Genomic DNA, 118,595 nt, shown 5'->3' with positions numbered 1-118,595 from the left:
GAATAAGACATCCGACTAGCAAGTCATGTTGCCAGCTTGTATGTTAAAAGTCGAAATACTTAGAAAGCTGAAAGAAACCGGCGGGCCGGATTCAAACACTTGGCAGGCCGCATGTGGCCCGCGGGCCGTGGTTTGCCCACCTCTGATCTAGTATATGATTGCTTACAAAAATTAGCCCCATTGCACATATTGTTTCAGTGACATGGGCCAGCACCCATGATTTTGAAGGCCCTGGGTAGGATTACATTGACATGGCCAGGGAACGGTAGAAGATGGATGGATGCATCCTTATTGTGATAAAAAATGAGTTATTTATTTATTTACAAATTGAAATATTGATACGTCAAATTAAGAATACGATTTTATATAGGTGGGTAATATTGAAGAAAATGTTATATCTTCCCAATATGATATAAGAACATGTTTTTAATTGCTTTAATCAGGAAGGTGTTGTTAAGCAATTCGTAGTGAGTGGATTTTTGATGGCTGCACGGTGGTAAGCGTTAACACACAGGCCACACAGCTAGGAGACCCAAGTTCATTTGCATGTTCTCTCCGTGCATGCGTGGGTTTTCTCCGGGTACTCCGGTTTCCTCCCACATTCCAAAATCATGTTAGGTTCATTGGTTACTCCAAATTGTCCATAGGTATGAATGTGAGTGTCATTCACAAGTTTGTTATATATGTATTGAACTAGGGAACGTGTATTTGTTCACTTTTAATAATGATGCCTACAAGTCTCAAGGTATGCAGCTTGATGACTGACAGAATGAGATTACGTCGGCAGAAATTGTTCCCTTTAAGCCTTGCACAGTGGAGCAAAGTGCTCCAGAGAGATCGTTAACTCCACCAGAAAATTCGTAATAAGCCTGCGCCTCTTTTGTGGTCCACTGACTCACTGTGGACTCTTGAGGGACATACGGATATTGAGAAACTAAACTGGCCGACTCAATAGCTCATTCAAGATAACAGAAGTTATGCTTGAAATAAGAGCACAATATAAATCTTATTCTAAATCAGTGTGTACTGTTGTTGCTCTGAAATGCCAAGCCTTCCTTTGGGGAAATAATTTTTTAAAAGTTGAGGAAGCAACATGACAGCAAACAGTAGGGACAGCATTAGACATATTTTCTTCACCTTAAAGGAAAACTGCGCTTATTTTGGAATTTTTGCCATCATCCACAATCCTTCTATGAGACGTCTTTCAAAGCATGTCATGGAATTAACCCATTTTGACTATAAAGCCCTTTAAAAAACACTTCAAAAAGCGGTAACACTTGTTGGCATTCCATTTATATAACATGACACACCAAAATAGATTGTCATTGTGAGATCTAACACCAAAGAACTACTTTTCTGGCATAGTGACAACCTTGCTCACAGCATCACCCACAGCAATTCAGGCCGAAAAGTTGGTCAATTTTGACCCCGCAATCCCACTGAATCCATCGTGACTCCATCGGGGCCACCAGAAGCATTCCATAACATTGAAATGTTTGTTGTAGGCTCACACAAGCTTGGTGAGACGCTGTCCCGTCTGCATCGGCCGTACGGCAAGATGGGAAAAATCTGTTCAAGTTCCAACTATTTTTCGGGTGCCGCTGACATCACAGACACAAGAGCATGAAACATGAAAAAATATGGGCGGCACGGCAGTCAAGTGGTTAGCACGCAGACCTCACAGCTAGGAAGCCCGAGTTCAATCCCATCATCGGCCATCTCTATGTGGAGTTTGCATGTTCTTCCCGTGCATGCGTGGGTTTTCTCCGGGTACTCCGGTTTCCTCCCACATTCCAAAAACATGCTAGGTTAATTGGCGAATCCAAATTGTCCATAGGTATGAATGTGAGTGTGAATGGTTGTTTGTCTATATGTGCCCTGTGCGTGAACTCTGAACTCCGGTCTGTCACTTTTTAGACGTCACATGCACATCATATGTCCTTTGTGTGCAAGAAGTCGTGGCGTCTTTAATGTCCTTTCTCGGCTGCCGTAACGTGCGCAGTGTTGTTCAAGCACATGTTATGAATCAATAAAGAAGATGGCTACCACCCAAAACTCACACGAGTCGTGCAGTCTGTAATATACATTATCAGATCAGATGCTCTCAGCAGTGCCTACCGGTTTCTGTCTAAGTGGCAAGATGGATATGTTGTGGCTGTGATGGATGCACTCCAGATCGCCCCTCCCTTCCCACTCCTCCCCTTAATAACCATTTGATCACAAATGAGCCAACATGTAGTGCGGACTTTGTGGAAACAGAGTAAGTGACTCATTAGACAACTAATAATGAACAACCACTGAAAACAACGATTAATACATTAACGTTACATTAACGCTCAGTTTGGACTCTTAGGAAAAACAATCAGACTGCACTTCCGGAATAACAAACAAAAACAGACTGTGTACATATATTTATACTGTTATTCTGTATATTTTGTATTTTCATATTTTGTATTTTTCATTCTTTTTTAATAGATGTGTATGCACCTACTATACCAAAACAAATTCCTAGTATGTGTTTGATCATACATGGCAATAAACCACTTCTGATTCTGATTCTGATTCTAATACAAAGTTGGTTGTTAATATCTGGCTGTAAGATATATTTTTTTACCGTTCATTTTTGAGGAGGATGAGATACCCCAAATATACCAGGTTCTCCTATTTAGAGCAGGACTGCTGGTGGAAATAAAGCAAGATTCCTGGATTAGCCTGCTGCTGTGTTTAATGTAACTGTCAGGAACAGATGACGTGTCCCACGAGGTGGCTTATGTGGGGAAGGACATGCATTGTAGTGTGCCTCTGATGTGCTTCATTTGATTGGTTAAGATTACACTCGGCTGTGTTAAACCCCCCCTCACACCTTCTCTCCTCCCTCTTTGCTACTTGCGCCGGAGGGACGGATGGAGGCTTGGGTGCGCAGCCATACGCCGTTGGCCCAGCGGAAGCGCAGCCTGTTCTACGAAATGAAAGGTTTAGTACTAACGCTACACAATAACACTACAACAATGGCTTAGTGTTTCACTATAGCTGGATCTACTTAGCACCCAGCAACAATATTCTCTGCCTGGGGGAAGAAAAAGTCAAAAGTAATCAGCGGCGGCAGCTCTCAAAAAGTCTGCATTATTAGTGGTAGCAAACGCTCCCTTTTTGCTGCTGTTGTTGATAGAGGTAGCATTCGTTGCTATGAGCTCTGTGAAATTAATTCACCCAGGAAAGAAGTTATATTATTGTTTATAAGTATTATATGTTATCATGAATGTGTCTGTTACTACATGGTCACAGCATAGAATAGGTGAATTCCCAGCATTATTACTTGCCTCATGCCAGCAGTTTTTCAATATTTAGAAGGCAATGAAAAAAAAAGATGTGTGTCCTTGTCTCACATACGGGTTGTAGATTATGGTAATATAAATTAAAGTAATATAAATTCATGCACAAAGCACCCATATTTGCACATGCCATTAATATCAGCAGGGATGGGCGCCCACATACAATCTGGGGATTTTGCGGCGTCATCACAAAAGGATTCCGGCTCTCCTCTGGACAGACATCCGTCTCAGCTCATCGGGTCAGGAGCAGCAGATTGTCGGGCTGAGTGCCTGTATAGTTTCAATTCAGTCCTGGGCGGAATACCAGCAGTCATGCCACATATCCTTCCAACAAGATTGGACTCAATCACAGAGAGAAATGAACAAATGCCTTGACTGTGTTGTGGATTTTTGCTTGGCAAAAGACTAGTTAAAAACATTAATAAAAAAATGTCTTGCAACAGTTTGGCTTTTTTTTTAAGAGAGTTTGGTATGGTGTATATTTTAGGACATATGTCATGCATCATCCGTCACTTCCTGCTTTATTCTGTAGTTGTGTTTTATGTTTGACTTCTTATTCACTGTTTCAGAAGCCGTGGGTTCTGAAGGTGGGCGTAGCAGCGAAGCACGTCGTTTTCAGTTTCGGAATTCATCCTGTTAATTAGCCTTACTGCCACACTTTTCATACGCCAAATTATTTCTTTGTACTAGAATGTTTTTCCATGGCTCTACCTTGGACTTCTGATTATGCCATTTGATACTGACCAGGTTTGTTTTGTACTTGAGTTTTCCCTTGGACATTTAACTGCTTTTCGTGCCCAGTTTATTTTGTTATTTTGTTACTTTCTGCTGCTTTCTTAGCCTCCTATCCACCTTACATTATTCCCTTTGGTTTTGTTAGCTTCTTCATACATTTTGTACCAACTTTTGTTTCCTACATAGTTTGTTGTTTAATCTTCTTATTCTACTTTTCTATACTCTCTGTATCTGCACTTTGGGGTCTAACAACAAGTTTAAATGTAACATCATCCGTAGATGTCAGAGTCATGTCAGATGAAAAAGCATTAGGTCTCAGGAATACATCTGCCAAATTTATGGAATTGCAGTGTCATCATCGAGAGGCTGATAATGTTTTTTTTTCCAAGCCATTTTTTAAAAATCCGTTATGTCAGGGGAAGTTTCACCCGACGCTGCTTCATCTGAGGCCGATTGTGAATGGTATAATTCCATAAACATGATGGATATTTTCACAACTCCGTTTCACCTTCAGTCCATTAGTGCAATAAAAATGACAAACATTTTGCTGATGATGGAATTTTAGCCGATGTCTGACACCTGACACTGCAATTCCATAAACTTGACAGCTGTGTTCCTCGGCCTTGGTGCTTTTTCATCTGAAGATGTCTACCATAGCCTGGACGAGTCAAATTTTGTAACTTCCAAGCATAATAACCCCCAAATTTGGCAAAATGCAATGTCCCACTTAAGGATATTGAACTACACTTGTGTAAGAAATAATTCTGGTCCCTTTTGTGAGGCCTCCCCATTCATTTTACATTGGTTTATTGAATTTTTGAATATGTCCTTGTTGACGAATGTTTGTTTACTGCTGTCAATATGTGTTTACCACACTGGCTTAAGAGTCAATTATACAACTGTAGATGGAGCAACAAAACCCACGACTGTTTCCTACAGCAATCATATGATTCTCTATGTTCCTTATTACTTTTTGCTGCACAAATATCAACAACACCTTTTACCTGATCGACAGCAGACTGATGTTTAGTGCTGAGCTTCAAATAATAATTTTGCAGTCTTCACCGACAAGCTCATCGATTCCGTTTGCAGACCTGCCAACCTCAATTTTATGAGTACACACACACATACACACACACACACCCTCGCCACTTTGATATTTTATATTTTTTGTTTTGTAAAGAGTAAACGCGTGTGTGTGCATATTCTTATAGATCCTGATATACAAGTTGGTGCTGTAATAGCTTTTGTTTGTATCTTTGTATTTTATTTTCTTTGTCTTTTTAAAGTAGTTTTATTTAATCCTGATATGTTACCAGAAAGAAAAAAAAAACACAAATGAGAAGAACAAATGAGATCACAAAGAGGTGTGAGAGAAAGCTAATTGTGTCCCACAGGATTAGATTGTACAGGAGATCCTCCAGACTGTACTTGTGTCATGCGTAATTGCTATTTTTGCTTGACAATGCAGGATGTCACACATGTGCACATTGCACTCTAGTTGAATAATAATCCAAGCATACTGTATATTCGCACCTTGAAAGCCATTGTTCACAGATCACCACGTTGTTATACAGGTGGTCCTCGGTGAGTGAGGTCAATTGCTTTAGTTTTGCAGTAGACTGAAGACAACTTCAAATCTGAGACATACGTTTTATGGGCTGATTAATTTTTGAGTATTATCTCTGTACTTTCTGACAAATTCCAGCCAGGAATTCCTACCCTTTTTTGCTCATGAGAGGTTTGCATCTTATGGTGAAGCGACGATTTTTGTACAATGGTTGTGATTGAGTTTTCATTTTCTCTCACATTCACAACCGTTTGTTTTTCCCATAGAGACAGCTCTCTGGTTTCCATGTTGTTTTCACCTCTAAATGCAGTCTCTGCCCAATCTGAAGCTGAGCGCAGACATTCTGTGCAATTTATTGTTATTTATTGAGTAAATAAGGAATTATGTAGGACACACCTGGCAACACCAGTTCTAGTAATATTTGTGCTAACCAATGCAACCAATGTTGAATTGTTGCTCTCTGGTCTGCTCATCATCTCATCAAATAAGATAGTCATGTCCTTGTCCTTCATGCCTACTTTCCTCTTCTTCTGTGAAGAGCTCCACTACTTAGTACAGAGACACGTTTTCATCTAATGATGCAGAGGGAGTAAAGAAAATTTGAACAAGCATGGCTTCATTATAAGAGGCAGGTGCCATAATAAGTAGCTTAAACAAAATCCAATGACACTCTACGACTATGAGGAAAATATCAATTAGGAAACGTGCACTTCTGTTTGAATGGCAGCATTTTACCTAGAAAGCGTTGTCATTGATAAGTCAAAATGATTGCAAATGGTCACTGATTACTAGTGAGAAAACTGTTTAGAAATGGACAATGAATCCGAGTAGGCTTCGCCAAACCTTATCAACTTAAGATGAGTGATCGCTAATACTTAAAGCAGTCTTCCTGATACAATACCAAGTAAAACATATCAATTGGTCGTTGAAGTGAGCAATGCAGTATCAGTATCAGTTATCAAAACCAACATTGTCATTTTTGATTAAGGCTGTGAATTTCCAGGCTGTGAGTGAGCGATGTACTACTTACTAAGTCCCAAGGATTCTGGAAGATCTAGAAAGTTTTTTGTGCTGGTTATTGTGGGTTTGTTGAATGAGTCCTAATATGGTCAAAATGCTGAAAAAAATGGAGAAACGCCCTTTTAGCCAACTTCAACATGTTGTGCGGTCCAGTGTTGCTCTAGAATTGGAATCACCAATAACAGCCTGAATTTTACTCCATATTGGATCGGAAAGGAAAACAGTGACATCATACATCACTAGTGTGTAGTGTACGTTTGAGCCATTGACTTTCTCAGGGTATTCAATCGATTGCAACTGGGCTGTTCAGGTTGTCTTACAAGACATTTTGCCCCACCCAAGCAGGCTTCACCAGTTCCTGATCAAAGACTAGCTGGGACACACGAGGCAGACTAGATAGGACAGCTGTAGTCTGGGAGTTTGGTGCAACAGCCTATTTATCCTCTAAAGGAGGCGACAGATTCAGGAATGGTTGGCCCTTTAGTGTTGTCAAATTACCATCCTTTGGGTGTACCACCTTTGTTATCATCCCATTCAGATGTGATGATGGTCATAGACCCACCTGAAACCAAGGTGGCTGTGCATTTATTCATGAATAAATGAATATTTTATTTTACTCAATTGTTCCTCTTTAGTTTCTCATTAGTTCTTCAGTAAGTACTGTGTTTTCGTGTACGTGCCTTATTGTAAAGTCAGACTAAGCACACATGATGTGATATACCGAAATGTGTATATACATATACATATACATATACATATACATATACATATACATATACATATACATATACATATACATATACATATACATATACATATACATATACATATATTGTGACAAACAGGCCAATTCTCACCTCAGACACACATACTCACACAACAGGAAGTTTAATAATAAAAGCCGTCAATATCTAGCCTGATCTGAGACAGTTATTGCCCCTTATCACTTTATTAACAGTGCTATCTATCTATATCTATCCCCCTGCTAAATTCCTGAAATATACTTCTAGTTCCCCCTTACAGTTTCTGGCTTGATTTAATTAAAATGTATTTTGTCCTCATGTGGCTAAAAGAGACCTAAAGTTTGACCCTGGTCTAGATCTAAACTGATTCTGTTGGTCTACAAGCGAGGAAAAGAAGGTCTTGTGATTCCAGTGAGCAGACATCTTGCAATATGCAAGAACTTATTTGAAATAGCTAGATATATTTATGACCATCTTGATGGCTACTTATGATTAAGATCAAGTAGAGAAGATAGATCAGATTCCAGCACCAAGTACATAGGGTAAATGGTAGCAAACACCACCCACAAGCAGACAGCCATGCCTAAAAAATAAACAAATCAAATAAGTTTATATATCACAGAGTTAAAAACAGGAAAATGTTGGACCAAACATAAAAGATTAAAGTCAAATGTGCGTTCTTAAACACATAGTGCTAATGAGCGAAGAAGCGTGGATCTCTCTCTGGAGGACCTGACTAACACTAACATGGCCCAGAGGGATACCTCCACAGTAGATGAAACAACTAAGTGTAGATAGCGTTACCTGGATGGAAAGGCCAGGTATTGAGACAACACAGATCAAGCTGCAGCTTGCCCAGACAACAGATTTGTCATTGCCACCTCATTGTAACATAAAAATACACAGCTAAAAATGACAAAAATGAACACACATTTGTATGCCATAGCTTTGGACATGGTGTTATATTGCATAGCCTCCACTTTGCTGCAGCAGTCTTTTGTTACTGCCCTGAGGCGTCTCCGTCAGTCACATTGTCAACAGTCATGCTGAGAAATAGATAAAGACAGTCCATTCTCTGCCATTTTTCTTATCAAGGAACAAAATGAAACTTGGATATAACTGAGAGTAGTCAGTTTATTTCTTGTATGGCAGTGTAGATTTACGATCCATAGAAAATGACTCAACACACAGCCATTATTGTCTAAAAAGCTGACAATACAAGTGAGTCCACCTCACAGTCAACATGTCCAAACTGTGTCCAAAGTGTCAGTATTTATTGTGAGCACCATTGCTATCTTAATCCTCTTGGGGCATGGAATTCACCAGAGGATGACACTGGAATCTTCTTCCACTCCTCCATGATGACATCACTGGTGAAGATGGTGGATGTTGGACATTTTGAGCTCTTCTATGTTCAGCTTCAGTATGCCCCAAAGATGTGACCAAGGAGGTCATGCTCTGCTTCAAATCCCGAGTGCTTCAGCACTCATGCAGCCTCAGACCATGGTGTCACCATCATGCTTGGCGGGACACAATTATTTTTGAAATACTTTGCATTTGAGTTGTTACTTTGACATATTAGATACATACCTGGTTACATCACAGTTTGAATATGAATTTGAAAATGTTTTACTAAATGTCCGCTGTTGTTAGTAACAAATATTGAAATACAAGTTATATGTATAGTGTGTATTGTGTACTGACACGGAGCATTGATGAGACATTATATTACATTACCATCACACTGCATGTAGTCAGCCATGGCATGTTTGACATGATAGAGTCAAAAGTTCTCCTCCTATTCCGTACGGATGTGGTAAGTGTTTGGCTTCTTATTTTGTATTTCTTTCTCAGTCCATTTAAAAGTCTTTCTTAAGGCTGGTGCTGTCTTTTGTGTCCCTGCAGTGATCCCACAGCTTGCACACTCTTTTTCTACGTGATCGTATGGCTGAGCTACAAGGCTGTGAAAAGTCTGTAAATTCTTTGGTTCTCTGATTACATTAGTAATTTGATTACTTTTGTAATTTGATTGTTTTATTTAAAATGTTCCTCATTTTTCAAATGTTTCAAATACTTTTGTTTTTGTCACTTTCCTCATATTTCCAATTTTCTAATTTTTTCAAATTTTTCTAAGTTTTTCTAGATTTCTTGTTTTTCTTATTTTTCTCATTTTCCTAATTTTTCTGGTTGACTTGTTTGTTCCTACATTTTCACCAAAAGAAATCAAGCTAGCTAAAACGGTATGTGAGTTGTTTGCCAAAAAAATTATTATTCAGCCTCCCACGCTGAAAGACAAAAAATCCAACAAAAAAACTAATTAGCCACAGAGAAAGTTGAGAACTTTGTCTAAAAAGTTAGCCATTAATGATGTTTCTGCGTGATCGTATGGTAGGGGTGTTATTTCATGTCTACACTGCTCGAATAACGGTAAAAAAAAAAAAAATTTGCAAACTCATAAACAGGTTTTCTATGATCTAACCACAAAAATATTCATTCATTTTCTATACCGCTTATCCTCACTAGGGTCGCGGGTATGCTTTGTGGAAATTCACTTACTGCAGTCAGGTCAGGAACCAATTAACCGCGATAAACGAGAGATGACTGTCATCATATTTGAACGTTTGAAAAAGAATGGTTGGCTAATGCAAGACTAATGGTCCTAGAAGAAAGCAGAAAAAGTGAGCCCACGCAGCAGCTCATTAAAGTTCTGCTGCAAAGGCCTTAAGTTGTGAAATATTTATGGCTCTGATATTTGACAAAGGAGGAATTGTGAAAAGAGCTTTTGCACTTGTACCTGGTGCTTGACAGTGAGAACAGAATACAATGGCAATACAGCTGACTCACTTGGACCTGTGTAATTTGAGTTGAATAGAACTGGTCCTTTAAAGTGAAAGTCTAAGGCTGAGATTGTTTTGCTGCAGTTGCAGTTAATGCAGTAAAAGATGATTTTAAGAACAACTTTCACCGCCTGGAAGCAAGAATTAGAAGTCTTGAGTACTTGCTGCAATTGACAAAAGAGCATGATTCAGTGCCATTTGTGGTCACCTGTGTTCTGTGTGTGTGTGTGTGTGTGTGTGTGTGTGTTGAAAACTCCCATCACCCAACAATATAATTACACTCGCTTTCTTTGGATTTAACACTGCAACACACACCCAATAGTTGACTCACTGATCTTCCGTGCTCTTTTTTTTTCCCTCATGCACCTGCTCAGATTCCCACCTCCCACACACATACACACATGCACATTTTACCACACGCACAGTGGTAGACACTGCACACCAAACAAGATTGCTCCCATGAAAGCTGTGTGAATGTGTATTGGGTGGTACACTGAATACAAGTGAGAGAAAACTGAAAGCAAAAAAAAAGGAAGATTCTTTGCACTACTTCCTCTAGTTTACTTTTCCAGTCCTCCTCCTCCTCCGTGCTATCACCATTTTTTTGTTTGCTCTCTTGTCTTATCCTCTTTACTTCTGAACATCCTATTTCCAGCTCCGCTCCTTGCCTTTTTCCACTTCACCGTCTCTCCCTCACCCTCCATACATCCTGTTACCACCAGGGAAGAGATTTCATCGAAGAACTCCAAATTTAGTCCCTCTTTTTCTTCCTCCATCCCTCTGTACGCAGGGCGAGGGCCTTACCACAGCCAGACGACACCTTGAAAATACTTTAGAACTGCATGCTAGCCTCCATCTTTGGTCCAAGCCTGCCAAACGATTAGATTTTCTGCCAGAACAGTTTGTCCTAGTTTCCCAGTGAGCAGCTCTTAAAGAGTTGGCTTGAAATGTCATTCCAGTATGTGTAAATGTGTCGATGGATGCACACAGAGTTGTCATTTTATATCTTTTGTTCCCGAGGACACCACTCACGGGAAGTCAAGGTATCATTTTGTCAATAGATTCTAACTATCTCAAGTATATTAAGTGTATAGCTATATATAGCTTATACATGTGAGTGCTACTTGTCAATTATAGCTTTGTAGATCTCTTTTGTGAGGCGTGTAATTATGACTCCATCTTGTTTTCACCCCTCTCCACTATTCAGTGGGGAACATAAATATTTGATCTCCTGATGTTTTTCTAAGTTTCCTGAGTGGCAGTTGAGTAAATGATAATTGGTTCAATGTGAAGCACCCAAAAAGTATAAATCCAATCCATCCATCCATCCGCTTATAAGCAGTACAAGCATGCTGGAGTCTATCCCAGCTGTCTTCGGGCGAGAGGCGGGGTACACACTCGACTGGTCGCCAGCCAATCACAGGGCACATATAGACAAACAACCATTCACACTCACATTCATACCTAATTAACCTAACATGCAAGGTTTTTGGAATGTGGGAGGAAACCGGAGTAACCAGAGAAAACCCACGCACGCACAGGGAGAACATGCAAACTCCACACAGAGATGCCCCAGCGTGGAATCAAACCTGTGTCTCTTGTGTGGCCTATGCACTAACCACTTGTTCACCGTACAACCGCCTTGGCAGTATGTATTAGGTAATTACCATGTGGAATGATCCAGCCATGACCCATCATCAGTGGTCTGGTTGAGCTGAGGAGGTTCATATTTAACTCCTCATATTTGGATCTCAAGTCGCCAAAAATCTCCAGGCATGAGAAGAAATAAAGATAAGTGGTGTTCTTTGTTGATAGTCTGTCTTTTCTAAATTTGGACATTGAAATCATTAGGATCATCTGCAACATTGACACACCCTGATCTAATCCTCAAACTTTAGTATTCTTCTACATCTCCCACCCCAAACATCGATCAAAACTGGGCCTGTTACAGAACCGGGCGAAGATCAGGTTTTTGACATGTTGTGTAGCGGTAAACAGAAATAATGGATGCCTCGTGTCATGCTGTGTAACAGATTTGCTTCCCATCTCCACACTATCTGTCACATTCTTAGCGAGAATGCAGTCTACTGGAGTTTTGTTTTGGGGGTTTTGGGAGGTGGTTTGAGCTGACACAGTAATTGTTAGGGACTGTAGCAAAACATCGGGAGTGAAATTGGGAAGGTAACTGAACCAGTATGATGAGAACATTGCATGAATAAATGGGAAAAAATAAATGTGGCCATGACTCAAATTCACACTGTAGAAGCCAGCAGCAACTATAATGATGCTAGGTTTTGACCCTGCCACAGAGGTATTCATTCAACAATATTGACATTTCAACTGAGACCATATAGAGATGAAAAAAATACATAATACTTGCTTGGGTTCTTGGTATGCTATCCCCCTAAAGCGGTGCCCCACTGTGCCATGTAACTATATTGTCTGAAAAACACAGAGGTATGTTTGTTGGACTTTTTTTTTAATTTTTTAAATTAAATTAAATTTTAAATTAGTTTGTCGACCTCCATGGGCCTGCGTGCAGGCCCCCCAGAATTGACCTCTGGTCTCCTAGCTGTGAGGCCTGTGTGCTAACCGCTCAGGCTGCCGTGCAGCTTCAAGTGTAAAATAATTCAGAAAAAAATGTGTGATGCCTCAATTGGCTCGCATTGGTGAGTTAAAATAAATACATAGTTACTGTAAACTAATCACAGTGTCATAAAAAATAATCACCTTTGCTTTACTACATGTTACCATGGATGCAAACTTGAATGATGAAATAAAAATAAACTCTGACCTTTGAGAAGTAACAATATCAATGGTCCTGAAACACACTTGAACCTTCAAACGCGCAAATGCTCGCCTTAAGAGACACACACTGACAAATTACATATGCAATAGTGGAGATAAAGAAGAACTGCTTTGTGTTCATTCATTCATTCACCACCACCACCACAATACTGCAGCAGCATAAAGAAATGGCTTCCCAACATCCCCATGCCTGACCTTCAGCATTATTAAGAAGCCTGCTTTATTCCTGACACTCTCGCAGCTCTTCCTCCAAAGAAAGCCATTCATCCATTTTCCAATAACTTATCCCCCCCAGGCAATTATGTCTGTTCTTCTGCCACCTCTCCGCTTTTCAATAAAGTGTTCATAAATGGGGGGGATCAAAGATCTGAATCAAGGAAGTGAGTCTGAAAAGATGGCTACGAGAGTGAGGAAATGAAACCTAGCATGTGAGTGAGTGAGAAATAGCACCGTTAAGACAAGTGTGAAGATAGCAAGAATTTTTTTGGGGGGGTTAAAGAAAAGCAATTGGGGAATAGGGCTTGGTGAGAATTTGATGCAAATACATTGAGCTCAGCTGGTCGGACAGGAAAAATATAAAAAATATTGTGCAACATGATTTAAAAAAAAATAATCATTTGGTCACATAATTCCCAATAATGTTCATAAAATTATCTCATCTTTAACTAACACAAGAGTGAAATACGACAAAGATAAAGAACACATATGATTTCAACGATCAAATTATTTTGTCAAATGTCAAGTGACAGCCATTCTCTCAATGCAATTTTCTTCAACACGAAATCACAATAGCTGAGCGTCATTAAATTAAAGGAAAGAGCACATTGTGTAAGGGCATGGATATACACACACACAGTTTGTTTCTGAGTTATAGCACATACGTTTGCTGTTTCCATGACGATTGTGTGAATGGAAAAACCAACACACTAGTTACAGAGCCCAAGTCATCTAAAATTAAACCTGCTTGCATCTGTATAGGAAGCACAGGCATTTCACTTGTGTGAATACAGAGTTTGGCTTCCTCCCACATTCCAAAAACATCCATGTTAGGTTAGTTAATTGGTGACTCAAACTTGTAACCACGAGTGTAAACAGTTGTTTGTCAATATATAGTGACCAGTCCAGACTGTTACCCAAATTCACCTGATGATGAACAGAGGTATCAATGTCAACGGAAAATCAATCAATGACTGTGTTTTGTACAGCGCAAAACAATGCTTAAATTGTGTGCAATTCAATAAGTGGACAATTCAATTTCAAACAAAGAAGAAAATATGCAGCTTGGTCAGTAAAGGTGAGTATTATATTTTTTAGGTCCAAAATTTCTTGGTTCTGAAATACCTGACTAAACAAACTGCACCAAGAGGTAATTATTACAATGAACCAAGGGATGCTAATGTTAGCATTGAGGACGTACTCACTCTAGGTCACACTCGGTCTAGTACTGTGCTGGACTTATGTCTCATTACTTGTATACATTACTTTATTTATTTCCAGTCTTATTTTGAGTCAAGGAGAAATCAAATCTAACCAAAGATCTTGGAATTGTTCTTGCACATTCCTTGTGTGCTGTATTGCTGTTGGTTTCGCTATGAAAATTATGACAATTTATTTAATAATGTTCAATATAGAAGTAGTCATTGTTTTAGATTTTAGTACTTACTTTCATTTTATTATCATTATTGAAGTATTTAATTTACTAGTCTGCACCTTGCATGTAACATGTAAAAAAAACATTGTTTAAGGACAAAATGTATAACTTGGGACTGGGACCATTTAAAAAGTACTGATTTGGCACTGGTATTGGATGATATGTATTTCTTGTGTTGGCTCTCAACGAAGGCAGTCGCATCTTTTCCGTCTGCTCTTCCTTATCTTTCCTCCTTTGCGTCTCATATCTCATTTATTCCTGTCTCATACTTCTAAGACCACTCTTTCCGCATTGCTCTCCAAATCTAAATCATGGAATTGATCAACTGGTCTCTCCACGCAACTGGCAAAATCTCAATACAATGCAATACAATACAATACAATACAATTCCAACACTCGGGACAGTAGGAAATGTTTTAAGCCAAAGATCTAAGAAGGAGAATCTGTAGATTTACACAAGTTGACAAAGTCTGTTGCAGAAGATTTTAAAGAACTGCAGGTTGCAAGATCAGCAGTTCAAATTTAAGTGCAATTGATGTAGATTTTTCACTACTTTAGTGCCATACTGAAAATTTGTTTCCAGGGACAACCCAGGAATCAACAAATTTCTGGAACATCAATGGCACTGTCCACAGTGAAGTCTTTTAGTCCATTAAGATTATGCTTGCCAAGAAAGAAGCCCTTGCACCTATGACCCTCAACTGTTTGTACTATGTAGTGACAGTACTGTAGTGTAAATCGGTAAAATCTTATTGTAGGTACTGCCTGTGTGATATAAGGTTTGAAAACAATCCAGCATGAGGGTTTTTTTTGGTTATCCTGCCTTAATACCACCTCCACATGAGTCATAACAGGACTGCACTTTCAATGCTTAAACAACAGCAGAAGGATGGCTTTGAAATTGTGCAAACAGCTAAGGCTTACTGACAAATGAACAGCGCACTCAGAATGTGAACACTGCTAAGACAATGTATCAGGGAGCTATCGTGGTATTGTCTCCCTGTCTCTCTCTCTCTCTGTTTATTTCACTGTGCTGCCTGTGCTGTCTCTTCTATATGATTAAGTGGAGTTGCCAGCACTCACCAGTGTCCGTCATAGCAAGACCTGTGGAGGGGATGCAGGGGTTGTGGGCATTGTCATTTTGACCAGCTCTCTGGTCACTTGTTCCTAACAAGTTTGTGTTCTGGCTCCAGCCATCCCTCCATCATCTTCTGCTTATCCAATGTCGGGTCATGAGGGCAGCTGCCTAAGCAGGGAAGCCCACACTTCCCTCCCACGGCGACTTCGTCCAGCTCCTGCTGGCAGATTTCCAGGTGTTCCCAGGCCAGTTGAGAGACCTAGTCTCTCCAATGTGTACCCTGATTGTTCCCAATAGCCTCCTGGAAACACTCGCATCAAGCATGCCCAAACCAAATAACAAGAATGGTAGAGCTACTTATTACTGAGTCCTACTGATTTGTTTTGTTCTGGTTTGGAGAGTTTTTTTTGTCATTTTTGGAGCAAAGATCCAAATGTGCATAATGTATAATCTACCAATTTTTCAACTGATCTTAAAGGGGACCTATTATGCTAATTTTTTGACCCTTTGTATTGATTTGTGGATTCCTACAGCAGTTACACACAATAACCTGCACAGAAAACGATCTAGATCTTCCAGAATCTGCACCTACTCCAGCTGTATTTCCTTGGATCTTGGATCAAAAAGGCAAAGGACTTATCGATTGTCTTAGAAATAAATAAATAATAACAGAACCCCAGCAACACCATCCAAGTTGTAGACGACAGCACCAAAAAAGCAGTTTGCTCCTTCTCAATTAATAATTTTTTCATTAATTAACTCATCATGATTAATTCCCCAGCTGCCTGTCTCACTCTTTAATTTCATGTCTTGCTTAGATATTAGCATGCCGTGTATTTAGGAGGAGCATTCCATTGTCTCTTGATCTAGCTGGCCGATCATCCAATCCATCAATCTACCACCTTTCTGTCCATCCGTTTGTCAGTCTATATCTGCAGTGTCCAGTGATCTTTTCATTTTGTTCTGTCTGTCCATCCATTTATTTGTCTGTTAAACCGTCTTTTGATCAGTCAGTCTGCGCATGCATCTCTCATTTGTTCCGACTGTCTTTCTGTTCCTCCATCTACGTCAGCATCTTTCTACTCATCCCCTTCAATATGTCTGCCAGTATACGTATCTCTACAAGTCTCTCAATCAATTTATTAAAATGGACGTCTCTATCCAGCTATCTTTCTGTCCATTTCCCTATCTGCCTGTCCTTCCATCTGTCCATCCATCCAGCTCTTGATCTGTCTGTTCCTCTGTCTATGCAACTCTCTCTCCATCTGCCTATCTCAATCTATAATCAATCTACTATATGTATATTTCTCTTTCATCAGCATCTATCTGTATGTCTGTCCATCTGTGTCCTGAGCTATCTATTGTCCATTTATCCATTTGTCTGTCCATCCGTCCATCTCTTTATCCATCTGTCCGTCCATCCACGCATCTGTCTGTATGTCCATCAGTCTCTTCATGTGTCTATTTATCTCTTGCGCAATCGCTCATCTAGTCATTCAATGGATCTATCTACCCATCAGTCTGACTGTCCAGCCATGTGTCATCTGTTTTATCACCTGTCTCTGTCTATTGATCTATCTTTTCATCCATTGATCATGCATCTATCCATCCATCTGTTTGTCTTTCCATTTCAACGTCTATCTTTTGATCTGTCCAGCCATTCAGCTATCCGTGCATCAATCTGTTGATATGTCTATTTATTCATCTGTCTGTCGTCAAAGGTTAACGCTAATTGCTGTATGTAAGAATAGAGCTCATCAGTGTAACTTGGTACTAAATGCAAAGTATCGAGCGGGGCGCCATTAGACCACAGCTTCATGATGATGTAACTAAAGGACATAATTCTTCCCCAGATGGAATATGATACACATACATCAATACTCAAATACACTTTTCCTAAGTGCAGCAATTCATAGTTTCTATCTGGCACTAGGCTTTTTCCGGTGAGTTTCGGCATCTCGGGTACTTACAAACACAAACACAGTAACGTCGCTTTCATGTCTCTCTCTAGTCTCTTCCTGCGCTGCTCAAGTGCCTTGTGATTGCTACCACTGAGCTGGATTGAGAGTTCAAAGCCCTGCATATGTGCATTAGCACAAGTGCTCATCTGTTTGGGATGCAGGTTCTCACACTTACACACACGCACACACGCATATAGAAGAGACGCAGCAAGTGAATGAGTCGTTAATGCAACATCTTCTGAAGGATCTGCGGCTGCATGTGCTCAACCCAGCGAAAGCTTCTGGAAGAAGGATGAAGCGTGGGCGGGACGAAACCATAGATGTTTTTGCTTGGACTTTCAAATATCTACTTGACCTTTTAATCTTTACTCACGAGTAACATTCTTTTTAAGTTTGTAACAATATTCAATACAGCCTATTCATGTTTGCAAACAGCCCCTTAAAATGGTTATAAATTACATTCATCAATGCAAGCAAGTTGATAGATACACCATAGAAGAGTTCTTTTTTTCTATGTCCTTAAGGGATGGTCTTTAACTTCCCCCACATTGCCCAAACACAAACAGCGGTTGCCTCATTAGTGGAACAGATGAATGGGGAAATGTGAAATATTGTGCCAGATTGATCCTCATTATTCAATTGCTTTTCCATTTTGGTCTGGGAATCACTTATGAGAAGAGAAGAGGATTATGGGAGAGGCTGAGAAAGTAAAGTGTGCCAGCAGATATCAGGGGAATCCTAGAATAAATTAAGCACACAAACACAAACTGACCCTCCAAGTTCCCATGTCATCTGCTACCACAAAGTCCAGCTGGTCAGACCTAAAATGGTCCATCTCAAGCAAAGAAAGTGTTCCAGTGACTTGTCCATGAACAACAGAAGCACTCTGCCAAAAAAAAAACGACAATTATAATCTTCATATGAACAAGTATGAAGACAACAAGAACAACACTGTTTCTTAATATCAAAAATTCAAAAATAGAACAGAAACCAAATTTTCTGTTTCCTGTATACTCGTGAGAACTACCTCAATATACTGAACTCAAGTTTCACCAACACATGTCTATGTGGAGTTGCATGCTTAAGTGGGTTGTGACTGGGAACACTGGCTTCCTCTCAAAGGCCGAAAAAACATGTACGTTAGGTTAACTGGACGTGTACATGTCCATAGGTGTGAATGCGAGTGTGAATGGTTTTTGTGCCGTGTGACTGACTGGTGACTTACTTCAAAGTGTTCACCCCCCATCCCCCCAAAAATATATTTCTGTCAGAAGTAGCTATTAAAAATCATATTTAGAGGTGCCTTGGCATAATAGTGTCCCAACTAACGGGTGTTTTTTTTAGATGTGAGCCCTCTCTCCGTTCATTTTTGCATCCAACTGCAAGCTAAAATTTGAGTTCCAGCTGCTATTCCAGCTGTCAATGTGATGAATGTCCCTGAAGTCGAGTGCTGTGCTAGAATTAGCATCGAAGTAGCAAAGGAAATATTTTCAAAACCTCAGTAAAACAGACGTACATTCAGTGGTGGTTCTAGCATTGGATCGTATGGGCAATTGCCCTTGCGGCAGAGGGGGAAAGAAAAAAAATCGATTTACTCATGCTCAGCGTTCACCAAATCCTCATCGAATCAGAACATAGCAGACAGGCGCCCTCTACAGGTGTGATACCCGCGCCTCCAAACATGATCATATGTCCATCATGTGATGTGGAAGAAACCAAGCAAGTTTTGCAAGGGGCGTGTGCCACAGCATCGATCCACCCAGGGCGTCATTCAAGCCAGAACCACGACTGCGTACATTGTAGTAATCTGATTTATGTTGTTAATATGTTAAATGTGTTATATTGCATTTCTGTGTATTATAGAAGGTTTGTATAATTGTTAAGTGGTAGTGTTGGTATTAACAGTTGGATTAGGTCATTTACTGTAAATCCCCACTAAAGGCTCAGCTACGAAATGCACTGCCCACCACTGATTTTATAGTAGTTTATGGTAAGATGATCTTTGTGGTCCTGAGGACCTTAGTTAGACCTTAGTCAATGACGTTGCTGCCGATCATTGCCAATAATGTAAAATTATATTGAATAGCAGATATTTTTTTAACATGAGGTTATGTAAATGTGCACGTTTTTACAAGGTTAAATCGCCCTACAAATATTTTTTATGAATATGTATATTTCAGGTCAAAGTACTTTTATTGACTCATTTAAATCCAGCCATCCACTTTCTATGCCGCTTATCCTCGGAGGACTCATTTAAAGTGGGGGAAAAATAACAAAATATTACATTTTTCCCACGATTTTGGTAATGTCACATTTTTGTCTTTAATGTCAAATGTCTGAATAGTTCTGAATATCTGATAATATTTGATAACAGAACAGTTTTGAATTGTACTGTTGTTGAAGTCATTTTTATTTATAATTGGCTTTTTACTATTCAATCATTATTTAGGCAAGGCAATTAATTATTTGTGATAAGTGATGACTTCAAATTTAACAGTACAGAGTAGGAAAGCGCAACAGATTCATAGTGGAACATGATAGATTCATATTATTGTTCTGTGTATTTCTTTTAATTCTTGAATGTGTATTTTGATTTAGCCATAGATTTCAAATCTGTGATCTTTCGATGATGTAACAACATCCCTTTGGAAGGCCTTTATTTGTTTTACTTGGTCAATTTGCATGCTTTACTTCAGAGTACAGCAATTTGGCCGTTGCACATTGGTGGTGGGACTTTTGTTGCTTTAATAATGACAATATTTATGCTGTTTTCCTGTGATTTCAAACACCATCATTAGAGGTTCTAGCCACGGGTAAGACAACCCGTTGTGTCACACACTTTCATTTAAACCAAAATTGCTCTCTGGCTTTATTTGCACACAACTGCCACCCTTCCATTGGCTGCTTCACCACCCCCTGTTGAGTATGACTCCATAGGCTGGAAAATATGCTACTTTTCAATACTGTGTTCCTCAAAACACAAAAACATTCATTTTTGTCCTTGTGCATTTTAGAAAAGTGGTGTTTATCGATATGACACGTGGATGATTTTTATTTATTTTTTTAGAAAAGCACATCTCGGCAGCGTAATCAATATATTATTATAGGCTACCGGTAAGGTTTGGACAGCATAATCATCAGTGTTTGAAACTCAAATAATAATTTGTCCAAAAGAGAAGCAGCCACAAAAAGCGGTGAGGGAAACAGAGCGAGAGAGGAGAAAAGAATACATCAAACATAGCTTGTTTGCTGTTGTGCATTGTCTTATGTTTTGCACTGTCCCAGCTGGCAGGAAAAATAGATGTGTTGCTGTAAACCTCCAATGGTAAAAAATAAATAAATAAACAAACATTAGCATCATAAAGCAACGCTTGACACATTCTGTTTTCTGTTTCATTTGGCAATGATGGTCAACAATTCTCAAGCGAAAATTGAGGATTTGGATCTGCTTTTTTGTTTTAGTGAATGAAAAGAGACCAACTGGTGACAGACTGTAGGCGGACAATCTCAGTCTGCATCCAGCACCACTCTTGTTTTTCACACTTATTATTTGCATAGGGAAGGAATATATTTGAATGACAATGTCTGTCTGATTGAATTCAACACTAAAATGAAACTTACCATTTTTTAAGCAGTATAAAGATTGTTTACACATGTATAATAATTAATATTGGTAATAATAATACTTCATATTGGTAATAATACATAAACAAGTGAATTAATTTCTTCCAGGCTGACTATGTGCTGTATTATAAAACTAATATCAAGTCCTGACCCAAAAGCAGTGGTGGGCGGTGCTTTTGGTATCTGGGCCCTAAATTTGAACTCAAACACCCAGAATTTTCCTCGGCAGACACCATGAGGGCCAATAATGTTAAAGAGCAACTGCACTTTTTTGGAATTTTGCCCATCATTCACAATCACTATGTTTCACAATCACTGTGAAACATAAAGCGCAAGAAAACAAGTTAATATTAGCAAGCTAGGAACGAATGTCATAGAAAATATATATTTTGATGCTGAAGCCCTCACAAAAAACCTTCAAAAAACGCCAACAGTGTCCATTTACATAACTGATGTGTATACTAACCAAGTACAGTGATATTAGAATTGTAGCAGTTAACATGAAAACTAACATGACTAACATGACACGTCGCTAATCGCGAGTCTCAGTGTCATTCACAGATGGAAGAGTGGATGCCTTGCTCTCCATTTCGCTACAAAGACTCAACAAGATTGTGCTGGAAGACACAGCCATCCCAAGGAGAACGGACATCTTAAGTGTTGTTGCTGCTGTTGTGTGTGTGTGTGTGTGTGTGTGTGTGTGTGTGAATGCATGTACGAGTGGCACCATCACAAGCGTCTGAGCATGTGCAAAACCCATCACACTCTTGTACAAGTTGGCCACACCCACATTACAAAGTAGACTGAACTATTTCATTAGTTGGGAGGATCAAAACCAAGCATTTCTAGTGGTCTCAACTTTTTGGCAAAATTTAGTTAATTTAGTTTTTTACAGTGTGGAAAGTAAAATGTAGCTCTCTTTTCTATTAGATGCTCAGCTGATTACACAGGATTTTATGCTAACACAACATAAGATAATAATGTAATGTAATGTAATGATGTCCTGGCTGGTCCACCATGAATTGTCGTGACAACAACAGTGACACTATTCTCCTTATTCTTATTTTCCTTCTCCAAGCCAGTATATCATCAAAACGATTTTCAAGCCGTTGTTTTTCTAAAGTCAGATTTTCACATATTGTGACTTTAAGAGAGTCACACTTGCGAAACAAAATTTAACTTTCATGAACCTCACTCTGTACGCTTTTTATTAACGATGCACTGAGAGAATCAGGAATAGGATGCAGAGGGAATATAGTGTCCAAGCAAACACACTGTGCACACACACGCACACGTACACTCAAACATCACCAAGTGTGACGTGTTTGAAGTGTTTAATGCTGCAGATTATCATGACACACACACACACACTAACATAATGTGTTGAGCCCACAATATGCGCCAGCTCCTCAGGAGTGGGCCCATCTGTGACATTTGGAAAGGGCAAGAGAAGTAACACACACACACACACACATTCACCCAGCTTTGACCTCGGTGCCATCAACTGTCAGCATGCACCCCTCAACACAGGAGCTCAATACCCAGATTAACATCAGGAGGATTAAATGACACCCACAGGGTTTGGACAGGACACAGTCGTTTTTGTCATTTTTACCAAGCCGGAAGTATAGATAGATTAGATTAGATTGATTAGATAGATTAGATAGTTTGGATGGATGGATGGATCGCTGCTTGCACCATTCCTTTACTACCCATACTCTCTTACATATATTGTAGAAGCTTCCCCAGCCACCTCCCGGCAAGCAGGCCTGCTCTGAAATCCTTTATTGGCACTTCCTCCTTCTAAATGGTCTGATTTAGCCAAAGATCGCCACCTTTGGATCATGATAGCACATTAGACCTTTTTATGCCTCCTCCATAAATCATGCTTCTTACAGTGACCTTTTTTTTTTTTACTTTATCGAGCGTGTGAAATTGAGATCATGCCGCAGCCAGGCTGTGCTTTTATTCTGGAAGGTTAGCAGAGGATCTCCACCTCTGAGACCCAGGCCAGTGGAGCAGGTTGGGCTCTTTTTTTTTTTGCCTCTGTCGGGCTGTCTGAGTGGATGTTGCTCCTTTGTGACCTCTGATTCAGTCACCCGGCTGCAGCTGTGCACACGATGCTGTGCTACTGCCACCTGCTGGACAATCAACTTCAAGGAACCTGAATACAGACTTACACTTGTGTTAGGCTCCTAGTTGAAATAAAAGTCATTAATTCATTTTCTCCTGCTTATCCTGTTTGGAGCTTATTCCAGTTGGCAGTCAATCACAAGGCACATATTGACAAACACTCATTCACACTCACATTCACACCTATGAATCATTTTTGTTCCCTTCTTAACCCAACATGCTGCTTTTGGGATGTAGGAGAAAGCCAGGGTAGCTGGACAGAAGCCATGCATAGGAAAAACATACAAACTCCACAGAGAGACACCCAATGGTGATTCAAATCCTCAATTGTTCCCTAAAGAAAACTACAACAAAAATACAAATATTATTAATGAATATACCTTTCTTACATTGTTAATTAAAACGGTCCATAATTATCTTTATAAAGGCAGATGAGATTCATTTGCAGTACATTTTGTTCTACTATATCTACTTTCCTGTTTTCATCAATACATCAGCACACATAATTCACATTCTGTATGTATGAATTCAATTGGAAAAGGAGTTTAGACTAATTTCCTTATTTCTAATTAAGCAAAACCGGATAGTCTAGTCAATAGTGGGTTGTAAGCCATTCCCTGTTGTAAAATTACAATACCCTCATTTCTTAAGCCAGGTCCATAATGAGCACTTTGTGGAAAAACTTAAACCTCTCCGGCCTATAGTGCACACTCGGAATCACACACAATGAATATTTTTTGGCACAAATTACAACACAAACTGTGAGCCAGCGAGAAGTCATCAGTTCCCTACAGCCTGGTTTCAAGGGAGCTTGTTACAAGTCACGCCTTGTGAAAGGTATAGTTACTAAAAAGATATTGGCACCAGCAACATAGTTTTATATACAGTACACACCTGGGATAGGCTCCAGCACCCACGCGACCCTTGTGAGGATAAGCGGTAGAAAATGAATGAATGAATGAATGAATGAGCCCTAGTGACAAGTGTAGAATACTTCATATATTTCACAGCATCTTTGAATGCATCTTCTGAATATGTGTATTTTCTTTTTTGTATTTCAGTTCATTTTGCTGTTTCTACGCTGAAATGCTTAATTTAGGTAAACCATACACAAAATTAGCTTCAATATGCTTTTTTAAAAAACTGATAATAGGTTATAGCTAGTCAAACACAAACCAGCACAATTTATTAATGAATATATTATTACAGTAACTGTGATAGATTGAAGTCACAAAATTTGCAGTGCAAAGGGGGAAGGGACAATAATAATTTTTTTCTTCATATTATTTAAACTGCATTTAAAATGGGCTTAATAACTGTGAGAGGTATAATATAGGGGTGTCCAAACTTCTTCCCCTGAAATCAAAGGATCCTGAAATCAAAGGATGTGAGGGCACGTTGATATTTGTATTTTGATTTTTTTAAATTTGTCGTATAAAGGTTAAACAAAGCACATAGTATAATTAAAGACAAGCTTTGTGTGAATATTTTTTTAACAGTGTAGTCTATAGTCAATCTTTTTCTCTTTACAAAGTGCCTTTAGCTCAGGTTTCAATATTTTTGCTGGGGTTTATGTTTAATTATATTTTTAACATGTCCAGTAACAAACAAGCTGCAGGGCGCAAATTCTGTGCTTCTTAAATAGTGGTGCTGGGCCCCCTGGGGGGGACACGGTGAGAAGCAGAGAGGACTTTCACTATTAGTGTAGACCTGCCAACATGTATGAATTTGTCGTACTCAGTATGCAATTTAACTCTTAAATACACTTGAATGCTTCATTGCAATCCATTTAATTGCATTTCGCTGGTTTCAGTTTTGAGTTCAGTCTATATATAGATATATAAATACACATGATGAGTTTCTTAATAGTATTTCAAATCGAGGGGCGTCTTCTGTAACGGGCCAGACTGTCGTCTGGCCTCTGACCTGTTTGCCTTGGGAGACCCTACCAGGGGCATATAGCCCCAGACAGACACTGATTGAGCCTCAGAGAAGCATCTCCATGCATATATGGCTCTTTTACACTGATCTTACCAACATACAGTTTGCGTCCAATTATTGACGGAATACATTAATTAAATAGACATCATTTTCAGTGTGTAAATGTGAATAGAAAACAACCTATCCTCTTGGGTGTTTACATGCTGCTGTGTCCTGTTTGGCTTTCATTGAAGCCCAGTTTTACTGACAGATTACTCACACACATACAAACCATTACATATCCGCTTCTAATTGAAAGTTGTCGCTTTAAAACCTCCTCTATGTGGAATCACATGAGTTGCCTGCAGTTTCCAGACCCTTGACTCCTCTCGAGCTGGTAATATCCCAACCCCCCCAACGCTAACTCATACGCACAGGAACACAGTTGTGTTTGTGCACACCTGCTAACAAATGGCAAATTGTAGCTGTGAAACACAAAATGAACATTCAACCTCAACGGTTGAATAAAGAGGGCTCACTGATGCAGAAAATAAATGGAATTCACTCCCTGCTTTTGGTTACATCATCGCTCTAATTGGCTGCGCTTGTATCTTGACTTGCACAAGTTGTTGTGGCCCAAAAGTGACTGCAATAAAATAATGAGGATGAGCGATCCAAGGCAGAATAATTAATGTTTGCCACTTCATAATTCTTAGTATTCTCTGATGTCTAAATGGTCTGTCTCCCTCACTCTTACACTCAGGCTCTGCAGTGGCTTAACAATGTTTCATTCATTATGAATTAGACCCTGAATTAGGCTGCATACACTTAATCATTCTTGTGGGCTCGCTTCTTGGCCTGACCTGCCGAATAACATTAATTTAGTATTCTGGGAATGCTAATTAGTTTTATGATCTAGATGAACATGTGAAAGTTGGCAGAACAGATGGGTGCATGCTTATCTCTTATCTATCTGCATCCTGAATTGTTTCTGCAGTACTACTCAAAGAGGTAGTACTGGGTACAAAATAGTCCCTTATGTCAGCACCACACTGTGGTAGTATAAAGACAGAGTTAACTTCGGCCATTATTCTTCCTGAAGCTGTTAGTTGACCTTCATGGACTACTCGACAGGTCATACCTTCAAAGGAGTTCTTGATCAAGTTGACCAGTTTGGTTGGCACTCTGTAGTGGCGAAGCAACTTCCAGAGGGTTTTGCAGTCCACGCTGTCAAAAGCCTCCTCGTAGTTGACGATGATGCGCAAGGTAGCAATCTGTAGCGATCTGGTCAATAGACAATTTGTTCAGAAGCCAGCCTGCTGCTCTCGCAGGAGGGGGTCGATTGCACCTTTGATCCTCTCAAGTAGGATCATGTTGAAGACTTTCACTGGTACTGACATGCGGGTTATTCCTCTGTACTTGGCGCAGTTGCTGAGGTCTCCTTTTTTGGGTCGCTTGATGAGGTTGCAATCTGCTGGAACATATTTTTCTTCCCATACAACAGGATACAACATCTCTATGGTGGTCTCCGTTCCTTCTGTTGGTGTCACTTGGGGCATATTACTACTACTTCCTGAGAGGTTGACGCAAGTGTCCACTTCACGTTCTGCCACTGGTTCTGGTTGGTGACCTCTTTTAGGACTTGGTACTTGTTGGTGAGAGGCAGTCTGAATTCTTCTCTGGTTGTGGTATCATAGTATGATGCTGACGATGTACTTCAGCCTCTTCGTTGTTGCCCCCATGCAGTTCTTCCTGGCTACCAGTCGGTGGTGGTCAGATACGACGTCTGCTTCTCACTCTTACATAGTTCTGGTTCTCAGTCACGAGGTCCAATGATACCTTGGAGCCAGGGAAAGTGAGACCAGATTCTTTGCACGGAAGTCTGCAAATCTTTTGTCGTTCTCGTCATCACTTCCTTTTGTCCTGTCCGATCTTGGCTTTGAGGTAGTGGTTGAGGTCTCCAGGTACTTGGCCATGATGTTTTGCAACCTGTCGTAAAATTGGTCCTTGACCTCTTCATGACTGTCGTTGGTTGGGGTGTAGCACTAGACAATGTTCATCTTGATCTTCTTCTTCTTTGTTCTGAATGATGCTGCTATTATTCTTGATCCATGTGCCTATCAGAGCTTGCTGTGCAGGTCCTGATAATGTGAATGTGAGTGTGATGCCTTCTGTGTCATCGTGGCAAGAATACATCAACATTCCTCCAGTGAGCAGGCTTCTTTTTCATTGTAGCTCTTCATTTCTCTGGCTACGTGCGCTGATGTTTCTCCCATCTCACATCCTGACATTCCATGTTCTGACATTGATGGTCCTAGTCAATACAAGGTGGGGTCGGCCTTGTAGCTTCCATAGACTTGTGGCTTTCACTACAGCACATCATATGTACTCTTGATCAGGGCCCTTTCTCTCTCAGGGTAGTAGTCTCACGGCCTGTTGTTAGCGTTTCTGTAGCATGCCAGGTTTTCATGGGCTGGGTTTGCTCCAGCTTTCTCATCAGGACTTGGGAGCAGCCACACGTTATTAACTATTAACTGAGCATCAAGGCAGATGGCTTTGGAAGGATGAGGTTACAACTGTTGACAGGGGTCTGGGACCCGGAAAAATTATTCCCTTATTTGAAAGGACCCCTATCAGTCACAAGCACTTACAAAATCATTGTTCTACCACTTAATTAACCTGCAGAAGTGCAGTTTTTGCAGCTTCTTCTCCTATACAAGCCATGGCTAGCAATGGAGGTGAAGAGGACTCTAAGGCAAAAAGCCAGCAACAGGGCCTCTATCTGCCAGTGCCCTACAAAATGTTTTGTTAAAATAAAGTATTTTGGTAAATTGGAAGTAGCAACAATGACCAACAACACATGCTTTTATACGTTTATATATTATATAGCATTATTTTCCCACAGTGGTGAAAGAAATGTTTTATTTCAAACCCTCTGCCAAATTATCTATGACTGGATATATACTGTATGCAGCAACTGAGGAGTAATTTTTTAAAAGCCCTCTTCCCCTTACTCCCCTACTGCTCTCAGTGGCTCATATTCCACTTTCTGCTACTTGAGCATGCTCAGCTCTCTATTTGCTTTTAGTGACCTGGATAGTCGGTGGCCTCACGTCACCTGTTCTCTCACCTCATTACACAGCAGCGGAGTCAGGCAGTCAGTAAACTAGTAGCCCCTGCAGCTTGGAACACTCAGTCTCACTGCAGTATCATGAAGTTATGGCTGGTTGGGTCTCCCTGTCAGGACATGTTCGCGAGCCATGATGCGAGATGTCATCATTTTTATTGATTGATATACAGACACAATAATATTGAGTGCATATAGGCACTTCATAAAATCCTGGACTTCATGCTTCAGACTCAAACGATCTGTTGAATTCCGTTGTAATTGGTCACACACCCAAGCACTCTTGAGGACCGCATACATAGGTTGTGCAGGCAATCTTCAACGCCCGGATCATATTAACGTCAATAGGATTGACTGGTGTTAGAAAAAAATGAGAGTGCAGAGCCATCCAAAACTTATTTCAGTGCATATAATTATCACTCACTTCATAACTCTTAATTCGAATGTGCAATTTTCTGCATTTAAGTTTGCTGCACTGTAATATATAATAAGTTGACTTTGCTTCAAATAAATATGCAAACTCACTGCCTCCCAAAAAGTGATTACTTTATAGAATTTATAGAATTATAGAATTTACTGAATTATTGTGAATGTGCAGTACTTAAATTAAGGTAAATAATTGGATTATAGTAACTTGCTCATTTACAGGCAACCATCTTGCGAGATCAATACAAAGTGAACAAATGTAACAGTTACTGATTGTAAAAGTACCAGATGGAGGGGTAGGACTTAATAAGCTTTGCTTCTTCCTACTCCTTTTGGACATTTGGAACTGGGAACTGATTATGTGATGCTCTCAATTGTAATCTGATGCATGTTCAAATGAAATAAAACCATTACCATTACCATAACGTGCAATTCAACACACCTGTCAAAATTAAAGTTAATGTCATTTTAAGCAATTAAATTCTAGAAATTCTTAAAAATGTTTATCACTGTCCGTTATTGTGTATGTGTTTTACGGCATGTGCGGATGAAAAACGCATATTTGTCATACAATCTCAACTATGCCTTTGGGTTTTGTAATGAATGCACATCACTTTATTGCCCTATTGAAATGCATAAACGTTTGATAGTTACACAAAAAAAAATCTTACTGTCATCATGCCAGCCATGTCTTTGTATTTTGTTCCCTGTTTCAATGATCGCTTTGCAAAGACTTCAATAACATATGTTGATGAACACTCACTGACAACTTTAATATAAGCGCAGTAAGGTGTCAATACGTTCTAAAAACGATGACGTCATCTCCTGTTCAAATGAAAAATATAGTATGAATGTGTCATACTGTGTAAATTGTGGCGTTTTATTAAAAAAATGTTGAAACCAAAGCAAGCGGAACAAAAGCAAAAAAGAAAGACATGCATTTTCAGAAACGCATTTAGTTGCAATGCATATTTATATCCGCGAGTTGGCGCTAATGCAAGTAAACATTATTAACGAGTCACACTTTAGCAACACCAGAAGAAGTGGATCAACCGACGGAAGCACAACCAGAACAAACAGTTGATGTACATTTGCAAAGTTTTTAGTAAATACTTACTACAATATCCAAGCAGGAAGAACCACGTAGCAGCAAGTTTTTATTTCGGGGTTTAAAGAGACGACTATCCCAGTCGTCCCCCCCGGACTAAGCCTCGAAGAGGAGCAGTAGTGTTTGGTAAGTCGTTTGCTAACGATAGGTTTAGCATGATGCAGTAATGACTGATAAGCTAATCATCATTTATTTACTGGCATTGACATCCATGCTTATGTTCTCTAATGATATATGAAACCAACAGCATCTGGAAAATTCAGATTAGGCGCATTACGAGCACATAAACCCACCGAAGCAGCTAGTCTTAAATGAGCTAATCTTACTAAACTTCTGCTAGCACACGTATTGCTTATACCAACTTCATCAAATATGTTGCGGACAGCATTGTGTTCTACTCAAAAGACTCATGGTGTTTTGTTTGTTTTTTGTTCTCTAAATACTACTCCTCGGAGCTCGAGTGTCAGCACGTTTGTTTAACTTTTAAATGATACATTTCATTGTATGGATTATGATGCGTTGGTATTCAGTGTGGTATGGATTATATTTGTCAATATGCAGTTGGCACAACACTACCTCTTTCAGTTTAGATTAAAATAATTATAAGGCTGGAGTCACTGGAGATAGCAGGTTTAAGACCTATTAAGGAGCCGTAATATGGAAATTGGCAGTGAGGTGCCCAGAAGCCTTGTTAAAATTCTGAAACTGTGCATCTTTTTTTTCAAAATTATGAAATTAAGATTGCCCTAGAGATGCACCCTCATAACAACAAAAGTAGTATGTTCATATGGGAATCAAGACACTGCAGATAGTCAGTCAAATTAGTCAGTAGACTCACTTTGTATATTATGCCAGCACTGTGGGCTAGTGGTTAGCATGTTGGCCATGTACACAGTCAGGACATTGGGATGATCTGGGTTTCAATCTCCGTTGGGCGTCTCTGTTTGGAGTTTGCTTGTTCTCCCCACGCATGGGTTTAATCCGGGTACTGCGGCTTCCTTTCACATTCCCAAAAACATGCATATTAGGTTAACTGGCAATTCCAAATTTTCCATCTGTATGAATGTAAGTGTGAATGGTTGTTTGTCTATATGTGCCTTGTGCTGTGTTTGTCCACGGCTGTCAGTGTTTCCAGCTCCAAGAAGCGCTATTGTCCACTTAATCCCCTTTTTTATATATACACTGTAACACTGTATTTGTCCAACCTACTAAAACAACATGTTTGTAACATTAAGGAGTGGTTCGGTCAGAAAAGTTGTTAACGTTATAGCATTTTAACAGCAACATTACTAACTTAGCCTGTTTGCTGAAGAACGCCAAAATGATCAAACATATTTACTAACTAATAGTTGTCAGTTTTGTGAAGTGGTAGATGTACCGTGTACACGCAGCAGACTCATCTATCTGTGGGTGGGTCAGAGTATCATGTCAATGATGGACATTTTCTTTTTATGATGTCATGAACACTGAAATTCAAAGCGACCGTTCCTCAAATGTCAAAAGTACTTGATTACACCAACAAGGAGATAAATTAAAGATCCATGAGGTTAAGTAAATTGTATATGGTTACAATACTGTCAGAATGTTCTTTTAATGTGACATCACTGACACATCCTGGTGCGTAGAAATCAATCAAACAGCAGTGGTGCTTTATTTTAACCCAAAACCTAGGTTTTGTATTAACAAATGAATGAAAATAGACTGAAAATCATGTGGGTATTTCATTCCTTAGTGATAAGTATACATGGCATAAAGTTTATGTGAGAAAGCACATTCAAAACCAATATTTTCAATTATACTTTATTTAGTAAAGTGACACTGAAATATGGGTTGAGAGTGAGAAGCCCAGTGGGGGGGGATCTCAGGGTACCTACACGATACGATGCAATTCGTGATACATAGCTCATGATAATGATCTTAATACAGTGATTGTGACATCAAAAGAAATTAAGAATTTCATACTTTGTATTTTGCTGCATTCAGCTGGAATATGCTCCAGTTTACCTGTGAGCATATTTTAACCAGAAAATAAGCAACAGTATCGCAAAAACGATGATGTTTTAGTGCAACATAAGCGTAAACGGGATTTTAGTTGGTTAGTTTAGTGTCTTACAGTGATAGTATTTTAAACTCATTCAGCAAACATGTCTCTCAAGTAGATAAACTAGTAGATACATAACAAAAATAATATTTACTGTAGTATGGCAGTAGTGCCCTATATTTTGTAGTGGCGGTGCTCCGCAATCAATTACATGTAGCAGGAAGTTTGTAAATTACAATGAATGCATTGTACTTTGTCCTGTCCAGATATTTCAACCACCAGTCAGAATGGATCCAGCACTACTGAGGGAGAGGGAGCTCTTCAAGAAGAGAGCTTTGTCCACACCAGCTGTAGAGAAAAGACTTGCTGCGTCAGACTCTGGATCACACAAGAAAAAGAAGCCCAAATTAGACAAGGAGGGCTCATCTGGGTCCAAACAAAGCGCTGGTGAGTGAAGAAATCATAGGAATATAAATCGATACATCTATGTAGTAGATGAATTGTTACACCCATAACTCACATCCTTGCTTACATACTACAAATATTTTTTTCTATAAGATCATAACTCTGGCAAAGCCACACATTAAACACATATGACAAGTTATTCAACATTTTTGTCGTAAGGCATAGGAAAGAATACTTTGCTCAATGTGAAACCAAATAACTACAGAACCACACATCACCTCATGTAGAAATGCATGTTAAACTATTTCAGTTATGTCAATGCTTCTCAGATAGTGGGGCACATTATTGGTGTCGGGGTCGTGAGAGGAATGGGGAGTAATGTATGTACCGTGGTAATACTTTTCCCTTGCCATGCTTCTATAACACCTCTGAATCAGGTTCTGGCTCCTTGTAAATGCTGGTCATCAGTTTGCTGCAGTTGCTTGGCCCCTCCTCTTGGGGTTCTTGATGCATTTTTCCTTTGGCGCAGCAGCCGCAGTCCAGGACCTCATAGAGAACGGCCATGGCCGCTAGAGACAACACGGTGAGGATGAAGAGCAATAGGATAACAAAGCAGGCCACATTCCAGCCGTCGTGGAAGGGGTAGATCTCCTGCACCTGCTGGGAGACTTGGGAGAGTGGGTTGGCCTCTCTGTGCCGGGACAGATTATTTGTGTCTGACATTGCTGTGACGTTGGCCATGATTTCTGGTTGGAAATAACATAAACAGAGAAATTGTTAAAGTGGAGACAAAGCGAAGCCGTTGGTCCATGCTGAATTTATACACAATTTATACACATACGCCTGTTGATTGTTGCTGAGCGTATCAACATAAAAGACTGGTGTCAATTTAGTTGCGATAAACGCAAGTGGGTGCATAGCTGTGGCAATGGTAACTTTGCTGCCCAGGTGAACTTTACTCCATTCATGTCATCCATCCTTTTGCTTGTATAATACAAAATAACAGGTATCTTTATTACCACATCAAAAAAATTTCTCAACCTGTAATCTTTTTTTAAAAATTATTTTTACCCCAGCCTATTCAACAAACTAGTTTTTCTGTTCATTTAGGATGTCAAAATCCTGTGCATTTGTAAGATAAATGCAATGAAACTAATTCTTCTTCGGACCATAAGGGTTGAGACTGACTCTCTTGGTCGCATCCACATAGTACACTTCATTTAGCCTTGAAAGGTGCTTTTTGCCATGGTTTGGTATTTCAATCGAGGTGCCAGCATTCAAACATATAGTATCTCACTATATGTCACTATATCTCGCTTCCTGCTCAGAGTGTGCGAGGCACACTCCATGTAATACACGCACTGAAAAGATGATGTGTGCACAAATGAAAGGAAACACAGCTGGAATAGGTGCAGATTCTGCAAAATCTAGAATGTTTTCTGTGCGGGTTATTGTGTGTAGCTGCGCTATAGGGACCACAACTCAATACAAAGGGTCGAAAAATGAACATAATAATAATAGGTCCCCTTTAAAGAAAATGCTCATTTTCACTCTACACTTATTATTGGCCCGTCACACACAGCAACCGCCTCTCCCTAGACGGCGGCAGCAGCCACAGAGGAGCTTAGCGTGCCTCATTCACATACACAGTGCAATTGGAAGTTGAAAACGGCTTGGCCATTGTTACAATGCCTCCACTTTATTAGGTTTTCTTCAACTAGCCACTATTTTGGTTTGTATTTAAAGTTATTTGGTACACTTGTTCCGGGGATACCCAACAACTAAGTTGGGGTGGCATGAGCACTTTTTTTCCCTTGAAATGTGTTTTTGTCTTATTCCATGAAGTCATCATAAAACAGGCACCAGACTCTTACCGTGTACGTCAGGTCTGCGCAGCATTTTACAGGCGAATTCACATTTACAATACAAATTCACATTTGAGTTGTCAGTGCACCGTCGCGTATCCCCAACTTCTATCCCTCCTTTGCTCATTTTTGGAATACAGCTCTATTTTACTCTCTTGTCTTCTAGAACAAGATTGACATATTATTGGGTACTTGTGCTAGCGAAACAAAAGGACATGTGATTATGTGTAATCAACTTACTGTCAATATCTAAAGTTGTTCATATTGACAACCATGCCTTTTCTTATGTTACGTCCTTGTGAAACTGACTAACTTTTTGTCATCCACTGTCTTCGTTGCAATGAGCACTGGTTACATAACGCAGCTCTTTATTTTGTTAAAAAGCACAAGTTTATTTTGACACCCATAGTTGTTTTCCGGTGTTTCTCCAACTAGTATGCTACTGAATATCTGTGTAAACACATCATAAATAGACAAATCACAATGTGCCAGAGACACACATGAGATGCGCATGTGTGTCAGAATGTGTGAATTGGCAGACTGATTAAAATAGAAGCGATTTGAAAGTGTATGCCATGCTGCTGCGTATGCGCTATGTGACACATCTAGTGTGAATTTGGGGTTTGAGGTAGTTCATTGTTGATTTGTTACGTGTTTTATTTTTTGGTTCATTACCGTGATTAAGAGGCTGGCTTTTTGTTTGATGACCGGCATCCTTCGTTTTCACTCACTGTGTGGGGTTGTTTGCTGAAGTGCTTCTGCTATGTGAGTTATGATGCCATCTGCTTTGTGACTACACACTATTCACTTCATACTGATCACTTTTAAGGTGAATTTGAGCGAGTAGATGGCACAAAATCTTACCAAAAAAGATATGTCGTTATTTGTGGTGGCTCGCCAGGTCCAGGGGAGGCCAGGGAAGCCCTGCATCTTTTTCTGTTTGTCTGTACTGTTGTTACAATTTCCTCTTCCTTAATAAATCCAGTATCATCTTCTCTTCAGCTCATTGCCATGACAACCGATAAAATACTACTGCACCCATCTACTGCTTCTAACCATAAGGCCTTAAATTAACTCCAAACCCAGTACTCCCAAAGGTGCAGTCAATCTCCCAGTCATACACCAGATACAACCTAATGCTCTCCCATTAGCACAGCTGTCACTCCCTCATTGATTTGTCAATGAGAGCTCCAGTTTCCACCTCCACAAACACACAAGTGCACATTCATGCTATTCTATAGGAAGCCATGTTTATTTTATTGCATTCATGTTCCGTCTTGCCCTAAATGACATAACGGTTCTAACGGTTCATAATGGTTGTTAGCAAAGCTTCTAAGCATCGTTATGACATCCTGCATCCATCTATGCTAGATAGTGCGGAATATTGTTGCTAGAATGAATATTAATGCGACATCAGTCACACAGTGAGACGGAGAACTGCGTGGAGACCAAATGCATGACTCAAAAAAAAGAGAGAAATTGAAACCCACCTGCTTTTCCGGCTCAGTCTTGAGAGGATGCTAGTCAACAAATGCTCTCTCCTCCTTCTGCTGACCCACCTATCTCCTCTCGTCTACTGCTGTCCTCCCCCTGCATTCACTCCTCCTCAGTGCTCCCATGCACCACCAGCCCGCCACTCCTTGCAGTGCCTCTTGTCATTGGCTCTTTTCCCTTGGCCCTGCCTCAAATCCATTTGTTACTCGACCTGTCACTATTCCAGTAGCTACCGCCCACCAAGCAGCTCAGCAGTCGTAGTGGCTCCCTCCCACTGCTTGAATCATTCAGGAATCAGAGTGTCTCTTGGCTTTGCTTGGACCGCCTCTGCAGTTTCCAGAGACTGAGCAGCCTCATATGACTCTCAGCAATTAATGGGACCAACCGAGAAGACTACACTTGATTTTGTATTGAATTTTTAGGATACTTTGTTTAAATTACTTTGAAAGACCATAAATATATCTTGTTTATAAAGGATGGGCATTTGTGAAAATTCCTTATGACGTATTATTGTTGGTTTTGAATACAGTTATCCCTCTTGTATCGTGATCAATTGGTTCTAATCTCGACAACAATAAAATAATTTCCCCGACATAGGATTTCTTATTAATAAATATATTTTTGTAGTTCGAGCATAGACAATTTGTTCACAACCTTAAAAATATAATTTTTAATCATCATCAGAGCCCTATGGATATGAAATAACACCCCTAAAGTCACCTTTACATTTGTATTACCAATATAGCAGATGTAATACGATTACAGGAAGGTTCTGAACTTTTGTTTCCATGCCAGTGTTGTATTGAGCATATTATTGTTGCCCATTGTTCTGCCATGACATGGATGTAACTCGACTTCCATGTTCCATGACTTTCATGTTAACTTTCTTCAAGTAGAAAACCATATGAGACTGAATCACAGCGCCTCTGCTGGTTGCTCCCAAGTAGTGCAAAGCATTTTTGCCTCAGCTGCGTTATAAATAACCAAATCAATCATAAATTATGCCCATTCCCTCATTTTATACATGCAGCTTGCTAGAATCGTAACAAATCACATGAAAATAATTTGTAGATTGTTGACCTAAAGATAATTACATACATTTCTTCATATTTACTCATCTTCGATTCCTGTCATTTCCTTCCTCTTGTGGTATAATAGTCTCAACTGATTTTTCTTCTCTATTCTTTCCACAGAGTCCAGTAATGGCAGTTTTAACATTAAGACAAGCTCCGGCTACAAGTTTGGTTGCTTGGCGAAGATAGTAACTTATATGAAGGTAAGAAAACTGTCATGAGCTCCAATACGCAGTTCTGTCAGGTACTTTTCCTTTTTAAGAAGATAAACATGCCTTTATCTGCACTGTCAGGGGGGTATTCATTTAATTCAATTTACTACATTTCAACAACTATTAAAGTCATGTGTCAAAAGTGTCCTCTGCATAATATTTGTGCCCAAGTCTTTTGTTGGGGATGGAAACAGCTTGGTGATTGGCTGTTGCCATAACCGGACACAAATAGATGGATTGCATTGGAATATGTACATTGTTATGTGTCAGTTGTTCAGCACAGGGATTTAACATGTTTAAGCTTAAGTTTAAACTGCTGTGGCTGTGTTTGTGTTCTGCAGATGGTCTTAAAACTACCACCATATTTTTAAAACTGTCATTACTACTGTGTGACTTAATCACTCGCAGCGATGTGCTATTTCATCCTTGTTTGGTAGACAAGACATCAGAATGGCGACACACACTTCCTGACGCTGGAAGAAATTCTGGATGAGACCAAACTTCTTGACATTGGCATGAAACAGAAGCATTGGCTCATGACAGAGGTTTGCACAAAACATTGTACCAAAGTACTGCATTGACCCAAAATTTGTTTTATCTTGAAAAAAAGTATGAAAAAGTAGAGATTTTAACATACAAACCAACAGGTGGCATCCAATAAACTCTCCCCAACTGACTCAGGGCTTTTCTTCCTGTTGCTTTAACACACACCAATAACACTTAGAAAAACATTTTGTGTTCCACATTATGTAAGGTAGTAATATAAAATATTTTCCCAAAGATGTCTGGGAGAAAAAAGAGGGTTTGGCTTACAGTCAGTGTTATCTTATATGCAGGTCAATGCAGTACTTACCATTTAGCATCACTTTAATGGATGCCACAACTTAAAATACTAATGCTACTTTTCCTGACTAATCATGGACACTACGCCCTTTCTTCTCACTGCAGGCATTGGTTAATAACCCAAAAATTGAGGTCCGGGATGGCACATATGGCTTCAAGCCCAAATACAACCTGAAGGACAAAAAAGCTTTACTGAGGCTGCTAGACAAACATGACCAGTTAGGCCTGGGAGGTGTGCTGCTGGACGATGTCGAGGAGGGGCTGCCCAACTCTGCTAAGGCCATAAAAGTATTAACAAACTCCAATCCAACATTCCCCCAAATATTGGTTGTGTTGCAAAAACACATTGATGCCGTTCCCATATTGTTGCCAGCGCCATAAAAAAATCTTATATTGTGTTTTTCAGGCCTTGGGGGATCAAATCACATTTGTAACAAGACCAGATAAGAAGAAAATCCTGTTCTACAATGATAAACACTGCCAGTTTCTGGTGGATGAAGGTGAGCCATCCAGTATCTAGTGACATGCAGGTGAGGCAGAGCATAATAACATAAAATAAATATTTAATTTAACTGTACTCTAAATAGTGCTGTCCTTGCTAAAATTAGCAAAGATATGCTTTTCCTGAAGGCGGTACTTCAGACTTGTGCTTTGATGAAATACAATTCATCACGGCAATGTGTACACACAACTTGGGGTTTATCCAGACTTCAATGAGGTACCTTTTCAAACTGAAAGGGAGCAGACAATTAGTCAAAATGCAAGATATTTTCATGTTCTGCTTAGTTAATTAATTTGACGACCAGTGAACCTCACCACAGGTCACCGGTGCTGTCGGATAACTGTATATGATATAATTACTCAATACAAATAATATTACTTTTTAATAATAGGACCTCATACAAAACAATGGTTTTGCGAATTCTGGTGCGAATTCTATCACAGTATTATTTTCTGAATATAAGGTAGTCAAAAACTAATTTTCTGCTTCAAATCCTTCAATGTCCAATGGTAGAATTTCAGAAATTGTGGAGAAGCATTCCTGTGGATTCCATGGATGAAGAGAAGATTGAGGAGTACTTGAAAAAGCAAGGCATTTCCTCAATGCAGGAATCGGGACCAAAGAAAGTGGTCAGTATCTTCTGTTTTGAATCGGTTTTAATAATAAAAATGTCATCTCCTTGATCAGTTTTTAAATGCTTTTCAAATTTGTCAGACTTGATGAAACTAATTTACAAACCAAGTAAACTAATTTACTAAACAAGTACAGTATAGTGGTTCCAGTCGTCGACAACCATGCATTATTTGTTTCCTAAGGATCTGAAGTTTAAAGGAACATTTTTTTCACCAACATTAGGTTAAAGTTCTACATTAGCAAATGCACACCCGCTGTGGTTGTGGAAGTGTGTGATTCAACCAAACTCCTCCTTTGCAACAGTCCCAAATCTTTTATTGCCTCTCACATTTCACCAGAAGTAAACGGTAACATTCATTGGAAGACACCAGTGCCAAGGCTGTTCTGACTTATGTTTGTGCTTCCTGCAGTTACCAGTTCAAAAAAGGAAAAAGCAAGCTGGTCAGAGAAAGAGACACTTCAAGACCCACAACAACCATTTGGCAGGGGTGCTGGAGGACTATACAGATGGTGTGCCAGCCAAAAAGTGAAATTAAATTCTTGATATACTCTATTAGCTGCTTGTCCTGTTCTCGCAGTCTATGTAAATAACGACTACTTTGTGGAATCCACGTCAGCTGAAGGACATTTTGAATTATGTAAGATCTTTTCAGACATCATTGAATTGGATCCCACCACTTTTACAAAGGGAACGAGGCAGAAATATTTGTGTATATAGTTTTTCTTACATTTACTTTAGCAAAAGTGTGTTTGTGAGTATATGGAGGACATTTGGGGCAGTGCTCCTAAAGTACAATAGGCACAGTTTTCTACACTTAACAAAAGTGCAGAAGGATTGTGTTGTCTCACATGTGATCTCACAAATCACCTTTGATGCCAACACTTAAGAGTTGAAGTTGCATTCTGTGGCAGCGTGCCATCCTGCTTTTAATAAATGATGTCAGTCTGGTGTCATTACAAATATTATGTTGTCCCTTTATTCTAGGTTTTTGTAGAATTTGAATAATTGTAATACAGCCGTTTTAAGAGTACTTCAGGGGAGGTGTGGCAGCTTGAGAATAAAGGAAAAAATTGTGTTAAACCCAATAATCTGAGCTAAAAAAGGGGGGCAAACTGGTTACTGAGACTAGTTCAAACATGGGGAAAAACTTTAAAACGAGTATTAATCCTTCAGAAATGACACTACATGATTACGAGTGCAAAACGAAGCATATTTAATAGATTATATTAGTATGGACAGCAGGATAAAAGGTGAACTGCTTAATCAGCTGTGGTAGTTAGTAGAAAATAGCAGTATGGAAAAGTACTGATGAAAATAAGTATTAACACTTCCTTTCAGCTTTAACTATTTGCCTTTTAAAATAAAACTTTTACACAACTTGTCCTCAGTCTAGCTAGCAGCGTGATTGGTTTTCACAGTTTTCTTTAAGTGGTGATAGTTGGGCAAAATCTTCATGAGGAAGTCCAGCTGAAGGGTCTGGGGCTGTAAGATATGAAAAAAGACAAAAACCTTAAACCAATTTTTTTTTAAATTTTGGACATACTATTTTTGGGGCAACCATGTACCTGTGGTCTCTCTGTCTGCACTCGCCTCATACATCCTGAGCCATAGATGACTGTGTTCTCAGGTATGACCTCGCAGGTGTTCACCTGACAAAAGGCCCCGATGATGCAGCCACTGGTGAGAATGACATTCCTCCCAACGTCAGCTGGAGAACACAAAAGAGGGCAGGTTATATGCAATCATGAAAACATGACTGTTTACCTCTCTTCTGTGATATTCATCTCACCTTTTGATTCTATAACATTGTTATCACCAATTTTAAGTGCTTGTGACACTGGAGAATCAATTAAGGGAAATTATATTTGGACAAGTCAGACACTTTACAAAAATATTAAATTAGAGTTCAAACTAGCCAGCGATAATTTAGAGTACATGAAAAAGTGGGATGGAAAATGTAGCTCTCTTTGACCACTTGGTCATATGTTTTTTTCTGATAATTAAGAATTACTATTTGAGTTAGTAAAATATTGTGCATTATTATGTATAGATTTTATAAACAATGTTGCTTCATATGCCACTGTTTTGTACTAATACTACAGGAAGCTAAATAGCTAATTACAGCAACATGACCTGCAGGTATTTTCTTTTTTTAGACCACGGACCTAGTGACCATAGGAAAGTCGGTATTTGACTGAATACTCTAAATTGTAGAATTTACGGTACATGCGTAAATAAAGGTCATCAAAAGGATACCACAGCCAACTTCAAACACATTATTGATGCCAATGGTCATTGTCTTTGGCTCCACTTCGGCATCTGGTGTGATGTTCTCTGGGTAACTATTAGATAGAAATTCAGAAGCATTTAAAAGAGATACTTGGGACTTTTTGCATTAAAGTGGGTGTCAATAGCGTTACCTGTTGATGATGACAGCTTGTTCCTCGATTAAATTGCCTTCTCCAATAACTATGGGCCCTGCCTCTGCAATGATACGCGCTTTTGGGTGGACCACTGTTCTTGGGCCTAAGTGGTGAGAAGAGTACTTAAGATCGGATACTGTGCAAGGAGATTTGGCTATGCGGTAAACGTAATACATGGATAGTAGTGATTTTGTTTTGCCATCGAGGCCAAGCAAGACTTCTTACCTATCGTGACATCCCCTCTGATCTCACTTTCAACACATACAACGGCCCCTGCAGCTATTTTAACACTGCAAAAATAAATAACAGGACATTAGCGACACTGACACGTAGAATTGCTAGTTTAGCTCGCTCACCTCGCCCTATAGCATAGCCACACTTCAACAGGAATATTCACTGGTCGTTTGGCTTGTTATGAGCATTAAATAACGTAACTTACGACAAAATTATATTACCTTTTCTGTGCGTTTTGTTTATCCGTCATTGTAATGGCTGAAGGGAGGCTCCAGAGTCGACACTCTACTATGCTCGATAATCGATTTGACAGCCTGCCATCGACGTTAACGCGCATGCGCCACCTTCGCCGCCTTTGATGCATTCAATTGATTTTGTAATAAAATGTACTTTTCATATTTTTCATATTTATTTGTACTCACACAAAACAAAATAATGGGTTGGTGACTATTACAATAAGGTTAGCATAATGTACTTTGACCCTTCTCGCTTCCCCTCGTACCAAAACAAGGCTGGTCGGAAGTGGCATCTCTTTGCTATGGCAAAAAGGAATCACAACAAAAACACTAAAGAGACGTCGTCGGTCAGATCAGCAACCAAGGCACATGACAAAGAAATGGCACAAACATCAAGAAAACATTCCATGTTTTATGTTGCAATTGTTGTAGTATTTGTAGCTGTTTGTGTGGCTCCATTGACAGCTGAAATATTTTCCCGTAAGTATTCGCAGCAAATCTAAATTTGAGATAGGTTAGCTTACAAGCTAATTGCTAAAATGCCTTGAAAACAAACTCAGATTTATTACACCGCCTTCGATGCTTATGCTTACGATTACTCCTGTAGCTGGCTGTCTGGCTTGACGAAACGATTTATATCTATCTACTCCGTGTGACATGACAACGCGAACTTCAAAGTGACACCAAAACTGAGCACAATTAATTCATAGAAATATTTCGAAAATGACCTTCAGACCTTTGAAATTCCCTCTTGGGGGTAATTGTCGGATTAGATCATCATGTGACTTTGAAGCCGTCACGAATCCAGACCACGAGCTCACATGCCTCCTTCGCAGACATTAACATTAGTGTATCATTTCGTCCTCTCTCTGTGCTCAATTTTCTCATTGATTGTCCTCATTTTCCTAATTTGGCATGAACTAAGTTTAATGAAATAATGCTGACAGGAATTCACTTCTTTGAGGTATGTTACAGTATGTTTGTATATTGTAATGACTGTATGAGGGCATTAAAATAGGTTCTTCCGATTGATGAAACATTTGAAATAATGGATTGGGTGCTTTTTAATGCGACAATTAAGCGTAAAATGTGGATCCGATTGTATTACTATATATAGAAACCATTCCCTCATGTGTAGGTGTGGTCATTCTCAAAGAAAAAAAGGAGGAACCTCATCTTCACTGCATCCTCTTTGTGTCTGCACACTTCATAGATCTAAGATGTACGTTTATGTCTCTCTGCAGCTGGTTTATCTCACTATAAGCAACACACAAACTTAAAGATGGATCAGGCTTTTCTGACTGTCATCAATGAACTGGACACCGAGGTAGCGGTATCCTGGGTGTCGCAGCGGTGCTATCAGGTAAAGTTAAGAGAGAAACATACAAAGTTAATTTGTTAATTTGTCTGTGGATAGCTAACATTGTTTTTATTTTGGATGTGCTAGTGTCTTTATCAACAGCTTGGGGTGGTCCCGGCTGTGACAACTCCAGGTCAACCAAGCTCTCAGGAGTTCACTGTAAGCACGCAACATGAAATTACACTACAACTCAACAGCACTACTGTCAGCCAAGACCTCTGCAGGTATGTAAAGAAAATACACAGTTTTGTATATTCAAAGTAGGCGATGTATGTAGTGTATATACACTACTCTGGGTGTTATGTGAATGCCTTTTACTTTTATTCATACTTCCATAAAATTGATGTGAAATGTTCTGGGCCACTTGTTGACCTCCAATTTGTTACACATTGGAGTCAGTTGTGTGTGTGAATCAACTTCTTGCATTTTTAAGATGACTGTTATTGATGAGTCGTTATTGATGAGTTGACAAGTTGTTGGATGACTGTTTCACTGATGACCATTATTTTAGAATTGCATGGTCTGGCTCACTTCCATTTTTAATTTACTCTTTTCTTGACATTTCAGTAGCAACAAATTGACCTCTCCAGTACTACCTTTTAACTGATGTTCACAAGGATATAGTAGTACCACACTGTGTTCCAAATATTGTTATTATGCAGGCAGAGGGGGTAGCAAGTACTTCAGAACTTGGAACACTTGTAGGAAGGCTTGATTAACCTCCATTTGTGCAGAACAGTTTTAAATTGTTGACAGTAACAGTCGGTAGCAGTTTTTGCAAGTCTTTAGTGAAGAATCATTCAGAAACACAGTGCCTCGGCTTTTGTTTCCTGCCACTCATTTTCCCCACCTTTGTGTGTAACCTGCCTCTTCTTTTTCCGCTGAGCATCGACATGAACAGCACCACAAACTTTGACTGACCATGTGCAGTTCTAAGAAAAAGTAGATGAGTCACTTCACAGAATAGGCTATCGTTGTTCACTTAAAAGAGTCATCCCATTGTCAATGACCCCTCACCCTTTTAGGACTTTAGGTGAGTAAATGTGGACCGCTTTATGTTTTTTCCATGGCCCCTAATCCACTTAGTCCAAGATTGTTCCTTTTACAAGATTGCATTCTCTGATAACTATATTATAGTATGTACTGAGTTACTGATGAAGAACTGAACATGGATCAGTGTCACTAAAGATAATCACATGTGCTTTCTCCCGTAGAGTTCCGTTCCACTTTGGGGAGCATGGAAACTATTCTCTATGGGTGAAAAATACAAATACTTCAGCGGTCAATTGCTCCATTGTAACTGATGCAGATCCTGTCAACAGTTACATACGTGAGTCCTACACATAACTCTATACACATGCATGATGTTGCATCTTGTGATACAGTAAATGTTATGTCTCACTCTGTATGTACTGTATACAGCCATCTTGGTAGCGTTCCTCGTCTTTGCTGGATTGGGGTTAATGTCTGCTCTTCTAAGAGCTATAGTGGGGTAAGTCATGATTGTGTATACGCTCATTATTATTGTATTAAACATTAATAATGCCCAAATTTCATGTATTTTGGATGTGAGCTGGACTGTCTAACCAGTTTCACATCTCATCCCAAGATTGGATCTTGTGAGGGGCATCCTCTTCAGAATCGGTGGTACCTTTGAGACAGAGAGGCTCATCAACTCTGTGAGTGAAATATAACTATGTTCTATATATGTATATATATATATATGTGTGTGTGTGTATATATATATATATATATATATATACACAAATGCATCATCTGGCTGTTATGATTTTTACACACACTCCCAAGAATTTCTAAAGGGTCATACAGTGAATGGAAGATAAAAAAATAACTGCTCTTGTTAAGGAATAACAGTCTGTAAAATGTTTGTCATATGTACAGTGAAAACACAATGGAACACTGAGCAATTAAATTGTTACTTTTCTAGTTTGCCTCCACAAAAACAAAGATAAAGGGAAACAAGTATATATGAAAGAGGAGGTAGAATCTACAGTGTGTGTACTAGACAGTGTGTGTACTAGAGTTGGCTTGCAAAAAATAAATTGTGCACCTGTAATAATGTGCAAAGACGTAAGCATTGCAGAGGCATTGCCCAGTGTAGACATTCAAGTACAGCACAAGCAAAGAAAAAGATGTGGAATTGATGTCTTGATTTTTTTCCAAACTCATTCATACAGCTGTCATTATGTTTAACACTGCTGTGTACAATATTTTACTGAGTAAGTATGTATCTAATGAATTTATGTTAACATTGAAAATGAATAAATGTCAACCCCTCAGGAACTCGGCTCTCCTGGTAGGACAGTGACACCAGTTACTGACAACATCCTCCCCCCGCCACCTAGTCCCAGCAAGAGGCTACGATCGTTGGACACATTCAGAGGGTCATTTGGCTTTTTCTTGTATCAATATGACACACTTAGCAATGGAAGAGCTTAATAGTAAAATCAAGAATGTCAATCATTGTAACATAGGGAAAGATAGTAATTTCAGGGGGGGGTTTTGTGTTTTTTTTTTTTTTTACAAAATGCAAAGTGATTCCAAACTTTGATAACCGCTGAGTACCCAGAATAAATGAGATTACATCTCATTTGTTTTATGTAATACATTTTAAAAATTGTAACTAGACTTTGCGGACCCCCTTTATACTGTATATCATGTCATGTCTGACAGGATCTCCTTGGTTATTATGGTGTTTGTCAACTATGGAGGAGGGCGATACTGGTTCTTCAGACATGAAAGCTGGAACGGTGAGGCTCTTGAGTTTCAGTGACGTTAACATGTTTTTTTTTTGTTTTTTTTTGCTTATTCTTGCTTCTAAAAAGGACACGTTGTGTCATTCCAGGTCTTAGTGTTGCAGATCTGGTCTTTCCCTGGTAAGGATTGTATTATTGTTGCACATCTCATTTTTGTTTGTCATGTTTACATTATTCCTACTCTTCCAGGTTTGTTTTCATAATGGGAACATCCATTGCGCTTTCAATCAATTCCCTGCTCCGCTCAGGCTCGAGGCGCACCTCACTGCTGAAGAAAGTAGTGTGGAGGAGTCTGCAGCTCTTCATCATTGGCGTCCTCATCATCAATCCCAACTATTGCCTGGGGCCTTGTGAGTTTTGAGCTCGTCTTTGTGCCACTCTCGCTTGTTCATTTCATCTTTGGAAATAACTCCGCACTCACAACTCAATCACAGTGTCATGGGACAACCTGCGGATTCCAGGTGTGCTACAGCGCCTGTCCTGGTCATACCTGGTTGTAGCTTGTCTGGATCTGTTGGTTGCCAGAGGTCACGTTGACATCCTCCCAACGGTTAGTGACATAAGAGAGCCATGACAATATAAATTGTATGTACCATAATTGCACTCAGTAAATGGAGAGAGAAAAACAGATTTATATACAGTATTTATAACCGCACATTACCATGTCATGAAAAGTCATGATGATATTGTGAGTCAGACTATTGTATTGAGTAATGACCTTTGATTTCTGTTGACACACGCGTCATGAGTTCCATTATAGCTTGTGATTAGTTCCTGACAAAGAAAACGCTACCGTTTCCTCACTGACTTGCAAGCGGCAAAGTATTTAACCACTGACTTTATCCTAGAATGCATGGTGGTCCTCTTGTGTTGATGTTCTGCTCTACTGGCCCGCCTGGCTCTTTGTGGTCCTCTTAGAAGTCCTTTGGCTCTGCCTCACTTTTCTACTTCCTGTGCCAGGCTGCCCAAGGTGAGTTAAACGGTGAAATGCATTACTGTGTGCAGTAGTCCCGAAACCTTTTTGACAGACAGATTAGTTCATCCATCCATTTTTTTTATGCAGCTTATTCCTACTAGGGTTGCGGTGGTATGCCGGAGCCTATCCCAGCTGTCTTTGGGCGAGAAGCGGGGTACACCCTGTACTGGTCGCAGACCGGTTCATGTTTCCACAAATTTATTTATGTATTGTGTAAAACTAAGACGGTAACAACATCAAATTAAAACAACAATTCTGCACATTAACACTCAAAAACATCATCCAAACTTGCCTTTATGCATACCCATATAGTATCAGCATTAATGACCAAATATGAGGTGAAAGAAAAAGGAGGAAAATACAGTATAGTCATGTATCTGTGGTTGGGGACCCTTGCTGCATGTAATGTGTGTGTAACTAGCGAGTGAAGTCATGTAAATGATGCGTTGTTTGCTACCAACATTGCTCACACGTTTGTGACAAGTGTAAAGTACATCAACAGCAGCTTTCTATACCTAGTCTAGGATAGTTAGGCCTAGGCAGAGGTTCATGAACTAAAAAGTTCAGTTTTTAATTTGACTTTTCTCTCCTTCGTATCAGTGGTTATCTTGGTCCAGGCGGCATTGGGGACATGGGCATGCATGCCAATTGTACCGGTGGAGCAGCTGGTCTTGTTGACCGCTGGCTGCTCGGAGAAAACCACATCTACCAAACACCATCATCACAGGTTAGTGAGAGATGATATGCATGTGAATGTGCTAATCGCAAAGTGTGTAGCCTGAAGTACATTTTCATTGAAGGTCATATACGACACTCATGTGCCATACGATCCTGAGGGTGTTCTTGGCAGCATCAACTCCATCCTTATGGCTTTTCTTGGGTTGCAGGTATATCTGTAACAGCATGTCTGTCTTGTCTGCCTGGTGTCTACTTCACAAGTCCTATGATTGTTGTGTTTTTTCACAGGCAGGAAAGATAATCATACATTACAGAGATCTTCACTCAAGTATTATATCAAGATTTCTTATTTGGGGTCTCTTTTTGGTAAGAACATTTGCTTTGCACACTAATTTGGTAATCAAAATCAAATAAGACCCTCTGATGTAATATAGCTTTGTTGCAAATTACAACTGCAGTAATTAGCCCTATCAGGATAACAAATTTTGGTGGTTGACAATTGTGCTATTAATTACCGATATTCAATAATTTCGACTTAAAAAAACAAAACAATTATCACTAAGATTATCTTTGTGTCATGTCACATTTGAGCCACTAGTTGGTACTCAAGTGTACTGAACCTGCCATATTGCGCTACGAATCAGGGGGTGTCACAACTACACACGCAGCAACACATTAGGTGGATTAAACCAAAAATACACTACCACCTACTATGTGAGCTCTAACCATGTGCTTGCCAGCCTTTTAAACAAAAACTGTACAGCAAAGCACTCTGGGAAACGAGAAGTAGTACGCTACACTATATAGATCATCTCTGTTAAGAAAAAAAACATGTCAATAAAACCTACACACACAGTTATGTATGGCCACACTGGAACTGTGGCATTCAGCTAACAAACTATCGCCTTTGTGCCGTCATTCATATTTGCGTCTGCTTACTAACTGCTAGCACTCATGCAGCCCCGCTACTAGCACAAAGAGGCTTAATAGCTGAGAATATGCTCACTCTCGTCTGTATTAATTTCATATCGAGCCAAAGCACACAGAAACATGCAGAGTGAACCCTGTTGTCATCCAGCCGGTGCGGCACAGAGAGACGTAGACGTGCATATATTTATATGTCAATTTATTGAGGGCTCATAATAACCAACCAGTTTTTTTATTGTTCGATAAATCTATATATCCATTATCATGACAGGCCTAGCAGTAATAAACTTGTTTGATTAATATGCAAATCTTTAAAGCATTATAATCCTTATCAAGGAACTCATTGTGTGCATTTGGGAAATATATAGTGGCTCCAGGACAATGTGGCATCTTGTAATATTTGTGTATGTATAACACACAGGGAGTCATTTCAGCTGTTCTCACCAAGTGTTCCACAGACCAGGGGTTCATTCCTGTCAATAAGAACCTATGGTAACACCGTTTTAAGTTTCTAAATTATTTGATACATTGTGCCACAATCCTTCATTATTGTAGTTTGAGTAAGCGTATAGCATGTAAAGTGTCATTCTTATTTCTAGGTCTCTGTCCTATGTGACAACACTGGCCTGTTTTGCCTTTGTGTTGTTTGTACTGGTCTACTACAGCGTTGATGTGAAAAAGTGGTGGTCCGGAGCACCTTTCATCTATCCTGGTGAGCATTTAATTCATTGACTATAGGATAGACATGAGCTTTGGTTGTTGATATACACATATGGCAACTAGCCACAATGTTTTTTTGCAAATTAGTGGGGTAGCTTTTGTGTAATTCTGCTATATAGCTAATAAACTACCAACATGTGTGAGAACAATACAGTACTTGTTGCTATTGTGCTGTTCTGGGCAGAGGTAATAATGCATGTTAAAGACTAGGTTTGTGAACGATAAACCGATGAGACAGGATATCCGGTTTGACAAGCAATACTGTTTTACTGGTAGAAGCCTCCTGGATCGATTAGAAGCAGCCTACAAGACTAGCAACCGGTTGACAGTCCATCTCTTAAAGAAACACGAGAGCCTGGGCCTGAGCCCTACCAATCTACTTTATCATATATTATGTATTGTGTAAAACTAAGACAGGAACATCAAATTAAAAGCACCTAATAATTACAGACCCATCCACCAGTACTAGCCTGGAGTTTGTAACATACAGGCTTGTTTGTAACTATTGTATCGAGACTCAAAAGATTATTCCTGTAGCTGGCTATCGGGCATCCCTGTTAATAACACAGTACCACTCTTGTCTGTATCAATTAGCTAAGCATGATTGTCTTTGTAAAAAAATGTCATTTTACACTTGTATTAGGAAATGGGAAACTTTAATAATAGAAGAAAGCTTCCACAATCATCATGACATCTAATCTTTCACTTTGTTTTGTTTTAAATCAGGCATGAACTCTATACTTGTGTATGTGGGCCATAAGGTGTTTGAGGACTACTTCCCCTTCCGGTGGCGCATGGTCAACACTCAATCTCATGCTGAGCACCTCACACAGAACCTGGTGGCTGTTTCCTGTTGGGTCCTTATCTCCTACGTTCTCTACAGGAAAAAGATTTTCTTGAAAATTTGAAAGATGGAGGGCGTTTGAATGAATGACTTTGCATTCAGCCAGAAAGGTTTTTTTGTGATCATTGCTGAAGTTATCTAAAAACGGCTTTTGGAAATGATGAGGCTATTTTATCACGTATGGACTATGCTTTTGTTCTCCTTTTTCCCCCAAATAGGTTATTTCGGTCGCATCCATACTGTATGTAGAACAGTTTGATGGCTTCTGACAGAACTTTACCTCAGCTGATATATCTCATAACTCGGGGAGAACTCTTGAGCATATAATGAATTAATTATAAAGTATATAATGAATGTCACTTTTCATCTTTATTTTCCCCAATATTTGCACTGTAGACTGGAGTAGCAGGATAGAAAAGTGATGGTCAGCTGGTTGGGTCCTTGTGAAGTTGCTAAAGGTTAAGCGCAATCAGCACTTGATGGATTATTAACTGTAATTTTTCAAGAATGGAAGCAATAACATATAGCTTTCTAGGCCCTTTGTGACATTTTCCTAGAAGACAATGTTCACTGTTCAAATCTCATGTGGAACTGACCAAGTGACAGCAAAAGCTATTGTGAACCCCCTCATAGTAAATGCCCAATATTAATCATTATTATTATATTAATATTATCATATTCTATACCGCTTATCCTCACAAGGGTCACGGGCATGCTGGAGCCTATCCCAGCTGTCTTTGGTCAAGAGGCGGGGTACACACTGGACTGGTCGCCAATTTGCAGTCGCCAATTAACCTAACATGTTTTTGGAATGTGGGAGGAAACCGGAGTACCAGGAGGAAACCCACGCACGCACGGGAAGAAATGCCCAATATTGCCAAATGTTTAAGTACAAAAGAGTATTAAAGTTCAATATCTCTAGCTTGATAATAATGTTCTCTGCGTATGCATGAAATGTGTGTTTTGATGTTCAAAAAAGTGTTTTTATGTTCTCATAAAGTCACCCACTTTATTTTACAATGCGACCAGGTCTTACAAGAGACCTGTCTTAAAATTGCTTTGAAAATCACATTGCTGTAACGATGATAAAATTGTTTTGTAACTTTTATACTACCAAAAGCTGGGTTCAAAAGGTTTATGTAATAAAATTATGCTGAATATTCATGTGGTTGAGCATCACTGTGGAATTTGAATGAAATGCAAGATGAAAGCTATTGTTTGCATGTTTGTAGCAGTACAATAATTTTGATTTTTTTTCTTTTTTTTTTTCTTAGACGATGACAGTTATTTTACTTAACCTGGATATAATGTGACAACGGGATTGCTGCATCTTGTCGACGTAATTGTTAATACATGTGTTGTTTTAGATCTTATTATCGCATGTTGTTACTCTCTGGTCAGACAGCGTATGTGAAGTATTAAAATTTACTGCTTCCTTCATTGCACAGCACAGCGTGGGAACCTAGTCTAGATTGGAACGTCCTTGAGAAAGAAAAAACTGAAGCGAGAGCTCCCATCGATCTCGCGATACCATCGGTCAGGTTCCATTCGTGTTTGTTGTGAGAATTTTCATGTTCTCGCGCGACTTTACAACTTTCCCACGCCCGTTGTTTTGGCTCCTTGTCGCCTCTCCCACCTCCCACTCTTGGTTCTCCTAATTATCCTAGACACTTTTTGACCTCCTACCATCAGAAAGTGACCCATTCTCTCCCAAAATGTCATTCTGGTGGTAATGGTGATAGTCGCCTCAGTGTGCAGTGTCCGGGGGAGGGATCTCGCGATTGTTGGGAGAGGAAGGGGGGCGTTATTTGGAAAATGGCGCCCGTTGTTACCGGGTAAGTGTTGACTTCGTAGCACTTTCGTTGCTTTCTCCACCCGTGTGTAGGGTAACTTTGTTCCGCTATATTCAAGCTGGTTCCCTCCTGACTTTTTGACCCAGCAAGACGTCAGCATCATTGCTTTGGGGTCGGTCGCATATGGACTCATTGTGTCAAACTATGCTATGAAGTTTTGTTTTGGTCTTACCACCGAATGTATGCTTTCACAAGTAGTACATTGTGTCGTTATGTCTCAATTTCTTTCCACTGTGTTTATTTTGTAGGAAGTTTGGAGAGCGATGTCAGCCTCAGCGTTTAACAAGGTAGTTTAAAAAACACACATTAATGCCAATATTTTACTGCAATCAAACACTAAACGAGACAAGCCGAAAATTGAAGAGGGTTGTACTTCAATCAACAGTGCTAAGTTGGCTTGTTTTGGTTAGCTCTATGAAGTAGCTACTTATAGTACAAAGCGTTAATGTGTGTTTCCTCCTTATCAGGGAAGCAATGAGGACATATTTGAAGGAGAAAGATGATCAAACAGTCCTCATACTCCATGCAAAAGTTGCACAGAAGTCCTATGGCAACGAGAAAAGGTGTATATATGGGACTCCTATTGCTACAGTATTGGAGGAATGTTTTTGTTAAACCTTTTGTTGTCCTTTAGGTTTTTCTGCCCTCCACCATGTGTCTATCTGCTGGGCAGTGGGTGGCAGAAGAAGGTGGAGAGGATGGAGAAGGAGGGCTGCACGGAGCAGGAATCCCAGACCTGTGCTTTCATTGGGATTGGCAACAGTGAGCAGGAGATGCAACAACTCAATCTGGAGGGAAAGGTTAGGAGACACACATCATTTGCATGATCTAAGAAGGTCTGGTACACTGTAATACAATCATATAAACAATAAATCTAGGAAAAATATATGATCCCTACAGTGCTGTAAATAAAACACTTCCTCACTGGTTGCTGTCCTCACCCCCCCTCTCCTGGCCAGCATCCTCACTCCCCTCAGCATCCTCGCACTGCTGTCTGGTCACAGATTCTCATCCACATCACAGCGCATGTTGTAGTTTTACTTGTCAAATCAATTTATCCAATGTATCAAGACATTAATATATACTAGCTGTGTTATTACAGCATATTTTTGATTAATTTTGACTATTGAATAGATTATTCTTTATGTGAAGACTAATTCAATGAAATTAAGCTGAAATCGCCTACTTACTCAGATCGCTGGGCGTGCTTTGAGTTACCAGGTTCCTGAGGCAGGCCACCTCAATGTTATATTCCAAAGAGTTCCGCGGGCTGGATGAAATTGCAGCACGGGCCAGATTTGATGCACATTTAAATCAACAAGATCTATTTAATTGGAAATTGTGCTAAATGCAGGCTAACTATAGCTACCATACCTGCAAATATGTACCTTAACATTGATACACATACTAAGACATTAGCATTAGTATTAGGGGCAGCATGGCATGCTATACAGTGGTCGTCTCCCACCCCGGTCGTGGTTTCAGTCCTCCCGTGATTATGTCAAAGTATCCTTGGGCAAGCTACTGAACCCCCAGTTCCTATTGGTGTCAGATCACTTTGCATGTCTTGGAGGTGGAAAAGCATTATACAAGTGAAAGTCAATTTACTATTTTTACATTTGCAATTTGATTAAATGAATATGATTGATTAAATGTAATACACTGAAGTTCATTTCTGTTGTGACAGGTAGCCCAGTGTTTGGAGGTTTGTACATGCTATTTTGAGAATGTAATTTATGTTTAAAGAAATGAGCCAAACCAATAGAGAAAACTGTAATAGCTCTTTTACTGTGCTGATAATGTGCTTTGTTGATAACTAGCAGTCAAAACTGAGCATCTTGGTAAATGTAGAATATTTGTCACTTGAAATCTTGGTATTGGACTGTGTTAGAATGTTCTGGGGTACTTGATGTTGCGGCAAGTGAAAGTACCTTTTTGGGGAAGCACTCCTGGGAAATAGAAGTTTTTGCTTTAGAATTATCCCTTTATCTTTCGCTTCCGCTCAACCAACTTCATTTTTTTCTTCCCTGCATTAGCATTTCTGCGCAGCAAAGACGCTGTACATCAGTGACACAGACAAAAGGAAACACTTCATGCTGTCTGTGAAGATGCTGTATGGAAACAGCGCCAACATCGGAGTCTTCCTCAGCAAAAGAATCAAAGTTATCTCCAAGCCTTCCAAGAAAAAGCAGTCTTTGAAAAATGCAGACTGTAAGAGTCGACACACATTTTCCCTGGCTTTTTTTTTTCTTTTCGGAAGTAATGTGATAAAACCATTCTACTCATCTGTGCCTCTCTTTCTCTTATTAGTGTGCATTGCATCAGGAACAAAGATAGCTTTATTTAACCGCCTGCGATCGCAAACAGTCAGCACCAGGTATCTCCATGTGGAGGGGGGAAACTTTCACGCCAGCTCCCTGCAGTGGGGCGCCTTCTATATCCACCTCTGTGAGTCACACACTTTCAGTTGCCACAATTACCTCTGGTTCAGTTTTTGTTCAGCACATGTTGATCTGTAGCCTCTTCTCGTGTCCCACATCTGTATTGTGTTTTCTCTCATTTTCAAGTGGATGATGATGAGTCAGAAGGGGAGGAGTTTGCTGTGCGAGACGGCTACATTCACTACGGCCAGACTGTCAAACTGGTGTGCTCTGTAACTGGCATGGCACTGCCAAGACTGGTATGCTTGTTTTTGCAAACTATATTGACAAAATAGTGTGACATCTGGCCAGTAGAGAAAGTTAAAATGAAAGAAGTTGTAACCGCTTCAATTCTTCTGGTATATACAGTGAGACACAAATTCAAATTCACATTACTGTTTTTTTGTTTACAAAGCCCATTTTAAATGGCCACCCCTTGCACACAGTTTGATTAATGTTGTGTTTTCCCTCAATTTCTCAGACCATACGCAAGGTAGACAAGCAGACAGCATTGATGGACGCAGACGACCCTGTGTCACAGCTCCATAAGTGTGCTTTCTACCTGAAAGACACAGAACGGATGTACCTTTGTCTCTCACAAGATAGAATAATTCAGTACCAGGTAAGCAGCCAGTGGACTACTAAAATTTGGGCAAGTATGGGTTTCTATGAGAAGGTGCAAGAAGTATACATACTATACTTCCATAAATGTTGACCTCCTCTTTGTTGACCCCATTTTTCATATTTAAGGTACAAATACATGTAATGCACAAGAATACAAGTCAGTACATTACAGCTTGATTTTGTTTCCACTGTGGGTGTATGTTTGTGTGTGTGTGAATATGTAGGCGGTATGCAAATACGTATCTGCATGAGCAGCAATAAAATGTTCATTTTGGAGAGTTTGTTAGTTTGGCGTTATTATACTTATTTTGATATTTATTTCATCAGGCTGCACCGTGCATCAAAGAAGCAAATAAAGAAATCATAAACGACGGAGCCTGTTGGACCATTATCAGCACTGACAAGGCAGAGTATACGTTCTATGAAGGTATGGGCCCTGTGACCACACCCGTCACTCCTGTTCCTGTGGTGGAGAGTCTGCAGGTATACACACACTTTTCAAAGTGGAAAATGCATGTTTGGTTCATCTATAAATGCCTTTTCCTTTGCTTTGAATGCACACAGTTAAATGGTGGAGGAGATGTGGCCATGTTAGAGATAACAGGTCACAACTTCACCCCAAACTTGAGAGTGTGGTTTGGAGATGTGGAGGCTGACACCATGTACAGGTGTGTGACACCTAAAGAGGCTGGATGTAAGGCTGTGTAAACGTAAAATATTCAAACGTGTTTGTCTTCCATATATATCTGTTAAGATGCGGAGAGAGCATCCTGTGCGTGGTACCAGACATTTCTGCCTTCAGGGAGGGCTGGCGCTGGGTTAGACAGCCCGTACAAGTTCCTGTCACGCTGGTCCGTAATGATGGAATCATTTACGCCACCTCCCTCACCTTCACATACACATCGGAACCAGGGCCGCGTCCCCACTGCAGTGTCGCGGAGGCCATTCTGAGGACACATAGCACCGCCTCACCATCCCAGACTTCATCTTCACCTTCTTCCTCTTCATTCGCTGGACTCACCAACGGCCAGGTTTCTTACACCAGCAGTGACTCAAGTGTGTCAGTGTTGTCATAGTAATACATAAAATGAAGGAGGCTTATTTCCAAGGAGGACCTTTTGACAACACTTGATTGGAGAACAACTGTGGGGGTGGATGGGGAAAATAAATGACTCTTTAGCTCCATCTAGTGGACTATGGTGACCCTGTCACACAAATCCTCACTCCAGAATGTGCCTTTCAGTTGCACCGTCATTTGTATTGCAGTATACAGTCTGTATATCTTTTATACCACTAAGCTCATCTTTTTTTAACTAACAAAATATGTGAATTTGCAGCAACAGTTTTTGTATGAATCAAGAGATACTGCTACACTTTTTTGCTATTACATTTTAAAAGCTTGCTGAGGTACGTTTTGACTATCGCTTGCCATATCATTTTGCATAGTATGATCACTTTTGTTACCTAGTTGAAAGTTATCTGGTTATGTTGTTTGAGTCAAGAAGGGCAAAATATTATACACACCTCTCAGTATAATCCCTGCAAACTCCAGCCACAATATTAAACATTACATGTTGTTAAATGAATCAATCAAAACTGAGCATTGTAATCTTTGTAAAGGCGTTATTTGTGATTTTAGATCTCAATGTAGGCGTTCCTAATCATGTGCCCTGCAAGTGCCACTTTAGCTGTCTTTTGTATGTTTTTTTTTCTTCTGTTGGCTTTGAACTATAGAAAATGCAGGCAGAATACGCTGCTTAGTTCAATCTTGCAGGGGCCTTATTGGACTTGCCACTTAGGCATGCTCCACAGGCTAGAGGTCAAAGCTGTGCCACTATTTTTAAACTGGCAGCCAGATTGCTGGAATGAAACCTTACACTTTTTTAGGCTACTGTTAGAGGCGGTGTGAGTCTGTTTGTGTCCTTTGCGCTATTAATGTCACTGCATAATCATTTTAGTTCAACGGGCAGATTGCTGTGGGGCGCTTGTGTGTTGTGGTACATTTAAAAAAACATGCACGAAAACCCACATACAGTACGACAAACATGGAGGCATCGTGGGCATAGTTTGAAGATCTGCAAAAATGGCACCACTCAAGTGTCCTGCCCGGCAAAGACATGACATATCACGCTATTCCTGTCATGATCCCAAGCTAAAGTTTAAAATGTGTGTCGGAGGAGACATTATGTAGCAACTAAGTCAGCATTCTCAAAACAACATAAACAACGAACAGGAAAATACTCAAATCTGTATATGCAGGTTATAGAAACAAACTGGGTAGGACATGTTTTAAAAAACCTCTGTGCATATTTGGGATGGGTGGGGGGGGGTGTGAGGAAACTTAATAATGTGATGAGACCCTGTTGCAAGAGAGCGACTCAGACATATTGAGGTCTGCGTCATTAGAAAAGAAGTGCAGTACTGGACTGACAACTGGCACGGAATAGGATTGTATGTTTGTATACATCAGGGGTTCTCTTCAACATCCATTCTGAAAGAAAGATGTTTGACCGCTTTGGGGTCACCACATAGGATTTTATTTGTGATGGATCCAGATGAGCCATTTTTGACTTTTTAATTTCCTTTCTGGATTCTCAATCAAATATTTTGCTGGAATTACCGTGTCGCTTTTTGAACATTTTGAGGCACTGTCAAGTACTTTATTAACGTTGTGTTATCTCACAGCCTATGCTTCATTTGTGTTTTTCAGGATTTTTTCTCACAATGTTGCCCTTCTTGCTTTTTTTGTTCCTCATTTTTCCTATGGCTCTCTTGGCGGCTGCACAAAGCGCTGTTGACCTGCAGGGCATCACCTTCCCAAGTGGAGGCGTAGCATTCAATCCTGGAGGTATGCATCGCATGACACAGCCAACATTTAACCACAGAGACTATACAACACGACAAAAACAACATCATTTCTTGTGTATTTCTTGTGTGCAGAACATAGCTACTCATTTAACATGATTTCCTACTCCATTGTTGACAAATGCATGAAAGCTTTTGTGGTGTGATATAAGCATAATGTACTAATTACAATACTCTGTATTACACTGAAGTTGTGCTTTCATGCATTATGCACTGGAAAACATGAGGGAAAAAAAATCCAGAAGATGACTGGTGGGATGCATTGTTGTCGTCGTGTGATTCCACTGTGTTTGTTATTTAGAATTTCTCTTACCATTCCAATTGTAACAGCTTTAAAATCAATGCTTGGTGCTCCGACAACATGGACACACACAAACATGCACAGTGTTTTCAAAGTCTTTGCGTACACCGTTGATATTTCATAGGCATCCAGCAGAGGGAAAGTGCAGCTTTCATCAACAACCAGGGGATCATTACCTTTACTTTGGTGGCGGCGTTGAACTGATAGACAGGAAAAGATGAATGGAATGTTTTGTATGTCTAAAAACCTGAAGCTTCTTTTATTCCAACATCATCAACATCATATAGCAATTTAAGAGGCAGACCTTTGAATCTTTATCCCATCGGCTCCCGGAAGCACTCAAGTCTAGTCTGAGTCAGAGAGACAAAAATGGGTCTTGACTAACATGACTGGAATAACAGTGAAGCTCCTTGTCACTTTTCTCGGCCATTAGTAGTCTTGTGAAGTTCCACATTCCTTCAAATAGTGATCACTGCTGTTCACAATGAATAAATCACCAAAGAAATGTTCACATTGTTGCTTTCATCTGTTGTAAAATCGATGATCTGTTGAAATCCACAGCTTGTGGATGTAAAACATGAAAAAAAAGGAAAATGAAGAATGATAAACATCTACAAGCACATGCCTGACAGTGTTCATCACTGTCTTGGAATGGTGCCATTCAGTTGTGTTTTTATTTTCAAACCATTTGAATTATGTTACATGAATATAGGATGAATTTTCTAGAAGATAGTCATCGATTTATTTATTTTTACAATTGCTGGGTTGCAACTCTTTGCGACTCCAAATTGTCCATAGGTATGAATGTGAGTGTGAATGGTTGTTTGTCTATATGTGCCCTGTGATTGGCTGGCGACCAGTCCAGGGTGTACCCCGCCTCTTGTCCGAAGACAGCTGGGATAGGCTCCAGCACCCCAGCGACCCTCGTGAGGAAAAAGCGCTAGAAAATTAATGATAGTATACGGATCGATACTGACAAATTGATACCTACGATTCCAGATCTTTATGCTCTAAAATTGATTTATGTATTTCAGCAAATGCATATAAATGAATGAAAGGGCTAAATCAGGGGCCTTTATGATGAAAAGAGCCGTTTTACATTTTACCCCCTTGGCCACTAAAGAAACATAGTAGCCTGGAACTGTAAAACATAGGTTTAAAACAAAACTCTGAGAAGAGAAAGTGCAGTGAGTGTGCATGTGTAAGGGATGCCAACTAGTAGGGTTATCATGGTATCATTTTGGTGAAACCTCACTACCTGATGCCTGAAGAAATGTGTCGCACAGTCAATTGACAGCTTGTTTCTTTTAGTTGACGACCAACAGCTGTGATGAGCTCACATTCTGATGCAATTATGAGTCTCCCACGGTTTTGGCCGTCAAATTTGGAGGGAATTTTGGGGGATCAAAGTAGTTCAGATTGCTAGTATTGGAGATAAACTTGCATAAATGCATGTGTCAATTACTGTAAACGTACATGATTTGTTTACTCAGGTTCAATATTGATGGTTACTTTACTACGCTGGGGGGAATACGTGTCTGTCACATCTCCACCATCACGGGCAGCCAAACACTGGCTTCCCCTGCCTTCCTTGTGCTCATCCAATCACCAGTCAGAACCCAGCCAGGATGCATTCATGGTCTCACACAGAGTTTCCTTTACTCTTTAATTACAAAGACGTGCATTTTCCCCACTTGGGTGTTATATATTGCAAAGGGAGCCACAACAATGAGGCTGAAGATCCACATGTGGCTCTAGAGCCATGGGTTGCTGACTCCTGGGCTATGGGATCACTGCAGAGACACAAAAGACGGTCGCTTCTAGCATAACAGCTAACTACTTAGCCTCTCCAGTTTACTTATTTTAAACTTACAAAACTATTTCAAACTTCAAACGAAGTGGGGAAGAAGGACAAAGTAAGAACCCAAAACTTTACCACTTCCACATGGACTGGGAGGAGAACATTGTGGTACTGGACATGCCATGGCTGACTACATGCAGTATGAAGGTAATCTAATCTAATTTCATGTAGCATTACTGAAAATTACGAATAACAGTCCATGGTCAACCACAAAACAGCAGCCATTTATTATGTCAATGCCAATGCCTTTTTCCATTCAAAACATGCAGCAAAAATTCCACACCCTGGTCTCTTGTTGAAAAGAAATGTGTACAAAATAAGGGTAAAAGAATGCCAAAAAGAAAGTGTTCCAAAAGAAAATAACTGTAAATGAACAAAGCCAGTCAGTTTGCTTGCATAGGATTGCTATAATAACTGCATAAATGTACTTTGTGCATACATTACGGTGACTAATACATGAAGCTCTATAGCGTGTAATATATTTGCTTGTTCACCCCATGTAGACCCCTGCATGGTGGTGACTCCACCATGCTTGAGCGATGCTGATCGTTTCAGTCTGGAGGCCCTGCAGAGCATCCATCAGATGATGGACGATGACAAGGATGGAGGGATTGAAGTGGAGGAGAGCGTGGAGGTACGATTTTTGTCCCTTGGAGAAATATTTACCTGAATTGTCTTCGCTCTTGTTTACTGTAAGGTAATGTTCTTGCATGGAGGAGACAGGCAGGGTAATATCAGCATTACAACAGGTGTTCTGGCTGAAGAGTCAAATTTACTTCAAGTTACTTCAAGGATAGCAACAGCTTAACTTTGCTTTTGGCGCAATGACAAATTTCGTTTGCACTGTTAGACATGCTCTAATGGGATGCAACCTAAGCAACAGATGCAACCTAAGCTGTCTACAACCATTTAATATGGTGTTATTTTCCAAGCATTATGTTAATTTTTAAACCATATCAGAAGTTAATACATGTTTTGAGTTCGTCTCAGAATATCCGGCCATATGGGACATTAGTCGACGCCGTTTCACGTTCCAGAATGCACTTCTAAGCTACAGTACACAGTGGCTCGAGTTGCGGTTGCCATAGAGACTTCATGGGACGGAGCCGTTGAGGCTCATCAGAGCACACTTCCAAGATGTCTTCAGTCATCATGAAGCTTTGGTTTACAGCCAAGCCTACATTCCAAGACGCTGCACACACGCACATATGTCTGCATGCATTATAAATATATCCTCATAACAGCCACTCCTTCTTGATTTAAATCCAAGTACAAAATACAGCACCCAATATTTTGGGGTAACGTTTGGGGTAAAAACTCTGTGACCTTGATATTAAAAAAATCATGGGAAAATGTCTATTAGAGCATTGTTGCAGGCCTGTGTCAACATTTTGACATCATGTTGTCTGTACGTGACAATACTCACAAAGAGTATTGACAATAACCACAAATTAACTAGACAATTAACAATTATTGTGGTTATAATAATAATGTAATATTTCCGTCAACTTTCACTCTGTAATGTTGCAGAATTGGTGTTTGTGAGGCATATTTTCTTACAGGCAATTCATACTGTCAGACTTTTGTAGCATTTCTTGACATGCTGTATTTTCAACTTCATCAAAGAGCGGATTTTTTTTTTTTGCGGTTACTTTTTGTGAAAGCACCACATTTTGCACTATATCATTTGTATTTACTTTTCAGACCAAATGGCTGTTGCATTTAGCTTTGCAAGCGTCTTTTTCCCCTCATAATTTCTACTGCGTTACATTGCATTGCTCCTCATGAGGCTCCACTCTTTTGAGGCTCCATAAAGTGAAAGTGTGTGACTTGGTGTCACTCTGTTCATCGTCGTTCAATGAAGCGTCTATTTGCTGAAACATATAATATATGGAGGCTGGCAAAATGATTAAGTCAATTGTCATTTATCATTTTTATTTTAATTAATTATTTTATTTTTCTGAACAAGAAACCCCACCATGTTTTAATCTCACAAGATCCCGTTACATGAGATCTCATAATACACCTATTGCTAATTGCTGTTTTTTTATCATATAAGTCAATCCGGGCTGCACGGTGACCAGAGTGGTTGGCGCGCAGGCCTCACAGCCAGGAGACCCGAGTTCAATTCCACCCTCGGCCATCTCTGTGTGGAGTTTGCATGTTTTCCCCGTGCATGCGTGGGTTTTCTCCAGGGACTCCGGTTTTCTCCCACATTCCAAAAACATGCTAGGTTAATTGGTGACTCCAAATTGTCCATAGGTCTGAATGTGAGTGTGAATGGTTGTTTGTCTATATATGCCCTGTGATTGGCTGGCGACCAGTCCAGGGTGTACCCCGCCTCTTGCCCGAAGACAGTTGGGATAGGCTCCAGCATGCCCGCGGCCCTAGTGAGGATAAGCGGTAGAAAATGAATGAATGAATGAGTGAATACGTCAATCCTTTATCTCTTGCAGTTCATTATTGAAGACATGAAGCAGCAGCAGACCAACAAACATAGCAACCTGCACAGGGAGGACCAGCACATAACAGTGGAGGAGCTATGGAAAGGCTGGAAGTCCTCTGAAGGTATTTGTCCACAGCCATATTGTATGATGTCCATTTGTAAAGATGTACAGCTTCATCATGTGTCGCTTCACAGTCCATAATTGGACCCAGGACGATGTCATCCGCTGGCTCAGAGAGTTTGTTGAGTTGCCGCAGTATGAGAGAAACTTTAAAGATTTCAAAGTCAATGGGAATACGCTGCCAAGGTGAAAATATTCTGCTCCCAAGCACATGGCTGTAAATACATAATCAACACTAACTTTTTTTGTAGAATTGCAGCCAATGAGCCATCCTTCCTGAGCAGCCACCTGAGAGTTCAGGACCAGAGGGACAAACAAAAGCTCAACATCAAAGCCCTTGATGTAGTCCTGTTTGGACCACCAACACGTAAGAGCCCATCTTGAACACTTCTTTCTGGCATTATTATAAAGTTTCTCCAAATTTGCTCAGTAATTGAAGGACAAGTACTGACATGCATCAATTGAGTCTTTGCTCTCAGACAGCTCCCAGGAATTTAACAAATCCTAAACTATAAATTTCTGGATCAATGTGCTGAAGACTCCAGGGTGCTAATTTGAATTACTATTCATGGAACATTAACGCCAGATAATGCTTCATTTAACATGATATTGATGACTACGGAGCGGCAAAGAAGAAAACCACTTAGTATCAATGACACATGAAAAAGACATTTTAATCTCACCCTTCTGCTCACAGGCCCCCCTCACAATTACATGAAGGACCTGCTGCTAATTGTATCCGTGGTGATGGGAGTTGGGGGATGCTGGTTTGCTCAGGCCCAGAACAAAGCCAGCAAGATCCACATCACCAAGATGATGAAGGATCTGGAGAGTCTGCAAAGAGCTGAACAAAGCCTGCTAGACCTGCAGGAACAGTAAAGATTCAAAGCAAATGACGTAGTCTGCATTGATTGAATTGATTGATTATTTTTGCTCAACCTCAGATTGGAGCGAGCCCAGGAGGAGAAACGCAATGTGGCAGAGGAGAAACAAAACCTGGAGGAGAAGATGAGGGATGAGATCATGGGTGCACAAGAGGAAGCCCATCGCCTGCAGGAGTTGAGGCAGGGAGCCGTCAGTGAGCTTAGCCGTCTCCGATATGCAGAGGAAGAACTTGTGCAGGTACATACATTTACATATGCTCATGAATCAGTTTTTAGCAAATCATTTAAAACTGACCAACATACCATTGTCCCAGGTCCGTGGGGCACTGAAGCAGGCTGAGAAGGACATGCAGGCCAGTTGGACTGCCTCAGAAGCCCTTCAGCAGTGGCTGCAGTTGACACATGAAGTAGAGGTCCAGTACTACAACGTCAAGAAGCACAGTGCTGAATTGCAGCTTGCTACGGCCAAAGAAGAGGTGACACAAGAAAAACATGTGGAAAGATGTGGTGAAAAAAATAATATGCTTCCTTTTAGGCAGAAAGGATTAAGAAGAAGAGAAGCTCTGTTCTTGGGACTCTCCATGTGGCCCACAGTTCTTCTTTAGACCAGGTAGACCACAAGATCTTGGAGGCAAAGTAAGTCACACTGATTTGTTTGAGTTTACTAAAGTGTAAATGCTCTGCATTTAACATCTCTTTGTCCACTAGGAATGCTTTGTCAGAGGTAACAGCATGTCTACGGGAGCGGCTCCATCGCTGGCAACAAATTGAACGCATCTGCGGCTTCCCTGTCATCAGGAATCCCGGCCTTACGAACCTCACCGCTCAGCTGTATTCGGATTCAATCACTCTGGGTTTGCCTCGATTACCTCAGTCATCTTGTTTGTGCCACACCTCTGTTCACGGGTCCATCGAGGATCTGCTGGAAGAGTCTCCAGCCGCAATACTTTCACAAATTCCAGGTAAGTTAGGCATGACATAACTGTGTTTAGAGAGAAAACTATGGATATAGTTCCATTCTGGCTTTGATCACTATGAACAACCAGTTTAGGGACCTTTTTTTCTGTGGGTTCTCCATGGTATTAATTCTCTCCACAGTTCCTCTAGTGCTATACAGTGGTGGGTTAAATGCAGATTTTTTTTTAAAAAGGGGCAGTTACTAGGTTTATCTGACATGCTTTGGTCAAAATTCAGAAAGAAAGAACGCATGTGCGTAAGTCTGTCTTCAGCTTGTTTAGACTGACAAAAAAGTAGAATCACCTCTGCGAGTCATTTTGGAGTATAAGACTAAATATCAAGAGAATGCCGACTGGGGTGTGTCATGCCAGTTGAAATATTCAGATATGTTGGCATGTCAAGCTTGTCAATTCTGGTCACGTGATGGTGACGTAGAGCTGATGTTATCATTTTCAAAAAGTCTACACAAGCCAGCGTTTTAAAATGTTCCCACTTTGAAAGCCTTTCTGAAAAAGATACAGTTTCAGGGCACCCAGATCACCATTTCCGTGTGGATAAAAGACTGAAACCGTAAAATACTTTGACATGAAAATGTTTCCATTTGGACAGCCCATAACGTTTCCCCCAGAAACAGCCCTGTAACTATGATTAGAGTTTGGCTTTGACATTTATTAAATTGCGAATCTTTGCCAAAGTGACTGTTAAGTCACGACCAAAGAAACTTAGTGTGGGGCCAGTCACATAGATTAGAGTCTTTCTTTTGTAAAAGAATTTTGACTTTGATTTATGTTTCTGATTGATTTACATTTGGCACAGGTGCTCCACTTAAGCGTTCTCCTCGAACACGGGCTTCCACTATACGCCGAACACGCCGTCATGGCATTACACAACCACCAACCCCCATGATCTCAGCAGACCCCGACCTTCTCATTCAGATTCGAGCTCCTTACTCTTGTTTTGATGAAGATGACGGACTCTTCCGTAAAACGATAAAGAAACAGTAAGTCTCTGACAGTGTTAGTTTTATATAATCTTCTTAAGCTTTGATTTCTTCTGTCATTTTTTTTATTCATCAATAGAGACTCCCAGGAAAGATTCTCAGATTCAGACTATACGACTTCACCTCCTCATAGCAAAACGTGCCCATGTCCCACTGCTGAGGGCTCCTCTCACAGGCTCTATCATGATGAAACAGAGCCGCTTGCAGACAGCTCTACAGCAGCAATGCCTTTGAATAAGGAAGTGGAAGCTGATATTGAATCTCCAAGTCGCAAAATTTATATGGCAGAACTTGAAAGTCTTGAAAGGAAGATAGTGAAAGAAGGTTTGGACAGTTCTGTAGAAAATTCTCCTCCAATGATGTCAAAAGATGAATCTGTATTGGAGGCTCCACCAAGGAAATCATCCAGAGATAGGAGCGAAGTTCCTGAGGATTTTAGCATTCGAAAGGTCTCATCTAATGAATTTGATTCAGAATATTCCTCACGGAAAGTAGACCGAGGACCAATGGAGGAAGTTCTAGACAATCCTTCAAGGTGTGTTCCCAGAGATCGGGGTGATTTACCACTGGATGTCAGAAAGATTCTTTGGAATGAAGTAGAAGCATCAGATTTTAGGCATAAGAAGTTATCCAAAGGTATGATGGGGGCTTCAATAGACAGTGTCTCAAGAAAGATGGCACTAGAGGGTTCTGAGTTTCCTTTTGACTTACTATCAAGAAGGATTGCAAGAGATTCAATGGGAATGTCTTTGGATGGAGGAGCTAGGAAGCTTGATTCCTCTCTCCGGGGGATAGCCAAAGATAAGATGGTTGAGGTAACTCACTCAAGGAAGAGCTCTCAAGGTGAGTGTTGTGTAGATACTGCTTCTATGAAGACTTTACCCAGAGAGGAACCAGAAGAATGTATGGCTCACACATCTTCAGCAGAGTTGGGTTCAGAACCATCAATAAGTAAAAGATTATATAAAGAGGAACGCGAGGTACCTCCCAGAAAGAGAACAACACAAACGTCAAGAGAAGATGAAGTCGGACAAGACACATCTACAGGAAGAATCTCCTGGGATAGAGTTGAATCACCTCTGGAAACACAGTGGCAACGGGTAGTGAAGGGGGAGTCAGAGGAATCGGACTCAAACTCAGTCCCAGGTGAAACTCAGCAGCCAGACCTTACAGTGACCTCCCAAGTGCCATCGAAGTCATCGGTTGATATTTTTGCAGTCGGCCCACTGAGCCAACTCGTTTACGATGGAATCCTGGAGAAGTCCTGCGACTCCATAGCAGCAACCCCAATGAACCTTTCTACCTCGACTCCTAACCTCCCCCAGTGCTTCCCCAGGCTTCCGGCAGAGTCTGAGTCAACCCTGGCACCGGCCAGAGTTACCTTCCAAACCCCTCCATCCACCTCTTCTGAAGCTAAAGATGACAGAAACAAAGATAAAGAAAAAAGCAGGAAATCCTTGAAGCTGAAAAATCTTTTTAAAAAGAAAAATGAGGCGATGACAGAGAAGATTCAAAGTGGTCTCCAGAAACTCTAACCAATAATTTTGCTTTCTGTTTTCAATGTAAAGACTTTTTCGTGGCTAAAATGTATCAACATAGTCTATGGTAGCATCAATGATGTTTAAATAATGCTGCATTTCTATGTTACACATATACTTTAACCATCAAATTAATTAAAAGCTCCTATTTAGACATTAGGAACAGGTAGGAGATACAGTATTACCTACTTTTCTCAAAAATATGTCTTAGTATATTGTGAGTGTAGGTATTCATTTATTGCAATCTACCGGTTATTGTTTCACTTATATCGAAAATATGATTTTGTCTTTCCCCAAAAATGGACTACTAAAAGAGTAAAACACCTCTTTTCCATCCATCCATCTTCTTCCTCCAGCATACCCACCACCCCAGTGAGGATAAGCGGCATAGAAAATGCATGGATGGGTTAATTGGTGCTTAAGCACAAACAGTCAGAAGCAGTGCCCCCACCCAAAGGCAGAGGGAAACTACTCTCTTGTTTACCAGGTTAACAACAATAATTGCCACCCCCTGCCCATTTCCTCTCACTGTTGGCAGTGCCTCTTGAGAGGAGTGGTTCCAGAGCCATTGAGCATTGAGGTGAGTTTGTTCCACATTCCACTTATTGATGGTGGTCCTTGGCTGCAGAAACCTCGGATCGGACCACCAAAGTCCCTTACCTTTGGTTGCCCCCCGACCCCTTTTGCAACCTCCCATGAGTGGTGAGCTCATTTGAGTAGGGACCCAAGTTCCCTCTTCGATCTGTGCCCATTGTTGTAGACCTGGCCACCAGGTGATCCACGTCCAGGCAAGGAAAACCTTGATCCAAAGTTTTACTCATCATAGGCCAATTTGTCAATTTGAGTTACGTTTTGTCTTGTCCCTCATCTAGGAGCTGTAAACTGTAAACTCCTCTACCACGATAAGGTAGTAAGTAGCTCCGGAGGAGGTGTTTTATATATGAGCCATGGTTGTCATTGATCTTTGTCTGGCTCCTGGCTCTTACGTATATTGGTTAGTAGAAAGAGTCAGATACCTGTACATTTTATTTGTATTTTTATTGTTATTGCTACACAATGCATGTACTGTATATTACAATAGATAGTATTATAATACTAAGTTAATTTTAAGGTCTATATTATTTTCTTAGATTTTAAAACAGTTTTTATTGCTTTAATGGTTGTTTTGCCAGACTGCTGTTGATCAGGTATTTTTATTAACTTCACCCTGAGGTATGACGTACATTTTTACCCCGTTGGCCCTGCACACACACTGTGCTGCATTCCGTAGTGCTTCAGCACATTAATATGTACAACACAAATTTCCTGACATTTTGAGTCATGGGTGTGGTTTTATTAATACACTGGACTAATTATTTGTGCACAGAATTATTAGGCAACTACCATAAATGGAAAATATATTTCCAACTTCCAACCTCACTTGTTTATTTTACTTGATTATGTTCATGTGTTGAAGTGAAGAAGTGAAAGAAGAGCCCACGAGTAGGGTCTAAGTGAGGTGAGGAAGGGGGCCACGTTATTATTCTTTCATCTTTTAAGGCCTTTAAATGCAAGCCATGCAGTGGAGTGCTTTGATGCATGTGATAAAGCATTGTCCTGCATAAAAATCACGATCTTCAAGATGCTGGCTTTTTTTCTGTACCACTGCTTGAAGAAAATGCCCTCTAAAAACTGGTAGTAGTTTTGTAAGTAGAAACCCACATCACAATTTTGATGACTTTGGAACTGACTCAGGATTTTAGTCTGATGACTTAGAACAATACCGTTATTATGTAATTTCCCGGATGACACCAAATTTTCCCACCTAATCTGCATCATTGAATTCATCTATTAAAGTCCAATCAAGTTTAAGAACAAACAATACAAGTGTGGCTTACATTTCTGTGAGTGCCAGACAGTGGCAGTGATTAACTTTACGACAGCCAATAGCTACTTTTCTTACTGAAAAGTTGGAATTTGAAGTGTCTTTTTGAATGATTTTCTCCAATTTTGGAATCTTCAGAGTCAGTCAAAATCTTTTTTTTCAACCCATTTTGCCTGAGGTGAAAGAATCTGCCTAATAAGTCAGACATTGATCTCTTTAGGCTACACCCTTCCTCATTACACAGATACACATCACCAGATATTATTAAACCCAAATACACATTGAAGTTTATACAGCTTGGAATTGGAAAATATGCATAAAAATTGTGATATACCGTAGTAAAACTACTGGCCTAATAATTGTGCACGCATTTTAATTACTGGGTGGAAGGATTGCGCTGACTACAGGTGGTGCTTGGTTTACGGCGGAGTTTCACTATTCATGGTTATGTATGCACAGCTATTAATTATTAGTATTGTACGTGTGTGCTAGATGAATACAGTACATTGGTGGAGTAGATACACTGATCACTGTCACATTTAGATTTAAGTTTTTTTTTTGTTTTTTTTTTAAATGAGACAGGAGTGTCCTTGTGTGGACAGGGCCAGACGGGAAGGGCAAGGTCGCTTTTCTTCCTTTTAGTTACCTATTGAAGTTTAATCCCCATTATGACTCCTCAGGCTGCGAGGCAGACTTGTCGGGTTGCAGCATGTAAAAGTGAAAGATAAATGAGACATCATAAGACGCTCAGTAGAGACATCAACATTGGCTGCATGCCCAGTCCAAGCTGCTGAAGAATAAATAAATTATGAAGAATAAAGATATTTTTGAACATGTGAAAAGATCTTGTACGATGAAATAGACAGTGATAACGGCATAGGCAGCCGAGTGCGCTCATTATTGACACTTCCTCCTGCCAATAAGCCTGTCTGTCACTTATTGTAACATCCCCGTATATGACTTTAATGTGCACATGCCTGAGCGGAAGCACTATGATATTTGATTTTTTGGAATTATTACACTTCATTTTGTTATGTCATTGATGCAAAGTGGCTTTTACTTACTGTATTAATAATTTGCCTGAAGAACAATCACATTGTTTATTTATGAGCCTATCCTTTGGCCAAGCCTGTATAAATGACATAGTATGAGTGCACCCTTACAGTACACAGTACAGGTTTGGGATGGTACTGTATGGAGTCCATGATTAGATACAATTAAAAATGTGTTTCATGTTTTCTTCAGAGCACACTTTCTCTTCAAAATGTCTTGAGTTTTTGTCAGAATCCCAACTCTGAATCAAATCCTAATTATTTAGGTCATTTTACATTTTTTTTTTTTTTTTTAAATGTGTACTGGTTTTCTGAGCTGTGGATCAGTGATGTATGAGAACATTGAAGTCTTACTAATGTACACATGCAGATTCAAACTCATTCACTATGTGGGTCACATGTTTTTGAATAGGTGCAGTCAATGATATTTAGAAATTGACATATTATTATAAGGTACACTGATTGATTTTCACTCCATTGCATATTTGTATTTGTTTTACAATTGTACAGTGTTTCATATTTCCTGTCTTTAGTGTGCATTTTTAGCCAACATCAGCACTTTATAGGGAAAAATAATACTGAAAGAACAGACACATACACTAATTCTTAACATGACACTCTGATGGAAAGAAACAGGCCATTTCCTGTAATCCCCATCATGCTTTTTAATGTTTTTTCATTCATTCATTGTCTATACTGCTTGTCCCCATGGGGGTATGCTGGAGCCTATCCCAGCTGTCTGTGGGCGATAGGAGGGGTACACCCTGGAATGGTTACCAACCAATCGCACGCTATTTAAAACTTGATTTGTTTATATTCTTATGTTCTTCTAATGTGTCATGGTTTCCAACCTTGCTCAATGACCTTGAGCAATATTTGAATGAGTTAATATTTTGGCCTGGGCCCAGATAAAAGGAAATAAATGAATGGGTGTATGGGCATAATTTAATGCGATTGATAATATATAATAACATACAGTTGTTAGTTTTATGGAATACATTTATTTACACACACACACGCTTGAAAATGAAACCAAATAATTATTAATATATCTATTGCATTGCTTAATTTATCCACCAGAGTTCAGTAGAGCTTCATGTACAACTGTTCTGTTGCTGCTTACTGGTTGGCGTCTGTGTTTTGCAAATATAATGTGCAGTATTTAGCACTAAAGTTGCATTAAAGAGACAAACTCATCTCTGAAGCAAGTTTATGCTTCTGAGTCTGATTGATTGATTTCTTTTGTCGTTTTCTGCAGCAATGCATTTCATTAGGGCTCGAGCACTGGCAGTTATTATTATTCTTCCCCCAAAATGATTGCGATTTTGAGGGTCTTAACATGCCCGAAAACTCACCAAATTTGGCGAGCGCATCAGGTCTGGCCAAAAATTGTATATTTTATGGGTTTCAAATATAATGTTCCAAAATTGACTCTCTAATAGACTCTCTCTCTGTAATCTGCCCAGGGCCTTTACAATCAGGAGTGTTGGCCTATATGTCACTTAAACGTCTACTACTAGTTGTTTTGGGGCTATTTCTTTAACTATACAGATTTCACATTTGCATTACAGTACGGTCAGCATTTTTCTGCCCTCTGATTGATTAATCAGGGCAAAACTGATGGACAAGCCGAGTTAAACCCACAATGGCCAACAGAGGACATGTGTGGACTGGTGAATATATGTAATTTAATTAAAAAGTTGAAGTTTTTGCCATAAGTTTTGATTATATTGAACTGCTTCAGATAGTGTAAATATTTTGAGTTATCTGAGGTATTTATCACCAAGCTGTTCCATTTAAACTCATTACATTTAGCTGAGTGGCACATATACAAGGCACATATTCATATACAATACATAACTGCAAATTTTCCCACATAATCTGCATTATTGAATTTATCTATTAAAGTCTGATCAAGTTGAAAAACAAACAATACGAGTGTGGCTTAAATTTCTGTGAGTATCAGACTGCTGAATAGTGTCAGTGATTGATACCTGGACCTGAAATTACAGGTCATGGTGTAGTTATTTGTATTATTTCCATTCATTAATTAATTCATTAATTCATTCATTTTCTACCGCTTATCCTCCTGTCTTCGGGCGAGAGACGGGGTACACCCTGGACTGGACAAACAACCATTCACACTCACATTCATACCTATGGTGCTTATGACTTGGAAAGACTCGAAAATTTCAAGCCTATGACTTCAAACTCGAACTTGTCAATTTAAAAAAAAAAATGACATTATCAGTTTATGGTTAACATGTCAGTTAATTGTGGTACGGCTAAATGAAAAATGACAGGCCAACGACCAAAGTCCAATGTGGTCCAGTGATCTACATTGTTGACTTTGATTCATTACCACTGACCAAACAGTGGCACTTTGCTAAAGTGGGACACAGAGATGCCACTCCTGGCTGCACTCCAAACACACACACACACACACACACACATACACACGCCTTTTAATGAGGTTTCCTGATAACATAATGGATTAGTGGGTCCTCACACTCCCAAAGTTCCGGTGCATCTAAAACATTTGACATTTTCAACATGCCTCTGAGGCAAATGTTGGCAGATGCAAAGTCGAGGAGCTGACAGTTTCGTAACTAACCTTGAAGTCGACTTTTTGCTGTGTTTATAAAGGATGGCGATTTTTGAAAAATGCTCCAACCCATGCACAATCAAAAAATGGTTCATGCATCTAAAACGAAACCGTGCGAGGTCTTTAATTCTTGGCGTGCTCTTATTTGGAGTGTTTTGCTCCTCTTCAAGGACACTTTTATCCAAACATAGCCTTGAAAATGACACACGCTTTAACCCAAATAATGAGCGCTCCTTAAATCCACTCAGTTGTGTTTTTAAGCCTCAGCAGCCCTGAATCACAGAATGATTCATTAAAAAACATTACCACTGGAAATGTATTAGGCCTATAGCAGAGCTCTGCAACGCCGCACAGTATGATATCAATACGCAGCATTATTGTTTAATGACACATCACCTACTTTGAACTTATTTTACATGGTCTTGCACTTGAACTTCAACTCAATTCCAAAGAGAGAGCTAAAGAGAAATTATATATGACAGAGTAAAGCCTGGAGAGCCATTGGATGAGAAGCTAAACTGGGCTGAAAAATTTAACGTCAGCAATGCGAGGCAGGCTGCAAAGGAAGCTTTTAAAAACTGTTTGTGTGTGTGTGTGTGTGTGTGTGTGTGTGTGTGTGTGTGAGGGAATGAGTCCTCAGCTGTAATGTGCATTTGTCCTTGCGCCACTGTTGCCATGCCACTAGATGCAGATGTTATCCAGCAGATTTACCGCATGTTTTTTTCACTGCCTCCGTAGTACAAACAATAAAAACTAAATAAGGAGGCGGTGCGAACTACAAGTGTTGCCAGCAATCCCTGAAGGCTGACCGCTAAGACCTGTGTGTGCTAATCACCTTCTCTCTTCAGCAAAATTACCTATTATATTGGCCTCGCTTTACAATGAATGACACAAAAATACAGTAGTTACCAAGGAACTAATGAAGAACTAATGAGGATCTAATGACCAAGGCATATCAAATTACAGTAGTTACTGAAGAACTAATGAACTGATGACCAAGGAATATACATTTAGTGTAGTTACTGGGAAACAAATGAAGAACTAATGAGGAACTGAGTAGAGTAGTTAATGAGGAAATAAAGAACATTAAGCTAGAGTAGTTACTCAAGAACTAATGAGTAGTGTAGTTACTGAATAACTAATGAAGAACTGATCACTGAGGCACATACATTTAGAGTAGTTACTGAGGAACTAATGAAAAAGTAATGAATAGTTACTGATGAACTAGAGAAGAACTAATGATATAGCCACCTACATTTAGAGTAGTTACCATGGAGCTAATGAAGAATTATGAGTAGAGTAGTTACTGAGGAACTAATGAAAAAGTAATGAATAGTTACTTAGGAACTAAATAAGAACTAATGACATAGGCACATAAATTTAGAGTAGTTACTGAGGAACTAATGAAAAAGTAATGAATAGTTACTGATGAACTAGAGAAGAACTAATGATATAGCCACCTACATTTAGAGTAGTTACCATGGAGCTAATGAAGAATTATGAGTAGAGTAGTTACTGAGGAACTAATGAAAAAGTAATGAATAGTTACTTAGGAACTAAATAAGTACTAATGACATAGGCACATAAATTTAGAGTAGTTACTGAGGAACTAATGAAAAAGTAATGAATAGTTACTGATGAACTAGAGAAGAGCTAATGATATAGCCACCTACATTTAGAGTAGTTACCATGGAGCTAATGAAGAATTATGAGTAGAGTAGTTACTGAGGAACTAATGAAAAAGTAATGAATAGTTACTTAGGAACTAAATAAGTACTAATGACATAGGCACATAAATTTAGAGTAGTTACTGAGGAACTAATGAAAAAGTAATGAATAGTTACTTAGGAACTAAATAAGAACTAATGACATAGGCACATACGTTTAGAGTAGTTACTGAGGAACTAATGAAAAAGTAATGAATAGTTACTTAGGAACTAAATAAGAACTAATGACATAGGCACATACATTTAGAGTAGTTACTGAGGAACTAATGAAAAAGTAATGCATAGTTACTGAGGAACTCGAGCAGAAATAATGATTATAGGCACATACATTTAGAGTAATTATTAGGGAGATAATGAAGAATTATGAGTAGAGTAGTTACTGAGGAACTCATGAAAAAGTAATGAATAGTTACTGATGAACTCAATAAGAACTAATGACATTGGCACATAAATTTAGAATAGTTACTGAGGAACTAATGAAAAAGTAATGCATAGTTACTGAGGAACTCGAGCAGAACTAATGATTATAGGCACATACATTTAGAGTAATTATTAGGGAGATAATGAAGAATTATGAGTAGAGTAGTTACTGAGGAACTAATGAAAAAGTAATGAATAGTTACTGATGAACTCAATAAGAACTAATGACATTGGCACATAAATTTAGAATAGTTACTGAGGAACTAATGAAAAAGTAATGCATAGTTACTGAGGAACTCGAGCAGAACTAATAATTATAGGCACATACATTTAGAGTAGTTACTGGGGAGCTAATGAAGAATTATGAGTAGAGTAGTTACTGAGGAACTAATGAAAAAGTAATGAATAGTTACAGAGGAACTCAAGAAGAACTAATGACATAGACACATACATTTAGAGTAGTTACTGGGGAACTATTACAAAATGTGGCAAATTTATTACATAACTTAATTTACAAAATGTGGCGTTATTAGATAATAATGTGAAAATGTATGACATAATGCATAACATCTGAGTATATACCCTTGACTTGTTTTTGTCAGATTTTATTTTAGTTACGATTATTTCTTTTGAGACAGCAATCTTGGCCCTAGCAGCAACACAATTTAAATCCTTGAATGATTTTGTTTAATTGTATTGCGTTTGATCAAATCCTCTGTTGCAGCCCGGTGAGGTGTCCAAACTGAGGTCTAATCTCAGCCAAAAAAGAGCACAGCGGAAGAATACTTATGTTAGTTCGGTGAGTAATTCGATGGCGCCCACTTTGGAATACGCTTCCAAATGGAGGAGAAACAGATGTGGACTTGTCGTTTATGATTAATCGTCAGACGCTCGGCACATATTTTCATATAAAGCACATTTAGCAGTGTGAGGGCAGTCGTGTGTAATTGATGATAATTGGGACTCATTCAGACTGTCTGCACAGGAATGAGAATGTGGCACTTCCTAGCACTTGTTTGAAAGAAAGCGATGGCTTTAATTTATTTCCGTAACAAGGAGAACCTTAATGCAACCCCAAGGTTATTAAGTTGGGGGCTGTAAACGAAAAGCCTTTTGCTTTGTGCATGTCTGCACTTTTCTGTTAATTGTGTGCTTCCTATGCGGCATCGCCGCTGATGCGTCCCTCTGTGGCTACATGCATCAGCTCTATTTTATGTACTCATCCTGTCTGTGTGTGGGGCAAATTTGAATGGATGTTTATATCCTCAATGACATGCACAAGGGCAGCGCTGCAGCTTTTAATGGGACTTTCAAATTGCCTGCTTTGGAGAAACTGTGTATGTGTTCACTAGATGGCGATGTGGAACTGCACTCGGTCCTCATTCTGTATATGGTAGTAGACTCATCTAGAGGTCCCCTTTGCTGCCCTTCAACTTTGTGTGTGTACACTATTGATTCTGTTTGTTGAGATGCCATTTCCTCTTTGTATCCTGCAAAGATTATGTTCGGCATCACTGTGATGCTCTATACTGTAACTGTGATCCTATAAGGAACGACGAGGCACTCAGTCGATAAAATTGTACACCTAGACATATACAGCATAGATATAAAATGACCTGTCTCACAAAAGTGAGTACATTTCTCACATTTAATTATATCTCCTCAAGGGACAATACCATCTACCATCTACTCAAAATGAATCAACACAAAGCCATTCTTGTCAGAATAGCAGTCAGTGTTGTGTGACAATTGTGTGAGCACCGTTGTTCCTGCACTGCCTTACTCTTCTTGGAGATGGGATTCACCACGGCTGCACAGGTTGCTACCGGAATCCTCTTCTACTCCTCCATAATGACATCACTGGTAGAGATGGTGCATGTTCGACACCTTCTGCTCCACCTTGCCTCTGCTGGAGGATGCCCAACAGGTGCTCAATTGTGTTCAGGTTTGGAGACATACTTGGACACTACAAAAGCTTCAACTTCAGCGAGACACTTCTTGGAAGTGTGTTTGGGCTTGTTATCATGATGGAAAACTGCCATGTTGCATAATTGCCAGCTATTTCATTTTCAGAGGATAGCAAGTCTACGCTCTTATAAAAGCTTTACACAGACTTGGCATACTGACGTTTAATTTCTGTAATGCGGTCGCTTTTGAAGATATTTTGTGATATTCTTTTTCCACTTTTTCGCATTTGGAAGTGAGCCCTGAACAAGTTCGGGATGGCTCTGAATGCTCGGTTTAAGAGAGTTTATTCTAACACCGAGAATAACATTTATGACATAAGTGTGATCCAGACTTCCTTATATGGGCATTCCCAGCCCTCCCCCAGCTCTGCTTCACTCTGTTTACGGTGTTAGCAGTGACTCCCAGGAAATATTCATTTGGGTTCAACGAGCATCAGGGAGAAATGGTTGCAATTACTTGATTCCCAGCCAGCAAGAGAAAATATTTTCATCTGTCAACTGCATTTCACACAGGATTGTTGTGAACGTGGGCCAATATGTAGCTGGACTATTCGCCAAACTGACGCCTTTCCAACATTGCTTGGTTGTGTCAAAGCGTCCTGTGTTTATTTTGTGAACAAAATCAGTTGTCTGTGTAGCATTATAGAGTGTGCATACATGGAATGGAGTGTGTGTTACTTACATGCATGCAAATTACAAGCTCACTGATGTATGGAGTTGCTAATAGCCTTTTCCCACCACAGTTAGTGGGTCTACCTGATTTTAAAAAATATATGAGTAGTCCTGCAAAAAAGGTGTAATGACTGTATTTCCACACATTATTATCAAGTCCTATACAGACAAAATTAGAAAGTGGGGTTCGGCAGCTGTTTGGAAGCCCTTGGGAGCCCTTGGGAGTGTGATCAATTCCAGTGGAGTGGGCGTGCCTGGAGGCGGGCCGTGGGTGGACTAAATTTAAACAGACTGTTTTGGCAGGAAGCAAGAGATCCAAGGAAACACAGCCGGAATAGGTGCAGATTCTGGAAGATTCTGGCCACCTAATGATGTCCGAAGCAAAGGTTTTTCCTTTCCCGGTTGGGCGTTCAGATCAGGGAATATCATCGATTGTTGCCAGCTTCTAAAGCCTTTTGAGACCTTTGTGATTAAGGGCTATAAAAATAAACTTGACTTGGCATTGACTATCTAGAAAGCTTTCTATCGTGTGTAGTTCGCGACTTAATACAAACGGCCGAAAATGTGCATAATAGGTTTCCTTTAAGTCTCTTTAAAATACTGTACAGATTCAAGTCTTCAGCCTTGCCAGTTCATTTGAAGTTTAAATTACGTTTTAGTATGAAAGTATGACAAAGCAATGGGCCTCCACAGAGGTGTATTTGATCACTCTCTGGCAAATTATCCTGTTCAGTTCCCTCGCAGGCTTTTTGCACTGTTACACAAAAACACATTAGCTGGAATTGCATTTTATGGGAGAGTAATTATGGTTATGTTGTAAATAATGATAAATGCAGATACATGTACACACTTCCTGGGTGCACATACTAAGTGTCAATCATTCATTTTCTGCCACTTGTCCCCATTTGGGTGACATGTGAGCTAGAATCTATCCCAGCGGACTCTGCAGTGGTCACGACTCAGTTATAGGGTATACAAAGTATAGACAAACGTCTGAGTGTTTGAGTGTCATGCATACTGTATCTCAACTACACAGATGGCAGATACCAGTGTACAGTATAAGCATTGATTATCTGTTATATAGAAGCACAATAAACACTATTGACTATTATGACATTTACAATCTGTTCCATATACATACAGTGAGTGTCAACCTGAGACAACGCTACTTGTTTATTTCACAAGCTCAATGTCTTCATTAAGGTCTTCACATCCAAAATGTCGCAAGCTTTTTCTACACTCGCCTAGAAGAGCTTCTCTTGTCCTTGCACGATCAAAAACAAGCTCATTAAGAAGTTATTTTATTGTAGAGGTTGTACCTGAGATGTATCCCAAGTGGTTAAGCGCCATTGAGTAAAGTATGTGTGTTCATGTTTTGGCATGTTTCTGTGGTTAAAGTCTATGCCAGGATTTTTAAAAAAAATGATACTTTGAAAAAGTTCTAGAGACATCACAGCTGTAAAATAATCAGTTCATTTCTTTTTGTGAGAAAAATGACTCTATTTCCTACTGGGGATTATTAGGTCTACATTTAAAAGAAATAAAACAAATCTTCTGTTAGAACAAGGTAATGTAATGGAAGCCATTTTTTGCATTTTAATTTAAAATATGACGAGAATAAAGTTGTAATATTACGACCATAAACGTTTACCTGTGCAAGGATGACGAGTGTTTAGCATGCAGGCCACACAGCTAGGAGAGGTTTGATTCTCCCCTCAGGCATCTCTGTGTGGAGTTTGCATATTCTCCCCGTGCATGCGTGGGTTTTCTCCGGGTACTCCGGTTTCCTCCCACATTCCAAAAACATGCTAGGTTAATTGGCGACTCCAAATTGTCCATAGGTATGAATGTGAGTGTGAATGGTTGTTTGTCTATATGTGCCCTGTGATTGGCTGGCTCTAGTCCAGGGTGTACCTCTTGCCCAAAGACAGCTGGGATAGGCTCCAGCATGTCAGTGACCCTTGTGAGGATAAAGAAAATGAATGAATGAACATTTACCTGCAACCGTAGGTGTTTTTTTTAAAGGTCAACTTTGAACGTTCTAACAGTAATGTGTGGCCTGCAGCCCATGTTAAGATTTTCAATCTAGTTTTACTTCTTTTTTTAATAGTGCCGACAGGATTTGTGATACTATTTTGAATCTCCCATACGTTTTCAACGAATTGAGCTACTGAAATAATTCCAAGAGATCCCCAAACAAGAGGTTCTGTGCTTTCTGGTGCAATGCAAGACACTGCAGCTCCGTGAAGACGAGGTAAATTGATATAAGATACTATAGCGCCTAGTACTTTAACACTCAAGCACTTTATGTCTCCCCAAATTCATGGTTCAAGTGCACAAGTCTCATGTCAAATGTTATTTTTACTGTACGGTATTCACTTTTGTATCTCGATTAATGGGTTCCAGACCGTCCATCCATCTAGTCGGGGGAGTATGCTGTAACAATAGTCCGTGTTATTGTTTGGGATGATTCAAACGTGCAAAAATGGCCTGTTGGTGCGTTGGTCTGTCTGACCAAACTTTACAATAACATTGCTGACACCGAGTGACCTGTGTAGAATACTACACATCATTCACAGCATCTTTGAATGTGTCTTCTGAATACCTCATATATGTATTTTACTTAATTTAGTCTTTTTTGTGCTTGAAAAGGTTTTATTTACAACAAAATACATAATATTTGCTTCAATATGCAAATTTCCTTGCCTAAAAACAGGCCATAATTGAACCAAAAAACATCAGAATTTATAAAATAATATACTTTTGAAAAACCGTGATATCGTCAAGCCACCAAATTGGAACCGTGAAGTAGCAAGTGAAACTTAACATCAACATGCCCTCAGGCACTAAAGATAGACAATTAGCCTCTAGCTATAATCTTGCATATTTATATGAAAATGTTGATTAATATGCACTGTCTCTGTCTTTTTTAAAGAGACAAAGAGGGAAGAGGGAAGGAGAAGCATAGTATTTCATATGACAATGTTTTCCTCCCAAGTGTCGAGGAGGTTGTCGCCGTAAAAAAAAAAAAAAAGGGGGGGGGGGGTTTAGGACAATTCCAAAGTACCCTGACTGGTTTGATCCACTACTATAACTTCACAGTACTTCAAGCTGCAGCCTGTTGCCTGTAAGTTGGCAGTTGCAGCAGAGCCAGTGCCTCGTAAAAAGGGTGTCAATATGTAGCTTAACCATTCTGTGTGTCATGGGAATTAACTTGTTAGCACGTTGTTCGCCAACGTTTCATCAGCACAGGTACAAGTTTAGCACTGTATGTACTATTATCCACCTCGATTTATCAGATTTGCAGCCCTGTTTCCCTAGAACTTCACCTCTCTTGCAGCAGTCTTCATGCGCTGTGGAACACATACACAACAATTGATAGTAATACGATCGGAAAGAAAGTAACACAGAGCGATTGTGACTGTACTACATCTTCATGTCGATAAAAAGTGAATAAAGATTCAACATTTACTTGTTAAAATTTCAAAAAAAACTTTTTTCTTTTTTTTCTTGTATCATTACAACATATGATATTTGCAATTTGTAATATTGTTTTTTTCCTTTTCAGTTTGTTTGGTCCTGATGGTAATTTCTCATTTGTGTGATTTCAAGAAAAAAAAAATCCTACATTGAGCTGCTTAATGACTAATAGCGAACACTGTGCTTCTGCCAGGTCTTAAATGGAAAAAATAAACACTACATTGCATGGATGAGAGACTTGTTTTAAGTAGATCTAGAGAGGTTGCCCAACTACATACTGTATTTCCACTCAATTAGTGAAAAAGAGAGAAGCGGTGTGTAGGCCTCAAGCGGCATATTTTTAATTGTCTTCAGTTGCGAGTAAACCTCGAGGATCAACAAGGAGCTCATTTAAATATTTGACATCTTTGTACAAGCCACATCATCACCTATTAATTAAAAGAGCCAACAGCCAACTTTAGCCACAAGCCGGCTACGTAACATGGAATTAATTAGCCCTCAAGGATGAGCAAGCCGCTATAGAAATGACACATTACGGAAATACACCTTGTATAGGAAGTGCTGCTCCAGAGGGACCATCAGCGGCAATGTGGAGGTTCTTGGTAGTTTAGTGGTTAACTTAGCTTTAGCTTTCTGCTGTGGGATCGATTCCCCGCTCAGCGCCCTGTGACTGATTGGCAAACAAGTCCAGGGTCTAGTCAGCTGGAATGGTTTCCAAAATGGATGGAGACTCATGCATTATTCACTGAGAAATTAAGGACAGTTTGCAACGTTAACAGAAGTCACTACAAATCTTGAATCTTCGCCAAATTGGACTGGATTCACTCCAGGCTAATGAGGCACCTCTCCACAAAGTTTGGTGGAAAATTGTTTGGCTCTATTTTTATGAAATCTTGCTCACAAACAAACATTCAATACTGAAAAAAATCTTACCTTACCCAAGTACAAATAATGGTTAAATTGCTATATGACATATGATTGCCATATATTGCCAAATATAACCAATAATTTTGTATAGAGATGGAACACACACCAAGGAGGAAACATTTGCATTTTGGTGCACATTTTTTCAATGGTCCTTACAGTCTACTTGGATTGGGACCAGAGCTAGCAGATGTACAGTATTTGCTTTAACACAGTATTTACAGTCATCCCTCGCCAATTCACAGTTCATATTTCACAGCTTCACTCAATCATGTTTTTTTTTTTTACCTATATGTGCCCTGTGATTGGCTGGCCACCATTCCATGGTGTACCCCGAAGACAGCTGGGATAGGCTCCAGCATACCCACATACCCTCAGAATACCCCCTAGTGAGGACAAGTGGCTTAAAAAATGGATGGATGGACTTGAACTGCAGGCTTAGCCGCACTAGACTAACTGCATTTTATCTATTTAGAAAGAATTCTGTTCTTTTTTGTTATTTATTTTAAATACATATGTTCCACATTGATTTTATCATATTGAATGTTTTGAAATGACTTGTTTCTCTTTTAAATAAAAAAATATTTCAATATAAAACATTTTAGAACTGTAATTACAATACCATGAAACCATGATATTTGTGCCGAAGGTTATCACACTGTCAGAATCTCGTACCGACCCGTGCCAAGTCGTAAACAGGTTTTCTATGCTTTATCTACAAAAATATTACAATTATATATAAGGCAAGGCAGGTTTATTTATAGAGGACCATTTGTAAGCAAGGTCATTTAAATGGCATTCTAGAACAGAAGGGTAAAATCATCCCATGAAGTTCCATGAAGACAAAAACAAACAACAAAAATTATGAAAAACTTTCAGTTGACAAACAGAAGTGTTTTCAGCCAGGATTTGAACATTGCCAAAAGGTTTTGGATTGTCACACCTCTCTGTAATATTGTTCCAGATTTTGGCAGCATAAAACTGAGCTGGAGATGGTTCATGTGGCTCTAATATGTCGTGGAAAGATTTCTACACAAGCAGAGCTGTTTTAAAGTCTGTTCTCTGAGCGTGAGGAAGCCAGTACAGAAACCTGAGTAGTGGACTTACATGGTCATATTTCCTGGTTCTAGTCAGGACTCGAGCAGTAGTATTCTGGATGTACTGCAGCAGCCGGTTTGTTACCATCGCTTTTTGGTGCCGGCATGATTGTTTATGTCCTGCTGCCGTTGAATTAGCATTTCGATTGTCAAGTGTCTGGCATGGATTTGGAGATGCTCTTCAACTCGACAGATGAGACAAAGAAACAGTGGATGATTAGACACGGCAGAATATAAGAGAAGGCCTCTTTTTGGAGACCAGAAAATAAACCTTTCAATGAAATAACTGATAGATTGCGTAGAACATCATCAGTTCTTTGAGATGTATTTTTTTTTTTTTACAACAAGTCTCTGTGGCGACTGCATCTTTCCAGGTAACCGGCGTATGTGAGTGAAAGGAAGAAAATCTCAGGCTGGCTTTGGGAGAAGCCTTTAGGAGCCTCCTTCTGGTTTGCATATACACGTAAATCTACAGATTCTAAATACAACACAACCCATCTTATTTTTTTTTTTTGTAAAAAATATTGCAGCTTTTCCTATTGTACCTGATTAGTGTTGTACACCAGAATAGATCCCAGAACTGCAACAACATGAAGTAAAAACAAGACAAAAGCTGCTCCTCTCACCGTGACTTCCCGTCAAGGTCAATTTTCAGAGCTTTATCATAATTGCCTCAAGTGCATGATACCGCGCAGCAGGCCTCGTCGTGTGTGTGTGTGTGTGAGATATTTTCTTATCGGGGAGACGGAGCATCTCTACAGAAGTTGTGTTTGTCACTAGTGGAGCTTCAGACATTTTAATGTCACTTCACAACTTGGAGACATGACTTTTTAATGTTCTGTAAGTTGTTATTCACATGAAATGAATGCCTAACAGCCTTGACCAAAAAAAAAACAGACACTGCCTGTTTATCCCGAGGCGTCGAGCTAAACTGTCTCTCACCCATTAGCCTTATTAATATTTTTAATCAGTTGAGTGTTCACATAACTCGTTAGCTACATGACGACCCGGCGGAGATTATAAGTCAGCAGGTTGAGTGGCGAGCGCAGTCTCACAAGCCAAAACACCTCCCATTAGTGGCAAGTAGGTGACTTGTTCTCAATTACTGACCGATGCAAGATAATCACACTGGGTGACATTTTTGAGAGAGGCTAAATCATGCACACACACACACACACACACACACACACACATTACATGCACAGGCAGAGATGCATGCACGCGCATTACGAGAAGTGGAGCAGGTTAAATGAAGCGAGGGAGACAAGGAGGGATGAGTTAAATGAGTGAGAGAAGAGCAGCTTTCCCCTGCACCTCATTCTAATCTGCTGTGATTGTATCCATAGACGCCGCTGTCTCGGGCCAGATGGGCAGCAACAACACAACGGTACTCATGCACACACAAACACACACACACACATGCATGCCCAGTATGCCCGGGATGCCCAGTAAATTTGCATTTAATGGCATGGTGAAAAGTAAGTACATTTGCTAAAACTTGTCTGCATATCACAAAAAACTGACTGCCTTTGGTTAGACTGCTAAGCACAATTCCCCAAATTGTGCACCTTCGGATAAAACGAATGACTGATTGTTGTCATTCATTCATGCTTTATTCAGTAAGGAATGATGAATGCAATGTATTGTTTTATTTATTGTTTATTATTATTTTTTTAATTTATTGTTTTATCATATCATACATGTTTTATCATACCATATCATATGACACAATCAAGTGTTTCAGAGAGGACAATTAACAATAAATTACTGAATTATATATTTACTGAATTAGATGACTCTCTGAATATGCTGAACTCCTGCTTCCATGCAGGTGTTTTACTAAGAATTGTGCTGCCTGGAAGCCATAGTGTGAATGTAGCTAGAATTCCCACAGCTGATGTTACATCTACTTCTTTGGACAGCAAACAAGTGTAGACTAAATCCAGAGTGCTTGTACTGGTTGCAGCCTAGTAGTGCATTCTATTTTGCCTCAGTGGCTCTCTAACACAATTAATCAACAATCTAAACGAGGCAAGGCAAGTGTGTTTATAGAGCACAATTTGTACACAAGGTAATTTAAAGTGTTTTATAGAAAGGAGTTCAATAGTAGTGTTTTCGGTGTTTCAAGCTTGGATTCGAACATTGCCAAAGTTCAGGATTGTCACACATCATAAAACCGAAACACAGCTTCACCATGCTAGTCCTGATTCTGGGCACTTGCAGGAGACCACTTCCTAAGCTTCTCAGAGACTGAAATGGTTCATGTGGCTTTAACATGTCAGAGATGTACTTTGGAACATGAACATGATACAGAGCTGTTTTAAAGATCATGTTCACTGGCTGTGATTGACACGTATATCAGAGTGTTGACTTTAGGATAGTTGTGTAAGGACACATTGTAGTAGCTTAAAGGGTTACAGATAAACAACACGGGTTCCAGGATTGACCCCTGGGGAACTCCACAATACATTTCTGAGACAGTTTGGAGCAGTACCAGAGATTCCCACACAGTTTAGTAACCTCTGTAATAAGGTCACATGGTCAACTGTATCAAGGCAGCGCTCATTTGCGCTTTTTGTCTTCTTGAGTGGGAATATCTGAGCATGTCGCCTTGTCATTGCCACATAGACAAGCAAACCGCTACTTTTAGAATCCGATGACGTCACTGTTCTGTCACTGTCTTGTGACAGGATGAGTTGACCAGCCAACATAATATCTGAATACTTTGAGGGCATGACTTGACAATCTTCTGGTTTTTTTTTAATCTTATACTCCAACATGACTCACAGAAGTAATTCCACTTCGTCGTCAAACCAGACGATCCCTGGAGAGCGGAAGAACGTCAGACATTATGCACATATGCACATTTTTCTTCTATAGTTTTGTGTTTTAAATCATCAAAATACAGCACGATACTGCAACTGTTACAGTTATCATCAGTGTACGTGTTAATGCATGATCACAGCATGGATATCAAACCATGCAACGTTGTTAGAGGGGTTTTTTTCGAGGGCTTAATAGTCAAAAGAGATGTATCCCAATGACAGCATTGTAAGCTAGCTGAAATTTAATTGTTTTCGAGTGAAACCAATTAGAAAATAGAAATGAAATAGGATTGTGAATGATCCAAAATTCCACCAAAAAGTGCACTTCCCCTTTAAGGAGTATTGCACCACTGAGATGTACATTTTTAAAGGGCTACAAAAATATAGAAAAAACAGTATGACTTTTTTCTCATAATATTACAACGTCTTAGTGTATTTTTTAGTTTCAGTTTCAGTCTGCTCCTGATACTCTTTTGTGCTCAGTGACTAATGCCTGACTCCTAAAAATGTTAGTGTGAAACTCAAGTAGTTTTATGTAATCCTGCGAACAAACAAAATGGTGATAAAAGTCTCTTTGGCCGTGCTAATATTCTAAACTATATTTAATTAGCAAAGACTAAATAAAAGATGAAAGATGGGAACATAAATTATGATAGACAGAGGATGAGGAGGAAAATAAAGGACCCCCCCACAAAAAATAAGAATTTTTCTTGTTATCCGCTCTTGTGTTGTTCCCTCATGTGACTGTTTGGAGCCGCTGGCTAAAGGGTTTATGTTCAATCACGCTTTCCTCTGAGACAGAAATTAGAGTGGAGGCACATGGCACACTACACACTCAGACACTGCCTTTAGCACACGCACTCAATATGCATCCACACTCACACAACTGAAGAATGCCCCCCCCCCAACTCCGGACCCCTCTCCTCCTTGCTGCCGAGCGAACTGATGCCAGGGGGCAGGTCCAACATGAATGCCGTCTCATTTCTGTTTCTCCAGTGTGATAATTCAATTAGCGAAAAGGATGGCCAGTGCACTGCAGTACAAGCCGGTCAGAAATTGTGCCAGAACCTCAGGCCAGGTTACATGGAGAAAGGGGGTGTGTGGGGGGGGGGTTGGATGATAGGGATCCATTACCTGATGTCACCTGCATGAACTGACAAGAAGAGACAAGGTGTAACCTGTGGAGCGAACCTATCTTTGCCGCCTCAGTAGCAATACACTGTAGGGCACTTTGGCTGCCTGGATCACCTCACACACCTCATAAACACATAACACCTCACTCACTGTAAAACAGGGCTGTCCAAACTTTTTCACTGACGGCTGCACACTGAAAATATATGTATAAAGACAGATAAAAAAATATGTAGAAATAAAAAATATATAGCAATGTATATACATACACCTTAGCAGTTCCTGTTTTTTTCTGGACAGTGTACTTCCATGTGGCTTTAAATAGCTTTACACCCCAATATAATATGTGAGCCATGTAAGATGTAAATAAAACTCAGTAATATGTCTCACTGAACACCAACACTTAGTATCAAATGAAGAATACAGTACTACATTCACAATTCCAATGCTTCTTCTGCCTTGTGTTTGTATCTCAGTTAATTTTGATTTCACATATTTAATCTTTCTTAGCTTTTTCAGTGCCACAGTGATGCCGTGCAGAAAAGCGGGACTTCAGTTGAAACTCAAACCACAGAAGAATACACGCTGACTGAAGTAATGATGTCCTGGGTGATTTTAAAATCAGAGCTAGATGTTTTTGTAGGTCATGTCGAAGGAAAATAAGCCATGTCGTCACCTTAAATAATAATAGATTTCTTTTTAGATTTGTAACCATAATAGTGAGAACAGACAAACAAACTACAGAAGAAGACACACAATACATATAAACATATAGCATATGGCCATCTGTCTTAAAAGTCAACACACACACACACAAGCACACACACACTCTAATGCACTGCCTCCAATGCAATGCTGTGCCTTCCTTTTACTCCACTCTACTCCATTGCTCTTCTAATGTCATTCTTGACATGACACCAATGTTTTCACCTCCTCTACATGCTGAGAGGAGCAGTGAGCATCGCGCCCTCTTAACTGGGGCAAGCAGACGGCCAGTGCGGATGTTTCACTTTGGATTACGTGTGTGTGTGTTTGTGTGTGTTCAGCAGGGTGTCTTTAAAAGGGCACACTATTGTTGGAGGGGAGATAGTGCCTCAGAACACACACACATAAAAAAATCACTCAGGAAGCATTTGTTCCGGGAGGAGATGAGTAAGGAGATGAGTTGTTTTTCCTACATAGACACTGAACTTCACACACACACACACACACACATATTGGGGCACACAACTACAAGCTCATACGCCTTCTTATACACTTATAAGCGCCTCTCCTGAGGCAGTGAAAGGGGAGATGAGTTGATGGAGGTTTGCAGGTAAAATGGAGGATATTAAAGGCATCTTATTTTTAGTGGAGAAAGGGAGGAAGTCTTAGAATGCAGCCTTCCCTGCATGAAAACTACACAAGAGGCATGAAAAATTGATGAATGGAAAGCCTCCGTGTCCGGAATCATATAGGAGGTTGACAAAAACAACAGGGTGGTAATGACTTGAGATCCAGGTTATATTTCCTTCCTCTAAGTGGTTTTATCGTGAACCCCCCCCCCCCCCCCCCCTATCCACAGCACGCACATACAGTACCTCAGGGCACTTCATGCACATGCACACATGCACACTTGCACACACGGTTCACAAGTTCAACAATGGTCTGTTAACATGTGAACAGATCTCATATGGTGCACTTTACAAGGTCAGATAGGCTGAGTGAAGAATCTGTAGCCTTTATTTTGCCAGGGTATTCCCACTGAGATGGGATGAAAGCCAGCCGACACACAAATCCTGCAAAGGCACAGAGCGATCTGCATCTGTGAGGAAATCACAAGAAGTAACCCACGGCAACAGAGTTGGAGGATAGTCTGACGATTCAACAACTTTGAACATAATCATCACGGATGGACAAATTGGCTGCTAGCTACTTAAAGATAAATAAACCTTTAACCCGGAGTAACACAAACAGCCTACTATATTCTAACAAGGATCATGGTATGTTATGTATGAAATAGACAGAATTTGGGTGTTGCAATTCAGCCCCCTCAAAAATCATGAAATTCTAAGAGGCTAAACTCATTTTAGTCCATTTATGTCATAATTTATAATGCATAAATAGTTTAGAAATGATGAACATTTCCACCATCACATACTAATAAAGCCTGTGGTGGGTCTCTTAGATATAGGTACTCAGATGGTATTTAAAAACAAAGTCTGATGCAAATGCAAAAACAGCAAGATGACCAAGAAAAATGGTCTTCAAAAGAGTACTGCAATAACTCATTGTTCAATGTTCAAAAAGGTCAATTCAATCATTCAAAAAGTCACTAAATCTTATTATCTGCTGTATAACTGGGAATAACAAATGAACAGGCTCAATACATTCATAACTTCAATAATAAATCAAAACAAGAGCTTATGCAACACATTACGGCATGTGATGATGAAGGTAATTGACGTGTGTATGTATTTGTGTGATATGTATGCAATAGAGAATAAAATAGGAACTAAACATCAGGGAGAAAGAGGGGGAAAGATATTGCATTGGTTTGTAATGAAATGGATGGGACAGCGAAACTGGGGGAAAGACGAGTGCGGAAAGCGTGTTTGTATGTGCGGAAATATTCTGTCTGCAGTTATGCTGTATTCCATTTGCTTTGGAAGTTGGAGCTGGAAATCATGTCACAGTCGAATCCAATGCAACTTCCATACAACATGGCTGGAGACAACAGCTTGGTGGGAGACAATTCCTATATCGGACAGGCATCCCCTTTTGTCATCACTCTTAAGCGTGAGGCTCATTTACTTACACTTACGTGTTTTTTTTTTGTTTGACATACAGCAGTTTGGAAATTGCATCAATTCTATTGATTAAGTGCAGAAATATTCTATAGAACTCAAGCAGAAATAGATCATCTATACAATATACCATTCTGTTGTAATGTTGATGTCGAGAATCCCGGAATATGTGAATGCTGTCAGTGTGATTGTTGGATAATGAGGACGTGTTGTGTTGTGTGTTGGTGTGGTCTGTCATTCCTCTTACTTACAAGACGCTATCTGCACAATATCACCTTCAAGTACTTGTTGCAGGTGCCTTAAGTCTGCATGAATTCAACACGGAAACAATGCAACATTAGCTGCTTAGTTTTTTAGTCAGGTTTTGATACAGAGTTTCTGTACGCATCCTTAGCTTAGACCAAACATGCTTGCCACCAATATTACAATCCAGCATTATATAGCCTACTGTTGCATTGCTACAAGTACATATGCTGTACTTTTCACATTAGATGTACGTATGCATCACTGTACTCCGTATGAGAGGTTAGTGTATGTATGTATGCATGCACCCCTTGTGTATGTGTCATGTGGTCTACGCTGGCACTTTGATGTGATCTGATCACTTGTGATTGGTGCTTTGGGGGCCCTTTGTGGCTTGTGGGAGAAAAACACTATGGTGTCATCATGTTTCAAATCTCTTTCTTCTGCTCTGCTAATTGGTAAGAGCCACGGGCTCTACTACAAGACAAATGCAGCTCCATCGCCCCCACAGGGACCTGTGTGTGCGCACGTGCGCGTGTGTTTGTCTCTGTGTGATTGCAGGTGGGCGACTGATTTGGCATTCGATGGAGAATGTGTGTTTGCTGCAAGATTGACGATGACTTTTCCCGTTATTAATATTTTGTCCAATGTGTGAGGCCTGTCATGTCTGTTAAGGATTATTACGTGTCATATCCTTTTGCTGCTGACAATTTGTGATTGTCCTTTCCTGTCTGTGTGCATATAAGACAGCGTGTTAGTACAAGTGAATCTATTGCTGTCGGGATTGTATTACAGAGCAAGATGTTCTATGCCGACCTCATCCAGTCTACAGCTCTTGACAGTATGCTCGGGGTGGACGAGGTCAAACCTCTCCAGTGCCTCAGAACGACAATTCATTCTTTAAACGGCCCCCCTCGGAACATTCTGCAGTGGTTACCAGCAGCAGTCTTCTGCCCTTTCAGTTTTTCTTTGACGGGTTCAGTGTGTGTGTGAATGGGGGGGTGGGCTCCCAGCCTGTGGGTCATACACTGCACTGTTTTATCAATTTTATTTCACCTCATACAGCATGAATAAATCTTCAGCAACTGGAAGTCAAAGCAAATGATTAAGTGCTCACGTTCTACTTAAGTCCTGTAGGTGGCAGTAATGTGTTACCACATGTCAACCAATAAAGAAAAGACTCAATCTGTTGCATCTGAAACCTAAAGACCATGCTAAAAACAAAACAAAAGTCAGCTAAATTAAAGTATGTGCAGTATTGTACCTGCAAAAATACTTCTGCTGTATGGCTGGTTTCACTTTTTTTTTTTACAACTGGGATTGAGTTTAGCCCGAAATGTACAAAAATATGCGGGAAAATGGAGGCACTGTGTCGGCAAAAGAGGAAGGACCTATTCACTACTTTATGTTACCGGTGTTCATAATGGCTCTCTTTCTGGAAACCAGAATTACCTTGGCAGCGCTTGGCAGTAAAACACATTACAATAGTGCATGACATCCTGCCTCTGCAGAATTGAAGTCTCTCTCTGAGCTTTTTTTTTTTTTGACAAGCTTCTCTCACATAGCAACTACCCTAAACAAGCATTGGACTGTAACTTAAATCAAATTAATTCAAATTCAATCTTGTGCATACTTTGACATTATCATAGTACTTCATAATAAATTTTGTAGATGCTCATCCAGTAGCGGATCCAGAAATTTTCCATTGCCGTGGCCAAGGTGAGACCATAACTCACATAGGGGTGGCAATGACTTGAAATGTCTAGATGGCCAGTGGGGTCATCGTGGATATGCTGGAGCCTATCCCAACTTTTTCAAATTTACCGGACACATTAGGTGTATTTACGCAAAGTATCAGTATCAGATCAGTATCGCCAATACCATTCATTCAATATTAGAACAGAAACAGTCCGTTGTATCACACATCAGTCAGCATCACATGACAACACAGTGAAAGTGTCAAAAGAGTATGTAGAAGAAGGGAACATTATGTAGCGGGTAACGACAGGACAGGTGAAAGATGATGCGGGAGTAGAATGAAAGGGAGGATGAGTGGGCAGGAGGTGTGAGATCGGGAAAGTAAATGGAGGATTAAGAGCATGGGATGACATGATGTGAGGGTAACACTCACAGCACAATATGAGCAGAGGGTTGCCAGGTCTTGGAGCCTAAAGGAGAACACATGGAGGTGAAAAGAAAACCTTGAAAAAGCTAACTAGGAGGTGAGTCAAGGAAGATAAAAAAAAACACTGTATGACATGCTGGTATAAAAAAAAAAAAACAACCTCCTCTGAGTTCCTCTGGGTCATGTGAGTGTAGGGATGGTCGGGTCGCTGGGTGGTTGGAGAGATTAGCCACTTACACATTCAAACATTGCTTCTACAAGGAGGCCTGGAGAATACACAAGCATGTGGTCCTCGGTTTATGGCGTTTACAAACATGGTGTCCGTAAACACAAGACTGGCTCGAGAACTCTAGCTAACCATAGTGGAAGAATACTCCTGAAGCGGCTCACACGTAACATATTGTAACATCTACCCAGACATCGTAAGGATGACGCGGATGGTGGTCCATCAACTATTTTTGAATGACAAAAACAATAGCCGTTCTCCTCTCACGTCACATTCTCTTTACTGCTACACATGTCTGCTTGCTACTGTATCCTTGAACATGTTAAAGGATCAGCTCTGCTGAAAGCGTCAGTAATAACTAAGCAGCATAGTGGTATTATTGTTGTTCTCTCTTTTTTTATTACCGTTTCACTTAATTCTTGCATTGAGCATTTTTACCACTGTGTTGTATATCCTTTATGTGTTCTACTATATACAGTGTGAATGACTTAAATGTTATTTCAGGTATGCGTTTCGACTTATGCCGATGTTGGACTTACGACGTGTCAAAGTAATGGAACTTTTTCTAACTTGAGGACCACATGCGACCCATTATTTCCTGTCATGCTCCCCCACTGTACAGACATTTATTTCACACACTGAAATAGAGTACTGCCAAGAACCTTTAGTATTTTTATGCACAACCCATCACATGTTGTAAGTTGCTGGTACTAGCATTGTTTAAACATGAATAAAGATGTCAATCTTGAGGAAGTCTCATGAGAATAGTTCCCGCTGCCTCTCACACCCCCTGAAACCCTGGGGCGGGGGCCACCCCCGCTGTGTGCCCCAGGCCCCGCTATACTATGTTATGTGAATACTGAACAATGACAAAATGGACTACAACACAGATTAATAGCCCACGGGCCATGAGCGCTATAAGGATGACATCAGAGAAACCTGATTGGTTGGTAGTACCACTTACTAAGTGCACTGAGGTAATGCCATGACATCATTGTGCATCAATGCATTTCTCTGTTTGATCACATTTTTAATAATCTTTTTGAACAAGTCCAGTATTATCCATTAAAGGCACGATTAGTCAGACCTGAGGCATTACATATCAAGTATCTACGGCTACAAAAACAAAGCACCATTGGGGTGTAGAATGTAGAAACACTGCTCAAAAAACATTTGCATGAAGAGCTGTGGCTGTAGGCAACCTTCCGTTGTTGTTTTATTTTAATTTTTTTATTGATTCCACATGATGACGGCACTTCCAAATGTTGACTACAATACTCAGCTGTTGAAAGTATATGTGTTACAATTGCTGCACTGATATTAACAATGAACTCTATGATATTCGATGGTACTCTTCATCACTATGACAACATTGGTTCTGTTGCTGCTGTGTTTTGCAATATACATGTTAATAAATGAAAAAAGGGCTGCAAAAAGTACATATACACAATTTAGATTTTATTACATTTAAAGTGGCCGCATGGCAACCCGAGTGGTTAGCGCGCAGGCCTCGCAGATAGGAGACCCAAGTTCAATTCCACCCTCGGCCATCTCTGTGTGGAGTTTGCATGTTCTCCCCGTGCATGCATGGGTTTGCTCCGGGTACTTCGGTATCTCCCCACATTCCAAAAACATGCTAGGTTAAGTGGCGAGTCCAAATTGGCAATAGGTGTATATGTGAGTGTGAATGGTTGTTTGTCTATATGTGCCCTGTGATTGGCTGGCGACCAGTCCAGGATGTACCCCGCCTCTTGCCTAAAGATAGCTGGGATAGGCTCCAGCACCCCCGCAACCCTTGTGAGGATAAGCGGCAGAAAATTAATGAACGAATGAATACATTTAAAGTTAGTTATTACAGCTACTTTTTTTAAACTCATTTTAAACTAGTAAACACTTGAAACCTTCAGCATTGCAAACCTCAAACCTTTTCATAACATCGGAACAGATAACATGACATTCTGATATGAACTTTTAGCCCACCCTAATGAGTTTTTAGATTTGTGAAATAATCCAATTATCACCTGCTCTGCATTAACACCAGTTCTTTTTATAGCTTAGGTAAATAAATGTCCTGGCTATAATTACAGCATTTACAGTACTCATCTTACCACAGCTGAACTCTCTCTTGCCGCTTTACAATTGAATGTACCAGGTCAGTCAAGTACCCGTTGCGCCGTGTAGATAGCCTATATGTGATGTAAAATATTGCTTCAACCGATGGATTAACAACCTGGTCATTGAAGGGTTTATACAGGAGGGAAAACCAGCCATGCTGGTTAAAAAAGGCCCCCCTGGTGGGGAGTGTGTGCTCACTACACAGTGCATTGACATCACAGGTGACCTTTAAAAGCTAGAGTGTGACTCTAACATACCCCGTCACCCCACCCCACCCCACCCCACCCCCTCTCCATGCATTACCCCTCTTTTCTATCAGAGAAGCAATTATTTCTCATCTTTCCATCTTATCTTGAGCCTCCTCCTCCCATCCTCATTCGCTCCCTTTCTCTTTTGCCTCTGTCACTTAATTTCTTTAATATCTCCTCCGCCACAACCCTCGACGAGCCGACTCAAAACGCACGCCTGATTTCCTTAAAAGCTGATGGTGATTTGGCGGCGTGTCATTGCGGTTAATGACGTTTGGAATTTCCAGCTTCATTGGATGACATTATGAAGTGTTTGATCTACACGTATACTTCTAAGCATCTCCTCGTCTTTCTTCCACCGCATAGATTTGTGACAGACGCAGAAATGAGACGGAAAACACTAAGAGACTTTTCAATCTCTTCTGAAAAAGAAATTGGAGCAAAGAGGAGGGTGCTCAGAGAACGGGGCCAAATCACATACATTTCTGGATGTTTCATAAGTTTATTTCATGACAGAATGGTGTTTTTTAATATTTCAGCTCCCCGATTGAAGGATCACCGTTGGGGACAGCATTAGAACTTTCATGCAAGCAAGGGCTGGCCCCCAGTCAATTGGAAATATATATAATTTTTGTGTTTTTAATCTGGGCTGACACGAGTAATATGCTAACAAACTACAATAGAACATAGTTTGCAACAATTTGTCTACATAAAAACAGATAAATTGTTTCAGTAGATACAATAACAGTGGTCGTACTGAATGTCTCATAAAGTGTGGGCACGTGAGTGGCATTTCACCGCAACAACAATAGCTGATTATTAAGCATGTTTTTGGAATGTGGGCGGAAACGGGGTAAACTGGAGAAAACCGGAGAAAACCGGAGAAAACTCCACACAGAGATGCACAAGCAGGGAATCAAACCCGGGTCTCCTAGCTGTGTGGCCACCATGCAGCCATATTCTTTTCTAGGATACTAAAACACTGTTTTATATTTGGGTCACTATGGTACATAAATTCAAAGCCCACACTGGCCTGTAATGCATATGATAGTAACCCCTTGTTTATTACAGTTGGACTTAGACTTACATTTCTACTAAAGCTGCCTCTAGCTTTAGGGCAGATTGCTTGCTGTCAGTCTGGCAAAGAAAAAAAAGACAATGGCAGACTTTCAGATCTTTGCAGAAATAGATACGATCAGTTTTATATGGAGGGACCACAAAATTAAGGACATTAGTGGCACACGATCGATCAGCCGGAGGATTGATTGGTGCATGCTTAGAGTTTAGCGTTAATGTAGTCATTGTTTGTTATTCCTTTGTTATTCCCAAGCAGTAGAGAACATGCAAACTCCACACAGAGAGGATATGTATATATATATATTTATATGTATAAGTCACAGGAACAGCAACCTATGAAAAAAAGTGGTACTTATAGTCCGGAAAATACAGTATATTGTCTATATACTACATAGACAAGGTCTCTGTGCCTCGGACCATTCTTCTTCTTCTTAATTTATTTCAGACATGCATACTATGTTACATTAATGTATCTTACATATACATTTACAATACAATACACTTACAATATCTATTTATATACTTACATATATACACATATATATATACATGCAGCATATATACACACACACACACATATACAGTGAAGAAAATAAGTATTTGAACACCCTGCTATTTTGCTATTTCTCCCACTTAGAAATCATGGAGGGGTCTGAAATTTTCATCGTAGGTGCATGTCCACTGTGAGAGAGATAAACTAAAAAGAAAAATCCAGAAATCACAATGCATGATTTTTTAACAATTTATTTGTGTGATACAGCTGCAAATAAGTATTTGAACACCTGAGAAAATGAATGTTAATATTTGGTACAGTAGCCTTTGTTTGCTATTACAGAGGTCAAACGTTTCCTGTAGTTTTTCACCAGGTTTGCACACACTGCAGGAGGGATCTTGGCCCACTCCTCCACACAGATCTTCTCTAGATCAGTCAGGTTTCTGGGCTGTCGCTGAGAAACACGGAGTTTGAGCTCCCTCCAAAGATTTTCAATTGGGTTCAGGTCTGGAGACTGGCTGGGCCATGCTAGAACCTTGATATGCTTCTTACGGAGCCACTCCTTGGTTTTCCTGGCTGTGTGCTTCGGGTCGTTGTCGTGTTGGAAGACCCAGCCACGACCCATCTTCAATGCTCTGACAGAGGGAAGGAGGTTGTTCCCCAAAATCTCACAATACACGGCCCCAGTCATCCTCTCTTTAATGCAGTGCACTCGTCCTGTCCCATGTGCAGAAAAACACCCCCAAAGCATGATGCTACCACCCCCATGCTTCACAGTAGGGATGGTGTTCTTCGGATTGTACTCTTCATTCTTCTTCCTCCAAACACGCTTATTGGAATTATGACCAAAAAGTTCTATTTTGGTCTCATCTGACCATAAAACTTTCTCCCATGACTCCTCTGTATCATCCAAATGGTCATATGCAAACTTAAGACGGGCCTTGACATGTGCTGGTTTAAGCAGGGGAACCTTTCGTGCCATGCATGATTTCACATCATGACGTCTTAGTGTATTACCTACAGTAACCTTGGAAACGGTGGTCCCAGCTCTTTTCAGGTCATTGACCAAGTCCTGTCGTGTAGTTCTGGGCTGATTCCTCACCTTTCTTAGAATCATTGAGACCCCACGAGGTGATATCTTGCATGGGGCTCCACTCCGATTGAGATTGACCGTCATGTTTAGCTTCTTCCATTTTCTAATGATAGCTCCAACAGTGGACCTTTTTTCACCAAGCTGCTTGGTAATTGCTCCGTAGCCCTTTCCAGCCTTGTGGAGGTGTACAATTTTGTCTCTGGTGTCTTTGGACAGCTCTTTGGTCTTCGCCATGTTACAAGTTAAAGTCTTACTGATTGTATGGGGTGGACAGGTGTCTTTATGCAGCTAACGACCTCAAACAGGTGCATCTGATTCAGGATGATACATGGAGTGCAGGTGGACTTCTAATGGGCAGACTAACAGGTCTTTCAGGGTCAGAATTCTAGATGATACACAGGTGTTCAAATACTTATTTGCAGCTGTATCACACAAATAAATTGTTAAAAAATCATGCATTGTGATTTCTGGATTTTTCTTTTTAGTTTATCTCTCTCACAGTGGACATGCACCTACGATGAAAATTTCAGACCCCTCCATGATTTCTAAGTGGGAGAAATAGCAAAATAGCAGGGTGTTCAAATACTTATTTTCTTCACTGTATATATACATATATGTATATATACATACACATACATATACATACATATATATACATATACATACATACACAACACCTCATTACTACACATGTCTGAAAAGGAGCAGGAAGAAGAAAAGCTCATTAAATCCTACCCCTTCCACACTTATAATCACAGAATCTTACATAAACAAAACAAAACAACAAAAGAAGACTGGGAACACCGGACACCCCAGCAAAACCCCAGGACATTACCGAAGCACACCACCAACCCCGCCAGCCAACCCACCTTGTGCCCAGCACCCCAGCAGTCCCCGCTGCCCTCCAATAAGAAGCCATTTTGGCTGGACCCACAAGTATGTGTGATCCCTGGGCGGGCCTACATTTGGATGGATTCTTTGTTCTGTTGTTCAACAGACCTTGTGGGACTTAAGATCACAATACTATATTAACCTCAAATATGGTCAAAATATGGTCCTGTGAAAACAGCCATTGAATACCCGTTTGAACTGAACATACGGATAATCTTGTGAGATATCAAAGTGTTCAATAATAAAGCCTTTGTAAGTTTGATTAGGAAGGGCTGATATGAAAAGGAGCTTTTTCCAGATGTGTTAACCTGCCACGCTGTAATGAATGCATGCCATCTGTCCCCACACCTATATTAAAAGCTCCTTCTGAGATATCACAATTATATCTGCTGTACACACTTGCTCACTCTTCTAACACCTTTAATTGTTGCGTGGGCTGTCACCTTTGACTGTCGCACAAGCCTGTGTGTCTACACTTACAAAAACAGGTACACACATCCACAAAAATAGCATTCCTTCATACATTTTATGACACATGTGCTTGAAGGGATGTCACCATGTGGTGTTAAATCCACAGGGGCCTTTTTTTTTAAGGCGTGGGTGGATGTCTCTCTGGAAATCTTAGCAACATCACATACAGTACACTCACACATGTGATGTACATTAGTCTGCAATGGCAGGGTACTAACAAGAACAATAACACTCAATCATGCATGAGTGTTTACACATGCTAATATCTTTTAACACTGTGGGTGTTAAAAGAGCGTCCCCTTCTTCTTGCTCAGGGCCTGTGCGTCAAGAATTAGCGGCGAGACATAATTGCATGCAAACTAATTTCATTTCTGAAAAGCCCACTTAATAGAGATTTTATTGTCTCATCCTCTGTGGTTATAAATTATGTGAATCACGGCTCTTTTTGCTTATAAGTATATATGAAAATTAAGCTCCTTAGTGGATAATAGTTAATGTTTGAATAATGATGACTTGTAATACATTATGGGTTATCTCACATACTTTAATGGGTCGTGCGGCGGAATTTTAAACACTACTTTCTATCTTCATTCCTTCCTGCTTGCTTAGGGAGGCTGATTTGATTTTAATGTGCTTTTAAAAGTCTGACAGATATTTAGAGAGCAATATGTAGTCATTTGACCTTACGAGAACAAGTTTGAATCAAATTTTAATGTATTTGGATGGCTTCTAATAGACCCCCAGATCACCCAATTCATTATGTAAAGTTTTGTGTAGTGTAGTATAGTTAAAGTTTCCATATTGTATTATTTTCAGCAATTTTAAATAAGACTCAAAGTTTCCACAATAGCGTATTGGAAATGGGTGTAAAAAATAGCTTTTAGTTAGTCCTATTGGGAATACTATATTTAGCTTTATTTTTTAAATTTTACACAGGAGCTGTGTTTGTCCACAGTGTGTGTTTCTCCACTCTGTATTTTGCCCACTTTTTAGATATACACTCTAACTCTGCACTTGTCCAAAATAATAGTTTCCATATACCACATACAACAAGCATTAACATAAACTATATCAGCAACACCAGAAGGGCAAGCTCCTTTGCCACCAGCAGTTCAATAACTTTTAGTTCCTGGTAACTATAGTTACTGTGTAGTTTGAGATTCCAACAATTTCAAAGGAAAATTGCACTTTTATTGGAATATTGCCCATCAAATCTCACAAATCTTTGTGAGACATGAACACATGGAATGTATTTCTCTTTTCTGTGCATTTTAAAGATATAAAAACAGATAAAGTCAGACAGCTCCATGACACGGACAGTATATGACAGTTAGCTTGATGTGGGTTACTACAGCAACAGTAGACTGTGTTTTTTTTTTTTTTTAGGGATTATTGTGCCTGTTATGAGATGATTCAAACCTGCAATAAAAGCCTGTTGTTGTGGGGATTAAGTCCGGAATTTTTGTCTCACTAAACATTATGGAGATATTACTGACCCCTAGTGACCAGTGTAGAATACTACAAATCATTCACAGTGTCTTTGAAGACGTTGTGAACGCCTTATATATTTGTATTTTCATTTAGACGTGTTTATACTTGAAAATGCATTCATTCATTCATTTTCTACCTCTTATCCTCACAAGGGTCGTGGGCGAAAGGTACACCCTGGACTAGTCGCCAGCCAATCACAGGCTACATATAGACAAACAACCATTCACACTCACATTCATACCTATGGACAATGGACAATATGGACAATTATAAACGACAGATCATCGTCCAATAGTGACTAAGTGCTAAAGCAACCAAAACATTATTACTGGATTGTGTCCCAGTCCCTAAGAGTCATTAGTATGCATGCAGACTCTTTTTGCATCAAACTGAAGCAGCTCCCAGTCAATAAACTGACGAGGCTCTCATTCATTGTTTATTATTTATTTCTACAAGCAGCATTTCATGCCTGTTATTCACACTGAATGTTGTAGAGTTTTCACCCAATGTTTTGTCTGGGTTTTTGTTTGGTCTCACGTCAATATCTACTTCATTGCAATTAGACATTGATTTTTATATTAATGATTAAAACTTCCTCTTTTGGCCGTCACTGCAGTGCCACATTTACAACATTTCATCATTCTAAACAACTGCTGCTTCAATGATAATTTTACCCCACTTTGACAACCAAAAGCATTCCCAAAATGCTTGTATTTAGGTTCTTTTTTTTTTTGACTTTTTGTTTTGAGTTTTAATTTAATGCTCTAACCGCCTTGGGTGTGTGTTTTGCAGTCTATGTAAGGAAAGGGAAAAATAAAAAGAAACAGCGAAGTTACATTGAAACTATGACTTGAGAATATTATGCTGAGCTGTTGTGTTTACATAATCAATGCCACTAGGAATAAATTAAGCACAGCAAAACATCAATTTTCTTGGACAGGATGGTGTCGTATAATTTCATGTTGTAGAAAAAGATGATGAACATGGGCTCATACACACGATATTGATGGCTAAACGGCTACACACAGCAGAAACTATATCGTTAAATTCAAATGAGGAAATCCACTCATTAATTGTGCCATGAGCAAACCTCCTTATCATTTAAAGTGAATGGACGACATGGTGGTTTTACAAGCAGTTACGCAGAAGGTTATTTCATCACACGGCACCGTGAGGTTTCCAAGCAACCAAGCAGAGCGCTGGTACGCTGACGTGAGCCAGAACTCTCATCACAATGATCTCATCCTGTCAAATTGCCACCAAAAGAAGCAACACTGCATTTTTAAATGTACTCCTTGACTTGGCAAAAAGTCACTGATCAATTAATTGATCAAATAACTGATGAGCAAAACACCTTGAATGTTCTGAACTTCCATTTCCATGCCAATGTCTTACTGAGCAGATTAATGCAACCTTTATGAATTGTGGAGATCTGCAAAAATGCATGACTAACTTTGGTCTACAAAAGTATTTGACAGCACTACTCATTTTTGCAGCCAAGTAGTCAACTCCAACTTCCCTTGGTTGCCTCAGTATTGACCAATTCCACCCAAATTGAATTATTCCCAATAATCAACTAATTGGATGATATGAGTACTAACTTCTGACTAAAATAACTGGTCAAATATGCATCGTTAAACTTAAATGTAAAGACTTAAAACTGCATCAAAAGAATACACTTAATGCAGTCACAGATTCCAAGTGAGACTTGCATAATCCCTGCGTTATTGAGTTTTCATTGGTTCATTAATTCATATCACCATTACGGGAGGAGTAGCCTGCTCAGTCACGATGGCAGCAGACAGCGTTGCTAAAATCATATTAAATGTTAATTGTATGTCAGACCCCGATGAGCTTCCCCTGTTTCAAAGACCAACAACCGCCACTGATGTACTGTACATATTCAATGCCAAGAAGAGCAGCAACAAACACCCCCCATAGACAGTGAAACAGATAAGGATGACATGACGACACATAAGGATAAGCTGGGAGGTGAGGTAGTTTGCATTGCGACATGCAGAAGACACGTCAGGAATAGGCAGGCTTTAGCTTCCTCAACAGGCGACCATGTGTGATATTTGCTGACAGGCTTTTGCAGAAGCACGTCAGAACGCCCGCTAGGAAACATTTGGTAATCAGTTGATGCTGTGCTGCCTTTGGAACAGCTGATAAAGCAGTCTTGTCTACTGAACTTGACCTCATAGTCTTTAACACATTCCAGCTTCTACAAAAACATTTCACGAGCCTCATCAATGGAGGAGCTATATATCTCCTGTGGGGTTGTACTGTATAAACAAAAAGAAACACTGCATGAAAAAAACTGCATCCAGCCATATATTCTTATAATATAATATTATAATAAAAATATGCACGGTTAAGTGGAGACCCTAAATTGAGAATATGAGTGTTAGTGTGAATGCATGTTTGCCCCCCCTCCTGATTTGTTTTGTTGCATGTTTGTCACACTTAAATGTTTAGATTATCAAACACGACTGAACACAAAATGCACAAAAATGCAAAAAATCCCAGTGTGAAATTTTGCTAGAAAACATTTTGGTAATCCCCAAATAACCTGTGGGAAAATACTCTGTGGTCTGATGAGATAGACATTTAACTTTATGGAAGCTGTGTGTGTCCCATTACATCTGGTGGAAAAGTAACGCCGCATTTAAAAAAGATACCATTATACCAACAGTAAAATATGGTGGTAGTAGTGTGATGGTCTGGGACTGTTTTTTTGCTGCTGCAGGACCTGGAAGACGTGCTGTGATAAATGGAGCAATGCTGTTCCAAATTCAAGCTGAAAGAAACTTCTGCAGCAAGTGGCGTTGTAAAAGTCCTGCAGGCCAGGAGACCCGAGTTCGATTCCACGCTCGGGCATCTCTGTGTAGAGTTTGCATGTTCTCCCCGTGCATGGGTGAGTTTTCTCCGGGTACTCCGGCTTCCTCCCACATTCCAAAAACATGCTACGTTAATTGTCGACTCCAAAATGTGCCCTGTGATTGGCTGGGAACCCGTCCAGTCCAGCTGTCTCGCTCGAAGACAGCTGCGACAGCATGCCACGCCCCTCGCGAGGATATAGAAAATGAAAACCAGCACTAACAAATTGCTAACATGTTTCTTCATCTATAATGTTTGTTGTTAGTGGACTTGGGTGTACAGGTAAACAAATGTAAAAGAAGACGTGGGAATACTGTAAATAATGATGTCATTCAAAACTAATAGTAAAAGCGAGAAGTACTTAATGTAAGGAAAAGGCATGCTTCCACCAATACAATATATCACTTAGTTAACATATTTAGTTCCCCATTAAAAGCATGTCAAATAATACCAAGCTTCCATACACAGCTTACCTGAATACATACGTATGGGAGCGCCATCAAACTGGTGTTTTCTTCTGTTGGCTCTGCAGGCATACCGTCATGGGAAAATGCTTGTTTAATAAGAAAGAAGGAACAGGCACTGATGAAACGTATGTTTCGGAAAAACAAACCCAGCGGGTTTCAAAGACTACGGCTCCAATGTGAATATGTGTTGCTTACGGTATATACACAGTGCATGACAGTGCATTTGATATGAGTGTTTTAAATCTGCGAATCATTCTCTTTAGATCAATCAGTCACTTTCCCAGAGGGCATTGCTCCCTTTGGGGCATTCAGGGCTCCACTGTAGCGTCTGTTCAAGTGTATGTAGCAGCTGTTTTTGTTCATATATGATTTATAGCTCATTTGGATTAAAACTTCACCCGGCAAAGTCCAAACTTGTACTTTTTATTATATTGACACTTTTTATATATATGTTATATTTAATATTTTCCTCCACTATGTACTGTATCCACATCTCCAGCCGGTTAATAAAATAGCCCTGCACTTTATTATGAGCCACTGTGTGCTGACACACAGTACTATTTTTTCACTTGGTTCTATGCAGTCAAAAAGCTTTTAAGCAGAAGCACATGAAATTTACCTTCACAAATGAAATGATGACTTTAGGTTTGAAATATAAAAATTCCAGGCAAATCTTTTAATTTACATTTGGAAGCACTCATTACAAGCACTCCTGCACTGACATCATCTAGCTATAATTTAAAATGAAAGTGTACACACTTTATTACTGTATGTTTGCGATAGACCTTAATTTAATATTTTATTGATATCTTGGTCATGACAGAGCAAATGAAGCATGGTTTATATGCAGTAATACTTATATCTGGATTTGGTTAATACAAATAGTATCTGGTAGTACCCGATTCTGCCTGTGGAAATGGGCCACTAGTGACCAGAGCCAGTGTCAAGTATTATACAATAAAAATGACCATTGAGCCAATCTTGCTTTGGCAGGGATGTGTAAACACATGGTTCAAGTGCCCCCCTGTGACTGTTGAAGTCCAGCAATATACAGACCCGGTTCATCAAACTGCGTTACATATACCAACATCTACCACAGAACCTCCAATCGTTTGTTCCCCACTATAAAGTTACTTCTTTGTCATTTGCTATGCTGTGCATTTCCACAATTGGTCGTATGTAGACATCTGTGTGCATGCTTGGAAAAAACATCTTAGAGTTGAATAATGACCCCAAACCTAAATCAATGCCACTTTTTCAAGACGTTTGGAAAAACTGTTTTCAAAGACTAAGTCAAAGACAAAAAATATTTTTGAAAAATATGTTTAAATGAGGCTGCACGGTGGTCAAGTGGTTAGCGTGCAGGCCTCACAGCTTTTCTCCGAGTACTCCGGTTTCCTCCCACATTCCAAAATGTTAAGTTAATTGGCAACTCCAAATTGTCCATAGGCATGAATGTGAGTGTGAATGGTTGTTTGTCTATATGTGCCCTGTGATTGGCTGGCGACCAGTCCAGGGTGTCCCCAAACTGGAAGACAGCTGGGATAGGCTCCAGCATGCCCACAACCCTCGCGAGGATAAGCGGTATAGAAAATGGATGGATGTGCTATAAAAACTATATACTATACTATATTATACTATACTATATATATATATATATATTCTATACTAATATAAACAATATAATCAGATTGCATTGATCTGGATATAGTGGGAAAATAAACATTTGATTCCCTGTTGTGACTGTGTACTTTATTTTTGGTAAGACGCTCACATTTTTTTTGTACCAGCCTTATTTTCCCACTATATAAAGTATTATTTTCCACCCAGAAAAAAAGTCAGAAAAGGACATGTGCTAGTATATTCAGGGTCAAGTCACATATGCATGCATCCAAGTGGACCCTACCCAACCAAATCATAGCTTTTCTTCTGTCACTCACACACACACCAGATGCAGCCACAGCCCAGACCTGTTGGAAGAAAACAACAGAGGAGGAAAACGATTCTCAGGTCAGTAGAGTAATTGTATATTTAACATTACCTTTTGGTCAAGGTATAATAGTTCCTGACTTGGAAGGATTTTACTACGTCTACTCTGGATTTAATTCATAAGACGTTAAATTAAACATCCGACAAAACAAAAGATACCCCACAAATGAACCCAAATCTCATTAGCAAAAGCTGAGGAAGAGACACAGTTTCCTCTGAGATTTATGTTCTAACATACATCTCTGGTCAGGAGCTTTGAGTTCCTGATGTAATGAGATCCTAAATAAAAGCAGTCCATGGTCTTCCTGTTCTGGGCTGTAGTGTGCTAAAATGACAAAGCAAATCCAATTTGGTGAAAAACTTGAAGCCCCGTTTGTACAATAACATGACTTGTTAATTGTCATCATCGTGTTTGCATTGCAGCATTTCCATGTTATTAAAAAAACATTATTTTTCTCTTCATTGATCTGGGTACAAAATAATTCAAGGTTGCATTAAAAAGATGAGCTCAGCTCCCTTTGTTCTGTCATAGTGGAAATGATTCATGTGATTCAAAGCTAGTATTATTTTTCTTCTGTTCTGTATTTCAAAAATGTGTCACTCAAAGTAAAGAGGCATTGCCTTGTGGATGACGGGTCACAGTGAATATCCAGATCACAATAAACCACTTTGCAGAATTTGTGGTTGGTAATTTATAAAACATGAACTATTTGAAGTATTGCATTAGAAGAACAAAGCGTCAAGTAGCGTTTCCTCACCTACAAGCAGGCAGAGGTGTGACCGTCAGGACCCGCAAAGCCTTCTCTGCTGGCCTAAACACTTTCCGGCACTGCTTCTAGTAGTGTATGTGATTGGTTTTTTTGTCCAATCAGATTTCAGCTTCTATGTATTGCTGCATGCAAATGTAATCGGACCAGAGCCTTCAGAATCAGTTATGATGGCAGATGCCACTTTGTTACATTTGACCAAACGCCACATTTACTTAATGCTTGATTTTACTCACAGAACTGTAACTCTGCAATATTGGTGACAATGTATTCATGTAGTCATAATAGCGTTCAATTCCACTACACAAAAGGCCTTTGTCTCTGTAATGCTGTCTTGTAATTTTGCAGTTACTGGCTTTCTCACCGATATTCGATATTCCCCTGCTCTATTGCAGTTTGACCATCACTCCTTCACGCCATTGCATTTAAAAATAAATAAATAATAAAAAAAAAATTATTTAAGTTTCATGGTTGACTATGACGTACTATTACTTTAAAATATTTCATATAAATATTTAAGCAAATGTTACTTATTGTTTGCATTTTCAGGGTTCCCTAGGTTCCCAAAGTAAGGTATGCGTACCCCCGGGGTACGCTAGTCGTCATAGGCAGTACGTGAATAAAAATGAAAAATAATTAGCGCCTACCGCTCACAATTACAAGTCCATGTGAACGCCTCACAGTCAAAGCAGTTTTATTTTGATGATTATAGTGTGCATGTGCATTTGTGTGTTTGGATGAGAGAGTGGGGATTCGTCCAAAAAGGGTTGTGGTTGTATCTATTTTTGTACTTTGGATGCTCAAGATTATTTTCCTGTGGTGCATTTCACACATAAACACTGTTGCAATATGCAATATAAGTTATAAAAATGAGCCATTATTATTGTACACATTTTGTCTCAACAAAATAATAAAAAATATTATCCTTATTTCAAAACCAATGCCAATCTCATGTGATTTGTCATTGACATGCCAATATTGGCCGATATTATCCATGTACGTTACTGATGCTTTGTATAATTCCGATGTGTAAGTGGCGGTGTGGTGGTATTAGGAGGTGGATTAAGTCGGTTAAGTCCCCACTGAAGGCCCAGGTACCAATGCACCGCCTGCCACTGCAAACAAGAAATCCTTGGCAACAGCATTCTCGCTTGTCTCATGTATACAGCTGTCCGAAATGGATGCTTACTAAAGGGTCAACACATTTGCCTCATCCAAATGGTCTGGAAGCTCTTCTCACACAGCTGAAAGCAGAAATCCCTGAGGCACTCCAGAATTGCAAAAGAGCATAAACATGATTAAAAAAAAAAAAGACCCGCACGCAGCTGGTAGAGGCGCTGAATCGAACATTTTTATTCTCAAAACAAAACCAATTGTCTGGTGTTTGAACAAGCCAGCTGGGTTTCTACATTACCTTCGACTTTATTGTGTGCGCCTGTCTAGATCATAGCCTGCAGTCACAATATCACATTTTGGATCCATTGAGAAAACCACACATGGTAAAAAAAAATTATCAAGATGCTCACTTTGCAACAAAACAAAATATATAAATGCGAAAGCCTGACTTTGGGCAAGTTCGACTGAATGGGATGAAATAAAATGCTTTTTTTTTTTTGCACACTCAGACAATTGTGGACCTTTTAACTGAGTGGCAGACAGCAATCACCTTGAGATGGTGTCTGCCGATAAGGACAGATAAGATGGGCATGAAGATATGAGCGAGATAAAAGTCTTTAAGGGACAGAAAACGATGTAATTAGTACAATGACGATTTTTTTGCCATCTGGCTGAGTCAGCCACCATGTTGGCACCCTTTTGTGTTAACAGAGCAGATGTATTGTATGTGTGTGTCGGTTCAAGGGGGAAAGCCTGCTTGCCCCTTAACATTTTTAAATTGTTTTTTATAGGAATGTAGAGATGTACGTATCCACAACTCATGTTTGGTATTTCACAATGCAATTAATTCTAGTCTTCTCATGTTATTAATTGAAAACCTGAATGAAAAGCAGGTTGTCCCACCTCTGCTAGGCACCTCCAGCTGCATCCGCTGCCGTCTTCTTTGCCTCCTCTTTGTTGAGAGTTCTCGTATGGGTTTAATTTAAGTGAAAGCGTGTATTGTTCTACGGTTGCTGCCGATAGGTCCGCCCCGTTGCACGGCAGTCACAAGCAGTCAGCGCACCGCAGCCCCGGAGGGACACTACCTGCCTCTCCCAGAGTCATCACCTCGGCGATTAGCGTGTCACAGGCTCTGAGCATAAGTGCAGTGTGCTTCATGTTATAAAACATATTGCTATGCTGTCTTAATTACGTAGGTTTTATTTTACTTGCTTTCGGCTCAACTCTCACTGCATACACTAACCTACCTCTCCTTCTCCTGCTCATCCAATCTAGACGCAATCTAGATGCATTCACAGACTTGCTTTGAGTTGGATATTTCAGTCTTTTCTAAAATTCACATTTTCTCTAGTTTGGTGTTAAAACAAGCCACAACAAGGAGGCTGAAGAGCTGAATGCGGCTTCGGGGTCGTAGGTTGCAAACCCCGGCTTCGAACTTAATCATCACTAAATGACTCACCTTTAGGGGGCTGACAAGCACAATTTGTCAAGCAGCCTTTTTCTTTCTGTGTGAACAAAGTGGATCCTCACCTGTCTTTGTGTTGTGTCACAGCTTTGTCACTTTGCCATCTTCCGTCTGTGTCAACATCAACTAAATTTCAGTCAGTTTTCTCAGCCGATCATTTTCTTTTCCCACCCTTGTATTACACGCGACTCCATGGTAATTATTATTTTTTTCTCTATCCACCAACTGGCTCCTTAGATGCCCAGGTGTTATACAGAGTCAGACAAAAATGATCTGACACATTTGTAGGTTAAATAAAAGGTAAATAAAGTAAAGAAACAAAAAAGTATTTTTATTTTCGAAAAGTACATATAATTTTTTATTTTTTCTTTATAATGCCATTGTTTTTCTTTTCTTTTTCACTTGCTGCCATGAATTGGACTGGTGAGCATCGCAGAACTGATTTAAATTTTTAAAACATAATGAAACAGAATGGCATAATATGTACTTTTTTGTTTCTTTACTTTATTTGCCTTTTATTTAACTTACAAATGTGTCAGATCATTTTGCCTGACCCTGTATATTTATTGCATATTGTCAGTTAGCAAAGTCAAAAGCTACATGAGTCATGGTCAGATTTACGTACTATTTCACAGTATGTTTCATGTCCTCCAAGTTTTTAATCCCTAATCCAAATGCCTTGCGTAACATGATATGGTCATGACAGAAAGTTTCAAAATATGACATTTTTTTATGGGATTAATGTCTAGTGGAGACTTTTTTTTTCTCCCGAGTGTATGTCAGGTGATCGACACTCAGCACAGTGTAGGTGTGAAATGCAATGAATAAATTCAACTTCCAATTAGACAACAATGACACAGCAGCTCTGTGAAATCTAATTAACTTCACTGTTTATTGAGATGGATTACCAAACGAAAGCAATTTTCTAGTCCATGACAGTTGTTTTTCAAATGGCACCAAAAAGAAATTAATTACTTTTGCTTTCTTGTGAAGCAAAACAAGCCCCAATATCTTGACTACACAGATCATTTGCAAAAGCCAGCCGAGGGGCAACTATTGTGTAGAGGCTGGTAATAATTCTAGTCCTATTCTACCAATGTGTGGAAGCAGGAGTTTTGGGACTAAAATTATTTAGTAAAATAAAATATAACTTGTTTGTGGATGATGGCATGGTGGCCAGCAGAATCTCTCTGAACTCCTGTTTCCACGCCTCTGTATTGAGCAGAATGCGTGGATATTTGCAGATTTCAAGAGACCAAAACTAGTTGAGGCTGATTCAACAGCGCCTCTAGTGGTTAAAGCCAAGTAGTGCAGTAATCTCTCATTTATTGTGGTTAATTTGTTCCAGAACAGACTGTGATAAGTAGGATTCCTGTTTACAACTTTCATAAATACAGCTTTAAACATTATTAGAGCCCTTTGGACATGATATAACACTATAGTTACCTTTACACTGACATTATCTAAAATGGTAGACATAATAAGGGTAAATAAGCCTTTTAAGATCTAAATAAGACTGCTATGAATGTGTTCCGAGGGGACCAGAGTGGTGGGAAGAAAGAAAGTGATTTCAGGTTCCATGTTGAATTTTAGCTTTTAATTTAATCCTTAATCCTTAATTTTGAAAAAAAAAGACATTTTTAAAAATACAATTCGCTTTAGTGTGCAAATTTTATACCAAAAGTCTGTATTCACTCATTCACTCAGCAGCATTATTTATTCATTAATTTACAGTATTTTTGCAAACCGTGACAGTGAGGCCACCAAATTCAAACCACAAGGTGCCTCAGTAGTTTCAAGATGCAATTAATCAACAATTAATGACACGGTTGACATAACTTTCAATGTAATTAATCAACTAATTGGTTATGACGTACATCCCTAATGTTAAGTCTTTGCCGTTGTCTTGCTGTATTCCCTCATTCAAGACAAGGGATCCATTAATTCATATGCAGAAAAAAATGTCAATTAATTTCAACTTGTAGTTTTACTGCCTTAACACACAGAAGACTACTTTCAAGCATTCATATTGGTGCAGGCTATGGCGATTGTCCAATATATACATCTGTTATTGCCATTATTCCAAACTTTATTCCAATTATTCCAACACTTTTTGGGGTGACAAAAGACTAAATGGTACAATAATGATTTATTTAGTGTGCCCTTCTTGGTTGCCCCTGTGAGGTAAAGGTTCTATTATCCCACATAAACATAAGCTGGGGTCACCCTGGGGTCAAACACTATGATTTGCTTGTGATATTTTGCTGAACACCAGTGAAACAGTTATTTCCTTGGCATTTTGGACAAATGTGTCTTACCATTTTGGTCTGATAAACAGTGTGGGTTAATCAAAACTCAGCCATCTAGCCTAAGGTATATTGCTGAAAACATTTCTAACCAATACTCCTTTTAGATGTTAGGTCCAAACTGGATTAAACAAAAATTAACTTCATTAATCAATTTCTTTGGATTTCTTAACTTTGGAGCGTTCCCCTAATTAGCTCCAATTTCTCCCCAAGTTAAGAAATAAATATACTAAATAAAATCAAGATAGAAATCAGGCGGCGCAGAATGTTTCGAGTGGAGGTTCCTTGATTTCATTACAGGGTATTTAATCCAAAATTAATAAGGCTGGTTATTAACCTCTTCCACCTCCGTCCTTTATTAAAGTTTTATTGCACTCATGTTTAGCAAAGTATAATGAAGCAGCAAGGCTGATTTTGCCCACAAGTACATACTGAATACACGCCTGCAGGGTGATTTTGATCTTATTTGTTAGGTTTTAGGGAAATTATGGAAATTATAACCCTCTTTTCAACCCAAATATACTCTTGATATGTTGAGCCTTTACATGTTGAATTCAGAGTTTCCTAGCTTGTGAAGTACAGTAGCTGCAGCCCAACTCATGACAGAAAATGTTTCATTTGCGAGTCTGTGCCAACTTTTCATGATCATCTATTGTGCACCAAATTGGTGGTGAAGTGGGAAATCAAGAGAGTGATGTCAGAGCATAGTGCTCTATTGCTCACCACGGGTCATAGCATACTTCCTATTTGAACTCCACGCAAAGGTATCCTACAAAGTCCAGCCGTCCATTTTCTATAACTTTTATCCTCACAACTGTTGGCCAGCCAATCACAGGGCACATATAGACAAACAACCATTCACACTCACATTCATACTTAGCAACAATTAACCTAGCATGTTTTTGGAATGTGGGAGGAAACCGGAGTACCCGGAGAAAACCCACGCATGCACGGGGAGAACATGCAAACTCCACACAGAGATGCCCGAGCGGGGAATCGAACCCGGGTCTCGTAACTGTGAGGCCTGCGTATGTCTACATGTATGGAACATCATTTTTCTTGGTCTTAACTCAATCATGCCGGCCGCCTATTGAAGACCTACAGTAGTCTCTACAGTATTTCCTCTCCCTTTGAGGTATTTTTTTTTCATTTGCCTAATTCTTCCTGGTCCCTTAACTGCACACTTAATTAAAACATAATTTTTTATCTTTCAGTCATTTTTTCTCATAGTAGTATTTCATCATTTAGTTCTGCTTCTCTTTGCATGCCTATCGTCACCCTCTGTGGCTGTGAGTGCAGAAGCAGAATTAAAGCTCAGTTTAGGTAAGGTCATGTTTTCATCGCAGTGACGGTAATACCTAGTACAGACTAATTATGTGGGAAGTGCTTTCCCTTGCACGGGCAAGGGTGCCAGAATTCATGGGGTTATGAACAAATTGGTTCCGGAGGGAGATAGAGGACAGGAAGCAGCCTTTGATGAACAAACCGGTGAAAGACAAGAAACGGATAGTATTTCACTGGTTGTGTGACTGACTGACATCGGAAACACTCAATCAAGTTGAAAATTGGAGCAGTTGTGGAAAAATGAAGGCACCTTTCACAATGCTGTAAGAAGCGCAATATGTTACTAAAGTGAATATATCATCCCTTGCAACATTTACCTTTGATAAAATGCCTGATTTTCATTTAACCCCCTGAGACTTATATGCTCTTGTTTGAGCTGCATTTTTTGTATTATATCTCCTTACTATTTGGGATGAGTAGACCCTGAGAATGATAAAATATATGCATTATCTATTCTATCAATAGTGAAGCGTTCAAAAATGGGAGATAATAGTAGTCTGCTATGCAGTAAAACAGATTTTTTTTTTTTAGCAGTAGAACACTTTTTTGTAAATAATGGAAAAATGAGCACGATGTACGAGTGGTTAGCACCCAGGCCACACAGCTAGGAGATTCGGGTTCGATTCCTGCTCTGGTATCTCTGTTTGGAGTTTGCATGTTCTCCCTGTGAGTGCGTGGATTTTCCTCCCACATTCCAAAAACATGCTAGGTTAATTGCCGACTCCAAATTGTCCATAGTGTGAGTGTGAATGGTTGTTTGTCTATATGTGCCCTGTGATTGGCTGGCGACCAGTCTGCGGTGTACCCCGCCTCTCGCCTGAAGACAGCTGGGATAGGCTCCAGCATGCCTGCAACCCTTGTGAGGATAAGCTGTAGAAAATGAATGAACGAATGAATATTTTTTTGTTTATTAAATATGGTAAAACCAATGCATATGCTAAAATAATTAAGAAAAGTCAGCCTAATCTCAGCCAACTGAGTTGCTGTCTTGTGTGATAAGCAGAGGTCAAGTGTGTCATCATAGTTTTGTAAAGCTTGAGCTTCTTTAGCGCTATAGAGCTTTAAGTTGGTGTTTTATTGTAAAAAAAAAAAAAGTTACGTCCAAAAAAGAGTTACAGAACAGACTTTAGATGTTATTCTTAATAAGCTCACCTAAGTTCCCATTGGTGACTGCAATGTCCGTGACATATGATATTACCAATCTTTAAGTGAAACATTGTGCCCCATGGCTGAGGTTGCTTTTGCTTCAGTCATTTACTACGGTTTGTCCTATGATTTGTCACCCATCCGTGTCTCTTAACTAATCTGTTTTGAAGTTTAAAAAAAGGGGGATAAAATACTCCCAGGCAACATTTGCAATGACTGCTTGTGATTTCATGTGTGGAATTGGTTGAATTACAGGCTTTAAAGGTTGTCACCTTAAAGGTTTTCATCTGATAAGACAATTTTGGAAAATGTGAGATTTCATGTCGGAGTCGAGCTGCTCTGAAGTCGAAAATATCCAACTAGGAGTTTGATCCCCCAAAAACATAGGGAGCGATATAGAGTTCCCTTTGTTTTGTAAAGACACAGTTTGAATGTTGGCAAGCCTTACAACATACTGTAGCTATTTTATTTTTATTTTTTTGCAACTGCAATCATTGTCTTTTGCATTTTATAGAATTACGACCAGTCCAGAGCCAGGATGCCATATAAGGGGGAATCTTAGAATGTTTTATGTGCCCATAGTCCATTACAGTATATGTTTACACTTTGATACAGCCCAGTTAAAAAATGTATGGCAGGTCCCATTTGGCCATAGTTGAAATACTCCTATTATAAGCACCAATGCACATAATACACACAAAAGTAGCTGCTCAATATACATATGTATATATAGTTTGCAAACACTGCACAAAAGTGTTCAAATTCCTAGTCATTGTCAGAGGTTAAAGACGGCATGCGTCACTTTGTGTGCTCAAGAGTATGAACCTATGAGCGCAGCACTCGGCGCAAGCTCCAAGCTCATCACTCGACCTTTTTGTGATTGTTTGTGTGTGTGATTCAGCTCTGCTTTGCATTCACGGCCTTTGCTGATTGTGCTCTGAACTGCGCCTCATCCTGCTGGGGGAGCGAGACAGACTAGAGGCATGGATGAAAGCAGGGTGCAGAGAGAGGATTAGGAGATTGGAAACGTGCATGTGTGGGGATTTCTTTGCCCCCCCATCCCCCTTGATCAGGTGCAATGCAGAGAAAGTGTAAAGATCTGCTGAATTTGCTTAACCGTAAGCCCCTAGTGGGTTACCACAAATAAGTCACTGCTCAGAGCAGGATGGGGGTTTTATTGGGAATGATGCCAGATGCAGGAGTAATGCTGCATTCCAAAAAAATATTTCACACCTTTTGGCAATGGCATTGGCACACAAAGTTCCTACTCACAAAATTGTTGCAAATTGACATATCCAATTGTAATCTAGATGCAGTGCCCTGACATCATACATTGAATGTGGTGCCAGTGTTCTGCATTGTTATACCTACGTAGTACTGCAGAAAATACGTGTGTGTGTGAATGTCCTTTCAGTATTATAATCCAAAACAAGTCTCAAGGCCTCTCAATAATGGAGGCGTGTTGGCCAATATGTAGCCTTGATGCTGGAATTTAAATTTTAGTCAGTTTAAAAGTGCTTTTAGTGTGGACTTGAGCCATGTGAACTGGACTCAAGACAGATTTGGGTCACAATTTTGATGTCTTTGGACTCGACTTGACAATATCATCCAAGACTTGCAACTCAAGTTGGACTTTGACATCAATGACTCAAGTCACTTCACAGTTTTTGTGTGTTGAGTACAATGTGTCATTCATTATTTCTGCCAATATTCTGCATTTTTACACATCGGCATTAGCCTTTTTTAATCCGGCTATCATGTGAAATATATTTATATTTTTATGTATTTTGAGTATTTCACACAATATGTTTGTATACCTTGCATAACTCCATGAACCACAAACTCCAGACCATTTGGGACGGAAGCAGGAAGTCCATGAAAACACTGCAGACAGAGGTGCAGAACTTGGAAGATCTTGAAAGCTTTTTGTGCTGGTCATTGTGTGAAGTTCCTCTACATGAGTCCACAACTCAATACAAAGCACCAGAAATAATCATGATTTTATGCCACTGATTGTGATACGATCATCCATGAGTGAAATCGACTGATGCCGATACCGATCACAGGGACTAATTATGAATTTTTCAATGTATTTATGATGTGTGTCATTAGCCAGGCGTGCCTTTGAACCACAACAAACTACAGATTAGTGTACCTTTTTTGAAAAGGAGTAAGCTGACGAAGCTGGTAAGTGATAAATAGTTTTTAATGTTATTGTTTTAAATGTTTAAAAATGCACATACTTGTGAAACATTTGTACTTTCTTCTCTGTTTTGAGAATCACACCAACTGAGCAGTCTTGTATAGTGATGCACAGGTAGGTCGGTGATAAGTGAAGCATCTCTGTTCCCTTGTGGGGGCATAGAAAATAATTCAGAATCACTGTTTTAAACTAAGATATTTAGAAAACCAGCTCAAACACGTCTGTACATTTGTGTGTTTTTCTGGTGGATTTTACCTCAAAGGTTGCATGATGCCTTGGTGATTTCCACTGGATCTTACATTTAGTGGATTTTAATGTACTATCTTGTCATAACATTGGGACAAGCCTCAAACATTATAAGTCATACTCCAATACATTCAGTGCAATAAAAATCCTGCGGCTATTTTTTTTTTAACAAGCCTGTCATGACCTTGCAAACGTCCATCTGCTTTCAAGTGCTTCTTGCAGGTGTTGCAGTGACGAGGATCTCTCCAACATCCTTTCACTTTATGTATGTGACTTATAAACATAATTAAGCTCAGTTGTGCATTGAAAAGCCCCATAAACTCACACAGCTGTTGACATGATGCTTCATGGCTCATTAAAAATCAATATCTAATTTAATCTAATGCGCCACGAAGAAGCAGCACTGTCCTCCTAAGAAAAATTCCATTCATAGGTACACCTAAATAATCTCATAAGATCCAATACTTCTAAGACCAATTTTCCCACATTCCTGCTCTAAACTTAAAAACATTTACATGGAAACATAGAAATAGCCCAATTGAAATGATATGTTTATTAATAATGTAAAGTCATTGCAAGGTTTGTACTTAAAAATGTTGCCCACGCACACACGTAAAACTTAAAATTATTATTATTTATTCAAAATTATTTAAATTATTTGTACAAATTACTGTTTACGCTGTACATTGTTCATATTTGATGTCATCTATTTATTCTCCACATTATTATTATTATTTATTATTATGTGGGAGCCAGGCAACGACATTTCGTTGGCAATTGCACTGCTGTGATATTGTGTAATGACAATAAAGAAAGTCCATCCATCCCTCCATCCATCCATCCATCCACCCATCTAGACAAAGTCGCCAAATTGTCCATAGGTATGAATGTGAGTGTGAATGGTTGTTTGTCTATATGTGCCCTGTGATTGGCTGGCGACTAGTCCAGGGTGTACCCCGCCTCTCGCCCAAAGACAGCTGGGATAGGCTCCAGCACCCCCGCGACCCTTGTGAAGATAAGTGGTAGAAAATGAATGAATTTTTTCTCTCTCGCTGCAGTAACAACTGATTTTTTAAATTATAATTGTAAATCATTTTAACATGTTTGTAAATATATCTTCATTTTTTTCAGGACGCTGCACCTGAAGTCCCTTGGTCCAATTTAGAATTTAAAAAACTGTTGCATCTTGAGAATAATCAGAGGAAATGAAAGACACCAGCTTTCCACATGATCATCAAAAAGATCGTCGTTCAAATCTCTCTCGGACCAAGTGTGCCGTTCATGATGAAGCCTCTCTCTGCGTCTACATTTAGTTTTTACTTTTCTAAGTTACAAAAACGGCTTCATTTCCCTGGACTTCTGTCTGACCTATATTGTGTTTTGTGTTGGAGGACTTGTTACGAGTCTGACTGACGTCCCTCCTAAGGGGACAGCTCATGTACATACACACACCCTTATACACTCACTCATGCACTCAGTGAAACAGCTCAGGGCCGATGTTGGCTTTGACTGATGTGTCGGCCGTGTTGCCTTGACACCTCCCTGACACACTATCCTTTTCCGACGCGCTTCACTGTTTGTCAACCGTTTTGAGCATAAGGCCGTATTTCGACACGTATGTGTATTTGTGTGTGTGCTTTCAGTGTGTTTGGCTGGCGTCGTTACACGCTTTCGTTGTTTCACATTTTGCATCGCTGTTTTGCACATCAAATCAGAGCCAAGCTGGGCCTTTGTGTTCGTGAGCTGGGTGTTGGTGCTCTGTGCGTTGCACGTCTCTCTGGTGTCACTCTGGAACGGTTGTTTGCTGTTGTGCTCAGACAAGATCAGGGGAAAGGCAATGCTGGCGTAGTCCAATGCATAGATTGTGTTTAAATGCAAATGTACTGTGGTGCGAGGACGTTAACTGGGAATAGTTGACTGGCAGAACAAAAGGGAATACAGGTGAAGGTTATAACAAGGAGCTGTAACTACAAGTGACCTACTGTGTTCAGTATTGGGAAAGACATATTTCATCACTTATTTCATATTTAACATCACATCCTGTTCATAGACATGTCCAGACATTGAAATATCTAAAACCTTAAGTGGCTAACAGAGGCAGTACAACAATATGCCCGCAATTTTAGTAGATCATCAGAAACCTTGTTATATTTGTTTACAATGGAGACACACATGCATTCGTGATATATCAATAATGAACTGAATCTATGGTGAAACAGCTTATTATGTGGAGCTATTGATTTTTATTTGGTGTTCTTTGGATTGATGTTGACATTTTTATCAGTAACAAAACAAGAGACACAAGACATATCGGCAATTTTTACGATTGCATATTTTATATGCGTTTGTATGTGTCACACTTAACTGTTTCACATGATCAAATTTAAATATTAGTAAGTGACGAAGACGGGCTGCATGGCGGTCGAGTGGTTAGCGCGCAGACCTCACAGCTAAGA

The 118,595-nt window shown here is 39.7% G+C and overlaps 6 protein-coding genes across 8 annotated transcripts; 4 read left to right on the top strand and 2 right to left on the bottom strand.

Annotated features, from left to right (window-relative positions):
* The first annotated feature begins 29,980 nt into the window (after window positions 1–29,980).
* On the top strand, window positions 29,981–40,102 carry gtf2e2 (general transcription factor IIE, polypeptide 2, beta). Of its 2 annotated transcripts, none has more exons than XM_058068274.2 (8): window positions 29,981–30,199; window positions 32,381–32,561; window positions 37,072–37,154; window positions 37,601–37,708; window positions 38,112–38,294; window positions 38,413–38,506; window positions 39,022–39,137; window positions 39,552–40,102. In XM_058068274.2, the coding sequence occupies exons 2-8, from the start codon at window positions 32,402–32,404 to the stop codon at window positions 39,669–39,671; spliced, it is 864 nt and encodes a 287-aa protein (XP_057924257.1). In that variant the 5' UTR covers window positions 29,981–30,199; window positions 32,381–32,401; the 3' UTR covers window positions 39,672–40,102. The 2 variants fall into 2 exon arrangements, with proteins under 2 accessions (XP_057924257.1, XP_078649409.1); XM_078793283.1 differs by having other exon boundaries at window positions 38,112–38,333.
* Window positions 31,873–36,016, bottom strand: smim18 (small integral membrane protein 18). 2 transcript variants are annotated; one of them, XM_058068298.2, is made up of 3 exons: window positions 35,875–36,016; window positions 32,908–33,265; window positions 31,873–32,492 (listed from the first exon to the last, which is right to left on the bottom strand). In XM_058068298.2, the coding sequence occupies exon 2, from the start codon at window positions 33,258–33,260 to the stop codon at window positions 32,937–32,939; it is 324 nt and encodes a 107-aa protein (XP_057924281.2). In that variant the 5' UTR covers window positions 33,261–33,265; window positions 35,875–36,016; the 3' UTR covers window positions 31,873–32,492; window positions 32,908–32,936. The 2 variants fall into 2 exon arrangements, with proteins under 2 accessions (XP_057924281.2, XP_057924290.2); XM_058068307.2 differs by lacking the exon at window positions 35,875–36,016 and having other exon boundaries at window positions 32,908–33,817.
* dctn6 (dynactin subunit 6) lies at window positions 39,150–42,157 on the bottom strand. Its single transcript, XM_058068286.2, has 7 exons — window positions 42,021–42,157; window positions 41,791–41,855; window positions 41,563–41,668; window positions 41,399–41,484; window positions 40,932–40,979; window positions 40,708–40,850; window positions 39,150–40,624 (listed from the first exon to the last, which is right to left on the bottom strand). Exons 1-7 carry the CDS (start codon window positions 42,134–42,136, stop codon window positions 40,532–40,534), a joined length of 657 nt encoding a protein of 218 aa, XP_057924269.1. The 5' UTR covers window positions 42,137–42,157; the 3' UTR covers window positions 39,150–40,531.
* A 96-nt stretch (window positions 42,158–42,253) lies between these two features.
* On the top strand, window positions 42,254–51,481 carry hgsnat (heparan-alpha-glucosaminide N-acetyltransferase). The gene is made up of 18 exons (XM_058068238.2): window positions 42,254–42,515; window positions 43,280–43,398; window positions 43,483–43,619; window positions 44,610–44,725; window positions 44,818–44,887; window positions 45,005–45,074; window positions 45,697–45,800; window positions 46,090–46,166; window positions 46,262–46,292; window positions 46,362–46,522; window positions 46,607–46,722; window positions 47,021–47,142; window positions 47,749–47,875; window positions 47,949–48,035; window positions 48,115–48,192; window positions 49,175–49,245; window positions 49,353–49,465; window positions 50,200–51,481. The coding sequence occupies exons 1-18, from the start codon at window positions 42,269–42,271 to the stop codon at window positions 50,379–50,381; spliced, it is 2,028 nt and encodes a 675-aa protein (XP_057924221.2). The 5' UTR covers window positions 42,254–42,268; the 3' UTR covers window positions 50,382–51,481.
* A 447-nt stretch (window positions 51,482–51,928) lies between these two features.
* LOC131126082 (recombining binding protein suppressor of hairless-like) lies at window positions 51,929–56,850 on the top strand. Its single transcript, XM_058068259.2, has 11 exons — window positions 51,929–52,152; window positions 52,419–52,457; window positions 52,638–52,733; window positions 52,805–52,970; window positions 54,207–54,381; window positions 54,481–54,618; window positions 54,738–54,850; window positions 55,072–55,212; window positions 55,542–55,697; window positions 55,779–55,882; window positions 55,969–56,850. Exons 1-11 carry the CDS (start codon window positions 52,133–52,135, stop codon window positions 56,288–56,290), a joined length of 1,470 nt encoding a protein of 489 aa, XP_057924242.2. The 5' UTR covers window positions 51,929–52,132; the 3' UTR covers window positions 56,291–56,850.
* A 776-nt stretch (window positions 56,851–57,626) lies between these two features.
* Window positions 57,627–67,391, top strand: LOC131126062 (stromal interaction molecule 2-like). The gene is made up of 12 exons (XM_058068226.2): window positions 57,627–58,062; window positions 60,745–60,875; window positions 62,698–62,809; window positions 62,883–62,994; window positions 63,060–63,175; window positions 63,506–63,683; window positions 63,753–63,930; window positions 64,007–64,168; window positions 64,228–64,328; window positions 64,401–64,654; window positions 65,466–65,649; window positions 65,729–67,391. Exons 1-12 carry the CDS (start codon window positions 57,903–57,905, stop codon window positions 67,182–67,184), a joined length of 3,144 nt encoding a protein of 1,047 aa, XP_057924209.2. The 5' UTR covers window positions 57,627–57,902; the 3' UTR covers window positions 67,185–67,391.
* The last annotated feature ends 51,204 nt before the right edge of the window (window positions 67,392–118,595 follow it).

The sequence above is a fragment of the Doryrhamphus excisus genome, linkage group LG9 (assembly GCF_037039965.1).
Source record: "Doryrhamphus excisus strain RoL-2023G ecotype Guam linkage group LG9, RoL_Dexc_Guam_v1.1, whole genome shotgun sequence".
NCBI classification, from domain to species: domain Eukaryota; kingdom Metazoa; phylum Chordata; class Actinopteri; order Syngnathiformes; family Syngnathidae; genus Doryrhamphus; species Doryrhamphus excisus.
The sequence above is the reverse complement of the archived record's forward strand: the minus strand, read 5'-3'. Positions and strand labels throughout refer to the sequence as shown.

Bases quoted from the DNA above. Each gene is read 5' to 3' on its own strand.
- gtf2e2 (XM_078793283.1), top strand. From the start codon at position 32,402: ATGGATCCAGCACTACTGAGGGAGAGGGAGCTCTTCAAGAAGAGAGCT. The intron at 38,334-38,412 runs GTTGTGTTGCAA...TGTGTTTTTCAG, and splicing joins CAACATTCCCCCAAATATTG to GCCTTGGGGGATCAAATCAC. The intron at 38,507-39,021 runs GTGAGCCATCCA...GTCCAATGGTAG, and splicing joins CCAGTTTCTGGTGGATGAAG to AATTTCAGAAATTGTGGAGA.
- smim18 (XM_058068298.2), bottom strand. From the start codon at position 33,260: ATGGCCAACGTCACAGCAATGTCAGACACAAATAATCTGTCCCGGCAC.
- dctn6 (XM_058068286.2), bottom strand. From the start codon at position 42,136: ATGCGCGTTAACGTCGATGGCAGGCTGTCAAATCGATTATCGAGCATA. The intron at 40,980-41,398 runs GTATCCTTTTGA...TTGATTCTCCAG, and splicing joins TGTGTTTGAAGTTGGCTGTG to TGTCACAAGCACTTAAAATT. The intron at 40,625-40,707 runs GTACATGGTTGC...CATATCTTACAG, and splicing joins TGCAGACAGAGAGACCACAG to CCCCAGACCCTTCAGCTGGA.
- hgsnat (XM_058068238.2), top strand. From the start codon at position 42,269: ATGTACTTTGACCCTTCTCGCTTCCCCTCGTACCAAAACAAGGCTGGT. The intron at 45,075-45,696 runs GTGAGTGAAATA...TCAACCCCTCAG, and splicing joins CAGAGAGGCTCATCAACTCT to GAACTCGGCTCTCCTGGTAG. The intron at 48,193-49,174 runs GTAAGAACATTT...TATAACACACAG, and splicing joins TTATTTGGGGTCTCTTTTTG to GGAGTCATTTCAGCTGTTCT.
- LOC131126082 (XM_058068259.2), top strand. From the start codon at position 52,133: ATGGCGCCCGTTGTTACCGG. The intron at 54,851-55,071 runs GTATGCTTGTTT...TCAATTTCTCAG, and splicing joins GCATGGCACTGCCAAGACTG to ACCATACGCAAGGTAGACAA. The intron at 55,213-55,541 runs GTAAGCAGCCAG...TTATTTCATCAG, and splicing joins ATAGAATAATTCAGTACCAG to GCTGCACCGTGCATCAAAGA.
- LOC131126062 (XM_058068226.2), top strand. From the start codon at position 57,903: ATGCTTCATTTGTGTTTTTCAGGATTTTTTCTCACAATGTTGCCCTTC. The intron at 60,876-62,697 runs GTACGATTTTTG...TATCTCTTGCAG, and splicing joins AAGTGGAGGAGAGCGTGGAG to TTCATTATTGAAGACATGAA. The intron at 63,176-63,505 runs GTAAGAGCCCAT...TTCTGCTCACAG, and splicing joins CCTGTTTGGACCACCAACAC to GCCCCCCTCACAATTACATG.